At 40.9% G+C, this 121896-nt stretch overlaps 7 protein-coding genes across 11 annotated transcripts in view; 5 read left to right on the forward strand and 2 right to left on the reverse strand.

Annotated features, from left to right (window-relative positions):
• The window catches only part of got1 (glutamic-oxaloacetic transaminase 1, soluble), an 8489-nt gene extending 1949 nt beyond the window's left edge, over positions 1-6540 (reverse strand). Inside the window, exons 1-8 of the mRNA XM_074645816.1 lie at positions 6338-6540; positions 3051-3232; positions 2137-2260; positions 1712-1824; positions 1511-1615; positions 1216-1366; positions 750-915; positions 501-643 (exon numbers count right to left, since the gene is read on the reverse strand). Of these exons, the coding sequence (XP_074501917.1) occupies positions 501-643; positions 750-915; positions 1216-1366; positions 1511-1615; positions 1712-1824; positions 2137-2260; positions 3051-3232; positions 6338-6446 (1093 nt within the window). The 5' untranslated portion in view covers positions 6447-6540. The remainder of the gene's footprint in view (positions 1-500; positions 644-749; positions 916-1215; positions 1367-1510; positions 1616-1711; positions 1825-2136; positions 2261-3050; positions 3233-6337) is intronic.
• A 10302-nt stretch (positions 6541-16842) lies between these two features.
• nkx2.3 (NK2 homeobox 3) lies at positions 16843-21023 on the forward strand. Its single transcript, XM_074645817.1, has 2 exons — positions 16843-17546; positions 19739-21023. The coding sequence occupies exons 1-2, from the start codon at positions 17177-17179 to the stop codon at positions 20389-20391; spliced, it is 1023 nt and encodes a 340-aa protein (XP_074501918.1). The 5' UTR covers positions 16843-17176; the 3' UTR covers positions 20392-21023.
• A 4205-nt stretch (positions 21024-25228) lies between these two features.
• Positions 25229-27800, forward strand: nkx3.3 (NK3 homeobox 3). Its single transcript, XM_074645818.1, has 2 exons — positions 25229-25704; positions 26906-27800. The coding sequence occupies exons 1-2, from the start codon at positions 25419-25421 to the stop codon at positions 27433-27435; spliced, it is 816 nt and encodes a 271-aa protein (XP_074501919.1). The 5' UTR covers positions 25229-25418; the 3' UTR covers positions 27436-27800.
• An 18797-nt stretch (positions 27801-46597) lies between these two features.
• slc25a28 (solute carrier family 25 member 28) lies at positions 46598-55745 on the reverse strand. The gene is made up of 4 exons (XM_074645819.1): positions 55207-55745; positions 50624-50852; positions 49036-49092; positions 46598-48582 (listed from the first exon to the last, which is right to left on the reverse strand). Exons 1-4 carry the CDS (start codon positions 55555-55557, stop codon positions 48014-48016), a joined length of 1206 nt encoding a protein of 401 aa, XP_074501920.1. The 5' UTR covers positions 55558-55745; the 3' UTR covers positions 46598-48013.
• Positions 55746-62233: 6488 nt separating this feature from the next.
• On the forward strand, positions 62234-72723 carry pyroxd2 (pyridine nucleotide-disulphide oxidoreductase domain 2). Of its 2 annotated transcripts, XM_074645820.1 has the most exons (16): positions 62234-62499; positions 62848-62867; positions 62966-63059; positions 63869-63942; positions 64060-64215; positions 64453-64606; positions 64716-64777; positions 64863-64960; positions 65778-65919; positions 66018-66152; positions 66231-66303; positions 69003-69156; positions 71094-71245; positions 71336-71442; positions 71800-71920; positions 72201-72723. In XM_074645820.1, exons 1-16 carry the CDS (start codon positions 62370-62372, stop codon positions 72269-72271), a joined length of 1743 nt encoding a protein of 580 aa, XP_074501921.1. In that variant the 5' UTR covers positions 62234-62369; the 3' UTR covers positions 72272-72723. The 2 variants fall into 2 exon arrangements, 1 of the variants encoding a protein (XP_074501921.1); XR_012595184.1 differs by lacking the exon at positions 71336-71442 and having other exon boundaries at positions 71094-71261; positions 72201-72359.
• A 1897-nt stretch (positions 72724-74620) lies between these two features.
• Positions 74621-84165, forward strand: LOC141773779 (uncharacterized). Of its 4 annotated transcripts, none has more exons than XM_074645821.1 (16): positions 74621-74829; positions 77480-77562; positions 77653-77733; positions 77865-77921; positions 78002-78163; positions 78341-78454; positions 79003-79048; positions 79254-79347; positions 79446-79587; positions 79701-79805; positions 80001-80094; positions 80244-80277; positions 80465-80542; positions 80727-80829; positions 80922-81043; positions 81919-84165. In XM_074645821.1, the coding sequence occupies exons 1-16, from the start codon at positions 74772-74774 to the stop codon at positions 82052-82054; spliced, it is 1509 nt and encodes a 502-aa protein (XP_074501922.1). In that variant the 5' UTR covers positions 74621-74771; the 3' UTR covers positions 82055-84165. The 4 variants fall into 4 exon arrangements, with proteins under 4 accessions (XP_074501922.1, XP_074501925.1, XP_074501923.1 ...); XM_074645824.1 differs by having other exon boundaries at positions 80468-80542; XM_074645822.1 differs by having other exon boundaries at positions 79257-79347.
• Positions 84166-88526: 4361 nt separating this feature from the next.
• Positions 88527-121307, forward strand: loxl4 (lysyl oxidase-like 4). Its single transcript, XM_074645836.1, has 15 exons — positions 88527-88609; positions 89724-90068; positions 91801-92096; positions 92183-92397; positions 103238-103276; positions 104135-104348; positions 104441-104618; positions 110208-110362; positions 110442-110609; positions 111029-111194; positions 112161-112404; positions 113456-113571; positions 113899-114035; positions 117349-117460; positions 118610-121307. The coding sequence occupies exons 2-15, from the start codon at positions 89744-89746 to the stop codon at positions 118678-118680; spliced, it is 2436 nt and encodes an 811-aa protein (XP_074501937.1). The 5' UTR covers positions 88527-88609; positions 89724-89743; the 3' UTR covers positions 118681-121307.
• The last annotated feature ends 589 nt before the right edge of the window (positions 121308-121896 follow it).

Consider the following 121896-nt stretch of genomic DNA (forward strand, 5'->3'; position numbering starts at 1 on the left):
TTTGTTTGGATTCACAATGTTAACCATGTGTTTTCTGCGACTGTAGTGGAACGTCATAGTTTGATGTGCTGGGCTACCCAGTGCGAAAGTGACGCCAAGGAGTCCTGACCAAGCGTAAGTATTTGTGGAGTTGGTTTGGTTTGTCCGCTCTGGGCTACTGTAGAGACATGGCGGTGCAACATTTCAGACTCCTTAGAGGACCCGCTCAATATGTAGATATAAACGGCTCAATCTAAGGTAATGAAAACACAAAGTTTCTTATTTTCAGGTGAATATATGCTAAAGAAAACATACTTAATAGCATATTCTATTTCTGTCAATAGATCCCCCTAAATGCTACACACTGGCCCTTTCAAGGCTCTGTTCAGCATTTTTTGTGTAACGTCAGCACCTTGCAGTGTTAAATATACTGGTTTCTATGGGGAATGTGGTGGTCGCGCTGAGCAGTGTATGCGTGTGAGAGAAAGCGTTTGTTTTCTGTATACGGCCTTTGTACTCACGGTTGAGGCCTGTGAAGCTGAACATGCCAATCTGCTCTGTGATGTGGTCCCAGGTGCCCGGTGTCCCCTGAGCTTGGAGCTTAGCTTTCAGCTGAGCCCTCATCAACAAAACCCTGTCGGCCATGGTCTTCACATTGTCCTTCCTAGAGACAAAGAAATAGAAAAGGATGACTCTACATTGTGTTTATGCCTGTTATACCTTGTACAGTGCTTTAAGTGTTCTTTTTTATATGCATATTTTGTGCTGACCATTCAGTGAAGAGCTGAGGTGAGTTAAGAGTTATGGCAACAACGCGCGCTCCCTGAGACGGTGGGTTGGACCAAGTTGTCCTGACGATCTTCTCCATCTGAGACAGAATTCGCTTCAGGTTGTCTGCATCGCGAGCCACAACGGTCAGGTTGCCCACACGCTCATCTGACGGAACAAATATGTGTCAAATATAAAACAATATTGTAGCTACTACTTTATTTTAACTGTAGGTGGCGACATTGACATATCTACATCTACTGTACTTGAGTTTCAGCTACATGCTATGTTGATCATATACAGTATTTTGTCATGTTTGATTACGACAATCTAAAATTGGGGCTTATCTTTTATTGTACTACACTTTGTGACCGCGATTGTGATTATGAACAGTACAAAGAACATCAGTCTTCATCACTCTGTTGCAAGCAAGTGATGTACAACTTAATGCACCCGGGGGTCACTCACTGTAGAGGCCAAAGTTCTTGGAGAACGACTGGGCGCAGAACATTTCAAAGCCCATGGAGACAAAGTAGCGGACCGCCCAGGCATCTTTATCCAGATTGCCCGAGGCGAATCCCTGATAAGCCGAGTCAAAGAACACAAACAGCTTCCTCCTCTGGAAGAGAACGGATAAAAGTTCAAAGAATCATTGTACTGTGATAAACATTAAACTGACACTCGTGTTAGTGGAGATAGTTGAGTAAACAGTACAGACAATGAGTTGGTTTGTAATTGTGTGCAACCCATATGTGTGTAATACCATCATAATTTCGGCAATCTGCATCCATTGCTCCTGTGTGGGGTCTGTGCCAGTTGGATTATGGGCACAGGCATGCAGGACAAAGACGGAGCGCTCTGGACAACTCTGGGAAACAGAGAAGAAAAAAAATAAGTACAGTAAACTCCTCATGAAAATGACCAAAATGAAGTAGTACCAGAGTCCCCATCGCACACTGCTTACCTCCAGGTCTCCAAGGAAACCAGCCGAATCGAGGCCCCTCTTCTCTGCGTCCCAGTACTTGTATGGACGGACGTCCTCAAAGCCAGCATTTGCGAATACAGCATTGTGATTTTCTGAAACAAACAGTAAGAAAAACTCTGATACCAGTGTTCTCATTTTATTGTTTATATTTCCCCTAGTTATCAAAGGTAAATGTTGTTTTATTGATGCTGATAACAAATCAATATCGCTGATAAGTTGCAGCCTATATAAATAAAACTTCACTCTACATCTGCAGTCTAAAGTCTAGTCAATCTAAAGTCTATAGTGAGTTTATATAAGTCTCTGTAAAGGAATCAAAGATCAAAGTCCTTAAATGAGGAGCTACTTTCAATGTCCATTTCATTTCTACTCCACTGTTTGTTTGTGTGTATGCATGGGTGTACCCCAGGTAGGTGCGGACACATAGATGGGCGTTTTGGTGTTGTTGTTTCCATTGTAGAAACGCCTGAGAAATTCTGCACCCATCTTCAAAGCACCTGTACCACCCAGACACTGGACAGCCCCCACCTGGCAGTGATAGAAACAGTTAGTTTAAATTAGGGCTGTCAAAAGTTAACGCGATTTTAACGCGTTAATGCAAATTTGTTTTAACTTCACTAATTTCTTTAATGCAATCAATCTTTCTGAGGTTGTAGCGGGCTCAGTTTTAAAACTAGAGTGAAGGTACTGGCATCAAATGAAACTAGAAAACCTAAACCATGTCATACTAGCTTGTCGAGAAGGTTAAAAAAAAGGTTAAACAACGCTCTGAACTTGCACTACATTTTGGCAAGGAAAAACTGTCATGGCCATTTTCAGAGGGTTGAAAATGGGTTTTATGGGTACCCACGAGTCTCACCTTTACAGACATGCCAACTTTATGATAATCACATGCAGTTTAGGGCAAGTCATAGTCAAGTCAGCACACTGACACACTGACAGCTGTTGTTGCCTGTTGGGCTGCAGTTTGTCATGTTATGTTTTGAGCATACAGTATATTCTTTATGCTAAATGCAGTACCTGCGAGGGTTTCTGGACAATATCTTGTTTTGTGTTGTTAATTGATTTCCAATAATACATATATACAGACATTTGCCTAAAGCAAGCATATTTGCCCATACACCATGTTGATAAGAGTATTAAATACTTGACAAATCTCCCTTTAAGGTACATTTTGAAGAGATAAAAATGTGCGATTAATCATGGACAATCATGCAATTAATTGTGATTAAATATTTTAAAACGATTGACAGCCCTAGTTTAAATGTAAAAATATTTTTTAAAAACTAGACATTGTGTGGTCTTTTACTACACATACCCTGTTCTCCTGGATGGCAGGACTGTCATCTCCCAGTGCGATCTTAGAGGCCGAGGATCTGAAGTCAGGCAGGCCCAGGATGGGCAGGTACTCATGGTTCAGGCTGTCATCATGCACAATGACCTTTTCAACTTTTTTCACAACTGGCAAAACCCATGGCTTGCCCTCATCTGTCCGGTAGGCTGCGAGAAACAATTTAAGGAAACCAATATTATACAAAAAAGTGGAGGAAAGAGTGAAGCCTTAATATATTGCCTAATTATTTAAGATAGCATCAGGAAACCTGGGTCATACAACAGGAATGTTACACACTGACCCTGAAAAGATCACTTATATACTGTAAACAGACATGCACTTTCATCTCTCTGTTGAGTGTTTTAGCCAGCTGAACTCCATATCACCACCTGATAAGGGCTAAAGTATACAATAGCCATTTTTATCTTCAGAACAGAGACCATCAACTTGCTTTGCAAGTCACTAATACGTTTCAGGTTAAATAGCATCTACAGTGAGTTTTTTTTTTTCATCCACTGGCATGAAATATACGATTACTTGGTCTATAAAATGTCAAACAGTGAAAAATGTAAATCACGAGTTGCTAAAGCCCCATGAAATAAAAATAAGATTTTTTTAAAAAGCAGCAAGTCCTCATCATTGAGAAGCTGACACCAGTTACTTTTTGTCATTTTGCTGATTTATTTTCTATCAATCTACTTGTTTCAGGTCTACGCATGACGTTTAATTTACTAAATATTATGTGGCCTATATTTCCCAGCTGCCCAGTAGCTGATGACCATCTGCAGCGCTGTGTGTCTTGCAGAGAGAAGGGGATTATAAGGCCTCAGCTAATGTACTAATCATGGGACTCTCGTCCTGCCGTGCAGTGCCATTAACACACAGCCACAACAGAGCTAAGCAATGTTTCTCACACTGTTCCTTTGCAATGTAAGCAGCAAGGATTACTACTTTCAATAAGATTAACACTGAAAACGGTTGTTCTGCGGACTGAAATGTGCCATTTGCTTGCTTTAGGAGAGAAGCAGGACTAAGCCATACATATTTAAACTACTGCCAGTGGCTTGTTCTTGTAGCATAAGGGAACAGTAATCCAATCGACTCCTTAGTGCACACAGTGAGAGGGTATTGTGCAGAGTTGCACGCAGCAAGAGGGAGAAAGGAAGGAAACCAGAGAGGACAGGGACAAATGATACCACTCTTTGTGCTACACTATTACATAACGAGGATACATTATCAACACAGCTGCAATCAGTAGTTGGTGTGTAATGACTGAACAGCAAGTCACATGGGCAGATTAATCAATCACTTTACTCTCAATGGGGTCTGATGAAACCGAGTGAGTCAATTCTCAAGACAGTTATCTTCATAATAAAAATTAAATAATGTCATTATAATATCTGACACAGCTTTAACATTACAGATAGATAACACTAGTTATGCTACAATTGTGACACCAAAATCTGTGCCCCGTAAGATTCTGCGACGGCTGATGAAATACTGTAGGCTATAGACCTTTTTAACAGCAGACATTTTGATCTGTCACAGTAGGAAAAGCACAGGTGTATTTAAAGGTCCCATATTGTAAAAAGTGAGATTTTCAGGTCTTTTACATTATAAAACAGGTTTAAGTGCTATATAAATACTGTTAAACTCCCCAAAAAAAATCTCAACACTCAATATACGGAGAAATACACACAGCACGTATTCAGAAATTGTACGTTTGAAACAAGCCGTTAGGATTTCTGTCCATTTGTGATGTCACAAATATACAATATATAGATCACCCGGTTTTAAACATAAACATACTAAATGTGTCCCAGTTTATCCCTGTTGCAGTGTATGTAAATAACATCAGCTGACAGGAAGTAAACATGGACCCAAACTGTTGCCTAGCAACTCAATTCTGTTGCAATTCCGTTGATGCACTAAAACGGAGCATTTCAGACAGAGGGTAAATACAGGTATATTCAAGCAGACAGCACGAGAAAAATATATATTTTTTTAATATTACAGCATGTAAACATGTTCTAGTAGAAACATAAAATACAAGTATGAACCTGAAAATGGGCATAATATGGGACCTTTAATAACATTAATGATGGTTGCATCCCATTTTTAATGTTATCAATGTTCACCTGTGTTTTTCCTACTATGACAGTCAACATGTCTGCTGTGAAAAACGCCTACTGATCACCAGACTGGCTGTACATTTATGCTGTCAAAGCTATCAAATTTTGTGTTCAAAACATATATACTTACATATCTGAATACTGTATTAGGGGGTAAGAATTTGGAGTTAAAAGCTGGCTAACAGTTATGAGAATTTGTGTCAATAAAAGGCAGCATAATTTGGCAATTGCTATCAAATATGTGGCCACTATCTTAAAGGTCCCATATCGTGCTCATTTTCTACTAGAACATGTTTACACACTTTAATGTTTAAAAAAAACTTTATTTTCCTCATACTGTCTGCCTGAATATGCCTGTATTTACCCTCTGTCTGAAACGCTCCGTTTTAGTGCATTTCAACAGAATTGCAACAGAATTGTGTTGCTAGGCAACAGTTTGGGTCCATGTTTACTTCCTGTCAGCTGATGTTATTTACATACACTGCAACAGGAAATAAACTGGGACACATTTAGAATGTTTACGTTTAAAAACGTGTAATGGTCTAAATATTGTATATTTGTGACATCACAAATGGACAGAAATTCAAACGGCTTGTTTCAAACGCACAATTTCTGAATACGGGCTGTGTGTTTCTCCGTGTATTGAGCGTTTTGATAGTTTCACAGTATTTATAGAGCACTTAAACCTGCTTTAAAATATATAAAAGACATGAAAATCTCACTTTTTACAATATGGGACCTTTAAAACATGGACACTGGTGAAATTAGGAGAAATTCCTAAACAGGTAACAGAATCTTATGGGTCTAAGAACTAGTTATAACACCGGCTTCAGCTAATATTATTATAAGCATAATAAGCACCTGGCTGGCTAACATATGAGAATTTGTGTCAATAAAGGAAGCATAATTTGGCAATTGCTATCAAATATAGTGGCCACTATCATAAAACATGGACACCTGTGAAATTAGGAGAAATTCCTAAACAAGTTACAGAATCTTAAGGGTCTAACAATTAGTTATAACACCTGCTAATATTATTAATAGCATAATAAGCTACCTCAGGCTGGCTGGTTGCTCCAGGATACCGTTACCATGGCTAGTGATGTCACTGGCTACACTGGCTTACTGTGGACAACTCACCTCCCACTCCGAGGTTCACCTTCTTGGGAAACTGGTCGTTGTTGAAGTCCTGCGACAGCTTGAAGACAGCTACAGGGACAGCTTCAGGGACCTCGCTAAACACCGACATAGCTGCTGTTTATTTGCAGACAGAAGCGAGAAGCAGCTAACAGGCTGATGAGAGAGGCTGAGAGAGGACTATCACCTTCAACTTGGATTTAGAGGATGTAAAGTGGGCGTGAGCGGATCGACCAATAGAAAGCTGGATGTGTCTGACCAGCCAATCACAGCTCTGATCCTAGTCAGGTCAAAGGTCAAGACAACACACGCGCAGAGGCTGTGGACCAATGAATACCTCTGTAGCATGACTGACACTGATCACGCCGCCTAGCAGTGAAAGTAGGTGGTTCAGGATTTTACTGCAATAAAGAAAATAGCCACAAGGTGGAGCCACAGCCTCGTTAAAGATTATATCAGGAGCTTCCCAGTAGGAACTGACAAAAACTAGGCTGCTGATGGCATGAGTTTTATTTCTGCACAGCAGTGTCTTCCATTTTATAGGTAAAATAACAGATTAAAATGACTCAGACAATATCTGCCAGACAGTGCCAGCTCTGTCTCAGAGGCTGTACGACCATTAAATAAACGTACATTTTTTGAACCCCAACTGAACAGACAGCTGTTACGCTCGGGCTCGACACTGTTTGAGTAAGTGCATGTAAGGGATGTCTAAATGAGTATGTGCAAGCATCTTCATCTGTCCTGTCCTGAGGGCCTCGGCTGAGCTGTGGTGTAAACACGCCGGCTCCTCTGTGCTCTCCCCGCAGCTGTCTGCAGGAGCTGAAGTGGTTGATAAATGAGGGCCACTCCAGCCTGCTCTCTCCTACCGGGATCGGGACGCTGTTGGAAAGCTTTTTGGCTACACTGGAGGCAGGAGTCGGCCTGTTTTGAGGCCTCAGTGCTGGCTTTTAATGTTTCTGTCTGGTAAAGAAGGGGCCACTGCATTGTTTGACCTAGTTTGTGTAGTTAAACTCAGTCATGGTGGAACACATTCAGACAGTACCATCTTCTAATAAGGGTTATTATAATAAAATATGCATTGATGCATCGTTAAAGATTGAAATACTGAACTGAATATAAAAGTGGTTCAAATTAGCTCCACTCCCACCAGCTACAACATTAAAATGCTGCTTACATGTCAATGAATCAGTAATAATAACTCTCTAATGTGATATACATAGTAATATCACACTCTGGAAGGGCATTCTGTATAACAAATACTTTTACTGTTGATACTTAGTCCATGCTTGCGCTTACACTGTCAATGAATAGGCTGTTGCATGGTCCAACCAAGTTTGTGTAGTTAATAGGGATGCACCAATACCCATCCCTAGTAGTTAAAGCTGGACAAATCAATATTTATATACTAACAACGGGCCGAATGACTACTTGTAATGTGAAGCAGGTCACTCATAGTGACGAACGCGCTGAAAACTATCATCCAACTCTGCAGTTCCCCTCAGCTTTGTGAGTGTTTTGGCGTCTTTCAGCTCATTGTTTTGGTTTTATATGGCTCGAAACTTTACTGTCTGGGTTCAGTCTCACCGCTATTATTACCTCCTCTGCACCAAACAGTAGACAGACAAAGTTACAGCAGCGAGTAGTCGGTGAACACAGTGGAGCATATAGTAGCTAAAGAGGCTGATAATGTTTTCTCAGGAGTTGGTGGAGACCGGCAGAACGAAGAAAGAGAGTAAATATTGGATTAGCAGTTGTCAGGTGAGCAGAAAATACAACAGCTAATGAGTGCTTATGTTGCTCCGTGTTTACTGGATGTGTTATTAGGCAAATGTTTGTACTGTTACGAGGTGATAATACACCAATCTTTACATCTTGTTCCCTTTTCTCCCAATTGAACAAAAAATGAATACTGTGAATTAGTGTTGTCACAATACTGGAATTCCTAACTTTCTAACAATACCTTGAATATTGATATTCAATACCATTTTCGATACCATGGGGAAAAACTGACAAAACATTGAGGGCATAAAATTTTAGATCTTTATTAAAACGTAAGTACTAAATAGCGGTGTGTGTGTCAACTAACTGTCAGAGAAAAGAGAGAGCAGAAAGTGCAGCCAAAAAAATGCAGAAAATTGGTATTGAAACCGTTTGTGGAAAACATCAATGGGTACTAAATCATTAATTAAAGGACCAGTGTGTAACAATTAGGGGGATCTATTGGCAGAAATGGAAGATACTATCAATATGTATGTTTTCTTTAGTGTATTATCACCTGATAATAAGAATCGTTGTTTTCGTTACCTTAGAACGAGCCGTTGTTATCTACATAGGGAGAGGGTCCTCTCCACAGAGTACGTCATGTTGCACCGCCATGTTTCTACATTAGCCCAGAACAGGAAAAAAACAAACCAAGTTAACTTGGGCCAGCTTGGGCCGGAGTCAATATCATTACTCGCTCCCTTCGCCGCTACTCTTTTTCTCTTGCTTCACCACTCACTTTCCACGTACACACACACACACACACACACACACACACACACACACACACACACTCTACGCACTGGCTCTGCTCCAAATGACTCATCCTATTCGCGTTTTCGCATCGGTCACCGTAGCTCTCCAACATGCTCGGCACACGGGAGAGGCTTCAGTTGGTTGCAATCTCCTGACCTCAACGCTAGGTACCGCCAGATGCAACAGACTGGACCTTTAAGGCTTTATAGCTCAGTAATACACTATTAATAAGGTCAACTTGTTTAGGTTGTTAATGTTAATAAACTGACCTTGATCCAGATGCTCTGAAGCTTTATTATGGTGTGGTCTTCCTGATGAACTAAAGAGCTAAAAGGACAAAACAGGTGATGCTTTTCAAGGATATACACTGGCCAGATATATATCTCAATGTGGTAACCCAAAAGTGGCTTATTTCTGATTATAAAATCATGAATAGATTATTTATAAACCATTAATAAAGCATCACTTAGTGTATACTTAACAAACGTGGTTCAAGTAATCCTATTACCGGTTATCACAGAACACAGTTACTATTTCCCCCTCCTGTTTTGTACCAGATGTTACTCACTTTCCCCATACCTGGTACCACCCCCATTCATCTACTCGCTTCACTTTGACAGTAGATGTTTTCATTCTTTCCGACCAGGTGAGGGTGTCTCGTATGTTAGCTATCACTGTCAGCCCTGCAATTATGGGATTTGAGCTCCCAGAACAAGGCTCGGGGGCCCAGGGCAGGGTTTGGTGTGTGCGTAGCGGGGAGGCCCTGGGACCACGGTCTGCGCTGTGATGTGAAGTGTGATTCAGAGCACGGAGTGACAGCAGCAGCCTCTGGCAAGACAGTGCCCACAGGGGGAGTGTGTCACATCTAGATCAATGAGTGTAGTCAGACAAACATTCACAGGCACCTTCTCTGCAATTCCTTGACATTGATATGTGGAACATTTATTTTGGCACCCGGCAACGTAATGCAAGTATGACCAAAAAAAAAAGACAAGGTTTCTTTTATCACTGTGTTTTCATTTTGCACGCATTGTTGCTGTAGGACGCTGACACTAAAACACACAAAGGCACACATTCAGGCACAAGACAGTCACATTCCAGCTGCGGTATCACTGAAACACAAACAAGAGCGTGTGCACACACACACACACTGCAGTGCATTCCTAGGGGGACGTTGCGAAGTTGCTCACATGTTGCGATGGCCTCTGTTTCTCTGGGTCAGAGAACCGTGGTGAGTGACCACCTTTTTAGCTTCCCGCCTTGTTTGTTTTCCGAAGACAGTGTCATCAATTCTCTAACAAGGGACTAGACACAGCAACAACAAAGAGCACAGGACCTCCCTGTTGCTCCCTGTGTAGGCCAATGACTGATGGAGCATGCATGCAATAACACACATCGGTGCTCTGTGCGTCTGACTACATTCCGACTAGTGTGCTTGTGTGTATGTCTGTGCAAGTTTGTGTGTGCGTACACGGCCTTGTGTGCTCCATTTGATGTCATGACATGATTATTTTGTCCCTGGTGCATGCACATATTTTCACTTTGATCTCTATGTACATCTGACATACTGTACAGTATGTACCAGCGTGACAGAAGTGTACATTGGATTAGTGTATTCAAATGAGATTCTAATTTAGTTTTCCAGATAAACATTAATTCATTTGTAAAATGATAATCCTCAGACATCCCATCGGTAATACACCTTTGGCTATTTACTTTTTACAACTGCAACAACATGAATGTCACAGTCGCAACCACATTGTTTCCACAGCTTAAAAAAAGCAAAAAAGTAAAGCTGTTTAATGTTTTTTGTAATGGTGGGAATCACCAGAAGCCCCACGATACGATCTTATTGGGATTTTAATTATTTTGTGATATGCTGGGTATTGTGATAAGAGATATTGCGATTTATTAATTATGCAGTTTAACATCTGTTTATCTAATAAGACACAGTTTTCACTCTGTTCATCTCAGCGTCTTCATTCACATATCTTGAGGTCAGAGGTCAAGAGACACTTTTGAAAATGGCCATGCCAGTTTTTCCTCGCCAAAATTTAGCGTAACGTTGGAACGTTATTTAGCATTCCTCCCAACAAGCTAACATCACATGGTCATCAATTCCTTTGGTTTTCTAGTTCCATATGACACCAGTATCTTCACTCTAGCTTTAAGAATGAGCCCGCTACAACCTCTGAAAAACAGAATAGCGGCCGAACCCACCAACGGGCCACCGGATTGTTGAGAGGTTTAAAGGTTAAATAGTTTTTATAATAAAAGTTCTATACTTGACTACCATGTATCGATACATTGCCACACAAAATATCGTGATACTATGCTGTACCGATTTTTCTCCCCACCCCTAGAAATCCTGACAATGTCACTACATGTGCCACTCACAATAAAGTACCACAATAAAGTGATAGTTCATTGTTTTGTTGGATGAGAAGATTAATACCACTCTCCTAACCGGCTACTGGCATGTACTGTACAGGTAGCCTTATATTTACTATACAGACATGAGAGTATCAAGCTTCTCATCTAACAATTGGCAAGAAAGCAGATTAATCAGCATGTTTCCCAAAATTTCAAACCATAATAATAATTAGGGCTGCAACTCACGATTATTTTCATTATCAATTAATCTGTTGATGATTTTCTGGATTAATAGATTGGTCTATAAAATGTCAGAAAATAGTGAAATATGTCCATCCCGGTTTCTCAAAGTCCAAGATGATGTTTTAAATGTGTTGTTTTGTCAGTCCAAAACCCAAAGATATTCAGTTTAATAGGATATAAAACAGAGAAAAGCATTAAGTCTCCAAATTTGAGAGGCTGAAAACAGCATTTTCATGAAAAATTACTTTAACGATAGTTGCCGATCATTTTTCTGTCAATTGACTAATTGTTGCAGCTCTAATAATAATAAACTTAATTCATGCAACACTTTTCATAAACAAAGTTCAAACAAACTGTTATATTTGAGTTTGATTATTATTATTGATAATGTCTATAAAGGTCTGCCGATGTGCTCGTGACTCACTGCTGCTCACTGCTATGGCCTTTACCCTATAAGGCTGGGTGGGACCTCCAACACAAGGTCTACAGTGTGCTATTCTAATTGATTGATGTTGTCTTTTGGCCAACTCAGGCTCTCCAGACCTCAGCTTAATACAAATATGCATGCAAAGAAACAAAGACAGGAAGTGGAAGACTCACGTCTGAATTTTTACCCCGACTGCGTATTTTCTCTCTGCATTAAAGCCACAAAAATGATAATAGGTGACAAAAAAAAACAACGTATGATCTCTAACGATGTGATATTTTATTAATCCACATGGGGAGATCATCATGGAGGGATTTCATTCTCCCATTCACAGAGACTGAAACTGCATTGCTTGGCGTTTTATACAGTAATTGTTTACAGAAATTGAACTGTATTCATATGGAGTTTTGCCAAAACAAACTTGTCATTTTGATACAGATACCACCATGGTTGCTGGAGAGAATCAGTAGCATTTTTTTTCAAGTATGTTTACCGCTTGAAGCCAGGATGCACGCATGCTTTTATATTTTACAACATTGTCTTTCCCAAGAGAGACATTACAGCCTGAGCTAATTAGAGAAAATCCCTCAAGTAGCTAGCTGAACTTGATTCAACCTTTTGATATTTTTTATATTTTTTCCAATGCCAAATAGGACAGAACATACAAGGAACTAGAGGGAAGGCCACACATCAGTTCAACCTGCCTCCCTGCGGCGTCGTTATCTACATGGCAGCACAGAGGATAAGCATATTTAGGTTGCATGTTTCCTCCCAAACTGCATTCCCAACACCGTAGATCACAGACATTACAGCCCTTACATCCCCCTGTTAGCGCTCGTATATACAAACACACACCTGCTGGGGCAAGGCCGTCTGGGAGAGAATTACAGCAGGCTAATTTATGAGACCCAAGGGAGGCCAAAGGGCAGGGGGACCCAAACTGGCCTGACCTCACTTCCTCCTTTCATGGTCTCCAAGTTAGACCCTTGTACACAGAACGGGGCTTTGGTTTCTCAAACACATCACGCTCTCACGCTCTAATTAGGGTATCTTTTCCCAAACCTAGTTAACACAATGAGCCCAGAGGGACTGTCGCAACATGCAAGTCACCTATAGCACATTATAAGCCCACCATTGTGGACTATTTGGCCCTTTCGGAGCCGAAGGTAAGTGGGAGAGAGCAGGGTTTCGCTAAAAAATCTGGCCCCAGGCTCGCCCTCTGGCCTCCTCATTTCCTCCAGTGAGAAGTTGCTTGTCATCCGTCACTCGCGTTCAGGCAGCGGCACAATAGCCCAGTCTGGGTCCTGGCTACCGACACCATCACGTGGGCCGCTGATAAGACTCACCTTCCGGGACCCAGGAGAGCTGAGCAATTTCACTGACACACAACAGTTTGGTCCTATGCTCTTACGGATGACCGTGAAATAAAAAGGGAAAAAAAGGAAAGTTCATTATGAGCTACTTGAGGCGAGCACACTCTGCAGTGTAGTTGTGCTTTCTTCTATATTTTCAAGGTCCTTTATGACTTCCATCTTGCAGCACGCTCTCCTAATGCAAAATGCTGGGGAAAAGCTCTCAACATGGAACAACAGATCGTGCAGACACACTTGAGCTACTCTATTCTCTTAATGCAACAATCTATTGCTGTTATTGGCTTACTGTAAGACAAATGGATAGTCCTACTTCAGTTCCTCATCACACATCCAGGCTGTACAACAGTAACACCTGTAAACAACCAGCTCCTTTTGTAGAAAGATGTTAAGTGCTCCTCTACAAAGCTTTGTCAAGTCATAATAACACACATACACTACAAGAGGCCTGTACATGCACAGTGTACCCACAGACGCTGGAGGTGTTGATGCTTTCTTTACGCAGAGTTTACAAAACCATCAGATACCAATCGCCTCTCGGCTTTACAGGAGCAGAGGGACCACAAGGGGGGAAAGATAATTGCAGTCATTACCAAGTCGTCAAACTTTCATTTCTGTGTTTGGGGATCTGCTGTCTTTAGGGAACATTCAACCCCTACATCTCCAAGACCTGAATCCTCGCTGTGGGCCTGCAAACCACCACTGATATGACTGTACACCTGCCACTCTGCAGGGAAGACACTGCTTCAACAGGTTAGCCTGCCAGTGATATGGAGAAAAGGGAGGAGGAGGGGGGACAAGAAGAAACATGTTGAGCACTGCCTGGCAAGCCATCAACTTTAAAGAACTCACCAGAAAGTCAATTGTGAGGAATGATTGAAATTTTCCTGGTACAGGGAGGCGGGAAAGGAGATCTTTATTTAGTTATTGTTTGGTTTTGTGCCCAACAAACTGATGTTCAGCTGCTCCTTCAGCAGTCTATCCGTGCTGCCTGACTGACCTCTGCTGTGGGCCCTGACCTTGCCCAGCTTATCACGATGCTTCTGAGATGAAGATGATGTATTGGAGAGTCGCATTCAGCTCCTTGACACCCTCTGTGGGAGTCTGGGTTTTGTTACAGGCAGGAAACAGACTCTTCCGCTCCGTAAACACGCTTCTCTGCTTGGCCACTTTTTGGGGCTGCCGGTGGCACGCGAAGACAAACTAATGGTGGTCAGCTGAGGTCTCGCGAGGTGCGCGTGCGTGGGTGTTTAGGGTTGGGAAGCTAATTGCGCCATTAGCGCGTGAAGGCAGCGTCTGTGACCTGTGACGCTTTGGCTGCACCGACTACTCTCTTAATGCTCTCTTAAAAACATAATAGACACACTGCAGGGCTTTTTTCTCCTTTCTATTTAACCACCTTAGTCTTTTTAATTTGCACATAAACATCTCATTTTGTCGTCATTCATGAATGCTGAACGGACATTGATTTCTTGTGTTTGGTCTGTTGTCTTTTTGAATCATTGCTCCCAATAAACAGGACTGGGTAAATATTTGGGAAACAAATTGAGCAGATTTACAGCCCTTTTGGAGTATTTTACGAGCCAATGCATTCCACTTAAAGTCCTCATAAATTCCCAGTAACGCGCAAAAAAACCCACTTTCGACATTGTGAAAATCGTCAGCCTTATGAAAAGTTCTTGAGGGAGATTATAATGTAGACTGTTTCAGCAGTTTCCCACAAATTTAACATCCAAAATCTCCTTTTTTGTTTTTGCTGGAGCTCATTTGGAATAGCTAAAGCCTTGTGTACACTAACGCCTATTTTCTCCGCAGACCTATAATTCCTCGCCCTGCTTCGCCACTTAAAGGGAGCATTTTAAAAGACATAGATCTCCAGGAGAGAGAAAGAAGCTGGCCTAATCTAAACAGCGCCTTGTTGATGGTGAGCGGATGAGATTATGTCGGCATGCTCTCCTTTTCTTTCCACACGGTTTAGCAGCAATGGGCCTTCAGAGCCTGCATGGCGCCTGCACTTGGCCAGAGATAGGCGACCAGGAGGCGACCAGAGGTGTCCAGAGGTGTCCAGTTACAGACTGGTTGCCCTTTGGCACACAGGTACAATTCAAGAGAAATTTAACATTGATTTTTTTTTATTCATAATTGATTAAATAAGACAAAACTTGTTGGGAATACTGTGAGTCAGCCAACATGAATCTGTGACTCAAAAAAGGGAAAAAGTCCTCGGAAGTTCAAATCAGCGTGTGATGAAGGTGCTCTTTGGTACACGAAGGTTCATAAAAGGTGGGGAGTCCAAGGCACTCTTCTGGCAAAAAATATATAAAAACCCTTTATTCAATTGGCTATTTCATGATGAAACTATTGTGCCTTGGATTTCATCATGAAATAGCCAATTGAATAAAGGGTTTTTATATATTTTGCCAGAAGAGTGCCTTGGACTCCCCCCTTTTATGAATATGATACTCTTGTTACTGGAGTCACACGCCCAATTTAAAGAACATTTTCTGCTTAAACTAAACTTTTTAAAGCAGGTGGCATCATTATTTTTATTTAGAAAAAACCCCATTTTGAAACTTATTGAATTCAAACTATTCTGAAGCGACATTCAAGCTCGCCTTTACTTGTATCAATTGCATGAAACGAATGATAACTATTGGTCAAACTGTCTTGGAACATTTAACCCATGGGTCTTTTTTTTTCCAGAAATACTGACCTAATAAAGTCAAGGGATCGTGGCCAAATGTTGGTAAAAAAGAATCCTACAACTTTCTAAAATTAAAGCAGACATAAATAAAGCACTACATTTATATTCTGTTCATATCTCCTTGGGGTTGCCAATTCTATCTCATTTCCCACAGTTGCGGCACATTATCTTATCCGTGGACTGCCGAGACAGGAAACGAAGATATGCCTAATCTTAAAAGCACCGTAGTGATGATGGGAAAAGCTGTGATGTTCGTGGGACTATTCAGCAGAGACGAGAGGATAAATAAATGTTACTCAATTACCTCTGTTTACATTACATCTATTTTTATATTTTATACTTCTAGTGTAACACTTCTGTTTATGTGTATTTATTACATCTACTTTACCTGTTTTATTTGCTTTATATAACTGCGTGTGTGTTTTACCTGTTATATGTTTTATCTGCCTCGTTTAGTCTTGTCAAGTATTTGTTTTAAAGCACTGACCAGAAATGGCAACTGTGAATCTCGTTGTATTTAATACAATGACAATAAAGCTTTCTATTCTATTCTATTCTATTCTATTCTATTCTATTCTATTCTCAAGTTTACCGGATAAACTCTACCAATTAGGCTACTTACCAAAAGGATTTTCTTTTTTTTTTATGATACAAAATGAAAAGTGCTGCCTTTTCAATTTGATTGTTTTCTGTTGGGAAAACAAAAAGTAATAAAAACGTCCTTACCTTAATCACCTTTAACAGTCTGAGAGGAGTTCACAGTGTTAATATTATTTCATAAATTAGCCATTATGTCTTCCTGACACACACAGAGAGAGAGTGACTGTATCAGTCCCTCCCCTGCTGCAGGACGTCACTGAAAGGGAGAGGACAGCATCTTGGCTGACCCAGCTCTCTTTCTCTCGATAGATAACTGAATCCAGCCAACCAAAGAGGATCGACCTCTCTCCTTCTCTCTCACAGCCCTCCAGCCATAGACACACACACACAGCCACAGGAGAGAGGGATGTCACAGCTGAAAGAAAACCAGTCCTCCTCCATCGTCTGCATGAAGAACAAGCAGTGCGCGCCCATTCTTCACGCGTACGCACGGGTTATTTACTGCTTTTACGCGCAGTCCGGAGACAAATTGGTCCAATTTTGGGCTTGCTGACTATTTGTTATCTTGTCATTTCTCTCTCTCTGTCTCTCTGTTGGTGGTAATAATGCTCCCCAGCCCGCTCATGACTTCTTCCACCACGCCTTTCTCCGTGAAGGATATTCTGAAGTTGGAGTTGCAGCAACAATCTCAGCAGCAGCAGCTCCAGCTCATCTCCTGCTTCGGTCTCTCACAGCCGGGAGCTTTTCAGAACAAACCCTCCTGCATGTTGGCCGGGAGGGACAGTCCGAGTCCCATCAGCTCCGGGCTGTCGGAGAGCGACGAGAGGATGTCGTACCTCAACAACACACTGACGGTGCAGGACCGGCTGACGGTGCAGGACCGGCTGGTGGAGTCCGGTCAGCCCGGGGAGATGTTCTGCAACCCGGCGCACAACCTCTCTGCAGCCGACCTCCGGCTGGAGGAACCAGACAGCAGTGAGTTCACCTTCTAATGATACATATCTTCATGCAAAACTGAGTGGTGAAGATGATGATAGATGTCGTTGTTATTGGTAATTGTATAAATAGGCTAATATCATGGACAAGATATTAATTTTGACAGTTTGGTAATGTCTAACTCTGTATCCACTTTTAAAAAACTTTTGAAAACACATTTTTTTAGGATAGCATTCCGTTTCTGAACGGATGTGTACATTTATACGATTTGGCTGTCAGGGGCTCCCAAACTATGCTGATTATTTTCTAGATTAATAGTTTGGTCTATAAAATGTCAAAAAATAGTGAACAATGTCCATCCCAGTTTCTCAAAGTCTCAAAGTGTCTTGATTTGTCAGTCCAAAACCCAAAGATATTCAGTTTAATAAGTTATAAAACAGATAAAAGCAGTAAGTCTCCAAATTTGAGAGACTGAAAACAGCATTTTCTGAGATTTTTTCATGAAAAATTACTTTAACGATGAATCAATTATCAAAATAGTTGGCGATCATTTTTCTATCAAGTGACTAATCGTTGCAGCTCTAATAATAATAGTAATAAACTTAATTCATGCAACACTTTTCTTAAACAAAGTAAAACAAAACCAGTTATATTTGACTTTGATTATTATTATTGATAATGTCTGGACTGCACTTCCTATAGAGATACGATCATCTAACTCTGTATCCACTTTTAAAAAACGTTTGAAAACACATTTTTTTAGGATAGCATTCCTATAAGTAGAAGACTGGGTATAAATATATGTATGTATACATCCGTTTCTGGACGCATGTGTACATTTATACACATTTATGTATATATACTGTATATTTGTTTTATCAACTTGTCCTACCATTTTACCACTTCTATTATTATTATTGATATGTTCTGTGATGTTCTGTTTTAGCAGTTACCATATTTGTTTTACTCTATCTGCTTTTATTGTCTGATGTTCTGTTTTAACAGTTACCATATCTTTTACTTTATTTATCTGCTTTTATTGTCTTGTGAAGCACTTTGTAACCTCTGTTTTGAGAAGTGCTATGTAAATACATGTATTATTATTATTATTATTATTATTATTATTATTATTATTATTATTATTATTATTACAGAGGAGTCAATCAGAATCAGAGCTTAATTAAATTTAAATATTTAACTATCTTGCAAAAAAAACATGTGTCCTATATCGAATTTTCTAAACTGACTTTAATAGATATTGTTGGAGAAATAATTACTGCGAGCTGACAAGCTATCATTTGTTGTGTCATGTATAAATGACTATGAAATGATCACCAAATGAGGAAAAGGTCATCAATGCTGCGCTGGAGTGAGTTTTGGGCTACTAATAATATAAAATCAAATTTAAATTGAAAGTCTATATCGAGCCTGTATCTAAAAATTGCTTATTGCTTTTTTTTGTAATTACAGTATAGGCCTATATGGCATGTGCCGCACCTTGCACGATGGACGCGCATTGTTCCTATTCATTCGTCGCTGTGCATAAAGCCTGCAGGCATTTACGTGTTGTTTACATCTGAAGTGATTAGTATTTTTAATAAATAAATCCATATAACAATCCATAGAAAAACATTTCTTAGACGTTGCATAATTAATGTGCATTTAATAAATCGGCAGAAATCTTATAATAAAAATGTATTTACCTTCAACTTTAATTTCCAAGATATAAACATTGATTTATTATTTTTTTAAGTTCATGGATGAATTGATGAATACTTCTCACTCTTTCATTAAGTCCTCTTTGAAACCACGTTTTGATTTATTTCCTATAAATACTTGTAAAAATGTTGGTAAATGTTGTAAATCCAGTACAATTTTTATTTTATGTATTCATTTTACTAGGCTATATTTTAATTCATATTTAAAATAATAATAATAATATAATAATAAATTCGACTTATATAGCGCTTTTCAGGGACTCAAACACGCTTAAAATGTCAATATTGTGGGAAATTAATGCAAATTATATGTAATACAATTATATAATCTACACAAAAATTGCTATGAGAAAAACTGTTTTGCTTCAACATTCTCATAAAGTTAAGATTTTGAAACGAATTAATTCATGTGGATATCAAAAAGGTTGAGATTCAGAAAATCATAGTGTTGGATAAATATGTTTTTAAATCCTGCATAATTAACTTTCATGTAAACGTGTCTTCTCCACGCAGAGAGCTGCGGTGCGTTGCGGGCTGACTGTGAGGATCATCCGGACTCGGAGAAGCCCGCCAAGCAGCAGAGGACCAGGAGGAAACCGCGCGTGCTCTTCTCCCAGACTCAGGTGTTCGAGCTCGAGCGTCGCTTCAAGCAGCAGCGGTACCTGTCCGCTCCGGAGAGAGAGCACCTGGCCAGCTCGCTGAAGCTCACCTCCACTCAGGTCAAGATCTGGTTCCAGAACAGGAGGTACAAATGCAAGAGGCAGCGGCAGGACAAGAGTCTGGAGCTGGCAGGTCACCACCACCACCACCACCATGCACCTGCACCGCCCAGGAGGGTGGCCGTGCCGGTGCTGGTCCGAGACGGCAGGCCTTGTCTGACTGGATCCCAGAACTATAACCCGTCCTACACAGTCGGAGGAGCTCCAAACCCGTACAGCTACAACAGCTACCCGGCCTACAGCTATAACAACTCGGTGTACACCAACACTTACTCCTGTACTTACTCTAGTCTACCTGCTCTGCCGCCCAGCAACACCGCTGCTAATGCTTTTATCAACATGAATTTGGGAAATCTCGGCGCACAGACGCAAAGCCATCAGGCGAGCCACCAAGGACCAGTGGTCACACCGTGCCAGGGAGCTCTGCAGGGCATCCGGGCCTGGTAGCTGGGCTCTTTACGCACGACCACAGACACTTCTTCTTCTTGGATGGACTTGAGCATGTGAACCTGATCTACTAATGCAAGGAAAGCACAATTTAAAACTCTGTGAGTGTGGGCCAGTTGGCTGTAACTCAAGGCAGGCCAGTGAGGAAATCCGAGCCCATTGACTGATAAAAACCATATTCAGTATATGCGCATTTTTCTCTGAGCCAAAATGTTTAGAAAACGTATTAAACCTGCTGAATGTCGCCGCTGAGCAAAAGACTGTGCGTAATGTGGCCTATTGTGGTTCAAAATGGATGTAATGTGCGACAAAAATAAAAGGGAAACTGTAGGACATTTCATACAAAACACATATGAAATGTGTTATATTATTAGCCCATAATGAATTCATTATAGGCCCATTCAATTAGATCCCTAAAATGTATTGCAAGAAAATAACAACCACTATTGCTAGATAATGCAATCTTATTAAGTATTATGTTTTTTTTGTTCCTCTTCTTTTTTAACAGCTGTGTGATTTGAGTAAATGAGATTGAACGACGTGACCTGTTCAAACGGCCTGTTTTTACGCTCAAGTTACAACGACGAAAATTATCACTGATGATGAAATTAAATGATGCAAACTTAATGACACACGTGACTGTATTGTTTTGTGCTTTGTGTGTGTGTGTGTGTTTGCGTGTAACTACGGAACCTAAACAAATACAGTATCCATTTATGTAGAAATGTACGCTTCTATGCCAAATATGACGTTTCTGATCTCGTTTGGAAGCACGTTGTTATTTGCATTTCAACATTCATGGATGAATCTGGATGGGAAACTCAAATAAATAAATTATTCTATAAGCATCGTTTCTCATCGTCTCAGATAGTTTCTCAAGTACTTTTTTCCTGTGAGAAAGCTTGTGGTAGACTTTAGTCTGAGACAAGAACCAGAAACAGAGAGAATTCAGGGGCGAGCTAATGTCCGGTCAGGATTCAGAGATGGACATTAACCAGACAGCCAGCAGCATCACAGGGACACACACACAGCAAAGACCCACACAGCCTCCCATCATAAATATGGTTGGATAGTTTTCTCTTCGTTGATGCACTGAAACACTGAAAGATATAATTACCAAATAAAATAAAAAAGACTTTATATGCTACTATACTCCTTATAAAAAACAATAATAATAATAATAATAATAATAAAAGTGGATTTAAGGCTATAGCTTATCAGTAATTGTATAACAATTCTTATATTATAATCATATAATAGTTACCCACATTTTCACTCTCACACACACGCAAACGCGCGCACACACACACACACACACACACACACACACACACACACATCACTTTTTACCCTGTTGCTGAACTGATAACGCACTCATAGGTGTTGGGAAACAAATGCATTAACTCACTTTGGACCCAAAAAGTAAAGTAAAGACTGAACTTCCATCCTCAAATTCTGAAGTTTGTTGACTCAACACCAAGAGACAGCTTTTTGAATGTCTAGTGACAAGAAGCCATTATTATTTTCATTTAGAGAAGAGAAGAGAAGGGAAGAGAAAGTCATTAGTCTATAACAGACTTCAAACTCCTGACACTGCTTGCCTCTGCATTTTGCTCAATGGATGAATATTGTACAGCACATGCATGCTCTCTTTATCTTCACTAAAGTGCACACGCACACACACACACACACACACACACACACACACACACACACACACACACACTCACACTCACACACACAGAGAGTTAATTGGAGACGGACTTAAGCAAACACCTTCACCTCCTAGGCATGGCCGAATACGCAGACGCTATTAATGGAGATGAATGGCAACGTAAACAGAGTGTTTGTCTCCTCTCTGATAGTCTCTCTGGCCACTTCCCCCGGCTACTGCACTGCCGGTAGGACACATACCTGGTGTCAGCTCTTAAGTGCTGCACAGTCACTCGTGTAAATAGAGCTGGCGACAGGACGGCGATGCCTGAGGACGCGGCCTCGCCACGGCTGCTCTGACAGGCTGCTCTGCGAAGATCGCTATCAGCTATTCAGCCTCCAAAGATAGCAGCGAGGATCACCGCTGCGCGAGCTATAGGCGTGGAGTTTCCCAAAACAAAGTCTCCAATGGCAACCAACATCTCGAGGAGCTCACAAAGGAACCAGGGCCCAGATATAGAGAGGGACACGTGGAGTAAAGCTGGAGTAAAAGCTCTCCCATCTCCCCGGCAATATTTGCACTATCTGTTTATATCATGTTTATAGCTTTTTTTGTATATTGTACATTGGTAGAATTTCAATTTTTTTATTCTTATTTTATTCTAACGTTTTTATCTATTCTTTTCTTATTATACTGTTTAACTTGCACCAACAAAACCAAAGCAAATTCCTAGTGTATACCTCTTACACCTGGCAATAAACATGATTCTGATTCTGATTCTGATTCTGATTAGGTGGACCTCCAAGTGTCCTCCGCCAACAGCATCAGATGGACAAGGACACGTTTTTCCAATCAGGACGATATAACCAAATTATACACTGTGTTTTATGACATTAGAATTCAAAATGCCCTTTTCAATTATAGGTGTCTGGTAAAATATTTAAATAAACTTGGAGTGGTCTAAAGATAGAGGATGTTGTACAGATAAACACCTCTGATGCAAACCTTTGGTTTTGCACTGCATCAATTAAATTGACTTGTAGTCAGTTGATATGTCGCATGCTGTGAGATTTAGTGGATGGATCAACATGCAGAGTTTCGATAAGTGATTTTCTTTTTGGTAAGTGACAGTTATGAAAGCGGGATTCAAACTCGAGGCTAAGACTCAGACCTGGTACACGAGCTCTACCAGGTGAGCTCTACCAGGTGAGCTCTACCAGGTGAACTCTACCAGCTACCAGGTGAGCTCTACCAGGTGAGCTCTACCAGGTGAGCTCTACCAGGTGAACTCTACCAGCTACCAGGTGAGCTCTACCAGGTGAGCTCTACCAGGTGAGCTCTACCAGGTGAGCTCTACCAGGTGAACTCTACCAGCTACCAGGTGAGCTCTACCAGGTGAGCGCAGTTTCCAGTTGGTGAAGACGAGACGTGAGGTTGGAGGAGAGGATTTGGACGCTGGCATGTTGCTTATGAGTGAGTTAGTGAAGAAATGGCTATTTATAATCAACTGTTACATTTTGTAGGTGTGATGACATCTCGTGGTTTGAATCATATATTAATTATCATTTGACTACTATACAGTCTGGTTTGAACACATGAAGTAAGTGTGCCAGAACTTCTCATCCGGACATGTTGTGACACCCTGGAGCCTATTGGCGCTTTGTGGCAAACAGAGCGATGTCTCTGTTTAGTCAGAGGAAGAAAACAAAACAACACGGAGGAGGCAGATCACTGCATCTGTCATCACGTCTCCTCGATGAAGGCAAGGCCTGCTGATTGTGTAATGCGTGCGGGGGAGGAGGAAGAGAGGGGGGGGGAGAGAGAGAGAGAGAGAGAGAGAGAGAGAGAGAGAGAGAGAGGAGGGGGTTTGCGTATTTGCCACCTTTTCTCTTTGTAAATGGATGCACCGTGACCACACGGCGGCGCAACTTGCCTGTTTGAGCGACGAGTCTGGAAGTCCTCTCTTACAAAATAAATACTTTATATCTATATAATATTTATGGTCAATCTCAGTTATTCAGTGACATTTCTGTCATGGGTTTTGTTAACAAACATTATAGGCATCATGGTCTCCAAAAAATCAGGGTACTATATTTAAAACATCACAAATGTAATATTAAAAATATCTACAATTATAAAATAGAACAATTGCTAAAATACAAATAATAATGGATTGAGGCAAATAGACATTTTAAATTAGAGTGGTCCTGTCAGAGAACTTTAACATTAAGTGGAATCTATAAAGTCAAAGTTGTATAATAATACTTCATATGTAAAGGTGGGCCTCAGTATTGTGGAAGGATGTAAAACCACGGTCCCTGCACTGAGCTGCGTTTTACGCACGCTTGGCGAACTTTACGCATCAGATTTTCTTGCTACACTTTATGTATCCTCCTGGGAACCGAGTTAAAAAAAGTGTCTTCCAATTACTTTTTTTGTGATTTCCTTCCTATTTAGGGTTAAAAGAAAATCTTAACAATTTAGGCTTATTAAACTTTAATTTGATTGTCCACTGTATAGTGCACTACAGGACTATTTCAGTGTGAAAAGAATAAAAAAAATGAACAGATTATGGCCGTAAAGTGATATTAAACCAAGAATACATTCAACTTGATTAAAAAAAACAAACACATGCCATATCACTGGAAAGCATAGGATGTCCTCTTTACAATACACCAGGGGTTGATAGAGTAGGTCAAGAGAGTAAGAGGATATGCATGTGGACAAAATGTCCACTACAGAGGACACATGTCAATGGGATGGGTCTCAGGAGGATATAATTAATAGTTGGTAAACACACAGTGGTTGAAACAGCTCGACTTTGCAAGAAGAGTTGACAACATCCACTCTGAGTCACTCGTGTCCATAATATTCACGGTGACTGAAATGACCAACAGGGTCAATTCTCCTTGTCCCCACTTAAACAGACACATTTAGCCATATGGAGCTATTATTATAAGGAGCCTTTTTTTAATACCTTGCGTTTTTAACGCAATAAGCTAATAAAAATCACACCTCACCAAAGTGAAATACACTGTCTGCAAAATGAGAGTTGCTCGTCCTCAGTAGAGCTTAGAGAGCGGCATGGAGCTGGGCGGTGCGGACCAGGAGGAGGGACCAGGCAGAAAGAGCAGCCTATCCAAGGTTACCTGGAGCTGCTGCTGACAATATGGTAAAAGACCTGACAGCTCCTGATGCAGGCTGTTCATTAGCACACCGGACTTAGATCACCACAATTAAATCAGAGCAATTAAAGAGCGTGGAGAAAAAGCTCGAACCAGTAAGGACTTTATCTTTCCAGAGGCTGATCTCTTGATGACTCCAAATAAATCGCACGCGAGCGTGAGGAAATATCCGTGCTCTTATTTCAATCATGACATTAAGTTTTTCGTCCTTCTCCATCAAAGACATCCTCACCGGACGTGATGCCCGGGGGAAGCCTGGCACAGAGGAGAGCTGCGCACCAAAGCGCAACATCTGCACACCAAAGCGCAACATCTACACCGGCCAGAGAGACTCTTATCTGTCTCATCGAGACGCGGACGAGACACGCATCCACCCGGAGACACTTCCTACTGATCTCAGTCTGTCTGCTGGAAACCTCCGAGCTGATGCCTTCAACGAGGAGTCCACAGGAGAGGAGACTGAGCTCAGAGAAGGTGAGCGGGTTTTTACACTGCAACAAATATGACAATAAATTAACAATCTCTCTCGTGTCCTGCAGTTAGGTTAGACAGAAAAATACAATCTTGCTTTGGAAACAGGATTGAATTTGCATCACCTCAATGTCATGTTCGTCCCATTTTTGTTTTTTTAGATAAAATATAGATTTGATTCACAAAAGATACATTGCATGATGGGATATTTTCATCAGTATTTACAGTGATTGTATTTCTTATTTTTTCCCAATTTAAAAAAAAAACAAAAAAAAAACTTTGAATAAATCCAAAGATCTCTAGAGATCCCTATGTCAATAGGTTTAAGGTTAAGTAATACCACATATTGTATGTTATGAAAATGCAATTTAATAGCTCAATCATCATTTAGTTTTCAGAGTTTGTTGTCTGAGAAAGGCAGTCAGGCTGTGGGACAGTACTGGAAACCAAAAGCATGTAACCAAAATAGCATCTGAGGGTTTTGTGCGTAAAATGTTCGCCATCTAAAATCCTGATGTATTCCATTTTATCCCCTGACTTTCTGACAGAGTGAAAGCGATATTCTCCCAAATTCCTCACTAGTAGAGGTCAATTTTCGATAAGATTTAGGGGAACCAAATTATGGAGTAGCTTTTCACATCTATCAATAAACTGTTCATCTGTCAAATGTTTCCAAAGTCGCCTAAAGGGTAATCTAATTTAATTGCTGTCTTGTAATTGCTTTTCCCCATGTTGTCCATGTATCTGTTTTTATGTTTTTTTTTATTTTTTCCCACTCACAATGTTGTTTGGTTATGATTTCCCAGAACTCTTTATAGATATTTAAATCAATATCATCCTCACAAACACTAACCATACACTTCCACGCAACACACACACACACACACTTGTCTTTTTTTTAATATATTTACTGTATTGTTATTGTTATTATATATATCTTGTCCTAATTGTTTGTTATCACTATTATATAGTCATATTATTTCTTTATATTAATGTTATCTCTAGGTGGAGGCTTCAGATAAGGCTAGTGTTTTTTTTGCCTCTTCCTGCACTGTATATTATTCATTTTTGTTATGTTGTATAGTCTTAAATTGTGCAAAACAAATAAACAAAATAAAAGAGAGAGGGAAACCCCATATTGTCCAACATCAGAGGCGCTTTACTTGAAGATAAAACCCACTTATTGTCATGGTTATTCCTATAGGTGCTGCAGACCAGAAGCCACACTGCGTGGAGCAGGATAACCGTCAGAAGGAGGATGCGGAGGCCGAGGAGGAGAGATGTCTCCACAGCGGAGAGACGGTCAGCTGTTCGTCCGATGAGCAGCAATGCAGGCCAGGCACGAAGAAGCGCTCCCGGGCGGCCTTCTCTCACGCTCAGATCTACGAGCTGGAGCGTCGCTTCAACACGCAGCGGTATCTGTCCGGTCCGGAGCGGGCCGACCTGGCAGAAGCTCTGAGACTCACAGAGACCCAGGTGAAGATCTGGTTTCAGAACCGGAGGTATAAAACCAAACGGCGCCAGATGGCTGCCGAGCTGGCTGCCTGCAGCTCGCCCAAGAAAGTAGCAGTGAAAGTTCTGGTGATGGACAATCAGAAGCAGTACCATCATCATCATCAGGCGAGTGGAGTACACCTCCCAGTGACTGTGCCACTGTACCAGCAGGCCTACCAGTACCACCCATACCTGCACTACTACTGCCAGCAGCCCTGGAGCATGAGCAGCATGTCCTGAGGGATGCTCTGAACAGAACAGGACTTATATTGGCAGCTTTCTGTACAGTCAATGGATCAACCTCACTCTTGTCAAACTGACTGAGATTGTACAGTTTTTTTTTTTTTGATTAGCTAAATTTAGAGATATATTCTGCAAATTTTGTATAATCAAGGAAATTAAAATAATAACATTAAAACATTCAAAGTGTTAAGCTGCAGCAACGATTAGTGTGGGGCATATAAGAGGCATTGCACAGCTCTTTTAAGACTACCAGTTGATTAGATTATAAAGAAATCTTTCAAATTGAATACTGAGATTTGAGTGTGGTTATTATTTTGTAATGATTTACAAGAAAAATAATAATAATTAAAGGCTAAATACTGCTGACTTGTTCAAACCTTTTTCCTGAACTGCCAGGTCATTTTTTCATAATCTTATTTTTCTATTTCGTTTAATATACAATATTAAAAAAGGGAAAAACAGAAAAAGGGGTGAGTTGTGTTTTTACTCTGAGGTCTGACATTATCTGGGAAAGCAGAGAAAGATCTTTTTTATTTTTTAACACCCTGATTTTATATTTCAGCATTCCCTTGCACTATTGATTTAAAAAAGGAATCAAATAGTGGTAAATTAATGTTGTAGTGTGCACGGTGGGTCATAAAGGTGTGTTCTGCTATACGCAGAAGACAACAATCCTTTCTCATGTTTCCTTTCTCACACTAAATGTTATCAAGAAGAAAAGTTGTTTCCTCCTTCTCCTTCTTCTGCATAACAAAAAAATAAGTTGGCAATTATTCTGCCTCTAATTTTGCTAAAAAAATTTGTCATGCATTGCCTTTTTTTTAAATTAATGGTGGAATGAGTAGTATGCAGTACTACATTTTGAGATATAGGGAGAGGGTATTGCAGTTTTTTTCTAAGTCAAGGGCTGGCTCCAAATTAAATATCAACAATGCTGGGGAGGGTGTTGCATTTAAACATTTTTTTTTAAAGAATTAATACCCCTCCACAGTAATTTTCATACAAACCCTGAATATCTCAATACAAAGAAAAAAAGAGTTTAAAAGTAGCATTTAGTGGGTAATCTAAATGATATCCTACAATTAATCGCACTAAATAAACATTTATGCTTTTAATTTGTTCAATTGCTGCACTTCATATCATTTACAAACTATTTATGTACCAGTGTAAATACATTAAATCAGGTAGTCACTCAATCTGAGGCCTATAGGATGATCTATATGTTGCTTTTTTTACCCCCCTCCTATATGACTGCCAGAAACAGTCTATAAGCGACCAGACGGAGCAGAAAGGAATCCTGAATTTATACAAACCCAACGAGAGAAGGTAGCTTATCTCAACGTGCGAGACTCTGACATTTTTAGTAGGTATTTATTTTCTTTATGGGACATCTTTATTGATCATGAAACTCAGTATAACACCTGCAAGAACACATTCTTCATATGAGGTTTATGGACCTTTAGTAACCTTTTGAAGAGTGTGTCTGGGTGTCATCATGGAAATATAACTTACTGTAAAAAGTTGCATGCAAAGTTTACTAATTTTAGTATTACACAAAACTGCCAAATTTGACTGACTCAACCGGATGATGTTTAGACGGTGAATATTTGCTGTTCCTTTTTAAAAGATGTGTTTTATATGTAAAGAGTCTGCTGCTGCGTAGGCCTAATCTCTATGTGTGCTGCATGAGTCAGAGAGGGTCAATAGACCGTGAAGATGTTGCACCATCCAGACGGGCTGCACAAGACAGCACACATTCATCATACCTTACTGAAAAGACTATACACTCATCCCAAAGATATGTACACAATGGCCATACTCCATAGAAAAATACAAATTCCTAAATGAGGTGGCTAGTGCTTCGGCTTTAACTGCTGGTTCTTGCTGCCAAAATTGTGTGGCATTAATGGAGCCTGCAGGCTGCTGAGAAGGGCACGCAGAACACACAGTCGGCTGATGAACTACAGATAAATAGATAAAAGTTTTCTACGTGGCCAGAAATTTACAAAAAACATATTTGAGTTTAGTGTTATTTCTTTGACACCACAAGGTAAACTGTGTGCTCATGTACAAAATGTTTGCCAGTATTTGCCTACAGCAAGGAAGTGTCATGTCTATATAAGCCTAGCAAATATTATTATTACAACATTACAGAAAACATCAAAGAACTGTGATGCAAAATAGGTACTTCAACTTCCCTTTTCCCACCACAAGCTGCTTTGGTGAAGAGGATCACCCTGTGCCATACGCGCTGGGCTGGCACCAGCCCAAACCTCATTTATCTCTTCTATCAAAACACCACTTCAAGCTTTCCTAAGTGGTTGACACAACAGGTTTCTGGGAGGGAGGAAGAATACACCTAACACTCATTTGAATGTCCAACTGGAAATCACCGGGGCACCATTAAGTCTAATTATTTTCATTTACACACAGGGTGTGTTGGCTGTTGAAGACTCAGACAACTAAAGGAAAAGGTTGTGGTATTGCATTGTGGCTCTGAGGTATGCCACTTTCTATGCGCTCTGATTAGTCACATTGTGCTGGTGAATAGTAGCTTTAGTCATTGCTGTCTACCGTGACTAGATAAGTTTTCTTTTCTTTTTCTGCACCCAGGGAAGCTGATGTAAATTTCCATAGAGAACAAGTAAGGCACTGAAAAAAGTGAATGACACAAGGGCTAATGGACCTCTTTCCTTGAAGAATAATTCAGATTTATTACAAATTAGGTCTTATTTTCATGTGTTTTGGACATTATTTTGATCAGTTATGATAAAATTATATTCATCAAGTTAATTGCTGAAATCTATAGGAGCATGCTACAATAAAGCCAAATGGGGCAAGAAACACAAAAGGTCAGACAACATTTATTGCTTTATCTGCTTTACATTATTATTTGGTTAGGTTAAGGAAACGATCATGGTTTGGGTTCAAATAAGTACATCAATCCTGGAAGTAATCTCAGGGGTTGTGTCATGTCGTGAAGTGGGCGTGTCTTGTTGTAAAGTGAGTGTGTCGTGTATGGTACGTGTCCACAGCCTCCGTGCTTTCCACGCTCCCCATTCATTGTCTTTGTAAGCAGCCGTGCAATGCATTCTGGTAGCGTGGCGTCGCGATTCGAGAGACTAGGCGTCACGACTCCCGCTCCTCATTTGCATAAAGTTGAGGGCTCTTCTACTTTATGTAAATCACGGCGTCCGACGCGACTCGCCGCCTCTCGAAAACTCCCGAGGATCTTTTAAACTAAACGTTGTTGATCCAAAATAAAGACAGAAATATCAAATGTTTTCAGAAACACATTTCAGTGAACTATTTATGTTAAATAAGAGAAGAAAGTTTTCAAACAAGCCTCCATACTGGTTCCGGTTTGAAAGCTGGGAGCAGCAGCCAACGGCGGGAAAGCGTTCGTCCAATCAGGAGCCGAGTGCCTTGTTTCTAGGGACAGTACAACAAGCGTCCAATGTTGGGAAGCGTCGCGTCCCCTCGCGATAAAAAACGCTCCTGTGAACACGTACCATGAGTCTGTGAGACTACAGATAGATCCTTCTCAATCCACCAGTAAACAGATTTGAAGAAGTAGAAGTTGCGAAACGCAGAAAAAAACAAGACGGTTTGGCCATCTACAATAGAAAAATTGAGAGAAGTCTTCTGGAATTCCTTTCAATTGAGCACGTTTTAATTGTTTTTCATGTCAGCTAATATTGGCCATGTTACATGCTGTCCAGAGACGAAGACAATATAAATATACTGTATATCTGGGAAGACACCGACAGCGGAAACAGCTGATCAGTAATGTGAGTTAAATGTTCGTTACGTCAGAACTTATTTGGACGTTTCATACACCGTTTGTAACTATACCTATGAAAAGTAATGCACTGTAATTCCTACATATCACACAAAATCAATTTGCATGTAATCGTGTACCAGGAAGTATAAAGAGCGACAAACGCCGTGTGGGCAGGAGGTCGGGGTGGGTCAAAAAACACCTGACCGTCGGCCAGCAGACCGTTGTTCGTACCCCGTGTGAAACCAGAAGTCAATGTTGATTCACTTGTCACATACCTTCCGTACTTAAGTCATGCCGCTTCCTGAGTTCTTTTGAAACTAAGAAGTTTTGTTGCCTAAACCTAACCAAGTTGTTTCCTGTGAAGACGGAAGTTTATTTTGAAAAGACTGAACATGTAACGAGCGGAAATTGACACGTGCATCACGTGTTGCTGGACATTCATAGGAAAACGCACACAAAATTACAAACAATTTTTTGCAAGATATCATACGAACAATTGTATGAGGTTGTTTTGATGCCCGTATGCACATCAACTCTTTTTCGACAAAGGTAAAAACATTTTTACGGAAGTTTAATCGTTTTTCTTTTCTGGTGTGATACTTCGAAATGTGCATAAAAATATGTGAATGGAAACACGGCTAGTGTCTGACAGCGTGTGTTTCTTTCTCCTCCAGACATCTTTGCTACATTCCCCGATCTCAGCAATAGTGTGTTGTTCCAGGCAAGTAGTCCACTGAGCCTTCAAGCATTACTGCATGTATAAATATGTAATGCTCAAGTATGTAAACACTTTGAGTCGTGCTTTATTAGTGTGCCTCCCCATGAATAGGCTCATAAAGCAGAGAGAGAGAGAGAATGAAAGGAGCCAGACAGTAGTGCAGAAGAACGTGTTCTTCTGCCTCTCCAGCGCCAGTTAACGCAGCTTAACAAAGCGTTAAAGGGCGGATTTAAATAGCGCTTATTAATGCCAATAGATCCGGTAATTTCCTGTTGTCTTTTTGTTGAAGATTTCTTAGCTGGGAGGAATGCGTTGAGAGGGTGGGGCCGAGTTGAAGTGAGCAACACAGGAATGACTGTCCTCACCTAATCCACGCTTGGCTTGCTTTTAAGATCCACATCTATTGATGGAGAATTCTCACAGGGCTCCTGAGAAGCAATTACACATGCGTTTCCGATGCGCCTATTGTAACAGGAATTATTTTCTCAAGGGCCTTGTTGATTTAAACAATATCATCTTCACATAACTGCTGCTGGCACTGACACTACGACGGGTAACATGAACAGATTTACAGCGAGACTGGGAGAGGCTTCCCTCTTATGATCGGAAACAATTATAACAACCGCTAAATATTTCGCATTGTGAAAAAGACGGAGCAGTAGTGCGTGTTAATGCGTTGGCCCTCGGCAGACACAGGGGCAGGACTCAGGAAGGAGAGAGGTCATGGTTAATACCTCTGTTTAAAGACAGATCTGCTTCCCTTTGACCTGGTCTCACACACATACACACACACACACACACACACACACACACACTCATACACACACACACACCACATCTAATCCCACCCAGAGGACTCTTCAGGCTTGTTCCAGAAACTATTAGCAGATAGCATCAGTGCATGTAGGAATGTAAACATTTACAGTAAAGCTATAAGACATCAACTCCCCCTGGGGACGACACATCCATCACGCCAACCGCATCAGCACTCACTACCCCCCCTGGTTTCAAAAGCAATTAGATATCACACACCTTTATGCACAATTTGAACCATTTCTATATGATCATTCAGCCCACATTGTTCGGTTTGAAGATGTTGCGCGATCTCGCTACAGTCTACAACGTTGCTGTGGATTTCTATAATATTTTCAGTTAGCAAAGCGAAATCATTTTTATGAAAACTGGTTTACATCTTTTAACAAATCGTATTGTGGCCCAGTGGTCATATATAGTATTGTGCCTGTAAAGAAATGCAGTGATCCCGGGTCTGTGTTTGTCAGAGCAGGAGCAAGGGTCATAGGGGGGATTAGAAAGAATAGAAAGATGAGCCCACCCAGAACTTAAAAAAAACAGGCTTATTTGAAGGAAGAAGTACAGGTCTAGTCCACATGGTGTGTGTGTGTGTGTGTGTTTATGTGTGTGCGTCCATTTGGGCTGAGAGTTTGAGTGGAGACAGATTAAGAAACAGCACAAAAGGTACAGCTCACGACGGAGTGGAAAGTAAGACAAAAAAGACACCATACTACCAAACATCCCTTTGCCAAACATCTCTTATCTGTATTTCTTCAACGTATCCTCATATTACAGTTTGTATTATATCTTACGAAAAGGCATTCCTCATTTTTCATGCGTTTTTCTACAAATGTCCAGCAACACGTGACACGTGTCAATATCCGCTCCAGTCTTTACAAAATAAATTTCCGTCTTCACAGGAAACAACTTGGTTAGGTTTAGGCAACAAAACTACTTAGTTTATTTTAGGAATAGATCGTGGTTTGGGTTCAGATAACTAGGGATTCACCAATACTGATGACAATGGGGCCGATCTATTCAATTAAATTCTATGTTTGTATACTATATACATTATAGACTGGAATTTTCATTCCTGTTAAAGTTTGTGTTGCTGCATTACACTTAAATTGTAATTCCTGTTAATAAAAGATGTTTTAAAATAACAATTTAGTGAATTTATATTTATTGATTTGTCACATATTCTTTTACAAAGTTAAGAAAGCAATGTTTAAGTCAAGCCTGATGTTGCCTTACACATAAAACAATAATTCCAGTCACTTGCACAGGGAGGCATACAGCTTATTGATTAAACACTGGTATCGGATTGGTACCCGGTACCGGCCGATACCCAAAGCCCAGGTGTCACTATCGGTATCGGGACTGAAAAAGTCGGATCGGTGCATCCCTAAAAATAATAAGTAAGGAAGTTACGTAACAAAAACTTCTTAGTTAGGTTTAGGAAAAGATTGTGGTTTGGGTTAAAATAACCCTGGAATTGGCGTAATTTACTGTAAGTGCGGAAGTTACGTAAAAAATAAATCAACATTGACTTCTGGTTTAACATGGGGTATGAACACCGGTCTCATGGGCCAAAGTCCAGTGTATTTTTGACCCACCCATCCACCCCTTCCTCCTCCCTACGCGGCGTTTGTCACTCTTTATACTTCCTGGTTCACGATTAGGTGGATTACATACGACTTGATTTCGTAGGATATTGCAGTGCATTACTTTACGTTGGTATAGCTGATATCTTCATTATATGTTTGTATGCACAGTATATATTTTTGCACTATTTTGAAAACTATTGCTATAACATACAGTATATGATGATTATTGAATTTAAACTCTGAAAAATATATGTGAATACTGTAAACATAAAAGGTTGTATGAAGTGTAATGTGTCTGTCTATGCATCTGTAGAAACAGCGTGTCTATCGGCGGTTGAGGGTGAGTATGTGTTGAGCTCCTCTGTCCATAGATGGACAGGAAGTCTTCCAAGCTGCCACATTTCCTTCCTCCGACTCCTCTCCGCTCTCATGTCTCCCACACACATGCTCAGACAGACACACACTCCTCCAGAGCCGGCCGGAGGAATCCAAATGTTTTAATTAGCGGTGATAAGCAGAGACAAGGAGAGCATTGAGCAGCTCTGACACACAGAGAGACGACTCCTATCAGCTGGGCTGATAAAGGAACTACTCAGGCCCACTTACGGCCTCTCAAGCTTCCCCCCTCTTCCTCCTCCTCCCCTCTCCGTAGTCTCCCTCCACACCTCCAACCAGAGGACCTCTCATCCCTGCTGTGAAACAGAGAGTATCCAAAGTCTCTTAAACCTTTTTGAGGCCAGTGAGTTGTCAATTAAAACTAAACTTCCTCTCACCTGCTTCCAGTTTAAATCAAACCTTCCTGTTTTGTTTTGTCTCTTCCATCCGTACAGTAGTTTTACTCATCTGTGCCATGTTTTTCAGCCCCATCATGTTCTGCTCTTTAGACCGCATCATTAACCGAACAACAAGAGGAATCATTTCACAAGGCTACGAGCAAAAAAAAGATGTCCTAACCTTGAACCAATGCTCTATCTCCAGAAGTCTGGACAAACACACAGACAAGCAGCGAGTCCACCTGATACACACTGAAGGATACAATGTCAATTGGACAAATCCTCCCTGAAGCTGTTTGGCAGAGAAAAATTTTTTTTGGACATGTGTGTTGATAACAAATTTACAATCTTCACCTGGACTGTCGGCGACTTTGCAGAGCAAAAGATACAATGGATTCAAATTAAATTAAAAAAATATCAACATTAATAAAAAAAAAGTGGCTTCAAAGTAGGGCTGTCAAAGTAAAGGCGATAACACGTTAACGCAAATTTGTTTTAACGGCACTAATCTCTTTAATGCATTAATGCATTAATGCAATTTTTAAAACTAGAGTGAAGATACTGGCATTATATGAAACTAGAAAACCTAACAAATCCATTGGTACCAACCATGCCATACATTTTGGCGAGGAAAAAATGGCATGGTCATTTTCAAAGGGGTCCCTTGACCTCTGACCTCAAGATATGTGAATGAAAATGGGTTCTATGGGTACCCACGAGTCTCCCCTTTACAGACATGCCCACTTTATGATAATCACATGCAGTTTGGGGCAAGTTAAGTCAGCACACTGACACACTGACAGCTGTTGATGCCTGTTGGGCTGCAGTTTTCCATGTTATGATTTGAGCATATTTATTTATGCTAAATGCAGTACCTGTGAGGGTTTCTGGACAATATTTGTCATTGTTTTGTGTTGTTAATTGATTTCCAATAATAATTATATACATACATTTGCATAAAGCAAGCATATTTGCCCACTGCTATGTTGATAAGAGTATTAAATACTTGTCAAATCTCCCTTTAAGGTACATTTTGAACAGATAAAAAATGCGCAATCATTAACTATGGAAAATCATGCAATTAATCTCAATTAAATATTTGAATTGATTGACAGCCCTACGTCATAGATCACTCCTAATAATACCTGTCACTCAAGTTATTTCAGACAAGTGTGTGATGAAAACTTTTGAATTGGTGTGAATGCTTTTCGGTGAATGAATGAATGAATGGCTTGCGGTTTTTCCCCGGACCAGTTTGTGCTGATTAGAGCTCGAAGGCATAGCAGTTAAGCTTATTTGACAGGAAGGGAAGACAGCTTTCTTTTCAAGATCAAGTTCAAAGGGCAGGAGGCCGGTTTCTTCCTCAGTGTCCCTGACTGCACCTGTGTTGCTCCGGCACACACACACACACACACACACACACACACACACACACACACACACACACACACACACACACACACACACACACACACACACACACACACGGAAGGAATCTAGTCCCCGCCACTGACAGACAACTTGGTCTCAGGCCATGTGTGTGTACAGCACTGCAAGTGTGTCTTTGTACTTGCACACGTGCTGGATGCGTACTGAGGGTGTGTGTGTGTGTGTTAAGTTGTGGTTGCAGCTCTCTGAAGTGCCTGTAAGAAGATTTTATGACCTCCCTCACCTTTTAAAGGAATTTGTCACAACATTTGAGACTGAGGGAAGGGCAGAGGAGAGAAAGTGTCGGACACCTGCAGTCATCCGTAACAATGCTGCAGTTCATCAGACCCTGCCAAGGCTTCACTCCCAAAGGCCCAAGGGATGATAAGTGTGTGTGTGTTTTGTGTGCGTGCATGTGTGCCTTTTTCTTTGATCATGAAAGCAGCGAGGCGGCAGAGGATTGGGGATCCCTCCTTTTAGGCAACAAAGGCCGATGAAATATTCCCTCCTCATACACACAGTCCACAAAGCTTTTCTAACTATTTTTTTAGCTTCATCACACTTTGATATTTTCATATGAGCAGACAAAACCAGTTCCCCTGCCAGAGGAGCGTTACCCCCTCCTCTCCCCCCTTCTCCATATTCTGGCCCATTAGCAATGGCATTTTACTATAAACACTTGGATTTATCGAGGAGCTTTCTATTCAATGCAAGTCTTGCATGTTATTCTTTTATTGCACGAGAAGTGAGAAGGATCCTGTTTCAAACTCACACTCACGCCATATAGCACAACATCTCCATGATATCCTGCGTCTTCTGCAGGCTTCACATCACATATAAATGCTAATAATCAAAACAGATGTTTTCTGTTGCAGCTTTCTCCCACAGAGGAATTGCTATGTGTATGTGTGTGTGCGTGCGTGAGAGAGTGTGTATGTATTAGCGATCATCTTGTATCCTTGATGCTGGTGGGAAGAATTTCTCCTCCCAACTTGTTCTCTTAAGTGATGACAGGAGCCGTATCTCCCCCGCATCCTAATTCTCCACAGTACAGCACTACGGGAGACATTCAAGCCACAACTGGCACACAGTGGGTTGATAATCTTTCTGTTATGTTGGTAGATTGCCCCTCATCCACAACTCACATTTTGCTACGCTTCATAATTCAGTATGACGCTGCCATCTTTGGAGTCATGTCGGCGTGAACGCCAAATAAACAGATCTTAAAATCTAACCAGGAACCATTTTTCACTAGTGTCTTAATTTGAAAACAGCATGGCCATACCTTTTTGAGATAATCTAAAAAACGGGCACGATAGACAGTGAGGGCGAGATGGGATTACTGACTGGCCAAAGCGGGCAACTGCCCCAGGACCCAGTAGCACCAGATCATCGTAAATTCAGTGCGTAAATCTGCATTCAGCAAAGTGTAGATTTTACTGGCAGAGCTAATGTCAGGTCGCTAACATATGACCTGTTTAGAGTGAAGAAATATATAGTCGACATATCTGACCTGACACTTCAAACTTTTTTTTCAATCATATTTCACAAAAACAACACAATATACCTCAAATTACAAAACATTATGCACAAAGGCAGACTAAATGACTAAATAGCCCTGGTTAGGTTAGCATAATCGGATATTTCAGACTCATTCTAAACTGCATGAATTCTAATAACTCTTGAACGCATCGGTTTCCATGTATGCATACATAAATAAAACAAATAACGCCTACATTTACATAATAAGGACTGTGAGTTAAGTTTAATATATTACTCGGCCCTCTAAAACTGTTATTTGTAGCAGTCTGAGAAACTTCTTGTTCACATAATAGATTGCTTTTGTTGAAAGGCCCTACAGATGTTTCCTAGCTACCAATTTACACGTAACTAAAGTAACTAAAGGGGCGGAAAAAAATTCACTCCCGGTTGCAAGGCAAATTTGCATCTTCATATTCACGAGTACAACTTTGGTGAACTTTCAGTTTGACTATTGCCTCGGCAGGAAGATGCACATTGCGTCGAAACGTTAGTCTTCTAATAAAGTTGATTGCCTTAAATCTGTGTGCTACAGTGTGTTTTGGACCTGGTCTCTGAAGTTTCGCCTGTCAGCTGTGCAATTAGTTTGTGGTAACATGATTTCGCCAATTTGTTCAGTAACAGGCATTACTAAAATTGCCCTATAGGACGGCTCCTGCATTTGAACCTTTATCCTGAGCCCCTTTCTTGTTTGAGTGTCAAAACTCTGTTTAAGTACTTCAATATTCCAGTTGATATTATGTGTACAGAGTTCAAATTACAACCAAACTAAGGGGGTGTCAGGGGCCCACAGCCCATTTTTACCCAGAGGCCCCCTAACGGATTAATCCGGCCCTGAGTGAGTGGGAAAAGCCAACATTTCTCAGAAATAAATATTAGATTGCATAAATCCAATTAGCACTTTGCTTGTGGTCAATAATGGAAAAGAAACATGATGAAAATCAGAGATAATATCTCAGTTCATAGTTATCTTGTCTGCAGGTTGCTGCACAGGATCAAGTTTTACAGAATGCCATTAAGAGACAAAATCTAAACAAATTACACCAGCCATAAATGTGTATCATGTTCTTTTATCTGCTAAATTTATGCAACCAAAAAGCTTGTTTGCTCTACTCTCACTGGAGCCTTTCTGCTTCAGTTTCTCCTTTTCTCTTGGCTTCTCTCCTCTCCTCCTCCTCTCAAACCTGCTGTATCTGCCCAGAGTGGGAGAGACTGCAGCAGCCAAAGGGATTACAACAACAGCTCCTTTATCCAGCAGCACCCCCGAGGAGCGTGAGATCACAACCTGTATGTGTCTGTGTGTATCCCAGTGAGTTAGACCAAGAGCCTGTAATCACACCTCATCCATTAGCTGCTGGCAAGGATGGAATAAAGTGGACATTATGGCATAATCCTGTATCACTCTGTAATTCATGCTGAGTGGTCCAGTCATGATTTGGCTTAATATATGGAGAGAGATCTGACAAGAGACGCAACAAAAGGGCCATAAATATGGAGAGCGTAGAGGAAGGCGAGCGACCGAAGGAGAGTTGTTGTCGAGGACCCGAGTCCTTCAGGCGTTCACATTCCTAAGTACCCTTGGAGTGTGTGTTTGTGACCGTGTGTGTGTGTGTGTGTGAAATACACCCGTCCACAGGTGCTTGCTGTAAGGGGCTTTGACCGGAGGCTTGAGTTTCCAAAACATGGGCTTACACCAATACACAAGGGAGTGTATATGCATGTTTCTGCCAGCCCTTCATCAACTTGTAAGAGTCTTTTCCACCAGAAAAGATGTATGCAATGTGTGTGTGTGTGTGTGTGTGTGTGTGTGTGTGTGTGTGTGTGTGTGTGTGTGTGTGTGTGTGTCTGTTTGTTACTGTCCAAATAAAGTCAGACAAGATGGCCTTGAAATAGCGATAATATTCAATTGAGAAGAGAAAGTGTTCCAGGTTTTGCTTAGAGGGCCACTGATCTGCACACTTGCATGCATAATACACACACACCCACTGGGTAAACACCTCAGAGTCACAATGACTGAGCGTAAAGTTTGGCACTTTGACAGCAATAACTCTATGTCCTCCGTCATGTCAATCTAATTAAAAGCGTCTATTGTTGTGTTCAAAGGGTGTAATCATGATTTATCATCATAATGGTAGAGCTCTATTAGCAGACAAGAGGCTTGAAGTGGTTTAAATGAATCATCAAACAAGTATTTACTGTAGGCTACGTACATACAGTAGCTCTACACAGGCGAATCTCTCTCTGTTAAAGGACATTACAGAGAAGTGAGACAAAGAGGAGAAGGAGGCATACGTTTTCTAGATGTAACTAATTAACAGTTACTCATGAAATCAAATAAAACTGCTTGGTTAAATACATCTGGCCAAGTTTCCTGCCTCCACCAACTTCACATAAGAAAAAAGGAAATATTTGCAGGAAAATATGGGAGGAACTAAACCCAGAAAATATCTCCAATGCAGACAGCTGAGTGTTCAACAGATGATGGACACAACAGTAAAATGTAAAGTAACAATGACAATGTATATGAGACAGGATTGGCTTGTTTAATAGGAAACCTTTTTTAGACATGGAAAAACTTAAAACAACAACAACCTGGTATTGTCTTGAAACCTTCTGTCTCTTTCTCTTTTATTTTTCATTATTATCCTCTATGTATATTTGGTTTTGTGATAGTTCTGCTATCTACACGGCTGGCTCCAAATCCCAATTTCGTCTAGGGCACTAAAAGGGCTAGAGCCGGCCCTCGCTATCTATGTATGTCTCTGTATTTATATTTAATAATTTGTCTATGCACTACAAGCCTTGTGAATAAAAACAGTATCAAAACAAAATACATGTTGACCTGGAATAGCCTGGAAAAGCACACGTGTTACTTATGACATAAACTGAGGGCTCAGTTCCAATTAAGTATCCCCGTCACATTACATCATGACACTGGAATTAGCACACTTAAATGGAGAGCAGCCATTATTTCTAATAATAATAATTATTAAATACACCCTGCTATGACTTGCTAAAACATCTATGAGACTCAGAACTAACAAAAGCAGAAAAACAATGTTGGATGTTGCCATCTGCCGAAACTATAACACAAAAACTGTATCATCTGCTCACAGTGAAGCACTTTTGAATGTGTGACAGAAAGGAGTGACGGCCACACACATACACACAACAGACTGTCAGAGTTGTGCCTTGATGCCACTTATTTTCGAAGGGAAAGGGAATAGGCATGTTTTAACAGATTGTCCTGAGAGTGTCTCCTACCTGACTTTTCATCCCCCCATGCAACAACTAGGGGAAACACTACAACATTGGTTAAATGGCAAGGACCCTGGACAAAAGACTGAATGAACACCTGAAGCAGAGAATTTCAGCTGTCTGTGAACATCCAACCAAAATCGCACCGTCACATCTGCACCTCACCTCACACCTGGCAACAGGTCAAAGTCATCGAATGAGCGAGGAAGAGCAAGGCAACCACAAGACCATTCTTGAACACACACAGGGGTAATGATTTCCCCACATATACACATATAATGACTCCATTTGTTGATGAAAACAGTGAGATGATGTTGAAAACTCCAGAAAAAAAGCTAGTACGTGGACCTTTGGACCCCCGAAGTAAAGACCGAACGCCCATCCTCAAATTCTGAATTTTGTTGACTTCAAACTCCTGACACTGCTTGCCTCTGCATTTTGCTCAGACTAATAATGGATGAATATTGTACAGCACATACATGCTCTTCTTTATCTTCACTAAAGTGCACACACACAAACACACACACACACACCATTGATGAAGGCAGAAAATACCATTTAGGCAGACCTGTGAAATGATCATCCTGCAATCCAAAAATACAACAAAAGATACGTGAATAATTATTTTAGTTAGCAATATTACTACCACATCATAAGCACATACCTGACATAGTAGGCTCTAACATGCACTTGGCAGTAACTGTGACAAGCAGCTCAAAACCAAAGCAAAACTAACCAGGCCTGAACCAACTTTTAAAAAAACCACACCATCAAGCAGTTTAACATCTCACAAGTACACCTTGTACAAGCAGGTTAATTCAATGCCAACACATAGAGACAAACAATAACAATCTCAAGACTTGAGTGCATCTTCAGTGACCTCATCATATTCATTATTAATGACCACAATTATATTATTATATATAAGTAGCTTTTATCTTACCTTGGGTGGCTTCTGGGGGAGACGCTGCACATCTTATCATCACAAGGTGCAGGAGATGAATGTGGAGATGATTTAATAATCCAATTAATCAATCAGCTCAAGGTCCTCAAGACAGGAAAGTGTAATAGTTAGCATTGTAGAAAACAGTCTCTCCACACTGCAAGATGTCATTATACGTTTTCCATTGATACTGATACTATGGATTTATATGCAGGGAAAATACCTTGGTGGCAAAGTAGTCTACATCCACAATGGAAGAACAGTGACATTTCCACATTTTATTTAGTGCTTCAGCTGCTCAGTGACAACATCCAGCTGTTCCTTCTCCTGCTGTTTTAGCTAGCTTCATTTAAGCCAGGTAGCCAAATCCTCGCTTGTTTCCTGTATTATCTTCCTCCTCCATGCTACAGATACTGGCTTTGACATGTTAATTATATAACTTAGTAGCTGCCAAGTTTTTATTTCACTGCAAAGTGGTATTATTTCTGAAGCTGGACTCCTCAAAGCACTGAAAGGACAACAAGGAGCTACCTGCTTACACCGCATACTAACATTTCCATACTACCTGCCAAAGGTCAAAGGTTAACAGCGCCCACACTGATATGGCAGACTTTTTATTGGCTAGCGACATCTCCAGTAAACCAATCATATTCACGATAAAAAAAAAATACAAACAGAAATAGTGGTGGAATGTAACTAAGTACATTTACTCTAGTCCAGGGGTCAGCAACCTTTACTATCAGAAGAGTCATTTTAGGCAAAGAAAAAAAAAATCTGTCTGGAGCTGCAAAACATGTGAGCATTGTGATGAAGGTAACACAGTTTATAGTCTAAGTATATAGTATATAAGTCTAATGCAGAGAGGGCCAAAGTGCAAATGTACTACCGAGTATTAGGGCCACATTGAGGGAAAAAAAATCTGAGATTTACAGAATAAAGTCACAATATTATGAGAATAAAGCCATAACTTTACGAGAAAAAAAGAAAATTACATGTAAAATTACTACTTTATAATATTCTGACTTAATTTTCATAATATTACGACTTTATTCTTGAAATCTCAGATTTTTTTTTTTTTCTCAATGTGGCCCTAATACTCCGTCGTACCGTCGTACCATAGACCTACAACAATGATAAATAAAAATGAAAATGTAAACAAAAAACAGTTATTCATTTCCATTTTTTTAAATCCACAAGAGGAGCTAAAGAGCTGCATGTGGATTTTGAGGTAGGCTACTTGTACTGTACTTGAGTATTTTCCATTTTATACTACTTTATTTCTACTTCTACTCCTCTACTCTACATTTATATGATAAAATTACTGTAGTTACTTTGCAGATTCAGATTATTAATACAACATACAAATCAACTGATAAATTATGATGTAATGTTATGGATTAAGGTACCCATCAGCAGATGTAATTAAAATTAGCTCCACCTTTACATCAAAGTGATGTACACATTATGCATCAATAACTATATTGCAGTAACATAATGATTCTGAAATGGGACGTGCTGCATACGTATACCTTTGGTTGGCTTTTAATTAGGCTATATTTTTGATGTAATATTTATGTACTTAAAGTGGCAGTAGGCAGTATACTTTTAGCATCATTGGGCAAAAATTCCTTAATAACCTTTCAGCATATTGTAATTCAAGTGTTCTGAAAATTAGATCTCTGCACCTCCTCATGGCTCTGTTTTCAGGCTTTAGAAAATCTAGCCATTGACAGGAGACTTTGAGCAATCACAGGTCATTTCAGAGAGAGAGAGCGTTCCTATCGTCTGTGCTCCGGTCATGTGACAGAACTTCCTTCAACAGATTTCACAATGGCAGCCTCGTCACAAACTTCACACAAACAAGCAAACTTACAGCTAAACCGTGCACTACAGGATGATTCTGAAAACATTTGAGGCGAGAAATAGGCATTAACGTAACAGAATATTGATTAATATTTGATCAGCGCTGCCTAGTTTGACCGTTTGGTCGGAGTTCGCGAGTGATTGACAGCTGCTCTCATAGACGGCAGCTGGACAGCAGACCTCAGATCAGCTCTTACTGCTTGTTTTCTTCCGGTCTGTGAAATCTTGCAGATGCCGTTAGGAGCACCGGAGGACACAGAGGCACATGATTTTTTTCAGGTTACCTGTTTCATGTACTACTGTCACGATATAGCGACCGTTTTTATAAAAATAACTTTATTTGATCATATTTGCTCCAATCTCGCCTACTTCAGCTTTAAGTAAGATGTTGATTGCAGGACTTTACTTGTAAAAGAGTATTTTTACACTGTGGTATTATACCTTTTACTTAAGTAAAAGATGTGAGTACTTCTTGACTCACTGCATAGGGGAAAAAATCCTTATTTGATTGGGTAGGCCTGTTGTCAATCTGGCTAGGCTTTGGCTGCATGCCTGACACACACACACACACACACACACACACACACACACATGCACACACACACACAGAGAGAGACACTCTTACACAAACAAGGAGAAAGAAAGGGGCAAATGACCAGACTAAATAGTTTACTCCTCTCAGACTGCTGAGATTTGGAGCGGACAGGCTTAGTCTCAGTCTCCCCACACAGACAGACAGACAGACAGACAGAGAAATAAAAAGCAGATGAAACTCACCTTTGAAAGACGTCCAGTTTCCACTAGTTGTCCCTTTGTATCTGCAGCACAGCATTTCTACACACGTCATTTCAACCTGTACCTTTCCTACCCATGTAAAGCCTGTCAGTCAGTCTCTGATGAGTTTCATTACTGGAGACACAGTAGGCAAGCTACAGTAGCATCAGTAGAGGAAAGAGAGAGAGAGAGAGAGAGACACACACACACACACACACACACACACACACACACACACACACACACACAAATGCAGCATTCTAACAGCATATGACTATGACAGGCCACACATACTGTACATGCATAGATAATGGGAGAGAGAGCGACAGAGACGGTTCATTAACACTCCCTGTTTGAACAGGTGTCTGCCTGACAAGCCTGGGTGTGAGTGTATGTGTATAGAGGCTGAGGTGGTGGAGCTGTCACTCCTCACCATGATTTGTAAAAGCGTTAAACTTGCTGCTCTGGAACTGGTGTGTCAACTGATTCTGTCTAAAGGATTTTGGTGTGTACTCTTTCATATTTCTCCGTGATAGAGCGATGATGTGAACATGTCCTATAGGAAGACCTTAAGGGCAGGCACACGTTTTGTTTTTTTATTGGAAGACTAATTTTCCATACATAAAACAATCAGTTAATCAGTCCTGTTATGTCATTTTGTACACAGATGAAAATGATAATACAAAATAGGTCTAATGAAGAAAATACATACATACATCATTTTTTCTCCCACATTCTAAATTAAAATATGGCGTTGTGGACTCAACGCAGTGACAGATGATGGATGGAAATTCAGAAAATGCATCATATTCCTGTCTACATGGATACTTGGTCATCTGTCAACCTTTCTTTCAGCATGGATCGGGAATTTATGTTCATGACAGTTATGAGTACTTACAGTTTTTGTAAAGAAAATGTATTTAACTCAACCTCTGCTTCTCTAATCATTCACACTTCATGTCTAAAAGCTCCTCTTTCCACTGGAGAAGGAGGTTCTCTTGCACTTTTGACTATGGACACGATAACTAGTCCTGCAGGTTGCAGATGTCACGGCAGGATAAGATAGGTCTTTATTTGTTCGAATTGTCTACCTTTTTAGGCACTAATGTAGTTTATCAATATCCAATCTACCTTTCAGTCCATTTTTTTGCTTTCAAAGTGGTTATCAAAGTTTCCTTTATCACGCAACATTTGCTGAATTCCAAAGCTTCACTCTCCTGGCTGTTTGTACGCAGGCTGTGTGTGTCCACAAGTTCAAGTTGTGTTTTCAGTCTTCAGGGTCAAAGTTGAAATCTGCACCTGTGTTCAAGACTAAACAACTGTACCTGCCTTAAACTAAAATAAATACCTGAAAACAAACTCCCCATGTGTTTCTGGTAGTACAGATGTGGCTTAGGGCATTGCCTGTGCTTTTCATCAATCCCGCTCTTTGGTTTCTATTCATCGGGGAAACAGAGACTTAATATCTTTTATACACACCCAGATTATGAAAATAAGGAGTTGTCGTTTTAGCAATGCAAACAGTCCAAATCATCCTCACATAGCAAAGTATTCAGAAACATTTAAAGAGAAGAGGAACAGGGCTCCCATCATTTATGAGCAGCGAGTAGAGCCCCGCTGCTCCGACTTTATTCAATGAGTGCAATTCAGTGTCGGAAACAATCAGACATCAATCAATAAGAATGATAGCTTCCATTTATGTGTACTCAATGGGGGTACAGATACATATCTTGTGGGATACTGAACTCCTTTTGGGCACAGTACAATGTACACAGCCTTTGTTGTCAAGCACAGATATCGAAACTCAGTAGTTCACAAGCTGATAACAGACTGATAGCTACAGTTAATGCACAGAAATGGCCGTCTTAATGCTGCCCTGGTCTGCTCTGCCAAACACGTACACAAGGCATTAATGGTGAGTATTTGGATGATCCAAGAGTTGATTTTAACACATAAATGGGGTGAAAAAAATAATGGGAAAGTTTAAAGTTATGTATGTGCTGGAAATAAAATACCATTTAAGGAATCAAAAATATTAAAAATAAATTAAATGCACTCTTCAGATACCCCAGAGCTACTGAATATTTGTTATTTCTGTCCAATTATATCATAGGGAGCAATCTTGACATTTGAAAAAAGGAAAAAAAATACGAAAAATTATTCCTAAGAAAAAAGGGAACCCCAAATTCAGTCTATGGTCTTTTTGTGAAATCATAAAATAAATACTTTTAGAAAACATCTCAAATGACACAGTTCAGTTAATCAAGATCCACACAGATGGTGAGAACTCTCAACTTTGAGTTGCCATGTTGGCAAGGTTCCATTATTTTTCTGCAAAAAGGTATCTGGGAACTGATTCATAACAGGAAATGTGTGTAACATCAAAATGTTGTCAGCTAGGATCCGTTTGCTTTCGAGTCTAAACCTGAAATACTTTTAAATTGGATCAAATGAAAGATGTTTTTGATAAAAGGACTGAATGCCTGTGTGTAGCCCAAACTAGAACGTGAACCTGTCTTGTCTAGGATCACTGTGGGAATAGTCTATTATGATGTTAAAAAAAAAATAGTTTATTAATTATTATTGCAGAGAGGGGTCTGGATCATGAGTTAGTTATCATTTTCATTTGCAAACTCAAGGCTTGGATGGGTGAAAACAAAAAATCTGGTCCTAGGACAGCAAAGCTCATGAAACTACAAGAGAGTTAACACAGTAACACTACTGCCCTCTGCTGACTACCTTTCCAACTCAAAACTTGTGCGTTCTTGACATTTATCCTCAGCTTGGACAAACGTAGTGGTCACTAGAATGGCTTAAAAAAACCCAACTCATGATTAACTAGATCTATAACGCTGTGTAAATGTTTTCTTCTAGAGGAGAGAAACAACATAACTCAAACCATAACCTAGTCTTGAAATAGCTTAGCAGAAATATAACAACTCAAACCGTCTTTGAAGAGGTCTTTCTTATCTGCTATGTCTGAAATGAAGGGACAGCTGAGGTGGATTTTAGTCAGATTCTATGTGCGTATTGACTTCATCGTCTCCTCTCGGGGAGGACAGAACAACATTAGAGGAGATTAAACCAAGGAGGTGTCTAGATCTCAGCCTCCATGTGCTGCGATCTCCTCTTGTCGTGCTGGTGCTTGGTGAGTCCGTACTTGAAGAACTCGTAGACCGACCAGCTGATGGCGGTGGAGGGCATCTGGTAGATGATCCTCGCCTGGACTCCCCTGAAGAAGCCCTGCAGGCCGCCCAGCCTGTAAACCGTCCGGAAGGCGTGGGCCAGGCCTGTGATTTGTCTGTGGGCTCCTTGTCCCTGGCCGGGGCCTTGACCAGAAGGAAGGGAGCTGAGGGTGAGGGACTCCTGGGTGTTGAGCAGGGTCTTGCAGACATCCAGGGGCGTGGTGGCTGCGGCCGCGATGGCTCCGGCCAAAGCTCCGGACAACATGTGGGACGAGGGGTTGTACTGTCTGTGGGGGTTGAGCACCTCCTGGAGGTACTCGTAGGTCATGAAATGGAGCGCCTGGAAGGGCACGTTCATGGTGAGCTGGGTGGTGTAGCTGCGGTAAAACGCAGCCGGGCCCTCTTTCTGCCACACGGCGCGTACACAGTCCATCACGCCGCGGTAAGGCGAATTATACATCTGCATGCGCTGCTTCACAACTACGGACACATGGGTTGATGGAGGAAACAGGCCAAATGTGTCCAGGGTTGGCAGTGCGAAGATGGCAAAGATAGAAAAAGAAAAGGAGAAATTAGTGACTACTGTAAATCTATAAGCACATGGAGTTTCAATAAACACACAGAGAGATGTAGTGTATCACTTTAAAAGCGTCTGCTCAGACAGCTGCACCCCATCCAACAGCTGCACACGAGGACTCTGACCAGTGTCCTTCTACTAACATGTTTGGGCAGGTGGACCAGAGGCAGCTGTGAAAGTCAATATGTGAGGCTGCATGGTTAAGGCCAACGTGTGATGATGGTTGGCCCAGGCGTGGCAACTGTACGTTTCTAAACTAAAATGTCTGTGTGGCAAACTTTTGTTTTGAGAGAGAGAAAACGTCTCAAGACTCGTCCTAATTCTGTGGTGAAAGACAAATGAAATGGTGCCCTTACCTTCGGCTGGGTTCATGATTGCATCGTGAAGCAGCGTGGCCACACACCCAGCTGTTCCTGAAACAAATACACCTCGGAAATTACTACACATTGAGATAGTCGTGAAGAATACCGAAGGAAAATAGAGACTGGAATAGAAATGAGAAGGAAAAATAATTTTCACTTGCAACGAGGGCTGTCAAAGTTAACGCGATAACGCGTTAACGCTAATTTGTTTTAACATCACTCATTTCTTTAATGCATTAAGGCAACTTGCAATTTTTAGGTTGTAGCGGCTGTTTTAAAACTAGAGTGAAGACACTGGTATCCTATGAAACTAGAAAACCTAAGGAATCCGTTGGTACCAACCATGTCATACATAAATAACGCTCCAAACTTGCAATAAATTTAGGTGAGGAAATGCTGGCGTGGCCATTTTCAAAGGGGTCCCTTGACCTCTGACCTCAAGATATGTGAATGAAAATGGGTTCTAGTCTCCCCTTTACAGACATGCCCACTTTACAATAATCACATGCCGTTTTGGGAAAGTTATAGTCAAGTCAGCTGTTGTTGTCTGTTGGGTTGCCATGCTATGATTTGAGCATATTTACTATGCTAAATGCAGTACCTGTGAGGGTTTCTGTACAATATTTGTCATTGTTTTGTGTTGTTAATTGATTTCCAATAATAATTATAATAAAGCAAGCATATTTGCCCACTCCCGTGTTGAGAAGAGTATTAAATACTTGACAAATCTCCCTTTAAATGTGCGATTAATTAGCAACTGATCATGATTAACTATGGACAATTATGTGATTCAATATTTGAATCGATTGACAGCCCTACTTGCAATAGAAAGAACCCTTTTGATCATGTCTCAGCCTTCACTGACTTACTTAAAAGCTGCAGATGTCAAGCTCAAAACAATATATCATAATAGCAGAAATGGTGCATATTCAGCAAATTGCACAGGTAGTAAACTATAGGGATCAATCCGGACTAAATTCAGGTGGCCAAACCTGAGCAAAGAGAGACACCTAGTGGACGAGGCTGCTCATTGCTCTTTTGAGGGATTTAAACCAAAAACTTTCAGACAGGACCGACAGAGGACAGAGAGCAGATGACATGGGAGAAAGAGGACTTACCCAGCCTCCCACTAAACTGGAAAAGAAGGGAGAGAGAGAGAGAGAGTAGGGAGAACAAGGAATAAGGAAATGGTTGACATTCACACCAAGGCTTTAAAAATGTAATCTTTGGTTGAATCTCTTTCTATTTTGTAAGCAAGGTGACTTTTCTGAACTTGACCCACATAGGACAGAATGTTTAACTTTCCTAAAAGCCAGCTGACAGCTGATCAGGGCGCTTCCTTACAGTTTAGAACTACAGCTTTGAAAAGGCCCTTTCCAATTTGATGGCCTGTCAGTTTTTTTTTTACAACTGGCCAGGCCATGTCTGCGCTACACACGGATTAGGCTGAGTCAGCAGCTTCATAGAGATCACACTGATGGTGCTTGGCATTAGGGTTCTCAAAGTTAAGATGGCCATACATGATCTGTACATCTACGGTACATAGCACTGTTAATGTGTGCATGTGTTTGTTTTATGGTACCATTAGCCAAATGACTGTTAGCCCCTGGGTGAATGACATCACTTAGAGTCTTTTTGAGTTTCTCATAGCTGGCAAAATAGAGGGCATGGGCAGGTCCCGCCCCAACTGCTGTTGCATTCAGCCCTCTCATTGGCCGCCAGACTCCCTCCGTGGCCACAATTCGGCGAAGAGCGTCCATCACGTTCCTGTAGCGGGCTGCGGGGTCGGGCTGGAGGCTCTGCATGCGCGTCTGGAAAAGAGGAAAAGGTGGAATGTAGCAAAATCAACAGTGTGCTCCCTTCCCACCAACCAGGGCTAGGCATTAAACCTGCAGTAGGCAGAATATTTTTGGCATCATTGAGCAAAAATTCCATAATAACCTTTCAGCATATTGTAATTCAAGTGCTCTGAGAGAAAACTAGACTTCTGCACCTCCTCATGGCTCTGTTTCTAGCCCGTAACGGGAGACTTTGGCCAATCACAGGTCATTTCAGAGAGCATTCCTATTGGCTGTTAATTCGACGGAGGCAGTTGTCAATCACTCACAAACTCCGATCAAACGGTCAAACTAGGCAGCGCTGATCAAATATGAATCAATATTCTGTTACTGTAATGCCTATTTCTCGCATAAAATGTTTTCAGAAACATCTTGTAGTGTACTGTTTAGCTGTAAAATGAGAAAGTTTGCTCCAGCTGGTGGGCGGTGCTTGGTATTTCCTCAACTGATCTCATCATGGCTGCCGGGTCACAAACTTTCTCATTTTACAGCTAAACAGTACAACAGTACAACATTTGAGGCGAAAAATAGGCATTACAGTAACAGAATATTGATTCATATTTGATCAGCGCTGCCTAGTTTGATCGTTTGATCGGAGTTTGCGAGTGATTGACAGCTGCTCAGAGACGGCAGGCTCCAGCTCGGCTCTGATTGGTTGTTTCCTCCCGTCTGTGAAATCTTGCAGATGCTATTAGGAGCAACAGAGGTCACCGGAGGACACAGAGGCACAGGATGTTTTTCGGATTACCTGTCTCATGCACTACTGTCTGGATATAGTAACTGTTTTATAAAATAATCATACAAAAATAATAATTGCTCCATTCCTACCCACTGCCGCTTTAAGTTTAGTAATATGTTCACTGAATTTGATACACAAATATAATGTACTTCATCATGTAAGTCTCACTATGTGTCTGCCTAATATAGCAAAGAACATCACTGCAATGAAAATAGTCCTGAATAGACTGCAGTGTGAATAAGGGGTCAAATAAGGGAAATTCGACATTGTGTGAGGTGCACATACATAATTGAATAGAAGGAAGCGTGGAGTTACAAGCTCCAAGGTCACAAGGGGACATAAGCTGACTTCCTGTAAGCCTCTTTTCCCACTGACCCTGAAGCACAGCGTTCTCTCTTCCTCTTAAAATACACACACACTGAGATAAATGGTTAGATTATAGAAACATTACCTAAAGGACGAGTGCAAGGTATCAGTGTTTCAGTCACCTGTTATTTGGTATTTAGAGACGGTTGCCTTGGGGGGTCACACTGGGTGAGTGTGTCTGTCTCTGAGGAACTGGCAACGACATAATCTCTGAATACCAAACTTCCAGCTGAATGGACAAACTTCCACCCCACTGCGTATGTGCATGTAGAGCTCTGGCAAAGCATAAACATGGCCTCATGTCACTCTATACTACAGCTGTGGAATGCAGGGCCCAAAGAGAGCTAGCAGACAGTGGTACGACTAAATGCATATGCACATCTCTTTGCAAACAAGACTGTGATTTGAATACTTGCTTCCTCGTTCATTTATACATAGACGTCTTGCATGTAACAGCTACGGGTCCGGTGTGTTTATGGTATGTCTGCACCACATTTAGAAAGCAAACATACATAACACAATGAAAATACTAAATTAGGGCTGATGCAATTGTAATCGACCTCCAAATCATAAATTTGAATGCTTTGTTTTTTATTATTATATATTTTTAAGTATGTAATAAGAATTTATAAATCCCAAAATAGCCCAAGATATAAGGAATAATCCCACATTAATCATTATTCATATTCAACATTGATTATTATTGGTTATTCTCAGATGGATATTGCTGTTTGTTGTGTGTAGAGGTGCAGGTACAGTAGAAGTAGCTTTTTGAAGCCCAATAAATGGTATTCGGGATAGCCCTTCACTACACCGACCACTCTTTGAAGCCAACACTTAAGACTTCCTGGTTTCTTTCAATGACAAATTCAAAACAATTCAAATTCCAGTCGTGTGCAATGTGCTGTGTGTACACTCTGGCAGACCTAAAAATGCAACACGCTTTTTTAAATCCACAACCAATTACTGGGATTTAGGATACTTTAAGGGCATGATGACAGCCTATTGTAAACTATAATTACAAAACACTCTCTTAAGTGAAAGGCTTATCGTACAGGAGGAACAGGCTTTCTTTGGTGCAGGTGGAAACCTCTAAATAGGAAACCTTTAAATTAAAAAAAGAATAAGTTAGATACTGTACATCTCAAATATTTTTTCTGCATGTGCAATAGACTTAATTTTGCTGAGTCGCAAAAATTGCCCTAAAGTCTCAGGACTTGCTTGGAAAAGATGCCGAGATGCAATGGCGGTGTAGCGGACACTGTGTACATAACAAGGTTCTGTATACATTGATCTTCTCCAGGTTCAGGGTGGCAACAGAGTCAGACTACAGGTGGAAGAGACATGGATGTACAGCTTTATCAGTCTGACATGGACAGCTGACTATACTAAGCTCATCGCCACTTGTCCCATCTCTCTAACCCTGCTGTGCCATGTGTTAGACAATGATCACTGCTGCATGGCCCCATCTAGCTGACCTCTTGGCGCAATAGGTCATGCCTCTATAGCTATGTTTTAAGTTAAATAAACATGCATGTCAGAGGAGATAAGAACTGTCCCAGTGAGGTTGCACGACTCACATGCGATCAAAAGAACCTTTGCAAACAATTAGTTACAATATGTGAAGCAGCAGACCTGCTGCCAAACTATAAAACTACCAAAACTGTGTGTTGGGGAAGTAGCAGCAGATGCTCAAATTTTGGACTGGGAGAACCAAATGGCCTCAAAACTGCCGTGTAAAGGGAAAGGGAACTCACAAAATAAGGAATATGGAGGATGTTTTTGAGAAGAGATGGAGTCTAACGGAAGGAAAAATATAGTTACATGGGTTAACACGCATGCACATATACATATGCTTGGAGGTGACTTGACGTTAAGGAGGATGCATGTGTGTGCGCCCATGTAAATGATACTATATATTTGCGCCCCCCCCCTTTTACTTTTTATTAACTTATTTGTTGATTTAATTTATTATTACTCACATATTTTTGTATTATTTGTTTTTTTTTTGTTATGTGTGTTTTTTTAACTCTATTCTTTCTTTTTATCATCATTATTATTATTTATTTTCTTAATTTTATTTCAATTTTGAATGTTGAAGTTGTTTTCTCTAGTGTACTTAATGAGTTTGTCTATAAGCTCATCTACTTAAAAAATTGGTTTTAATTATGATTGTTAATTCCGAACTGTAAATTGCATATATGAAAACAACCTTGAAAAAAGGGAAAAAGTAAATTATATTTGTTAATCGTGTAATTCATTTCTGTGTGTGTCTTGTAATAGTAGTGGAAGGTGAGGAATAGAAACAACAACATTCAACCATCTCCTTGTTTGTGTAAACAGAAAGTAAAGCTATGGCTTTGGTCTCCCACAACTGTTGTTGCAGCTGGAATTATTAATAAGTTGTTCATCACTCCTTAAGTCATACAATAACTTACACATAACACACATTAATCACTGCTGCATGGCCCCCATCTAGCTGACCTCTTGGAGCATGTCCAGCTATGTTTTAAGTTAAATAAACATACACGACAGAGGAGATAAGAACTGTCCCAGTGAGGTTGCATGACTCACATGTGATCAAAAAGACCTTTGATTAGTTACAATATGTGTAGCAAACTATAAAACTACCAAACTGTGTGTGTTAGGGAAGTAGCAGCAGAAGTGTGGACTGGAAGGGCCAAATGGCCTCAAAACTGCAGTGTAATTCATGTCTGTGTGTCTTGTAATAGTAGTGGCAGATAAGGACTACAAACAACAACATGTTTGTGTAAACAGAAAGTAAAGGTTGGTTTTGGTTTCCCACAACTGTTGTTGCAGCTGGAATTACTAATAAGTTGTTCTTCACTCCTATAACTTACACATTAATTAACTGCGTACTAGTATATACTAGTTTTGACAGCACATTGAGGTTACTAGTTTGACATGAAGTGGACCAAACGGGCTCCTGTACTTGACCCTGCTAAAGGTTGTCATAACTATTAGCCTGCAGCTAACGTTAGTGGCGCTTAATGTCTACTGGCATGCTAACAGGTTAGCTCGTTGGATGTGCAGCGCTATCTGAGCCGCCTGACCTTGTCCTCTCAGCCGACAGCACTGCAGCGTGTTCAGGTTACCAAGCAAGCTAACACGCTATGCTAACAAACACTACCAGAATAACACACACAGCAGAGCATACTGAAAGCACTGATACGTTCATAGTGAGCCTGTGAGCTGTGCTACCTTGACACAGTCGATGGGGAACATGAGGCAGTGCTCCATGATCCCGGCCACGGCTCCAGCCAACATGTGGGTGCTGGTGGAGGCTCCCTGTGGCAAGCCCTCATAGTCCGGCTCACACTCCTCTGTTTGAGCAGCATCTGGTGCATCTTTGCGGATAATATCAACAGTCTGCAGCTCCGTTTCTCCTCCGATCCGAGGTGTCAGGCTGCCCACGATACTTTCAGAAACTCCCCAGAACCTGCCCCCCAGCCATCGAACTTCTGCCCCGGCAGATGCACCAGCAACCCCGGGATCACTGCCTGCAGTCTCCGCTGTCATCCGACGCCTCCTCACGAATCCATCTGCTTCCATGAGAAACCAGGTGAAAAAATCTTTTAGGGCAACGCAGACACGCAGGCGTCTTGTAGGGTGATTTCAGTGCTGGAGTTTCACATTCCCGTTATGCCTGCTGCACCATGTCCTCCATACCCGCCTCGATGCTTCCCAGCCAAGGCCGAGCAAAGGGAGGCCGAGGCGGACTAATACACACCGAGCTCCACAGACAGGCCGCGGTGCGGAAGTGAGCTCTGATTGGCTGCTGTAGCCAGGTCCTCCTCACGCTATTGGTTGATAGACATGCCACTCATGATCGGATACTTCAAACCCTGTCATGTGGCAGAGTGCATCTGAGAAAGCTATCATACCTGCAGGTCATTCTACGAGATATTTCTTTATATACATACAGTTTAACTTACTCGTAAGAAATGTGAGTGACCACAGAAAACAGCTTGATATGATTATTTATATATTTATTTATAAGATATTCCTTTATTAGTCCCGCTGTGGGGAAATTTGCAGTTTACAGCAGCAAAAGGGGAAAGTGCAAAAACAAGATGCATCAGCTAACACAGTAAAAAAAAGAGCTAAACAAAGTGTAACAAAATATGAACCATTTAAATAGAAGGAAGTATACAAATAGGAGCAGTATATACAGTATTGACAATAAACAGGCTATTAACAAAATTGCACAAGTGGAAAATGATATTGCACAGTGAGAATGAATGATGTGTTCTTAACCAGCTTGACAGGTCACAGCCTCTTGATGTTATTTGGATAGATAGATAGTAACTTTATTGATCCTGAGGGAAATTCAAGTTTCCAGCATCACAGTTCCATAGTGCAAAACATGTTAGTAAAAAGGCAGTCAAAAAGTTAGTAGTACAAAGTACAAAGTACAAAAAAATACACCAGATATAAAAATACAAGGAGATGAAGAAAACTGTTAAAACTGAATAAAGTGCAGGGTAACAGCTGTGATACACGACTATTAAAAAAGTGAATATGGTGCAGAAGAGACTGTTAAAAATGAATATAGTGCAGGGTAACTCCAGTAGCTTAATAGATAGATAGATAGATAGATAGATAGATAGATAGATAGATAGATAGATAGATAGATAGATAGATTGATAATAACTTTATTGATCCCGAGGGAAATTCAAGTTTCCAGCATCACAGTTCCATAGTGCAAAACATGTTAGTAAAAAGGCAGTAAAAAAGTTAGTAGTACAAAGTACTAAAAAATATATCAGATATAAAAATACAAGGAGATGAAGAAAACTGTTAAACTGAATATAGTGCAGGGTAACAGCTGTGATACACGACTATTAAAAAGCAGGGTAGCATCTGTGAAAGCTATCATACCTGCAGGTCACTGCAGGTCATTCTACACGATATTTCTTTATATACATACACTTTAACTTACTCTAAAGAAATGTGAGTGACCACAAAAAACAGCTTGATATGATCATTTATTTATTTATGTGTTCTTAACCAACTTGACAAGTCACAGCCTCTTGATGTTATTTACATGTTCACACTCTAATTCTTTTATTCTCTATCAGTAATACACAAAGTATTTTAACTGGTTAGCTTTTTGCTTATTTTAGTACTACAAATACTTTTACAGATATATAGTAATCATTTGTTCAGCATATACCTGTAGATATAGATATTCTGGCCTAGGAAGATTACAAACCATGAACTACACAAAACGACAGGGTGCTTGGACATGGAAACAATATTGATAAGAAGAAGATTGAGATGGCTTGGACATGTATTAAGGAAACCATCTGATGACATGACAAAAGTGGCGTTGCGTTGGACACAAGAGGGAAAACACAAAAGAGGGAGGCCCAAAACAACCTGGAGGCAAAGTATCGAAGGAGAGATGAAGACGAGAGGATACAGCTGGAACAGCATTGAGAAGAAAGCAAGCAACAGAGATGAGTGGAGATCCTTAGTCCTTGCCCTATGTGCAACCAGGCGCAACAAGGACTAAGTAAGTAAGTAAGTAATCATTTGTTCAGCATAAGGAAAATACCTATTCCAGTTTTTGAGCTTCTACCGCAAAGTATTTTATTATCTGTATATGTTTTTATTAAAAGATACAATTTCTGAATTATAAGAGACATAATGTATGAGTATGCCACATCAAGTGGAAAAAAAATGTATATGTAAATATGTTAATAAACAAACAGCATGTCACGTTTGCACTTTAAAATGTCAGTATCACAATAAAATATTATAATCTGTTTTGGATTTGTGTAGGGCTGCATACTAACAACCATTTCATTATTGATTTATCGGTCAGTGTGTTTTTGATGAAGGGTTTAGTCAATAAAATCTAAGAAAAATATTTTGAAATGCCCATCACAAATGAACCAGCATTTTTGGGGGGTTTTGAATCTTTTTTCCAAATTCTTGGCAGTTAATTTTCTGTCGTTGAAGTAATAGATTAACATACAAATTGTTTCAACTCTAGATCAGTTCACAATATATTAAACAGACTACGATTTCTCCACCCCACACTGACTTTTTATTCAGGAAACATGACACAATCAATTCTTCAAAGTCTGTGTCTTCCTATATCTGCTACATTTGTAATGTATTTATGTATTTTATTGTATTGTATCGTATTGTGTTGTATTGTGCTGTACGGTGTTGCTTGCTGAAGCACTGTATTGGTAATATTTCTAATTTGTAATAACCTGCCCAGGGACTACAGTCAAAAATTAGCTCTTTAGCTTATTCTGGCACATTGAGGCAGAAACTGAAAAGTTGATTAACGTGCACTTTCCCTGGTAAATGCATATATAAAATTCCCCCGAGCCAAATGACACCTTGACTATAGAAGCAGAGTTGAGGTGTCTTGGCACAACTTCACCTACTTCCAAGGTGCCTGGAGAAGGGTAAAAGGCTGAAGAGGCCAGCAACACTTGTAGTACATAGAACAACTTTATGTAAGACCTACTTGTTTTGGCTTGTGGCCTTTATCAGGGTCAGATGACCCCGACTTCCTTCAGACTTCCCCCTGACTAACAATGTACCTACTAATCATGGGACACAATAGATGTCCTCAGTGTAGGAGGGCACTCACACATGTTTTTTTCTGCACTGTAACCGCTTTTATGATCTAATATGAGCTTATATTTAATAATTAGGAATGCTGAAACATGTCAGGCCCAACATCTTCACCAGTGAACCTCTCTGTCTGGAGGAAAAGGAGCACTTTTTTTTTCAGAAAATGAGGTAATTGTGTTTTGGTGCGGCACTGTTATAACATAATTGAATTTTCTCCTTTATTGCCTGGGAGAGCCTTCAAGGGCTGTAGTGTTGAATTTCTGCCGACAAAGGGGAATGAAGTGTTAATTTCTGCTTACAAGAACAAAATCTCCTGCTTCTGATCTGGTTATGGTTGATTGGCTGTTGTCCGCAGACGTTCTTTAAAGGAAAACCAAGCAGACAGCATATCAGGGTAATTTCTCTTCCCTGAAACTAATGCTACTCTAATACACCAAGGGAGAGGCATGTTAGGTCTAGCGGGAAACTCGAGATCACCTTAACACCTCATTTCATTCCCTCCGCCAAGAGAGTGCACAATCTATACGAGCCTCAGGAATTATTTTACACTGTCTAAGCAAAACATAGTCAAAAATCCACATTATATAGACAAGATGAGACAATAACTTGATTCTGATCTGCTGTGTTTGGTTGTTTTTTGTACCAATTAAAACCCTTCCTTCCTTAGACCCCAATCTCCGTCTCTGTCTACTCCCTGGACTGCTGCTCAGGTCCACAGATGATCTATGGCCTCTTATCTTATTAATGCATGCTAAGTGAACCACTAGGCCAATATGACATCTTCAAAAGCAGCACTAAGAAACCGTTCTTTGTTAAGAGCTCATCTTAAAACTCTTAAGGTGGGCCCTTACTGTGAGACGACTACAGCCCAACCCCCAACCAGCTGAGAGAGGACGTCTTGAACTGCACTTTGTGATTATTATGTATATTTCTTTCATATATTTTGTGTGAAAACGTCCCACTTGCACATGTCTTGCTGATCAAAACGACGAGTTGATTCTCAGTAAAATTGTCATACTCTTTACGACTTCTAAACATTCTTTCATAATTTGAGTCATCACATGCAAACTGTTTAGGGCTGTCAAAGTGAACGCAATAATAACGCGTTAACGCAAATTTGTTTTAACGTCACTAATTTCTTTAACGCAAACTGCGATTTTTTTGGTTGTAGTAGGCTCAATTTTAAAGCTAGAGTGAAGATAATGACATCATATAAAACTATAAAACCTAAGGAATCCATTGGTACAAACCATGTTATACTAGCTTGCGCTACATTTTGGCTAGGAAAACCTGTCATGGCCATTTTCAAAGGGGTCCCTTGACCTCTGACCTCAAGATATGTGAATGAAAATGGGTTCTCTGGGTACCCACGAGTCTCCCCTTTAAAGACATGCCCACTTTATGATAATCACATGCAGTTTGGGGCAAGTCATAGTCAAGTCAACACACTGACACACTGACAGCTGTTGCTGTCTGTTGGGCTGCAGTTTGCCATGTTATGATTTGAGCATATTTTTTATGCTAAATGCAGTACCTGTGAGGGTTTCTGGACAATATTTGTCATTGTTTTGTGTTATTAGTTGATTTCCAATAATATATATACATATATTTGCCCACTCACATGTTGATAAGAGTATTTAATACTTGACAAATCTCCCTTTAAGGTACATTTTGAACAGATAAAAAAAATGTGTAATTAATTTTTTCAGCCCGAAAAAATGATCCATTCAATTATCAAAATCTTTCAGACACACATGTATAATGCATACATATCTATGACATGGTGTTACGTACTGTGATGAGGAACAATTTTTTTTGTTTTTGCTTTACTTATTTTTGACATGGATGTCATTTTGTGGCATATTTTTCTGTTCACTGTATATGACTTCACATGAAAGATCAAAGGTTAATTTTCTGTACATGTAACACATTGCTACATAAATACATTTCCTGTATACATACAAATGGGCATATCCTTTTTCTGTGTATACAGTAGGCCTACTGACTTTCAGAAAACTTTTAAACCTGCTGTTGAAATGGGAATCTAAAAAGTAGCCTATGAGACAGAATTGACATTCTTGTACAGTAAGCAGTCAGTGTCAACGAAAAAAATAGAACAAAACAGAGATTTGTATATAAGAAACACATTTCCAGGGTTGACTGCCATGTTGAACAAACATCTCAACATTTTGACCAGACAAAACAATTTTTCATTTTGGTGGCATTGGCCAATTTACTGACACAATAACTAGGTGTTGAAGCATGACACACACACACACACACACACACACACACACAAAATGTGTAATGTCATTACTGAAAGTTAATGATTAAACTTTGAAGTTATGAGCTGTTTGTGGAAAACCATGACAAGGGACTCTGGAGCTGGATTAAATGGAACAACTATGCCACCAAGTGGACAGCTGGATAATGACAGGCTGATAGACCGATAGATAGACAGACAGACAGACAGATGTTCAAGGTTCTTTGTCACATGTCAATTCAATTTAAGTATTTGGTTTCAGTTTCTTTCAACAATGCTCATAAAATATATATACATATATAAAAGGGGAAATCTCACAAGTAAAAGTAAAAGCAAAATGATAATCTAAGGCATAAAATAGTGCAGTTAAAATAAGAATAAAATAATATAAACATCAGTAAATATAGAATAGCAATGTAAATGTAAATTTGTCATTTAGTTGACGACAGTATTTCAGATGGGGAAAACTAAATGTAAACAGGATGTAGTATGTACTGTATATGCATGATGAGAAGTAACATGTGTATACAAAGGTGTAAACAAGAATGTAGTAGTAATAATGAGAAGTTCTAAAAATATATAGATACAGTTATAGATAGGAATGTAGTATGTATAGAAAAGTAGTAAATATGTATATATCTATACACACAGAGGTGTAACAGTTTGTAAAACAGTATGTAATGCATATAAAGGTAAAGTGACAAGTGATATGTGATGAGCTCAGGAGCTCAAGAGTTCAGCGATGGATAGATGGATGGATGGATGGATAGATACAGTAGATGGATAGATAGATGGATGGATGGATAGATACAGTAGATGGATAGATAGATGGATGGATGGATAGATACAGTAGATGGATAGATGGATGGATGGATGGATGGATAGATTAAACTAACTAATAAACTATTATCGTTAGTTTAACCTGCTTTTCTTCCATAAAATACAACAAGAAAACATCTTGAACTTAACTTGTGCATTGATACTTTTAAATAATTATTTTACTGGCTCTATTTTTAATTAAAAAATATATATATTGTTTTTTTCTGTGTTTTTTTTGTATGTACTGACAAGTAGCACAGCAACAACATAATGATAATAAGGTAATCCAACAAATGGGACAATATAACTCTTGGCTGTGGACCTCCTGTTTCTGAAAAACGAAGAAATTGGAAAGTGTCCCTCAAACCCAGGAGGAAGGAGTTGAGGATAAACGGAAACTGGGAAAGTCCTGAAAAGGGGAGATCAGTGGGTGGGTACGTGTAGATGGTGTGAATGTGTAATTCTTTCTGCCGTGTCTCAGGAGTTAAAGTCTCATCCTAAAACATCCTATATGACTTCCAAAAACTGCGATACAGCTTTAACAGGCTGCACGCGCTCCCGTTAACGGTAATCAGTCTTTGGACGATTATCTCGGTTTTGGCACGAGGCCCAGATGTCAGGAGAGAAGGGGCGGGATTGAGATACTAGGATCTAGTTCATGATCTAGACTCAAACTCCTGCTATGGCTGCAGCGGTGTGGACTGGTCCAGGACGGAGGATTGTGACTGCTGTGGGGACAGTGACCAGATCCAGATCCACATCCAGTCACATCGCTGTGAAACCCCAGTATGACGCACTGGTCATCGGAGGAGGTGAGATCTGTGGACTGATGTAGGGGGTAAAGTGCAGAAAACATGCTGCAGTATAACAATGACAGCCTGCTGCGCCTCAGCTACACTGATACAACGTGTCAGCTAAAGTTTGCCAAAGTGATTATTAACTAAAACTCTTTTACCCGTCTGAGAGATTGAAGAGGAGGTCTGACTGTCTCATTTTAGTGTTTAACAAGTTAACTTGACTGTAAAAAGTGCTGCAAAAAAGTGCCAAATAACAATTTCATTGAAACTTAAACTGTTGATGAAGCTGAATTTGATGTTGTTTTTATGAGGAACTGACATTCATTAGAAAACTGTCTGACATTATGTTATATTTCATTGCAGGACACAATGGACTGGTGGCAGTGAGTTAATGCATTTGTTTCCCAACACCTATGAGCATGTTATCAGTTCAGCAACAGGGTAAAAAGTGATGATTGTGTGTGTGTGTGTGTGTGTGCAGGCTGCCTATCTTCAGAAGGGAGGACTGAGGACAGCGGTGCTGGAGCGTAGACATGTTCTGGGAGGAGCAGCTGTTTCAGAGGAAATCTTTCCTGGTAGGGTGGCTTCTGGCTGGGATATAATCCTGGATCAACCAGTTATCATGAGTAACACTGCAAACACAACACACACACACACACACAATCTGCATGCCCAGATACCACCAGAAGTGAAGAAATATAGGTTTTCTGTAATTTGGGTAAACCGACCCTTTGATTGTAGAGGAGGTTTAATAAAGGGTTGAATGAATGTTGAATTATCAGCGGGGGTTACACACTGTTTTACATTTTTTAACTTTTACAAGTTTATAATTTAATACACTGTGTAAGTGTTGAATCAAGTCATGCGTGATCAAATTTTATTGGTTTTAAAGATATGCATTGGAAATTATTGACCAAAACAACAGAAAACAAATCACATAATACAAAATAAAACAATAATTGAAAATAATAATAATAATGATGATGATGATGATGATAATGATAATAATAATAATAATAATAATAATAAATAATAATCCCCACCAAAAAAAAAGAAAAATTAACTATCATGTAATTAAGTCTTGCTTAAAAGATATGCATTGGAAATTATTAACAAAAAAAACTTATTACAAAATAACAAAACAAAACATTAATTGAAAAAAAATAATATATTAAAATAAAAAAATAATAATTTCATTAAATAAATTAAATAATAATATAAAATTATAGACTACCACTACTACTACTACCACTAATAGTAATATTAATAATAATAATAATAAATACCCCCACCAAAAAAAAATTAACTACCATGTATCAAGCCAAGCTTAAAAGAAATGCACTTCATTTTGTCCTTGTTAGAGTAACACTACTCTTGTGTGCAGGTTTCCACTTCTCCAGGTGTTCCTATCTGCTCAGTTTATTGAGACCCCACATATACGCAGACTTGGAGCTCAAGGTAAACACCGTGAAGTTGTCAAATACAGTATATTATTTCGGCTAATTTTGAGAAGGCTTAAAGTGGTCGGTCTTGTTTACTGATCTTCCTTTTCTTGTGAATCTACTGTATCTTCAGAAACATGGGCTGAAGGTGTATATGAGGGACCCCCATGCTTTCACCCCCATGTTGGAGGATGGCGTGGGCGGTGCCCCACCGAGGTCTCTCACCCTGGGCTCTGATATGGCCATGAATCAGATGGAGATCGGCAAGTTCTCACAGAAGGACGCTAAGGTGATTTAATTATTATGATAGCCAAATGGTAGTGATAGTAAATGGTTGACTGTATGGTGTTTCTGCAGTTTTCTTAGTGCAGATGTATTTAATCTCTTGTCACAGTATGAACTGATAAAAGTTCTTCACTATCTCTCTTGACCTATTTTTTCCTCCATCAGTATAAAGTCTTTTTTTCTAATACAATCCCACATCCGGCTCACCCTCATCTCCACCCATTCTTTGACATGTACCCAGGCCTATCCAGAGTTTGGTGCATACCTTGAGAAGCTAGCCGGAGCTATCCACCCTCTTCTGGATGCTCCTCCTGTAGACATTCCAGGTGTTACCACTGGATCACTGAGGAAGCGGCTGGCTGCAGCTAAAACACTGAGGCCTATTGTTAAATGTGGTGCGTTGGGAAATGAACATTTATATTTTCGATGCCAGAATAAGAAATTATTCACCATGTACTCATTTTGTTTTGCAGTAACTGAGTCATGATGTTTTTGAATTGAAAGGTCTGAAGCTGGGCAGAAACATTCCAGACTTTTACGAGATTGTAACTGCACCAATAACAAAGGTGTGTTATAGCTTACACTAAGGTTGGCATTAATTGCTGTTTTCTATCGACTGCATCGTGGCTAACATCGTGTTTTGTATCGTAGATCCTCAATCGGTGGTTTGAGTCGGAGCCGCTGAGAGCAACATTGGCGACTGATGCTGTGATAGGAGCCATGACCAGTCCAAGTAATCCTGGCAGTGGGTGAGACACATTTTACGTTACCCTGTGGCACACATAGGCCCAATCCCAATGTCCAGACTCACAGACTTTGAGGCATGTTCCCACAAAGTCACACTTTCCTAAGTCTGCATTTCTGCAGCCTGAGGGGATTACCAACAATTCATAGCATTGTGACCAGGGTTGGAAATTAAGTTTTTTGTCCACCTGCCACTGTGGCTGGTGGATTCCAAAATCTACCAGCCACTCAATAGACTACCATTGTTTTTGTGGAAATCTAGCAGCCACTTGCATATTTTACCAGCATTTGGCTGGTGCTAATTTTCAACCCTGGTTGTGACGTTAAACACATGGGTACCATGGTTGCCAGGTAAACAAAGAGGATGGCACATGGGTGTCCAGCCTGGCATATTAAATTTATACAGAATCATTAACATTAAGGATTTAAAATGGTACATAAAAACACATGAAATCAGCGTAATGCAAGCATTAGACTATATTACACACCTGGTTTATTCATCAACCATTTCTTTTAATTTACCATAATGAAGTTTGACAGAAACACCTCTCTTCTCCTAAGGCTAGCTAGGCAGTAAAAAAACGTCAAATAAAACCCCACAATTGGCATCGTCAAGGTAACGTGATATGTCGCCGCAAAGTGCTGTCCCATTCATATTTATACCATTTCAACCCTTTGCAGCCTCTCACACTTATCCATTTACAAGGTGACGTCAGTCAAGTCCCTGATTGTTCAGGGGTAAAGGCCTTAGGAGGGACATTGGGATTGGGCCATAACTACAGGTTTAACTACATTGTATTAAACAGCGACCTTGCCTTGAAGGTATGTGCTCTTGCACCACGTGATGGGAGAGCTGGAGAAGGAGAAGGGATCGTGGGGTTATGTGGAGGGAGGCATGGGAGGCGTGTCTCAGGCTATTGCTAGCTCCGCTCGATCCTACGGTGTAGACATTTTCACTGAGAAGGTAATACGGTTTTGATTACTGATTTTGATGCAGTGTATTTTGTGGAAACTATATCCTAGCATCTGTATTTTGGTCTTTACAATGTGTATCCTTGGCAGGATGTGGGACAGGTCCTGGTTGGTTCAGATGGTGCTGCCAAGGGAGTGGTGCTAAAGGATGGCACAGAGATCCACAGCAAAGTTGTTTTATCAAATGCTACCCCATATGTTACCTTCAAGAAGCTCACGCCACAGGTAATAAAGAGAAACAATGTTGGCCTAATCATGGCACCAGACAATATGATAAATTCTGGTTTCCTGTTTTCATTGTAGGCCGCCCTTTCTCCAGAGTTCATCAAAGCTGTAGATCAGATAGACTACACCTCACCTGTGACCAAGATCAACGGTAAACCTGTTCTGTTTCCGTCATGCTAATTGAGCTTGTGCAAACATTTCATTAGCTGGCAGCAAATAAAGAAAGATATTGTATCCAAAGATCCTGACTGTAAAAATGTTACCACTCCTGAGATACAGTAGAGACGTTCCTCTATAAAGCTGCCTACTGTCACAGAATTTAAAAGAAGTTGCCACTTATGCTACTAGCTACAAGGCTCACTGTCTTATCTCTGTGCAAGCATTGTTTCTGTATGTTTACGATATTTAGATGAAACCGTACATTCTTTAGTTATACTTAAGACTATAGAGTGCTACAAGAATGAGTCCTAAAACCCGGAAATAAGTTAGCATTTTAGTACTTCCGGTTCCCTCGTCAGGAACTCAGTGGGTTTTTTTAATCATAAAAGTGGTGTTCATTTGTGAAGATTATCTTGCTGAACAAAACGTGTAAGTATCATAAATGTGTGTTTGCCACAGAGTTTATTTTCTGCAATAATCCCAAACCAAATGGAAACATCCCATTGACTTTTTGTCGAGGGAACCCACGGTGATGCTAATTTTTTGGTTGGCCTACAAAAATCCCTAGAGCACTCTATTGGTCTGTTTTTGTTTGTGTGGAACCACTACTTACACACTTTGAAAGCCGTAAAGAAGTGGGAATAAGGTACAAACAGATTTAGTGTATCAAGAGAGATCAGCTCTTAGTCGTCCACTATTGAGTACTGTATATTACAGTGTAAGATTAGGTCCCTGGCTAAGCTCTTGGTACTCTAGACACAAGTTTCAAAGTTTGGGGTATTAGAAAACAGTGTAAAGCATACACAACTAAGAAGATGTTTAGAGTTCTTCAGCTTCCTGTGTGGTGCCATTTGTAGCTCCTGCTTGTTAACCACAGTAGAGCTGTTGGGCTTTATTACTCAGGAAGTCCTTACTCCCAACTGATCCTTTACAGTGCATTGCTTCTTAGATTTATGCTACGTTCACATTGCAGGGCTTAATGCTCAGTTACACTCTTTCTGTCTAGACTGTTCACATTCAGGTTTAAAGTGACCCATATCTGACATCAGTGTGAACGGATCTCTGCCCTGAAACACCTCACATGCAACCAATAACGTCACACACACGGGGAACTGCTGTCCGATGGCGCAATGTTCTGAAAATACACACTGGAGTTGTTGGAGTCCAGTGACTGCCAGACTCCGTTAACATATTGCTCAATTTAAAAGATCTGGGTTCCCTGTCACACAGATGATACTCTTAAATTAAAACGTATGACTTTGTATGACTCCTAAAGAAAGACGTTTCATTTCGGCTGATATTTAACTTTAACAGATATTCTGTGAAATAAGTTAAATAAACTAAAGTAAGATGTGTAACGTTACTGTTTGACATCCCGAAACACCGGCAGTCAGCACGTCCACGCAATTTTAATAACATATGATTTCATTAAATCAGAGTTCTGCTTCGTGAAACATGACAAATTTATTATTATTATGTATTATTTAAAAGCAAAAAGTCTGTTTGATAAGGTAATTTACATTTTAAATGATGGACGAGGCAAATAAAGTCTAAAGAACAAAACCTTCATTGACATATTGTTAAATTTAATGGAGCGAGGTTAACCGGTAAACATCTACTCCTTCTAAAAGATAGTTTATGATTTCTTACGACTCATAAACAGACACTAATTCATTCGGCGAACATGTTTTAACTCGTTTAGCTCCATGTAAAGTGAAACGTGATGTTTCCCAGATAAAGCTTGTCTGCTTTAACGGCAGTTTACACATTTTTGTAACTGCTGGATTTATTTAATCAGAGTTCTACTGTGGGAAACATGACGCCGAATTTAGGAGAAGAACTCAGTATGGTAGAAAAAGTATTTTTTGTCAGGTAACAAACTGACTGACTGATGCACTGTCACTGTGGAGAGAGATTATTTTTTTCTTCTGTAGTTTCAATGGACTGCTCCAACCCTGTATGTTGAGTGATCTACACCTGCGCAGTGAAGTATAACGTGGAAGAACACACATGAATTCAGATATGACCGTTATCACGGCGGTCGCATGGCCAGTTATCGGATATGTAACGGATTTAGGACCAGGTATGAAAGTGGCCCAGATCTGATTGGAAAAAAATCTGATTTATGTGTCCACACTACTGTGAAATAATCAGATCTGTGTCACATGAGAGCAAAAAAAATAATTTGGGCCACATCTGCTTGCAGTATGAACAGTCTTAGCTTTATGATAAAGAAATTTAGCAGTGTTATATTCCTTGCACTGAGAGTTGCCCTGATTGTAATTCAAATATTTAGCAAGCTGAAGTAGTAATCTCAAAGATTTTCATTTAAATAAATGTCTGTTATGTCACTATCTATCACCGAATGAGGTAACAGAATGGTGACTGAGCCTATGGCCCACTGATGATTGCTTTTGCAGTATTACGAACTGGGTGTCTGTGGCGACATGGAAAAATCCCAAGCGGGGCACACTGTCTGGATCCCTGGGAAGTGAGAGCCAAAAATACAGCTGCAATTACGGTTTCTTGCCATAGGTGCCGCCAAAGAGAATGAAACGGAGATCTTCGAGATTATAACTTTAAGCACACTCTTTAAAAAAATTGTAATGTACATTAAAATGGCACATAATCTTCAAGCAAACACTCATCCCATGTCTTCTTCTGTTGTGAACTGTTTGTCTTTTTTTACAGTGGCAGTGGACAAGCTACCTAACTTCCTGGCATCTCCCACACCAGATGATAAACCTGGACCCCACCATCAGTGCTCCATTCATCTCAACTGTGAAAGCGTGGAGCTCCTGGAGACTGCATACAAAGAGGCCGTGAATGGACGTTGCTCAACAAGGTACAAATATCTTCACACTCCAAGTGAACATTTTAACACATAACACTTTTTTAGCAACCAAACCATCCCGCTGGTTAGCTGACCATACCTCCAAGATAGATAAATACAATAGGTAAACATCACAGGCATGGTCTGCACCATAAAATGTCTTTATAGCGTATGGTGTCTTAATCCCTTAACACTCTGAGGTTGTGCCGGGCTCAACCATGTCATGCTAGCTTGTCGGGAAGAACGCAAAATAAAGCTACAAAACTAGGCTAAATTTTGGTAAAGAAAAACTGGCATGGCCATTTTCAAGGGGTTTCTTGACCTCTGACCTCAAGATATGTGAATGAAAATGGGGTCTATGGGTACCCACGAATCTCCAGTTTACAGACATACCTATACCTACTGTTTATGATAATCCCATGCAGTATTGGGCAAAAAACATGCAGTTGTTTACATGCAGTACAAATGTGTTATTTTCGCCTTTTCTAAAAGGGTGTATTTGAATATTTCTGCATACTGGGGTCCCTAAACAGTTGGAATTGCATAAATTGGGCATCACTGTAAAGCTGCGACTCTTGTGGATCCAATGAGCCCAATTGTACTCATTGTGATGATGTTAGTCCTCATAGCTGCCATTTCATTGTAGTAAGATCATTTTTTATTACCTGTGGTGACCTCTTGGGTAATCACCGCCTCATGAAACTTTACAACCACAAACTACAGACCTAGAGCATTCAGAGGATGGATGGCTTTCCTAGGTAGCTTGACAATAAGGGGGTTTCTGAGCCGTTTCCAGAACAGAAGTGCTCGGCATCCAATCGCTGAAAAATGAAATTCTTGCAGAAAATGTCAAACGTTTTTGATACCAAATCACAGCATGACCTTTTCTATGGTGTTCCTCAAGGTCTTGGTGTCTTAATGTAGTATTTTGGAGGGATTATTGATAATTTTTATCAATTTCCGAGTGGTAAAAATATGTTAAATTTAGCACCAAATCACTGTGACAAACGGTATCAACCCAAATATTGCTGCAACAACTTATGAGGCATAATAGAGCATGGGGATGGCAATCACAAATGTATATCATAATGTTCTAAGCCCTTATACACTTTCACAATTTATTTTAAAGGGACTATTTGTAACTTTCAGAAATGCTTGTAACAGCGACACCTGTGGCCGTGAAATCAACGAAAGTCAGCGTCGAGCTCGCACTTGCTCGCTCTAAATATACCTGGACGAGCATCGCTCAAAACAGTTAGGCGACACACATCGGCTAAAACCACTATATCATTCTATATTTCAGCTGATTGGCAGTAATGTTAGCTGACCAGACGAAGGTCTCTCCATGAACATGATTTAGATCTGATCCTATAGTGTTGATTTTTCCTGCCTCAGCCTGCGGGCTCTGCAGCGTGTCTCCCTGCTCTCTCTGCCCGCAGCCGGAGAGAGCAGAGGAGACACCGGCACCCGGTCGGTAACGAGATGACAACGTAACTCTGTGCAGAGCCCCGTCACTTCACAAGACACGGGAAACCTCTGTTGGTCTGGAGGAGCTGCAGCATTTATTTCTGCCCAAACGTCCACTGTACATTCACTAGATATTCTCAGAGCTAAACTAACTCTTCTGCAGTGTGGAGTGAGCGCGCGTTCACGTCTAGAGGTGGAGCGAGCTGAGCGAGAACGCACTGAGTGAAGACAGGCAGGCAGAGGAGACTACGTGCCTTGTAGTCCATTTTCTCCACACATTGATGTCAACATGACAACAACAGCCTGGGTTAGGATGTTCACATATCCTTATCTCACTAGGCTTCTATCCTCTCAACATGAGGTCTAGCTCCCACAATTTATCTTTAAAAAGAATGTAAATCCTTACATACACTTTTATCCCGAATTTTCATGAACAACTCACCCGTCATCTTGTTTCATCATGCCCCTCTGATCCTGTGTAGACCCATGCTGGAGATGACCATCCCCTCTGTGTTGGATCCTACTCTGGCTCCCCCTGGCTGCCACGTGGTGTCACTGTTCACCCAATTCACCCCCTACCACATAGAGGGCAGGGAGTGGACTGACCAGGACAGGGAGGCCTTTGCAGACACTGGTTGGAAAAACACAAAGTTAATACACTCTTTAAATGTATACTGATTAACCTGTTTCAGTGATAAAGCCTGTGTTTGTCTTTCCTCCTCAGCATTTGACTGGGTGGAGCAATACGCCCCTGGGTTTAAAAAGTCGGTGGTGGGCAGGGACGTCCTGACTCCACCTGACCTGGAGAGGATCTTTGGGCTCACCGGAGGGGTACATACACTGTAGACATTAAAGAGCCGAGCAGCAATTTGAATGTTGCTCCACAGCTGATTTGCTTGACAAAATGAACTGTCCACTGGATGAGGAAGTAATTTGAGTCCTCTGCAGTGTTGTGTCATTCCCTATCCGCTCAGGGACAGACCTGTTGTATAAGCAGTTAATGGTTACAGACAGTTTTACCACAACCAATGAATCGGAGTCAAAGTTCACACCAGCAGTGACACAAACTCACTGTTTATGGTGTACAAATTTATGAGGCAGTAATTAAACAAATGGCAGTCTACTTTTATCATATCTTATATCAAGAAACAAAAAAGAAAAGTAAACATTTTGGTCTCGTCTTTACAGAATATCTTCCATGGATCAATGTCGCTGGACCAGCTCTACCTAGCACGACCTTTGCCCTCTCTCTCAGACTACCGTTCACCAATTAAAGGGCTGTACCTGTGTGGCAGTGGCTCTCATCCAGGTTCGCTTTCAATGCTGAACCCTCAGCTTAATATTGAATTGCAAATGTGACTGTTTGTTGTGTATATTGTAGTATAAGAACAATAATTAATATGTTGTCTGGTGTCAGAAGAGCACAGTTAATGAACCTTTGGACCTTCTGATGAAATCTTATCCTCGCTGCTGATGATAAAGAAATGAAGTCACTTGACGATGTCAGATGGCTGAGTCAGCTGCTTCTCATTTCCCCACACTGAAGGAAACTGACTCATCCTTGTCTACTTTCTAAATGGTTTTTTTAGGTGGTGGTGTGATGGGTTCACCTGGCTGGAATGCAGCGCTCACCGTCATGGCTGACCTGAAACGTCACTGAAACATCTGACGCCATCAGTGTGCGGTCCGCTCATCAGTGTTCAACCTCTCTTTTGTCTGATTTATGTGAATTTGACTGATCTGAGTAATACATTTCAACACTATCCACCATATTATGGTACGGTAAGGGTCTCTGTAAAGAAAAAAGGTTGATTTAATAATAGCACTGACATGGGGTGAAAGAGACAAGGAGAGACTTTATACACTCCTGATATTAAACACTAGTGCAATACTTCCGCACTAAGTCCTGTTGCGACATTACTTTTGAATTCATCTAATCCGAGCCAGCAGAAAATCACTGATGCCAACACAACATTAATGTTGAAGATTAATTCATTTTTAGAATAACTGACACTTGTCTTAATGAAATTAATTGTTAATGTAATGATGGAAATGAAGCCCAATGGGCCTTTTACAACTTTGTATGAATAAATTCTAATGAATTCAAGCAAATGTGTTTCATTTTCTTATATGCATGATGATTATTGCTGTGTTTTATATAGGATATCAAGGTGGAAATCTAATAAGTCTTTTGTCACTGCAGATATTTTGACTTGTCATGATAGGATAACGCCGGTGTTACTAATAATGGCTCTGTTCTGTTCAACTGTCCCGGTAAGTATCAGGACCCTGAAACTGAAGCAGCTAAATGGAATCTAGCCATCATTAATTTGATTATTTACTCCTGTGCTTTTCCTACTATGACATGTCAAAATGTCTTCTGTGAAAAATGTATCCACAGCAAACTGTTCAGTGTTTTTGCATAAATGTGTAATGTAATTGTGCATGGGCGACCAAACTGGTTTCTCCTCTGGACTCTTGAAGACCCTAAAAATGAGTTTGAAGCTTATTTTTTGACCTTGTTTATAGTTTATATGTTTATTGTAGTTTGACACAAGGTCCAGACACTAGATTTCTTCCAGAGCCTTTTAACACAAGATCTGACTAGAAAGAAATCTATTACATTAACAATAAGTTAGGATTGTTTGTCAAACTGTAGCCTACAGTATGTAAAAATTCTAGTAAGTGTAGCCTACTCAAGCCAACTATTTTGATAATAGATTAATATTGAGTAATTTCTTTTTAAAGAAAACAAAGTAAAACTTCTCTAATTCCAGCTCCTTTAATGTGAATATTTTCTGGTTTCTTTACTCCTCTATGGCAGTAAACAGAATATATTTGAGTTGTGGACAAAACAAGACATTTCAGGACGTCATCTTGGGCTTTGGGAAACACTGATCAACATTTTTCACCATTTTCTGACATTTTATAGACCGACCAAACTGGTTTCTCCACTGGACTCTTGAAGACCCTAAGAGAGACCATATTTCATTGTTCTGTACATTGTTCTTAATGCCTTTATTTGGAATACTTAGTGTATTACTGACATCTTTCGGGAAGCATTTCACTGAACATATTTGTTTTTTCTTATGGTAAAAAAAAGAAGAAAAAAGGGCGACTACTGAATTTCCTTTTTGGTCAAGCAAAATTGGCAATATATTTAAGCAGGAAAGAAAACTGGATAAAGGGCCGATGTGTGACTGTTCATTAGTTTTCAAGAGTCTAGTTAGAGCACGGGTATTGCTGGGATATAAATATTATGTCAAAATGGAGGATTTGGATCCTCAGTGTTTATCAAGTTAACCAACTTCAGATCACTTTATTTGTGTACAGCTCTTTGAACAAGACCCTTGCCTCATATTTCCATGAACTGTATTCCTATAATCAACAATCCCACAATTATTTGACTTGAAATAACTCCAAAGTCAAAATGAACATTATATGGGAACTTTAAAGGACTTGGAACTCACTTTTGCAGATGTGTTAATTTAATTTAAGTATTGTTTGTTTATGTTCTTTTATTATAGTCTGTGATTGTCTTTGTTGCAAATAATTGTGAATGTAGAAGAATTTTTGTCTGAATAAATGATTGTTATAAAACTTTAAAAATTATGATAAGCTCTGAACCGTTCAATAATCTAGACATCTGCTCATCTGATTGGACGACCCACTTTGTACATTTTCTTTTTACTTTTTCTGTTTTTAATGCAGAAAAAACTACAGTTTTAGTCTTTTCATCACTTCGTGTGCTTTATATTTTTGTAGATAAATATTACTGTGTGTGTGTGACACACTATGTATCTAATTGAATTACTTTGATACATTTATCAAAGTAATCATTTGAGTCTGTGATTGTCTTTGTTGCAAATAATTGTGAATGTAGAACATTTTTTGTCTGAATAATTGATTGTTTAAAACCTTTAAAAGCCATGATAAGCTGTGAAGCGTTGAATAATGGATGGTGGTGTACTGCGCCTTTAAGACGCCGCTGCTCAGGGTGGACCGTGCGTCGGCGTTTGACGCTCAGGAAGTGGACTAAACCACCAAAAGATTCCCGCAGATTCGATACCGATTGTCCCCAATGTTTCAAACGTGTTCACACTGACCTTAAACATCTGTTTAAACCCTTTATGGTGGGCTATTTGAGAGGATAATGCTGGATGGTTGCACTCATGAAATTCACCAGAGATATATGCAGGCTGTTGGGACTCGGGAGCGGTAAGAAAAACGTCCCACTTTTACAAAACTTTCTGAACTCGACCGCAAGTCTAGTAATTGATCCAATGAAGCGATAATGAAGCGTGTGTGTGACAGTGAAACCGTGGATATGATCTGAGCTGGTTGATTAAGTATCTGTGGTCGTAGATGTCTTTTGTCGTGAAGTTCAAACTGAGTTCTTGGTCAAACAATGAGAGTTCCTCTCTCTGTGCCAGCTACACCCTGGCTTGCACCACTTCCAAGTTTGCGCAGTCGCATCTAAAACACACATTTAAACACTTTTTTACATCCACTACGCCACTAATAACATAACATACAAGTCTGATCACGCTTTACATAGCAGTAGATGTGCGTAAAAGGACATAAATAATCCAGATTAGATGTCCATTCCCACTGTGCATGCTGGTATGATAACAATGCCTCCAATAGGTGGCAAAAGCCCTGTAAACCCAGAAGATACATCCATTGAGTTGTATGAGCATCACGTTATGTTTCTTTAAATATAGTCATGATGTGCCCACACTTTGTTCCTCTTTATGTGAGTTTAGTTTCCTAGAGGTGCAGGCTGTAGAGCAGGTTAGTTTACTGACATAATCTATGAAGCGTGTAATCTAAATCTGTGTCCTCAAATGTCACATCAGAGAGCAGACTGATTGTTTTGGTGGTTCTTCTTTTAGTCAGTTTACAAAATCACTGACACCTGATTTAGTAGTGATTATTTTAATGATCTCTCTCTCTCTCTCTCTCTCGCTCTCTCTCTCTCTCTCTTTGGGTGAAAAGAAACTGAAGCTGATTTCCAGTAAAGCTGTGTATTGGCAAGAATATGGCGATACGATACGTGTCATGATACAGAGGTTACGATTCAATATATTGCGATACTGTAAGCAAGGCGATATATTTTTTTTATGCCATCACAACAGTTGGGATCTATATTTATAACAATCCCTGTAACACCCAACATCATAGCACTACTTTGAGAAGGCATATACACTGAGAGGGCCCATATCTAGTATCTAGTAAGTATTGACTGAGTTCATTTTTGCATGTAAACTATTAATTATTAGTGTTTTTGAGAATCGATACAGTATCATGAAACATAACATGATACGATACTGTATCAATATTTTCCTACACCCCCCTAACTTCCAGGTTTTTAAAGCTCTGCTCCATGATGATACACTGTTATTTTACATTCCTGTTGAAAGAGCTCACCTTTCAGCTCAACTCTAATTTAAGCAGTCTCCTTGAAGGGGGGAGAGACAGAGACTCTTTTGTTGCTTTTGTCCACTGATCTTGGATCATTTATTTGTTAGGAGGACATTCCGTTATAGTTAAGGTTTAACAAAAAAAAAAAAAAAAGCCTGATTCAGCTGATGGGATGGAGTTGCACTTCAGCAGTGGTTGCTTCTTGACATTTGAGTAGTGGGCCAGACACGGACAGCTGAAATTCCTTCCACTTTCTATGTATGTTTGGAGACACTGATGGTGGAATGGTAGACTCTTTACTGAAGCTAATGAGACTTGGTTCGACAGATGCGAAAAAAATGTGCTGCCTGGAATGTGCATGGATGGATGGCCTTTTTTTTTTGCCTTCATCAGCACTGTCTAAATGTTGACAGAGCCCCAGTACCCTAAAAACATATATATATAAAGACAGAATGAGGAAGTCCAGTGGCTGCTTGTCCTCTTTTGCTTGTCCCACAAGAAATGTAGTATGCTTAAAGAGCGAAACTGTGCTGAGCAGTAGGAGAGTTGCAATCACTTCCATCAATGCCATAACATGAGTCACAGACCAAGTATGAATTTGTCACTAGTGAACAAATGGAAATCTGACACCACATTGAATCCTGCATGGTCTAGTGTTTTGCTTCCCCTTTGTCTTTTCATTTGTCTGCTGCCATTAGGCCTAAATCAGATCCAGGGTTTTGGTTTGATCTGATCTATGACCCCCAACACACACACACATCCCACATTCAAGGCAGTGGTTGTTTTTAATGTAATTTTTCAACCACGTTTCTGAGAAAAGATACGGTGTTCTCAAACAGCAGTGCCCGAGGCAGCTGTGTGCTGCATGTTGAGCCTGTGGAAAAGTTTGAGCAAACATCTCTCTCTCTCTTTAAGACCAAAAAAAGAAACAACTTAAATCAACAACTTTACGCATTTTTGTCTCATGTTGAACTTTCCTAGCTCTTTTTTTTTTTTATAAGAAAGCATTACATCATCTTTCCTGTCCCCACCCAATGTCATTTTAGAGTTTTGCATTTTGTTATCAAAGGTCGAAGGCTTGAATGAGGAATGAGGAAGGAGGAACAAGTTTATTTGCCATCCAGAAGACAAATTCCTGTGGTTGTCAGGTTAGGACACATACAATGCTGCTTGTGGTGCAGATGTTTACAACATCTTGTACAGAGCAACATTATTGCAAATCCCTATGATTATTAAGGCATGTGTAGCTGATGGCTACCTTCCTGATAGAACATAATGTGCATAAGTAATGACTTGATGTGCGGACTGAACGTTTCAACATTTCAAGAATAGACATTTTTTTGATTAGAGCCGTTTCAACTGACAACACATCTGGTTCCCAAACATTGACAAAAATGAAGACGATATAATCAGGTTCTAAAGTGCCGTGTGTATTTCCCAACAGGCCCCCCTGTCCAGCAGCAGCAGGAGGAGCAGATGGACTGCGGTGCCGCAAATGACCCAAGAGATGATGCCATTTTGTCACAGGTAAACAAATGGTGTCAGACTGACAGGGCATTGTAAGGACTGCGAGGGTGAACCTACAATGTTCAAATGTGTGTGTGTGTGTGTGTTTAGGATGTATTAAATGGAGAAGAGGATCTGAGTGAAGAGGAGAAGGCCAGACAGAGGGCAGAGCGACGCAAAGCCAAGAGGAAGGTTGGCGAACAAATCCCTACACCCCTTAAAGATCCTACTTGTTGCACCTTTAATAAGTAAAGCTCATTATGCTATGAATGATGGGTAAAGTCGTGCATTTTATGACGTGTCGAGTACTGCATCTGTTTCAGCAACGTCGAAAACGTAAGAAGCAGGAGCAGGTTAAGCAAAATGAGAGTACTGAACGGGTAATAATCACATTATTCCTTCTAGGAAATCACTCTACATTTGCCTTTACTGTGAATAACTAGATATTTATACACGTTAGGATGATGAAGATGAGGATGGAGGTGCAGAGTCTGAACTGGATGAGAGCGAGTCAGAAGCGGAAGTCGGTGCTGAGGAGGAGAAAAAGGAGGCAAAGTATGACGCCATTCCAGTCATGGCTCCTTCAGGACAACAGAAGACCCAGGACAGACCCGCTGAAGAGGTCGGGGAACTGTTCTACAGTATTATGCATGCATGAATCCTCTGTTGCTATCACTTTTATTATCATTATACGCCATAGGTGCTCAAGAGTATATGTGTTTGATATGGAAGCCTGCATGCTTGTAGGCCTGGACGGCACATGACTAAACACCAACGTCTGACTTTCTGCGTCCCACAGGAGCCAGAGTGGGATGTGAGCAGTGCCTTCTTTGCTAATGCTGCTAGCCATATCAAACCCAAAGGATCGAGTCGCAAGTCCAAAGAAAACAAGGAGAACGAGGCCAGGAGAGAGGTGAATGAATGCTAACAGATAATGTGAGATGAGAAGTACTATACTGTACTAGATGTACTATTTTTTCTTGTGGCAGCAGTTTGTTTCTCTGGCAGTGCCAAAGTCTGATGTGTAGAAAAGTGGACTCTGGACCACGAAAACCTTTACAACAGTTGTTATTATGTGTATGCGTGTGTCTATATTGCAGCTGTAGGATGAAGCTTAGATCCTGGTCATTTGTGTCTTAAATTTTTAGTCGTTATAGTAGATTACTCTATATTAATGACAAAACAAAGTAGATGCATAAAACTAAAACACTCTTCTAAAAGCTGTTTAAAAAAATATATACGTACATATGTATTCTTTTGTCATCAGTTTAAAGTATTTTATGCATCATTTGTGCACCTGATTTGAAAAGGCAAATCCGAGCACTTCCTGTTGAGTGAAAAAGGCAAATCCGAGCACTTCCTGTTGAGTGTTCAGAACTTGATGATCAAGTTAATTTTCACAGTTGTAAACATGAACTGATAAAAACAATATAATAATATAAAATAATATTTTTCTTACAGACAAATGGAACTGACACTATGACCAAGAAAAGCGCGTCACTGACTGGTAAGGAATGGTTTTTGCATAGCATGGCACGCAACCAGCCTTTTAATAGGTTATTCATTGACAAAGATCCAAAGCTTTAGAGGAAATTATTGATTTACACATTTCCTTTTGTGCAAGTATGTAAACACTGGCAGCACTGCGGTCAGTCGAGCCCTCGGGCTGCCGACTCACCAGAGAATTATTTACAAGCATTTTTTCTTTCTAGCAGAAAAAGGCATAAAGCTGGTGCAGGAGGGGCAGTACGCACAAGCTGTCAGTATGTTTACAGAAGCCATCAAATGTGATCCAAAGGATTACAGGTACATCATCTGTGATCATGACTAGTTTATTACAAAGGGAGGACATACATTTTTATACACATGTATTCCTTTTTGCATTAATAAATTGCGTCCTGTAGGTTCTTTGGGAATCGTTCCTACTGCTATTACTGCTTGGAGCAGCACCCTCAGGCCCTGGCAGATGCTGAACGCTCCATTCAGCTGGCCCCGGACTGGCCCAAAGGACACTTCCGCAAGGGCAGTGCTCTCATGGGCATGAAGGTGCGTACATGGCATGTAATCAAGGAAATATCTGCTGAATAGCTTCACACTTACAGTGTGATTAGATCAGCCTTTTACTAACTCATTTTTATGGGTCTTTGCGTGCGTTGCAGCGATACAGTGAGGCAGAGAGGGCCATGGAGCAGGTGCTGAAACTCGACAAAGACTGTGAGGAGGCAGTCAATGACCTCTTTAACTGCAAAGTGCTCCAGTTAATGGTAAATACACCCAAAAACCAAGCGGCAAAGGTGTTTCCTGTAAGCTCGGTAACTGCAAATGAAAATGAACTGAGCTTCCACTCATTTTTTTACAAGCAACATTTTGTTATTAAACTGGTCATCTTGATTTAAAATTGAATTCATTTGAATGCGTTTTCACGACTGGTTATTATTTTTTTTCTATTCTTTCCTCAGGAGCTTGGTATTGATGAAGTGCAAAGTGTCCTACTGCTGGAGAAATTTTCAACTGTGCAGGCTGTTCTGGCATCTTGTTCTGATGCTTCCAGGGGTAAGATCACATGTACATATTTTATTAAAAAAAAGGGCCTGCATTTTCTCTTTGTAACACTGGAGAGCAGTAATGTAAGCAGTAATAGGCTATATGTTAGAGTCCTACAGCCTTTTCTTTCTGTTAATGAAGCTCTTTTTGTTTTGCAGCTGGGAGCCAAGATCCATCAGTTGTGCAACCAGGGTAGGTGACTATTTGTTTGTCCAATCAAAGCCACGGGTCAGAAGGGGAAATAGATTTCTTTGACTCATTTGTCTTTTATAGGTTGTCGCAACTTCAGTGTTCTTTGGAGAAGTTTGAACGAGTACATTTTTCTGAGCTGTGATTTTATTGCTTTCAGTCACATTCTTTCTCTTTCTCTTTTCCTCAGAAGCCCTTGCCCGTCTCTGTGGGTGGGAAATGTGACCACTGAGCTAACTGAGAAACACCTATGGGACCTTTTTAAAATGTATGACCCTAGTCCAGTACGATATTTGACACTAACCTAAATCACGACTTCAAATCAGTCTATATAAACGTTCTAATCTTAATTCAATAATTGGAAACTAATTAGACAGCAAACACTTGTTTATCTAATGTTTAACCAAGGTGGTTATTGACTTGTCCGTTAAGTTGTTTGTTTTGCATTGTAGGTACGGTGAGATTGAGAGTATCCGCGTTCTACATGAGAGATTCTGTGCCTTTGTCAACTTCAAGAATGCAAACATGGCAGCTCGTGCCATGGAGAAACTGAACGTGAGTACTTATCTGGCCTGATCAATCTTGTGTCTGTTTTGTTAAAGAACATTGTAACGGACTTAGAGTGGCGTGTGTGCTTCCTCTCGCAGGGTTATTGTATTGAGAACACGCGTTTAGTGGTGCGCTATCCTGACCGTCGCACTCAGAGGGTCATCCCAATTCCACTCAAGACCTGTCTCCCTGTCACACAGCAGGCAGGAGCAGCTGTTGGGTAAGAAGCTCTTGCTTTTATATTTGTAGGGATAGTTCCGTTTTTTTGAAGTGGGGTTGTATGAGGTAGTTGAGAGGTGACGGTTGGCATGCCCCCAGTTTGGAGAAGCAGACAGGAATATCAGAACTGGAGCAAAGCAATGTACTGCTGTGGACGGGGGGGCATTAGCAAAACATATTTTAGCCACCTAAAAAAAAAAATAGTGTACACTATATTTAGAATATTTTTGCCGGTTCACCTTCCCGCCAGACTGCCCTTTCCAACGGGGAACTGTGGCCGTTGTATCCATCTGTGCTCTTGCCAAAGCCACCAGACTCCGTTGAAAAAAACTGTAATTTTACATGGCAGAACACGGGGGTTGCTGGTCTACCACTGCCTCGATCGGATAGCTTGTTCATGCTATTGTGTGACTTTGGGGAATCCGAACTAACCAAAGTCATACAAAAACACAAACAAACTAACCAATTGAGGCAGTGGTAGACCAGCAACTCCCGTGTTTTGCAAGGTAAAATTACTGTTTTTTTTCAATGGAGACTGATGGCTTTTGCGAGAGCATAGATAACTTGCTTCAGTTCCCCGTCGGAAATGGACTGTATAGCTGTCTCACGGCAAGGTAAACCAGGGAAAATATTCTAAATATAGCGTACACTCAAACTGACATTAAAATACGTTTTGCTGCCCGGCCCTGTCCACAGCGGTACATTGCTTTGGTTCCATGCGGTAACTCCTGTCTGCTTCTCCAAACTGGGGGCATCTACTGTAGGTAATACACTGGCTATGTATAAGTACCTCATACAACCCCACTTCAAAACACCCGAACTATCCCTTTAGTCTGTCTTTTGTCCCTTTTTTATATCATCTCCCTCTCTTTCAAGACCTCGACGACGCGGCCCAGTGAACGAAGACGAGTGTTACTTCTGGAGAACCACCGGCTGCCATTTCGGGGACAAGTGTCGCTACAAACACATTCCTGATCAGAAAGGCAAGGACAGGAAGCCATGGCAGCCTTGAACTCCGTTTACTCTCCGCCTCAGTAGTGTGCATGGAACTGGGATGCACAGACTGAGCCAAAGGAGCCGGTACTTACTGGACCAGGTTCTCTGGGCTGAAAATATTCACTATAGCAGAATGGACCAGAATAGTCAAAGGATCTGAGTCAGCACTCAGGCTCTGAGGCAGGGGTAGTCACACATGTGCCACAAAGGACTGGGAGCATGAAGGTTGTCATTTCAACTAAAGACTCAATGATATTGCTCAGTATTACATTAACCAGAGGGGAGCAACAACATCACCTGGTGTAGTCTTTGTTTTAAATGAAAACCTTCACATTTGCAGCCCTTCATGTCACATGGTGATCTATTCCAGCTCTAATGGATACAACCTAACCTCACAGGCATACAACATAAGGAGGAAGTGAAACTGCCTTGGTACACTATGGGGGGGAAAAGTAATGGCTCTGTCATGTACCTCAGTAATGAAAGGCTTGGTATGGATTTTTCTGGCCAAGGTTGTTCAGTGATGATCCTGTCGACCTTCCTTTTGAAATTCCATCACAAATCAGTGTTCCTCCCTATTTTTAAAGTACAGTAACTCGGCCAATACTTTAAGTTGCAGTTTGTGAACCTGACTTTTAACAGTTTAAGGTTTATCCACGGCCCACAACTGCTCACATCAGTCTGCGGTTCAGTCTGCGCTTCAGTCTGGGGCTGCATTTCCCATTCGTTGTTCCTGTTCCAATATCAACACATTGTTCCCGCCAGACCAAAGACTCACCAACAGATGTACTTGGCATTTCAGTACCTCCCCTATGCAGATGAGATCCTCTAGTCAACAAGCTACAGAGGCCCAGAGAGATGCCTTTATACTGTGCCATGAAGCCTCAGTTAAGATGATCATACATAAGAACCACAAATTTGTCTTGAGGGATTTCAAATTGTACGCATTAACGCACGGATTAGGTGTATATTTCACTCTCTTTATTGGCTGCCCTTTTGTTGAAAGATGGAATTCACACACTGCAAGTGATGGAGGACTCGTTGTCCTTCGTGACCATACTTGTACGGCGTGGAAGAAGTAATAGAAACACCCAACCTGCTTTATGTCTATGCAAAAGAAAAGTGCCGACTCTGTGTCAGACATGCAAACACCTACTTTAATGTCTGTGACATGGCAATGTCATTGATGAACAAGTACATACTACAGGACAGTGCCTTACAAAAGAGTCATGTTCAGTCATGTGCCCACACGTGTAACATGTGTAACATGATTCACTCAGTGTTTTTGACCTAAGGTCCTCCATTTCAGTATTTCAGTGAACCAAAGAATGCTTCATCTGATGGCTCTGCACTGAAAACAGCCTCGTTCTTGAATGAGTTTCAACACTAGACAATGCATTAAAACCCATTAGCATGTGTCTGTATCATCCACTAGATTACGATTACAGCTACAGCACCTGGTTCAAGTCCACACTACGTTCACTAGTAAACTATGCACGGCATAGAGAGAGTATTTATTTCCCTATTTATACCAAAGTGTTTTTTTCTGTTTCTCTTTTTTACAATGTAACTTGAGAGCTGAATGCAGCTTTTCATTTACTGGCCTTTTCTAAAAGTCCCTCTTCTGTTTCTTTCCTGCTTTAAGAGACAAGCATTAGTAAGAACCATTCGGTGCAAACACGGTCACACGCTGCACTTCTGCTTTTCTCGTATTTACTTTCCGTCTTGTGGCTAACACTTGTGAAAAAGGAATTGGACACCAAACTTTTAAGACTGCACTTGTTAATTTAACAAACTCGCTCTCTTTTGTGACTGGTGCTGTTAACTATGGTTAATTTTGCCGACTAATAAAATGCATTGGATGTTATCATAGCATATTTTGATTTCATCTTATGGACATTTCAAATTTGGACAAACGATTTCCCTGGGTTTAATTTGAGTTATTTGGTATGTTTTTAGTCTTTTTACCTTGTTTGAAACTATTTCAGGAAAATGCATTTTTAATTATGATGTACACGTTGATCACCAGAGCACTGCAATCCTGTTAATCTTCCAAATACTTTGTATTATCGTTACTGCACTGCAAAAAAAGTCTTTTATATTTAATAAATGTATTTGAACCACCTACTTCTGAGTCTCTACATGAGTAATGGCACAAATTGGGGGAGAAACATCTGAGTTATGCTACCTATATGTCATAAACATGAATTTTCTGGCAGTGGTGTGCGGTTTTCCTGCCGTCCACAAGGCGGCAGTGTTGTACATGAAAGGTTTGCACTGGAATATGTCACTGACTTAACCAGCCTATGCATTGCATACACATTCATCTTTTTTTGATCTCCAGGAACCGAGACGTTGCTTTAAGTCATTCCTGATACTCAAAACCCTGAAGAAGTAAATCAAAGCAGGCCTGGCTGGTGTGGGGGGAATATGGTAACCCTGTCATCACTAGTGGGAGACACTTGTGTGGCCAGCATGAAAGATGCATTAGGGAATCCGTAACCACTCAGACCAGTGGGAGACCAGTGGGAGATGGAGACATGATTAACACTACTGAGAACGTGTGGGAAAAGCAACCAATATCCCACATAAGACATGTTGAATAGAGAGTAACTAAAACCTAATGCCACCTGCCAATGCATGTGTAGTCCATGCAAGTGTGAGAGTGCACGAGGCTGCAACATTAAAGGGACACTCCACTGATTTTCACATGGAAGTTTACTCAAAATGAGTAATAATATCTTCCAAAGTTTAAAATAAACCAATAACAGAAAGCCTGCATTACAAACTAGAGGTGTTGGGTTAAAGAAGTGGGCATTTTGCAAAGGAGGCAGGGGCGGTGTAATGAAAGATGCTATGGAGTTGCATTATGTGCGTGAGTGTTTTTTAGAGTTTGATCCAGACTAGGGACTAAAATCTGGATATCTTGGCCACTGCTGCTATGATTTTGATCTTTCCTTTAGGGCTGAATGATTTAGAAAAAATATCGAATTGAGATTATTTTGACTGATATTGCAATTGCAATATGATTTGCGATATCAGAGGGAATGAAAATTTGACACAATTATTCTCATTTTCATTGAAAAACATATTAACATGATTATAGTGTGATTATTGTGGGGATCTCTACCAAACAAAAATGTTTTCTGAAGTTTGTAGAATATGGTGTATAGGCCAGGACATATTTAATTTTAAATGGTATTTTGACACACATTTCGCCTTTAACAAATATTGTGCCTCCTGCGATTTGAAAATGGCAGTAGGCCATATTGCGATTTAGATAAAAATTTGATTCATTGTGCAGCCCTACTTTCTCTTTTTCTATTCCCCTGACTATGTGAATGTGCAATAATAAATTGGTGGAGTACTCTAAATTAAGTGCATGTCCTTTAAATAAGGGGAAAAAATGGCTGCTAAAGATTTACAACCATTATATATGAAATTTAAGTGGAAGTGTAAAGGTATAAATTAATAATAAATTAATATAAATTTTAACCTAATTTAATAAATTTAACCCCATAGCCACACTTTAGAGCGCCTTGAAGTTATGGCAAAGATGCCCTTTGATGCAAGATCAGCTGGGTGCCCATAGTGGGGCCCGTGGGCCAAAGTTGGCTCGCCATAAGGTTTGATTTGGCCCAACAGATGTGAGCGTTTAAAAAAAAAATGTTTTATTAAAAGACCTGCAGGATCGCCGGCGATCTCGACCCACTTCACTGTGTTTCAGAGGAGGCTCAGTTTTAGAGCTAGAGTAAAGATACTGGTATCATATGAGACTACCTAAGGAACCCATTGGTACCATCCATGTCATGTTAGCCAGTCGTGAAGGAGGCTATATAACGCTCCAAACTTAACTAAATTTTAGCGAGGAAAACTGGCATGGCCATTTTTACAGGGGTCCCTTGACCTCTGACATCAAGATCCATCCATCCATCCATCCATTATCTGTTACCGCTTATCCTATTCAGGGTCGCGGGGGGGCTGGAGCCGATCCCAGCTGACACTGGGCGAAGGCGGGGTGCGCGCAAGATATGTGAATAAAAATGGGTTCTATGGGTACCCACGAGTCTCCTGTTTACAAACATGCCTGCTTGATGATAATCACATGCAGTTTTGGGCAACAAAAAAAAAATGCAGTGTTTTGAATGCAGTATAAATGTGTCATTTTTGCCTACACTAAAAATGGTGTGTTTGAATATTTCTGTATACTGGGGTCCCTAAACAGTTTTGGAATTGCATAATTTGGGTATGACTGTAAATGAATTCAGCGGGTGGGTTTTAAGCAGTTAACTATGTAAAAAATAAAAGAATATTCAATCAGGGGAACTTGGGATCCTAGTACCATTTTGCATCTTAACAGTAAAATACAACAGGTGTTTGCTTTAGGCCCCGTGGCCTACCATTAAGCTCCAGTTTTGGCACTTCAAGGGAAAACGTTTGTGCACCCCTGTTCTAGATCAACCTCTATGTATAGCTCTCTGCACTCTCAGCCCTCGCTAACCTGTACAGCATATCCTCTATCTCTACAGTATGTGCCCACATGCTCCAAGTAAAAGCATTATGAAAGCCTGAAGAGACGGCAGTGGGGGTGAGCATGAGGAGGTGCTGTCGTTTGAAAAGGCACTTGTTTATTGTTGGAGAGCATGTATTTATTTCATGCCTCCACAGATTGTGGGTTAAGGGCAGAGCCGGCTCGGTCGGCGTAATTAGAGAGGTGGAGAGGTGGAGAGAGAGAGAGAGAGAGAGAGAGAGAGAGAGAGAGAGAGAGAGAGAGAGAGAGAGAGAGAGAGAGAGAGAGAGAGAGAGAGTGAGAGTGAGAGAGAGAGAGAGAGCGTTCTGCCACAGAGAGCTGCTCTCAGATACTTGTAGCCCTATGAGCCCTCCGAGAGCCCTGTAATGCACTCTCACTAACACACACACACACACACACACACACACACACACACACTGAGCTGTTAAGTATTGGCACACAGGCAGGGACACCTGTCTGGTCTAGTTTAATTAGTCTGATACGCAACAGTGCGAGTTCTAATGGAAGAATGTCACACACAGCAATGATAGTTATATTTTTAACCTTCGCACTTCCTTTCTCTTTTACATCTCTCTTTCCTCTCCCTGTCGGCCTTGGAGATCCCTCTGATTTGGCCCCGCTAATAGGGGGTCTGCTCTTCCTGTTAGGGTTTACCAGTCAGGGAGGGACCACCATCCTACCACCCAGTCACACCATCACTCGCACACGCAAATATCTCAATTACTTCTTCAAAGTTTGTGCACACAAACACGCGTAAATGTAACGTATGATTTTTTTTTTTGCACCCTGTTAGAGCTCTGTATACGAGGAAGTGTTTTTACGGTCTTTGGTTGATGTTTTCGGCTCCTACCTCCCCCTGTCATGATTGTAATTCTTCACGTCTATGAATAAACCTCGCTGCCTCAAAAAGGTGCCCGCTGAGGTTTACTCGAAAACTGGAATACAGTTTATCAACACAACACCCTGACGCCACAACATTTCCATGTAGCTAAATTTGTCCCAAATCCTCCCGAAATGACTCAAAAAATAAATAAACAAGTTTCAAACACGCAGAAAGGCCTTAGTAGCAAACCTAAATGGGACCAGGACCGAGCACTGAAGTGACCCCGGCTAGAAAGCCATAAACTTTTTCCTCATTTTTTTTTTATCTGGACCTACACCGATGACTCAAATCTTTATGCTTTCTATACCATGATGATAGGTTAGACTGGTAGTAACACTCCTGGGCAGGCAGGGGTGGTATGGCATATTCTCATCAGTCACGTGCACCATGGCTACGGTGAGGCTGGGCCTATTTTAGAGTCGGTGGTTTGCGGCCATCTCAACAAGGAAATATCTACCCTGTGGTGTAGGGAGCTTCTTTAAGACACTTGGAGCTTGATGTTTGAAACTATTCTGGAACCAGAGTCCTTCCTGTTGGTCACATTTACACACGTTCACCCTAAAGGTTTTGTAACGCTCTGCCCGGGCAGTTGTGTAAAGCGTCTTCAGCCTATCAGAGAAGAGAGGTGTAAAGAGGCCAGAAAAGAACACTTGATTTGGTTATGAAAATTAGTTTTATAATGTTCAATCAATTTTCTGCTAAGGTGCTAAACATCTTGTGGATGCTGGAGACTAATTTCTGAAACATTCACTGTCACATTCATTCATCCGTGAGGAACGACTGCTACAAATGTCAGCAAAGAAACAGAATAAGTTAAAATGACAAATCCTCCATCAGTGGAGGGAACCCACTACTTTGATATTTTTTAGATTTCATAGAAAACGTGTCGGAGCATTATGCAGACAATGAGGTTGCAATTTAATAAACCAGCTTTACATTTTAGCACTTGAAATATGTCAACGCTTCTACAGTATATGGGAGAAAGATACCTAGAGGGAAAGGGAGCACAAGAGGGAGGGAGGGAGGGAGGGATATAGGGAGAAGGAGGGCAAAAGGGAGGATTGACTAAGGAGAGCATTTAGTAGACACACTCCTTCACTCAGTCACTCTCCCCTAGCCAGTGACGTCCACCACTGCAAACATCTGCTGCCTGCCAGGTGAGTGAACTTTCACCTTACCTTCTCCTTTTACATTTTTCTCGGTAAAGAATGTTATTTTATTTTCACTTGATTTATCTGTTATTTTAATTTATTGTTTAATTTTATTTTAATTTTATTGTGAAATATGCATCTAGAGTGTAACAGGTGTTTTTAAGGGTTGAGATGCTTTTCCCCTCTCTTTATTCTTGACTTTAACTACATTAATTTTAACAATATTTTAGCTATAATACTGCAAAAGTTCAAACATTTAGTAGAGATATTTGTTGTTAAAATCTTGCATTGAATTAAGCAGTAACAAGCGATATACAGTATAAGAAGTTATACCATATAAGTTGCTTTTTTTTAACCACTATGATTTACTGAGGCCAGTCTGCAAAGTCTGTTTGTTTTTTTGTTGTTGGTTTGTTCTTTATAATTTTATCGTCACAATAGACAAACAGATTTTGTGTATTTTGTGCTCACTGTGTGCATGCAGCGGTGATTTAATGTTTCTGTCACCACCACTGCCTTGTTGTTTGGCTGTGACACTTGTTAACCTCCAGCAGCCTCGTGTTTCTGTCTGGTTTAGTGAGCCCTGGGGAGGGTGTTTATTCACGTGAATTGCAATACAAAAGTGCGTTGGTTGGTTGTATCTCTAATTATACGCCTGTGTTTGACATGAAAAGTAGTAGCCTATTCATTTTATGTGTTTTGGCATGCAGTGCCATCACAAAATTGATGCTGCAGCAGTGAAGTTAAATCAAATGTGCAGTGGGACTACAAAGCAAGTTTGACCTCTCTGTCTGAGAGCAGATACACTGGCTGTATTCTGCTATTGAGTACCTGAACTATTGTGTCCAGAGGATGTCACCGTTGGTCCGTTTAATAACCAGGCCTGGCAGGGTCCCTACTGGCTGTTGGACTTGAAGGGAATTACTCTTTAATGCACCATAGTTCAAGTTTCAGGATATATCTAAAAGTGGTGATGTGTTAAATCAGCCTGCAGCTTTAAACTGACAAGACAATGAAATGACTCAACTGGTCAATTTAACACAAATGAATAAAACATCTTGGTCTAATTAAGCAGAAGTAGAATGAATGATGTATTCAGTATTTCATGTTTTACCTGCAGACCCCCTCCTCGCAGTCACGATGACCCGCGCCCTCTGCTCGAGCTCCCTCCTCCTCCTCCTCGCGCTGCTGCTGTCCCTCTCCTGTCCCGCTCGCGCTGAGCCTCGACGGACCACGTCCTCGCAGCGCAGCAGGGCGCCTCGCGCACCCGCCGCCAAGGTGCGTCTGGCTGGCAACTATGCGCGAGAGCCGCACGAAGGGCGCGTGGAGGTGCTGCACAACAACACGTGGGGGACCGTCTGCGATGACGAGGTGGACATCAAGATGGCCAACGTGGTGTGCAGAGAGCTGGGCTTCCAGAGTGGGGTGACCTGGGCCCACAGCGCCAAGTATGGAGAGGGAGCAGGTGAGAGAGCACTTCCTGTATACAAATACAATTAGTAGTGAAACATTTTACTGAGGGAAGGTCAAATGTCACCATGGTCTAGTAGGCCAAAGTCAAACTGACTGGATGTGAGTGATAAAACGAGCTATGATAGGCCTTTGATAAACCACAGGTGTAATTAATGATCATAATAAGGGCTGCAGTCCATTTAGCTTTCAGAGCCCCGGACACTGTGCATGCTGGGTAGGGTAGCACATCCAAGATTTCAAAATAAAATCACATTTTTATGCTTAGGGCTAAGTGCAACCTCCTTTACCAGGACTGTACATGCTGGCTCAGTAAAATACTTACTAATACACTTAGGCTACGTTCCAAATTGCATACTTTTTCTGTCTACTTTTAGCACATATACCGCAGCTGCCCTTACAAAGTATGTCCTGTTGCATGCAGTATGCATACAGTACGATTGGGACATACTACTTCATCGTAACATTTCGCCTTGACCCTCTTGATCATATATCCACTGTCCAGAGAATTGTGGGTCAGAATAGCCAGAAAAGCATGCTGGCTTGCGTACCAAAGAACGTATATTGCCAAGAAGTGAAAAAGTCAATTGTTCATTCCATTGCAACATCAGCGACCAGCAGCAAAGCTACGCTTCCGGCATTTTGGACGGAAAGCGACTACCGGACGCCAGTAAAATGTTCGCCTTAAAAGTGGCGTACAAAAGTAAAACAAAATTATTTCTATTCTATTTTCGAATTTGACCGAAATGGCCTTTTGAACAATAAAATATTATATATATAATAAGTGTTTTCAGTCCAAAATGGCGGCAGCAGCTGTTGTCAAAAAAACACCAGAGTTTAGTCTCTTTGCTTCTGTACTCTTTGTGCATACTGCAATATGTGACTGGATGCAGTAGGACATCCTGGTATTTTTGGCATACTGCATTTGACATACTATGTATTGGGACATACTAAATCTTTTTCTGGCTTACTAAATAGTATGGTAGTATAGGTATTGGAACGCAGTTAATCGCAACAGAGTCATCGTTAATGGTATTAATTACACCTGTGCTTTTCCTGCCATGACAAGTCAAAAGGTCTGCTCTGAAAAAAGCCCATTAGATTATCACAGTTATTTATTAGATTTAAGATGTCTCAGCTTCAAAAGATAGGCGGCCATATTGGACCAGATTATCGCAACCTGTCTCCTGCAAAATGTCCATGTTACAGTGTCCCACCCCCGCAACGCACTTAAATGCATGGCTTCATGAAAAGACCACCAATTAAGACATCCAAAATAACTAACATCATAAAGTGCCAAAGATAACTTGTTGTGGCATTGGAGTCTACATCTCGTTACGGTCGCCTGGCAGGCTGGTAGAGCAAATATATGGGCCAAAAAGGGGCATTTGTTTTAGAATAATGACAGCATTCGCTTGCCAGAGTTGTGCAACACTTGCTGTGGTTTATGGACATTCTTTACTGCTGCTTTTAAATCCAAATTAAAGAGAAGGTTGAGTGGATTCAAGGAGCAGGATCTACAGTGCCCTGCCTTGTAAAATACTGTGTATCTACCGCTAAGCACGCCGCTAAGGTGCAGCCCTAAATCAGCGTGCCAGTAAAAGTCAAGTGTTAGGTGTTTAGGAACTGATTCGGGCCCTTGTGTAGATGCAATGCCCAGTCTGTCTATTGAACAATCAATGAAACTCACAATGAGTGAAGTAATGAATTGTTTATCCTTCCACAAGGCCCGATATGGATGGATAATGTACGCTGTGACGGCTCGGAGCAGTCCTTGAAGGACTGCAAACACAACGGTTGGGGGGTGAATGACTGTAAGCACTCTGAAGACTTGGGGGTGGTGTGCACCGCTGATCGCAGGCCGGATCAGGCGGCTGTCAGGGGCCCCAGCACCCCCGCCAGGCCCAATGGCAGTCCCGCGCCTCAGTGGCAGGGCCTTGTGACCACCCGCAGGCATCCAGGATATGGCCATTATGGAAACGGGCATCAATATGAGATCCCCAGGTTCCAAAGACACCACGAGGTACAGCAGTTTACCTCTGACACATTTCTCTGTCATTCACAAAAAACGCATGTAACAGTAGATTGTGATGTGCATCTGCCCCAAAGGGTCACAGTAAGGTGAAAATCGAGGAAGTCCGCCTTCGTCCCATCCTCATGTCTACCAAGAAGAAGAGCCTGATCACAGAGGGTGTGGTGGAAGTGAAGCACGCTGGGAGATGGAGGCAGGTTTGCGACCTGGGTTGGAGTGTCAACAGCAGCCGAGTTGTGTGCGGGATGCTTGGCTTTCCAGAGGCTACTCAGCACAACGCCAAAACATACAAGTGAGTATGAATCTTTCCTGCTAGCTGCACTGAGAGCAACACATTTCACCTTCATGAACTCAAGTTATTAGATTACATCACTCTGGGCTGTTGACTGTGGTTCAGAAGGGCAACATGCTTTGCCATTCAGCCCGTTGTTAAGTGAATAAAAACTCATCCAAACAACAGTGGCATCCCATTTAGAGCCACTTTGAGTAAAGGCCTTTTGTTGGGCTTATCTTCATCCCCCAGCCACTTCTGCCCCGTGTCCCCCTTTACTCCCCCCTCCTCCCTCCCCCAGCCTCAGGATGATGATAAAGGCATCCCTGTCCTCTCTCTGCTGCCCTTTCTCTACACCTCTCTCTAGGCAAATCACCTCTGCTCACCTCATTGCCTCTCTCTCTCACTCTCTCTCTGATGCTATCTTCAGCTTGCGGCTCTCAGACAAACAGCCCCACTTTAACTTTTAGATTCCCATGCTGAGGTGTAATATCACTGCTGATTGTGCTTTAACTGTCTCATCGATACCATGTGTGGGACAGAGGTGGCTATTGGAGAGCGGGATGAGGGTCTTTGTGAAGCGACTCGTCTTATTGGCAGGGCAGCCTTTGCAGGCTTGAGTCAGCCATGCATCTCTTCATTTTTACATCCCACTTCAACAGCGCGTGTGACATGCTGCCAGTGCATGCGTACGAGGGCTGGGTGTCATTTGAAATTGTTTTGATAGTGTTGCCAGTATAATACTTTAGATTTGGTACCAAAACCTAAACAACACTTTCAATACGTTCAGGGAACTTCTATTTTCGGGGAACATAGAAATGTGTTCAATGTGTTCATCAAAATGAGCCAAATTACTCAAATTCATCAGTGTTTCATTTGGCCTTAAGATAAAGTAACCAAAGGAGAACTTTCCTAAATAAAGCATACTTCAAAATTAGGAAAAATATGATTAAAATAAGGAAGGATAATTAAAGTTGTAAGACGAAAACACGGACAACTCCCAGAGCCGACACCTCCCAGAGCCGACAACTCCATGGTAGCGACCTGTCAAGCATAAGGTGGCCCGCCCTAAAGCACACCCTGCTTTATGGTCTATTTGACTCTAAATGGGACCATAATTTACTAAATGAACATCATGCTGTATTAAAGAAGATTTGAAACTAGCGATTGAGACCATAAACTCATGTTTACAATGTTTACTGAGGTAATAAATCAAGTGAGAAGTAGGGTCATTTTCTCATAGACTTCTATACAATCAGACTTGTTTTTGCAACCAGAGGAGTCGCCCCCTGCTGGCTATTAGAAAGAATGCAATTTTAAGACACTTCAGCATTGGCTTCACTTCTCAGACCCCGAAGTTGCCCACTGATTTTAACATAGGGGTCTATGGGGATTGAGCTAGCCTCAAGTGGCCATTTAAGGAACTGCAGTTTTTGGCACTTCTGCGTTGCACGAGAGGTTGCTGCTTGGTTCCTAATATTTAACCGACAGATATGAAAGTGGTATCAATCTTCTCTAACTCTTGACAAGAAAGTGAATTTCCCAAAAAGTCAAACCATTACTTTTTTTTTAAACTGTTCGTTACCTAGCCCTGTCATGTACACGTGCATACTCTTATGGAAACAGTGTTCCAATGAGACATGTACTTACTTTAAATTGTATTTAAGTGTCTCCTTTTGCCCCTTTGACTCTGATCTCTATTTCCTCTCCTCCTGCTGAAAAAAAAACATTGACAGTGGATTTTAGGAAGGTTCTGCTCTTCAACCACAGGAGGACCACACATTAGCAGAGAATTACTCCAGTGCTATTATTATCTAGTAAGAATGAATAGTGTCTGACCATTTTGCTGTCCTCAGAGGAATGGGGACCCAGTTGGATCTGGTTCCTGGAGAGCTGCCGGCTCTAGGTGATTCACAGTTTAGCTATTCCTTCCCTCTCTTGGCTGGGGTTATTCTGACTCAACTGGCGACAGACTGCAACATCTGCTCTGTACTGTAGGTGCTAGATTCCTCTTTCTACTGAAAGGCTGTAACTGTTGAGGGGGTAACTCATTTGTTTTATAGACTTTTCTAACTTTTTATTGACTTTACAAACGTCCCTTTTGGAGTACAGTCACTCACTCACTGAAAGTATTTCTGCATTGCCCTTGAATTCAGCTATGTCCGCTGAACTCTGTTATTGGGAACACAGTGACGCTATAACTGGATTCTATTGTTGTAGGACGAGGGCATCACCAGGCATCGTATCTTCAGTAATAAAAGGTCCTCAGAATGAGCTGTGGTCCAACAGCCTGGCCTGACGCTGTACAGGATCATTTATTAGAGCACACAGCTTCCCCGCATTGCAGGTGTGATGCTTTTCATGCCTCGCTTAGATTTTCCATCGCAGCACAGATTCGCCACTTAATGCAAAGAATGGGAAATGAGAAGTACAAGTAATAGTTGAATGAGCAATAAGGTGGGAAGATTTGTATGGCTGTAACATAAGAGATTTGGCCGCTCACCAAGAAGAGAGATATGACAGAGGAGGACAGGGCCGCTGTAGCTTGAAGGGCTTGGACTGAAGCCTGCAGGGAATCTGCTCAGTGGCTGATTCAGGATGTTGTTTTTTAATCTCACTCTAAGGTCAAAGAAAAGAAACTTAAACAATAGCACTCCATGGGCTCTTTCAGTCTTTTGACCTAAGCCACAACAAAGTGAAACATATCTGCTTCTAAATGTACAGTGAAACGTTTGGGCGGGTGTATGCCATTATGTTGATTTTTTTATTGTGCGTGTAAATTATAAGGCTCTGGCATGGAAGCGGTCGTGACTCGATACATCTTGGTCTGCCCGTCCTGGTGTTTTGCACTATACTGGTCTGAACCACGATGATGTGTTTGTTTCCAAATCTGTACCTGTTTTCTATGTCCACAGATGCATATCTGTTCTCTCTCTGACTTCAAACTGGTTCGAGGTGTACTCTTGCCTCAACGTCTTAGCTGCCAGCGAGTTATTTTAAACCCTTTTTCCACCAAAATTAGCGCATATATGCAGGTTTTTTAAACATGGGAAAACGCGTTCAAATAGGTGATGGACTCCTTTTCCATTGCCAGTAGACAAGTCCGCCTTTCTATTTTTTTCTGGTGTGTCACGTTCGATGTCACGAATGCGTCAGAAAACAGGGTTAGTAAACAGTGAAAATGTTACGGTGGTTACTTCTTTTTTTATATCGTTACTCATTCAGCCTCTCTTTCAAACTCAAACCAGAGTTGGTGATTGTTGGATCAGTGGAAGACTAACAAAGACAGTTTTATTTTGTTTCTGTTGAGTTTGACTGAAGTGTGTTTCAATGATCAGTTTTTGTCAATGGAGCCAGGTGGCTTTGAGTATTAATTGTATATTTTGTACGTTAATAAATTACAATAATTGTCCAAATCCCTGTTGTTTTTTGACATTTTATAGTCACTTCAACGCGCGTCACATAGCATCGCGTCAGAAAATTAGCGTGGCCACCCGGGTGTCATGTTTCCATCACTGCTGATCCAACACAGTCTCAAAGCATTTCGTGAAATAGTCACGAAATTGAATCTATTTGATTGGTGTACGTAGACACAAATTTCCCCTTTTTTTTCGTGACGCTCTACACGACTTTCAACAGCATGCGACGCACTCCAGTCTTTTCAAAATAAAACTACTTAGTTAGGTTTAGGAAAAGATCGACTTGGTTAGGCTTAGGCAACAATCTACTTAGTTAGGTTTAGGCAACAAAACTACTTAATGTAGTTAGGTTTAGGAAAATATAGTGGTTTGGGTTAAAATAACATCGAAAGTGGCGTAACATAAGGACGGAAGTTCCGTGACAAAAACTACTTATTTAGCTTTAGAAAAAGATCGTGGTTTGGGTTCAAATAACTCTGGAAGTGCTGTAACTTAAGTACGGAAGTTACGTTGCAAATAAATCAACTTTGACTTCTGGTTTCACACGGGACACGAACAGCGGTCTCCTGGGCAAAAGCCCTATGTTTTTTGACTCACCCAAACACTCCGACCACCTCCCTACTTGGCGTTCGCCGCTCTTTATACTTCCCGTTCCACAATTAGTTGGCATACATAAATTTTGTTTCCAGTCTGTGCGACTGGGCTGGCTGATCGGAGCTGGAGCCGATAAATTCCTCTTGACTATTGCAGAGTAATTTGTCCTGGGAATGAATGCCAATTGAAACCTTAAAGAGAAAAGCCAGATGTTAGTGGGTGTTCGTGGGTTTTTTGTCAAGTGGGAAAGGGGCTTTATGATAGTGATAACTCAACTTATCTTATAGTATTTGGTTTTCAGGATGAAACCATATCTTTGTTATTGTTCTGGGGATGTTTATATACAACAAAAAGAATACTTGGAATTCTGGTAGTGCTGTTTCAGCCTTTACTTATGAGTAATTGTAAGGATTGCCCTCTGCCTGAAATTGCCACTGTAATTATAATTACTGTACAAAATGTGAGCAGAGTCGAGGAGAAACAATTGGGTGCGAGACAATACGATGTTCAGTTTTCATGTAACATCTTCCGCTGAAACAGTTGCCAGAAAAGCTTGGGGTTGCATTGCATGGTTTCACCAAATTTAGCGAGCGACACTCCCCCACTGTTTCTCCAACTTGCTCCAAGTCTCTCAGTCCATTCTTAGAAATCGCGGACCATGCCATGTCTCTCGGCTCCCTGTGTCTCTTGGATGAGACTCTGAAGATGCTGTAATTACAGGTTGGTCAGGACCAAGGCTCTTCGGGGTTTCTGCTGAGAGTGAAAAAAAACACCCCCAATTATAGCTGTGAGAGAGGGAGAGAGCGAGAGAGTAAGACATACAGTAGTTGGCGAAGGAGGAGGAAGAGAGTAACAAGAGGAAGAGGAGACGGAGAGAAAGTACAGGAGCAGACGAGCCAGATTTTCGCTTGCTCGTGTGAAATATGTCCAATTACAGCTGCAGTTTGCAGCGCAGCCCGCTGTGTCAGCAGCTGTCTGTCTTCCCCTGTCACCGTAGTGATTTGGGGACTTAACCGGCATTTTATTTTTAATTATGTTTCAGCTGAAATGTTCTTATGATGAGGGTATCATTTTCAGGCTTTTGTGTGACATTTTGAGTGACCGAGTTTTGGCTTTCACTGTCTGACTTCTGTGTGATCTTCCTCAATGACCTCCTCTCTAATTTATTTTACCATCTTTTAATTTCTGTATGCATGCTGGTGGCTATTTTTGTGACCTGGAAAAGACTTCAAAACTGAGTTGAAACATAGTGATTTTTATCAGCTCACTGGTCTGTATGGAAATATTTAGCAACTATTGGACATGCAAGATCCTTCTCACAGATACTTAAAGTTTTTTCTAAAATATTTAACATTTTAATTAAAACTAGTTTCATCTTGGCCTTCTTTTTCATTTTTTTTTAGCTGAGCGTTAGGTCCACTGTTAAGATATTTTCAAGCGTCCTAATGAGCTGAGTAAACCTTTAAACCAAGGTTTAATGGTTATATATTTTAGCCTTCTTAGTACTCCTAGTATAGCCAGAGGTGCCGTATTATAACTTGAGGCCCGGGGGCTACAGATGTTTTAGAGGTTCTTCCCTCCCTTCAAAATATGCCAATATGTCAATGGACAGCAACAAATAGTAAATTGAGTGACCTCCTAATCAGTAAGCAGAATATGAAGCTCATCAATAAGGGTATAAAAGGGTCAACGTTTTTGCCAATTTCACAGCAATAAATAGCAAAATTCAAAGCAAAAAAGGAGCAGATTTTACTCTGATAAAATGTTCCCAAGCACCTTTTCTGCTGCAGTTCCACTCAATCATAAAAAAAATCAAAGGTTTGTATTTGTAATGCAAACGGCATTATTAATGTGAATCTGATTTACACCCTGAGTTTTACATGATTAATTTTTAATACAGATGTTCAAGCATTTCAAATAAAAAGAAAGATTTTGTTTTTAACATTAAAACCAAAAGACCTAGAAATTAAGCCACTGAGCAGTGTGAGGGTGATGAAACGTGATGAAAAGTGGTGTAATGCTCGTGTTTTAACAGGCGGGTGGGACTCCCTATCATTAGCCTCTGTTCTCTTGGCTCCAAAACAAGTGCTGGAAACACCGTTTGCATTCTTAAGAAAGGCTGATGAATGCTATGGAGGTGGTAAACAAACTAATACTTCATTGCACCAGCACACAGCATGTAGAGAAACACTGTCATACTACCGATTACAATTACATGTATTTATATAGAATTAGTTCATAACTAAGAGAAGATCTCATTGTTAATTATGTAATTTTATATAGTAAAAAAGTGACTTTTTTTTAGCACTTTTAAGAGATCAACATGAATTCAAACAGTGCTGTAACTCAGTCAAATGAAAGACCTGATGGTATCATTTATAGCCTGTGTGTAGTAGTAGTAGTGCTGTTGGTGAGGGAAACTGGTTAGCTGATCGGTCTGTGGTGAGGTCACAAACAAGTCACAGACATGTTTGCCTCATGGGAAAATGTGTGTGTGCGTGCTCCTCACTGTCTATAACCGATGGCATGTTACTGCAGAGCCACATGGCAGACACATTTAAGATGTTTTACAAGTGTAATTCAAGACACTGTAAAGAATAAGTGTTAAATTCTATACAATGTGTCGCAATTTACAGCTCACACATACGGCTTTATTTAGAGCCCTGCGCGATTTAAAATAAGGGGAATTGTCTGCCTCAAGTCAAATGTTTGATATAGCTTTGAATGGTAACGAGCAATGCAATTTAAGATGCTGAGATTTCATTTACAGATGTTCATTATTTAAAGGTCACCTATTATACAAAATGCACTTTTCCATGTCTTTTAAACATCAATATCTGTCCCCAGTGTGTCTACAGGCCACCATAGTATCATAAAAGACCATCCTCTCTCTTTTTCTCCTCCTCCGTTTGTCCGGAAATGGGTGCAGAAAAAAAATTCGCTTTTTTCCTTGTATCCTGATGTCATTAGACAATGCAAGTCACGTAAGGGTTTCCTGGTCGAACCAGAGAGAACCTTCAGTAGCTGACCCCGCCCCACAGCGCGTCACTGTCTCTCCTCCTCAACCGAACTTGAGCAAAGTAGCTCCTACAGTTAGTCTGCAAGAACCAGCAGAACCGTCTTCATGTACTCCCATCATCTAAATATAACATGTTCTTTCACAAAGGCTTTATGTAATTACACTGTTTAAACAGATGATATTTATATATTATATATATTTGATGTCATGCATGTAGCAGATTACAGGTAGTAAATAGTGACTTGTAAGCAACACAACACATTTCTGTTTCACAGTCAAACTTTATTTGAGTTGACAGATGACAATATTAATTATTCACAGCATTTGTAATCATCTCACCTGTTAGTTAGTTATGTTAACATGGTACAGGAGAAAGTCTTCAGCTCTGGTAAACTATGGTAAGCTAAGCTCCGGTGGTCTGTAGTCATGGTAACACAGAGACAGCTACTACTGTAAATAATATACCATTACTCTGATCTTCCATACATTTATCTTTTAGCAGAAATAATGAACTGACTACTGTTTCACATCTTCTATTTTCCACCCTGATGGTCGCTGTGTTTACACACCGTGTCATAGCGGTAGCATGTAGCTAACCCGTTAGCATGTAGCTACATGCTAACGGGTTAGCTACATGCTACCGGGTTAGCTCTGTATCTCCATGTAAACAGAGCCATCTGCTCTCAGCTATCTGCTCTCCTCTGGGATGATTCTGTCGGTCATTTCTCACAGATGGATCTGTAAAGACAGACGTAAAACAGAGTGTATGTTTACGGTTTACAGAGTTGATGCATAAGGTAAACACTGAGTTAACTAACAGAGATATAAATAGTATTATTTACCTGAGAGAAACCGTCAGGAAAACCTGGAATCTGGACCGCAGATGTTCATCATGTGTCGCCGATTTCTGATCAGATTCCTCCGGTAACGTGCGCTGGGTGAAGTTTCTGGTTTATAAACTTTAAAGTGGTTTATAAACTTTATTCTAGCTGCTATCTCTCCACTCGTCTCTCTCTCTCTAGAGAGAGAGAGAGAGAGCGCTTCTCCGGGAGGGAGGGGGAGGGTGACGCTGTTGTTGAGGACGTTTGATTGACAGAAAACGCTGACCAATCAGAGCAGAGTGGGAGGAGACAGAGGCTACAGACACAGAAATCAGCACTTTTGGAAATGGGCTGAAACAGAGGTTATAGAGACATGCTGGAATGCATGATCTGATTGTTTTTTTGAAAAAAAACTTCAGAGACATGGTTTGGAGGTGTCTGAGACCTATAATAACTAGTTTAAATGGAGTATAATATGTGACCTTTAAGCTCCTCAGAGTTGTATTTGTGCTTCAAATGGGCTTGAAAAAAGTCCTTGTTGAAAAATAGCATCTGTAATCTGCAAAACACCCCTGTTTACTAAATGATTGCTGAAATGAAAGTACGCACATTTTTTAAGTATTTCTCCTGACCAAATGCTAATATTTTTAATGAGAGGTCTCTTCTGGCCCATTGACTACTGACAGCATCAGGAAACAGGTTGTTATGTGATTTTGGAAAGTGTTCAGTCAGCAGTCCATGACTTCACACAACCATCTACATAACATCATGTCAAAGACAATGCTGCTTTTGATTCCAACATTCTCAGTTTGTTTTTAAGGGTTATTTTTTGCTTTACCTTTACGGGAATGTCTAGAGTTCATGTCAGCAATCCAAATATTTATCTACCTGTTTCATACAAATATCCTTAGACGTGTTTGTTTCTTTAAAGGGGAATGCCACTAAAACCAGCATTGGCGTATTTTTTTGGCATATTAAGTTTTTTTTACTGTGACCCACAAAGAATTAAAACCATTTAAGCCTCCCACACTTGTGATGCCATGCTGATATACACTTCTACAGAGATTAAATTTGAAAAGATGTGCGTGCTTCGCTGCACAAGGTATTTTAATAGAAAGTACGCCTCCCCAGCTCATTTTGATAAATGCCAGTTGTACAGTAAGTGTTTAGAGCTTAGTAAACAGACAAAACCCCAAATTTCGATAGTCAGCTCGCTTTGCTTCAGAGCTGCCATCGGGGTGTGAGTGTGGATGGGTGAATGACCCTCTGTGATCAGCATTTTGGATAAATGTGCTTCATAAATGCATTTGCAATGTATATAACAATGTTAGTCTCTAAATTACCTTAAGCATTATGAACTAGGGCTGTACCGAATCGTTTGAAGCTTTCAAGCTTCATTCATAACGTTGACATTCAAATTCTAAATCAATATTCGAATGCTGCGCAGCTTCTTTTTTTTTGCAGGTCTATTCATTCTGTTAAAACCGAGTATTTCTGCACAGTTGCAGATAGAGATCAGACTACACTAATATTGTTATTAATATATACTATTTGTAGAATTAAGATTCCACTGGTGTCTGCGTAGGATTGTTTCTGACTCGTGTGATCCAAACATTTCCAATAACTCGAGAGCGTTGTAAAGTCCAAATTTATCGAAAAAAGACAAATCATAGTAATTGTTTCCTAATTATCTAACAAAATATTGTGCTTCGATCCATATTTGTTGCGGATTAGCCTTTCAAAAACAACATTTTCACTGCAGTAAGAAAACTGTTTGCCCTAGCTTGACGCACACAAAGGGAGGTATGCACCAGAATATCTGTGATGTACCAATATTGGCCAATAAACGGCCCTTTAAAATATCAGTCAGGCTGTAGCGTGTGTGGTGTTTCTGGTGTAATTGATATGAATGTCTGTGATGGTGCATGCACTTTGCAGCGGTTTTGAGGATGTCCTGGCATGGTTTCTGTGTGGCATGTCTGCTACGCGTGTCTGCCAAGAGAACAGAAGGCTTTCCTCTCCACCGCTCTCCCGAGACAGCCAGCGCACTCGGTGCATAAATCTCTATTTGGTTCTGGCATTTTCTCGGACGCGCAGCGCACTGCCAGGGTTTTTTGTTTGCATATCGTGCTTGGTCAAACCCTGTTTTCCCAGAAATGTTGTACATCACTGATGTTGAATGCCATGACTTTTTGGACTGCGTGTGGCTTCGGAGGTTATCGACAGAGTTCAAAATATCCTTTGTGTGCTTTTTATGTTACCCTTTTATAGTTCTTACATCCTGTAGTTATGTACAAAGCTCTGTTATATTGCAACAAAGAATGGCAAGTCAAATTCATTTCATGCAAAGGTGGGTAATTTAGATCAAACTTTCCAGTTGAACACTTATCTGTGGTAACAGGAGGTGTTGTTGCCGTATAACTCAGAAACATATGATATACTGGCCACGCACTCTAAACATAAACACAGTAAATAGTAAGCAGCCCACATTCCAGATGCAAATATGTGCTGAAAAGCACAAAGCAACAAAGAGAGACAGGAAGTGAAGTTGCATAACAAGAACATTGCATTCTTCCTTGAACTATACCGGTCGTCTGCTTCAACATATCTAACTTTACACTCACCACAAAGCCGCACACATAGCTCATTCTGGCTTTATATACAGAGGATATATATACGGAGCTGTATGATTCATCGTTTTGATAAGGTCAGTGTCTGAGCTGAAACTATTTTTAGTCATCACCCAGTACCCCAGTTAAGACTAGTAATAAGCAAGTGGGTGTGTATGTGTTTGTGCCGCTGCTCGCTGTGGCAGAAATCCCTCCTGTGTGGCCAGGTTACATATAAAACAAACAGCAGGTGCTACAGTATATCCTACAGTCACTGCCTCTTTGCATGAGAAATTGGTGACCCAGGTCACCTCACAGGGTGATACGTGTGTGTGCTGGTAGCCTCAGCAAATATACAGACCTGATAAAACTAACATCTGTTCTTTGGTTCTTTTACAGGAAAATATGGGATACCAAGGTCGCAGATCCTACTACAAGGTAATAAAAAGAGCCTAGCTATATTTGACCTTCCTCATTTCATAACTCTGAAAGATAGAGGCCGACTTAACAGGTTGAACTTCAGTTAAAGGCCCTGAAATCCTATTTTATCAGCTTCCTACTATGAGTGATGGGGTGCTACATGCACCAGTCAGAGTTTAGCTACATCTGAATTAAAATTTGTATTTATCGCCAGCAAGATCAATCGGATCAGACCTTACCCACACAGTCCTGATAAAGCAGATTAGTTTAGTAGTTTTTGAGTTTTAAACCCTTAATAAACAATGATTAAGGATGTTTTTTCTGAACTTTAACTTTGATTAGGGCTGCAACTAATGATTTTCATTGTCGATTAATCTGTTGATTATTTTCTCAATTAATGGATTAGTTGTTTGGTCTATAAAATGTCAGAAAATTGTGAAAAATGTTGATCAGTGTTTCCCAAAGTCCAAGATGACGTCCTCAAATGTCTTGTTTTCTTCACAACTCAGAGATTTTCAGTTTACTGTCATAGAGGAGTAAAGAAACCAGAAAATATTCACATTTAAACCTGCAGTAGGCAGAATATTTCTGGCATCATTGGGCAAAAAATCCATAATAACCTTTCAGCATATTGTAATTCAAGTGTTCTGAGAGAAAACTAGACTGTAATCACAGAATTTGAACTACTCAAACCATGAATCGATTATCAAAATAGTTGGCGATTAATTTAATAGTTGACAACTAATCGATTAATTAATTGCAGCTCTGCTTTGATTGTTGCAAATTAAGTCATGAATATCACATGCTATTGAGCAATACTAAGGATTAAAACCAAGTTGCCAGGGGCTTTAAGAATATATGATCTCTTCTTTCTAGATTGAGCATGATGACAAAGAAGAAGGGATTCTGGGTAGAAAAAGTTCACTGTCTGGGCACTGAGAACGGCCTGGCAGAGTGCCACGCTCAGCTGTCCATCCCCCGTAGTCCCACACCTTGTAAGAACGGGAGACACGCAGTGGTCAAGTGTGTGCCTGGACCTCAGTTCGCTCGCATGTCCTCAGGAAGACCCCAGGCCCCCCATCCAATTGTGGTAAGATTAATACAGTTAACGACTACACTGGCACTCAATCATACAGTATGTTTATGAACCGCAAGTTATATTCCCTGTGCCGCCCTCTATAGCCTGTGCGTCTGAAGGCCGGCCCCAGGTTGGGCGAGGGTCGCGTGGAGGTGCTCCGAGACGGAAAATGGGGGACCATCGTGGACCACATGTGGGAAAGACCTGCAGCTAGTGTGGTGTGCAGAGAACTGGGCTTTGGTTCGGCAAAGGATGCCCTGCAAGGAGCCTTTATGGGTCAAGGTGAGACGGAGAACTGATGTTGCTCAAAGCAAAGACTTTTTCAACTTAGACTGGAAAAGTCCACATTTAATCTAGTTGTTTTGAGTTTGCAATTTGGATGTTTGAATGTGTTTATCACACGTCATGGCATTCCAGTCTTTTGCTTATTGTAGACGCCGCGCCCGTCTGCCCTGTCTGATCAGATAATGCATGGGCATGTGTGTCTGTCTGTCTGTTACAAATGTTGATTGCAGTATCTCCAGCTGTGATTAAATGAGTCCTGTGCCAGGGCTACCAGCTGCCCAAACACACACACACACACACAAACTCACACACAAAATGTAATACTATAATCCATGGTGGTTTACGTTGGCATTCAGTAACTGAAGCCACAGACATAATCTTGCTGGCTTCAAGCAAGCTTTTCACTCACTCACTTAGTGCTGTGGTCTTTTCCCTTCGATTTCAATTTTACGGCTTCGGCGATGCACAGACTCAGTCGCTATCCAGCTGCGGCAGTGGCGTCCCCACCCTTACGAGATGTGAGAACGGCTTCCCCATGCCTCAGGCCAGGGTGTAGTCTCTAATCATGCTGATTGAGATGAAATGTGGGATCACAGTCTGCTGGTTTAGCTGTTCAGTTGATCACACGTAGGGTATTTTTGTATGTGTTGGATTAGCCCCTTTTACCTTTTAACCTCTTAAATTGGGTTTTCTGTAGATGATGTCATTTATGCTACCTTTCGTTTTTGATGAGTCTAACAGGACTAAAATCTGGTTTAGTTAGCTCCTCTAAGGATACTTATATTACACCAGGCTTCACACCCCTCATCGTCTGGTTTCAATCACCGCTTTTAGTCGTTGTGCCAGGTTCATCATGGTTCCAGCAGTCTGAGACAGAGGTGTTTAATTGTCAGGAGGGGCCAAAAAGCGTTCAATTTTCTACCTAAAATAGGTTTCCCCCGATCTAACCACGAAGCTCCATTTGTGTATGTGCAAGTGCTAGCGCGTATGTCTTGCGTGGTTGTGCGTATGTAATAAAATCAGTCTCCGAATTATAACATTAAGACGTGGCTCTGGTTTGACAAATGGCAGGTTTGCCCTCTACTTTTACCTCATGTTACTCCTCTCTCGCTCCTGGAAATGCAGGTTTCCTACACCATGTTTCCTGAGTTGGTGATTAAGTCACTCACACCCTATTTTCACCCTGTTTTTGTGGCGGTGTAACTAAGGAGCAGGCAGCACTTTGACCGTTTGGTATTTTCTTGACCTTGAAATTGGCCTTGTCCTTCTGTGTGGTATTTTGGTGCCCAGTGCAGAGCGAATGGCGCACAGGTGGGAAGAGAGGTGCAAAATGGTGGGCAAAGCAAGTTGTTAGTGATTTGTGGAAAATATGTTGAACCAGTAGATGCATTGAAATCGGCATCAAAAAATAAAGTTGAATGTGGATAAAGCAGGAACATCCGCCAGTGTGTCTACAATAGAGTGCTGCAGGAATGAGTCTTAAAACCTGGAAATGACTTAGCATTTTAGCACTTCCGGTTCCCTCGTCTGGATGTCAATGGATTTTTTGAAAGGGTTTTTAGTTAGATGCCTGAAATAAGGTCTGTCGTTAACACAAGCTGAAGAGATTTTAAAGTTCTGTTCTACGATATAAAATACATCAATAAATAGCCCACTCGTGAATTTTGAAGCTTGAATGTGTCTTAAAGAAGGCAGTTGCTAACAAGTGGCTAAATGAGACGACTAAACGTCATCACACCGAACACCAGTCCGCCTTTAGCTTAGTGGTTGTGACGTTGTATTCATGTGACCATGGTGTAGTTCGTTTATAGCCTAACGTTAGCTTTTTACTGCTGGGGATTACATGCTTCAAAAATCATAAAGTGGTGTTCGTTTGTGGAGATTATCTTGCTGAACAAAACATGTAAGTATCACGAACGTGTGTTTGCCACAGAGCTTATTTTCTGCAATAATCCAAAACCCAATGGAAAAATCCCATTGTCTTTTTGTTGAGCGAACCAGGGTGATGCTAACTTCCTGGTTGACCTACAAAAATACATCATCCCTGCAGCACTCTATTATCTATAAATTAAAATGAGTATTGAATATTGCTTTATACTGTATGAAAAGCTTCTCTTTCAGTTCATTAAATCCCTGCAGCCATCTGAAGGCATCAAGACAGACCGGTTGATGAATCTGCAACAACTTGACAAGGGCTGTACCAGAGCGCATTGCCATTACGCACAGCATCCTCTGTGTTTACCTCGATTAAATTACATGCAAATGACACCAGGCTGCTACAGAATAATCACGCACGTCTACACACATCAAACCGGTCGTCTATAACTCGGTATAATTACCGTAGCTCTTTGATCCTGCGCGTCACAGCCTCCTTTACAACTTTTTTTTTTTTTTTAAAGTTATTTTTTTGGGGGCATTTTTCCATTTTTTTTATTGAGGACAGTGGATAGAGTCTTGAAAGGGGGGAGAGAGAGAGTGGATGCGGAAAGGGCCACAGGCCGGATTCGAACCCGGGCCGCCGCGGTCAGGATACATGGACGCCCGCTCTACCAACTGAGCTAACCCAGGCGCCCCCCTTTACAACTTTTAAACATTTTACAACATGTAAATACAGTCGAATTATGACTGAAATAGCCTCGGATTGATGCAATCGTATAAACTGCTTTGCCAAACAATGATTTATTATTTGCTGCTATCATCATTGTACAAATTAACTGTTAAAAAAAACTGTGATTTGCACGGCTGTTTCAGAGCGTTGAGACCAGCAATATGACTGGCTGAGATTGTATTTAATAATCACCACACCCTCTGAGCTATATTCACCCTCACCAGCCCGTTTGCCCCGTGCACATACATGAACCCAAACAGCAGGTGTGCTTGGACACGGCCACACAGCCTTTGCGCCCGATACCTACCGCTTTGTGTTTGTTGTTGTGCTTTTATGATTAAAATGGCCCTTTAACACACTGCCCATACATATAGGTACATACTCTTTTCTCTCAGACACCCACCCACACACACACACACACACACAGCACAGTACTCTCCCTTTTTGTCTGTCTCCATCTTACACTTACATATACACTGCCATTGCAGGATGATTGGACTTCAACGTCCTCTCACAGCTTCCTTTCTATAACATGCAGCCTGTTTTACTATGACATATAATTTTCCATGTGCCCACATAAACACAGGGCTATATGTCGTTGGAAAAGGCCTAAATTAGACTCTTTGATAGAACAAACCCTCACTGAGAAAGACTTCCTGAAAGAGTGAATTGTTTAAAATGTAGTTTTGTGCAAATGTTTAAATTGTGCATACAGTTCATTCCCCTTTAAAATAATCTCAAAAAGCATCAACATCTTGAGATGGCTGATAATACATTCTTCACATCACACTACATTACACTCAAATACACTTGCTTTCTGTCACCACGTGAGGAAAAAAAGCTCTCTACTATCAAATCTTTGAGTCAGCGGGGCAGCAAGACCCCACAGGAGAGCGTTGGATTATTTATGATGATCAAATGTGATAAAGGTTGTGGTCGACTGTGCTGTTTGGCTGCAGAAAGAGGTAGACAGTCTGCCAGTCAGAGATTCTGGCTTCGAATGTGGTCTCACTTATCAGAACACTTGCTTGCAGATAACTTACCTGTGATATACAGGTGGTATGCAGGCACACACACACACACACACAGAGTATCCCCCTCTGGGATAAGTGAAGTTATCACCTTGCTAACCAGCTTTGAAATCCTGTTGACAGAGGAAAAGGAAAACATTATTTGGATGCCAGTTGGCTTCTACCATCTAAAATCCCACAGGCAGGCGGATCTATTTACAAACTTACACGATTTTAGCGCTTGGCTAAGAAACAGATCGGATTGATGACAGAAAGTTTTTGTTAGAGGCTCAGAAAGAGACGTTCCATGGAAAGAAAAAACTACACACACTACATTAATGTGCCTAAAACGGAGTATAATTTCAGAGAGGAAAAGAACAGGGTTTCCCTTGTTGCAACCACTAACCAACTATTTATGCTATTCTCAACAAGAATGCTGCCCTGTTTCCATCCCCTATAAAGTCAATTTTCTAATCTGTCCAAATGATCGGTGACATCTGCCAGTTCTAATTATATGGTAATCAAGCTCAATCTGTTCCTTGTAAATACTAAATTTAAGCCACTACATTTATATTATGCCTGAATGTAGCTGTATCGTCTGTCAATCTTTGGCATTTTACGGTGAAGTTTGATCATTCGTGAAATTGATGTCAAGGAGAATGAAAGTGGAGAAAATATTTTAAGCTCCCATCTGCCAACTCTCTAACTCCCATCATCATTACATTTATCATCACCATCAGGGAGTTAAATTATAGGGACAATGTTTCCATTTCCTTTTTTGACCAACATTGTTTTTTTTTACTGTGTAATTTTGCCCCTGAAGTATACATATAGAGTGCTATACGTTCATGAGGGAGTAAAACACCCTGACTGCGTGTGTGTGTGTGTGTGCGTGCGTGTGTGTGTGTGTGTGTGTGTGTGTGTGTGTGTGTGTGTGTGTGTGTGTGGCCGGTTTCTTGGAAATTATTTTGGGTTTTTGTGGATTTCCCAAACTAAGGTGGTTTAAATACAGTAAGCCACTGTTCAGTTTGAGGATCCCTCAACTGGGCCCCAACGTGTTTGTCTTGATAACTTAAACTGTGGGAGTTTGGATAGTTTGTGGCCTTTACCATGCAGATAGAAGCGGAAGTGGTTTAGATGTGTCTTTCTCATACGTATGAACCCACGCATTGGTGACCAGTATGGAAGCAGGCCTACAATCTACCAAAACCAACACAGAGACACATTGGGTTAGGCTGCAATCTGGTCGCTACCATTTAAGTCATCTTCCTTCTCGCCCTTCTTTCTTGGTTTCTCCTCTCATTCCCCCGGTTTTTGTGGTTTCGGTTGTGTTTATTTCAATGCTGCCTCATTTTCCAAGTTTGCAGTTTTTGCCTTTTGTTTTAAGAAAACACAGAAGCCATAGTTTGCTCTGTGTTTTCATATGCTGCCGTCATTATGGCAGCAGCTGTTTGCTTTCACAAAACTTAATCTTAAGATTTGTTTCCACTATCTTCTATGTTGTTTAGAGATTATCTGGTTTTAAATGAATACCAGTGAAAGTCTTTTATTTGGCTGGCACAGATTTGGCCTTGTTTGCTCACCCAGGGTGGTGGACTACACACAATTTAGTTGTTGTTGTTGTGTGCCCAAAGCAACAGAATGGTGGTAATGAGGTGTGACAGATCCCTAAAGTAGATGTTGGTGGTGCTGCTGCTTGCATTTTGTCACGACAGATAGGAACTTTTCATTGTTGGTTTGAGGCTAAAATAGAGAAAGCACATTCATGCGAAAGGAATACAGAGAGCCTTGCATGTGTGTGTGTGCTCCTTTGCGTGATAAAGTCGGTTCACGCCTTTGTGTCTACGTTGGGTGGCCCCAAACAGAAATACTCCCTTCGTTTATGACCATTCCCTTCTGACTATTTCCCTGCTTTATTTTTTGTCAGCATAGTCTTCAAATCTATCTCATTTCCTCCTTCGTCTTCAGGTACAGGACCGATCCATATGAACAGTGTCCAGTGTATGGGTTCAGAGCGCTCCATCCTCGACTGCTACTACCAGGAAGTCCAACCGTGGACATTCAAACACAGCCAGGACGCCTCAGTACGCTGTAACGTCCCTAAGACTGGAACAGAGAACCTGGTATGAAAACTACTTTATCACAAGACACACAGCTTTCACTGATAAAGCATCACCCGTTTAATCCCTGACGGATTTTCAGGTGCGACTTGTTGGTGGTAGAGTCCCATCAGAAGGCCGTGTGGAGGTGTTGATGGATGTTGGGGGTCGTAAGCGTTGGGGCTCTGTCTGCAGTGAGAACTGGGGCATCAACGAGGCCATGGTGTTGTGCAGACAGCTCGGCCTGGGCTTCGCTGCCAGTGCTCATCAGGTAACAACCGCCCTGACCCTCGTTACATCCATAACTGACAAGGTGGCAGCAAGCATGTCATTTGGATCAGTGCCACCCCTTAATCTGGGTAAAAAGTTTTGTCGAAGTCTGATCATCAGTATCTAAAAAGATGGGCCTGATGTCCTGAATGGACAAACACTCCCATCTCTGAACTAATTTGGGTAATTTTGAAAATGTCAGACTAAATTGTTCAGAGGTATCATTCCTCCAAAATTTGTCAGAATCCCATCAGCAGTGTCTGACTTATTGATGAAAGAACAAACAAACACATGGAGGCCAATCCATAGTCACAGCCCCTGTATTCACTGTGGTGGGACAATGAGCTATGATACTGGTCATTGATAGAAAACCTGACAAGCTCTCTGTGACCCCACCCCCCCACTCCCTTCCTCTGACAGGAGACCTGGTACTGGCCTGGTAGTGACCCAAATGCAGCCGATGTGATTCTCAGTGGATCTCACTGTGTGGGCACAGAGCTTTCAATTCAACAGTGTCGCCGCAACAACCATGTCCACTGTCCTCGAGGAGGTGGAACTAAGGCCGCCGGGGTCACCTGTTCAGACAGTAAGTCGAGCCATCATCCTGCAGCTCCCCGTCTTCTCCTCTGGTTCCAAATCTGGTTGACTCCTAACTAGGACTGTCAAAGTTAAAGTAAGTAAGGGATAATGTACAGCGAGCCGGTCATTGTTGTGAAAGAAACCCCGACAGGGTGATGCTGCAACCCGACGCCGAGCTGAGGGGTCTCTCATCGCCCTGAAGGGGATTCTTTCACAACAATGACCCGCTAGCTGTACATCATCCCGCTTATTACACGGCTACTTACTTAAGAAATCAATAATTTTACACAAAACGGTCTGCCAGAGTCCCCCATAGCAACGGTCTGTTATACATAGCAACGGTCTACTATAAAGAAATAACAGACCATAGAACACCGTGAAGTGAACGCCAGTGAAGATACTGGTATCACATGAAACTAGAAAACCAAAGGAGTCCATTGCTACCAACCATGTCATACTAGCTTTTAGTGAAAGATTCAAAGGACCCTTCATCTCTGACATGTGTGATATGTGATATGTGAATGTAAATGGGTTCTATGGGTACCCACGAGTCTCCCCTTTACAGACATGCCCTCTTTATAATAATCACATGCAGTTTGGGGCAAGTCATAGTCAAGTCAGCACACTGACACACTGACAGCTGTTGTTGCCTGTTGGGCTGCAGTTTGCCATGTTATGATGAGCATATTTTTTTATGCTAAATGCAGTACCTGTGAGGGTTTCTGGACAATATTTGTCATTGTTTTGTGTTGTTAATTGATTTCCAATAATAATAAAAAATATATACATACATTTGCATAAAGCAAGCATATTTATCCACTCCCATGTTGATAAGAGTTTTCAATACTTGAGAAATCTCCCTTTAAGATACATTTCGAACAGCAATTAATCGCAATTAACTATAGACAATCATGTGATTAATCAATTGACAGCCGTGATCCTAACATAACCTCTCACGTCTGACCTGCTTCAGCGGCGCCTGACCTCGTTCTGGACTCCCAGCTGGTCCAGGAGACGGCCTACCTGGAGGACCGACCCCTCCACCTGCTGAGCTGTGCCAACGAGGAGAACTGTCTGTCCTCGTCTGCTGCCAGGATGAACTGGCCTTACGGACACCGACGCCTGCTCCGCTTCTCCTCCCGCATCATGAACATGGGTCGGTCCGATTTCAGACCCAAAGCAACGAGAGAGAGCTGGACGTGGCACCAGTGTCACAGGTAGAGTTTACGGAGGTGTTACATTGCTTAGGGCTGTTGCAATGGAAAAACCTGTTTAAATACTTACTATATGTGGGATGTTGTGGTTGCCCTTGTGGTTGTTCTAAGTGTCTTCTGGGAAAACTGTGGTTTAGAGTGTCCTGGCTAGAGGTGAGCTGTGGTTTTTAGAGGCTGTCAAAAATATTCTGATAAACACCTGCTCCTCGTACAAAATTGCTTTTACGTACATTAATGACACAGCTCCCTCCGTGTTGAGTAATTTGAGTTATATTTAATTTAATTGCATTCAATTGCTACCAGGAAAGAAAACATGCTGAAGTGGGATCTCTGTGCACATGTGGTTTGACGAGGGGGCTGCAGGTAGCATGCAATACGGGCATTAATACACAAGAGCCTTTGTCCGTCAAGGCCTCAGCAGCATTTTGTCCGTTAGTTGTAAATAGATGAAACATTGTCCTCGGGTCTACTCTTAACAAATTCCACTCTACCTCTCAGTTTGCTCCACTCAGTAAGTTAGTTTCTTGTCAGATGACGAGAGCACTTTCAGGCCTGTCGTCATGAAAGAAGAAGGAGCCATTTGAAGCCCACAGTATTGGCTGTGTGACATGTGTCCCAGTAAGTTACGGGTGGCCTGAACCGGTGTTGTCATCTCTCCAGATTCATTAGCCGCCCCGCAGCACGTGTCTGCGGAAATGACGGCTGAACCAATCCAGTTACCACAGGTCGGGTGTAATACAAAGGACAGGGTAGCCCACTCACGGTCAGGTCTGTTTCAGCTTGTTACGACAACACATCAGAAATATGGACGCTTGTTTCAAAGCCGTCCATTCACTCCGAACGAGTAAACAGCTCAACCAAGCCGGCGCTAAAACAAGCTTCTGTGAGAGGTGTTACGGTGACACCCACGCTCATGTTCAAGCAGTGAGGTCACTGGGCTACAAGCCATAGGGAGCCAGTGTTCAGTTAGACACACACACACACACACACACACACACACACACACACACACACACACACACTCTCACCTGGACTTTCCCTCCTGTCGTTCCAGGCACTACCACAGTATCGAGGTGTTCACACATTACGACCTGCTGACTCTGAATGGCACGAGGGTTGCAGAGGGACACAAGGCCAGTTTCTGTCTGGAGGACACGTATTGCCCCGACGGTAATGTTCACCACTATTCATGAGCCCCAGTAAAATACTCTTTCCCATTAGTGACAGGAAATTAATATCCATATTTCAGCTACAGCCATTTAGACTTTTACTTTGTGGTTAATGTGTTAGATCACTGCTGTTGTTGTTTGTTCACTCTCCATTTACTTGTTATATCATGGATGAAATAGCTCATACGAAAAAGCAGAGTTCATATGTAGTCTGATACAATTCAGGAAGCGAAAGGCTCTTAGAAATAACAGGGAGTGCCAAGCATTAAATGAGCTTTGATGTTGTGATTGATAATGTCATTGGCGTGTGTGTGTGTATGTGTGTTAGGACACCAGAAGCGGTTCTCCTGCTATAACATGGGTGATCAGGGTATCTCTGTGGGCTGTTGGGATACATATCGCCACGATATCGACTGTCAGTGGATCGACATGACAGATGTACGGCCAGGAGACTACATCTTCCAGGTCAGAAGTCATTTCATATTTCTCCCTTTTCCCCTTTTACAGTTTGGGCCCATTACAAAGTATTAAAGGAATAGGCTGTTGGGAATATCAACATTTTCCTCAGACATATTATAAAATTACGAAGAAAAACAATGTACGACTAAAATTACAATATATTCACTTATTATGTACGAAAAAATTAACTTCCACGGCCTCCGCCATTTCTGACAACGTCAACAAACACGTCACAACTCGGAGCTTTCAGAAACAAGGTTCATATGGACTCTTCTTATGAAGACGGTAAACACGACCCCATTTGAAGGCACCAATAGTTCAACACATAACCCCACGTAAAACCACGTCTTTGTGACGTCTTTACACTTATGTTTTTGTACGGATTAAACAAACAAGACATAATATGCTAATTAGTGAACTCAATGCTATGTTCACACTACGAGCGACATAAGCAACAAGACGGACAATTGTGGCCAACTACATTGTTGCCGAGTCGCCGTTGAAGTGTTGCTCAAGCGCTAGTTGACGAAGTAATGCCGTTAAATAGCATTAGGAACTGGCTAATAGCATTTTTTTTAACGGAACGGGGTGAAACAAAAACATATGATTGGTTGATGCTTCGCCGCATCATTGGAGTGCTGAAAAAAGTGGTCGTGTCTAGAAGGTTATACGCAAATTGTGAAATCTCGCGAGATGGTTAAGGTTAAGAATAGACCTTGAATGGTTAAGGTAAGGATAGGTCGTCGGCCAATGAGTCTAGGGAGAGTGTTTGCGAGTTTTTGCAACTTGCGATTACCTCCTAGACACGACCGAAAAAGTTGAGACCAGCTCAACTTTGTCACACAGCGACAAGTGTCGGGCATCAGTTTGTAGCTTCACGTCACCGGCTTCCTTTGAAAATGACTTGTAGCCTGTTAATATGTTGCTTGTAGTGTGAACATATAGCATTAGAGGTGCTAGTAGGTGGATTTTGTGTCCTTTAGACAGAGCTAGGCTAACTGTTTCCCCTTGTTTCCAGTCTTTCTGCTAAGCTACTCTAAGCTAACTGGCTGCTGGCTGTATCTTTATACTGTATTTAGCGTACAGGTATGAGAGTGGTATCAATCTTCTCATTTAACTCTCGATAAATCAAATATACGATTGATATGTAACATATTTCCCAAATGTTTAACTATCCCTTAAAGGCCAAAGATGTAATTAATGAGAAAGAGGTTCACAGGATCTTAAGGCGGACTTCCTTAAGATTGGTTGGGGTTTCCGTCTATTTCAGTTAAACCTCTCGACCTCCCTCATCACAGTCATCACCTCAACCATTCCTCCGTCTGTCATTACTTTGACCCAGGTCAATCACTCGAGTCATTGTGGCTACTACACTTAAACACATCAAGGACTCCATCTCCCATTATCGTCCATTCCCAGTTCAGACTACTGATCCCACCATGTACGCAGCGCTCCTCAGATCTCATGCTGCCAATTACCTCCCAGCTGTGGCAGACTGGTTACAGCGTAACTCGCTGTCTGATAATTACCGCCGTCACCCAGTTTGTCTGAGAGGTCACTCTCAATCTTTGTAATTACACTCCTCTGCTCTCTATTGAAGATGGATTTTATTTAATTCACTAGACTCGACATACATACATAGAAACGCATGTGCTGAATGGATGTATTTTAAGCATGTCGAGCGGGGTTGTAATTATAAAGTCGTACATCGCTGCAGCACAATGTGGAGGCGGAAAGAAGGATTGAATGATAGAGCACAGAAATGGAGTTGAGATAAATGGGAGGAAGAAACTGGAAGAACTACTGAAGGTGAAAAGGTCAGGGTCATTTGAGGAAAAAAGGCACAAAGGGCACATAACCAAATTTAACTGAGAAGAACAAGAGAGAAAAAAAAGAGAAAAAACACAAAGTGAGCCAAGCAGGGAGTTAGTTATTTTCACCACCAAGGCTGCACAGTTGGAACAAATATCTTTTACAGCAGCTCCTCCTCTCTACTGTGTTCTTTCATTTATCTAGTAAAGTGTAGTTGATGCCTGCCTTTACAGAAAGATGCAGCAGGCCTACCCTTGAACCACCCACTGCTAATGAAACACACCAATTAAACCAAATTAACCATTGCCTCCCTTTAGTCAAACAGCAGCTAGTCCCCCCCCACCCTCCGACCCCCTTCCATTAGGAACGGCTAATTTGCCACCAAGGAATTCCTCCTGCCCTGTTTTTATTTTTATTGCCACTTTCTCACTGAGCAACACATTCTGCCCTCTCCAGAAAGCCTCGTACACTCAGGTCCAAACACTGTAATTTACCTTGAAAAATTATGAGACAGCTTTTGTGCATTCACTAAGTTTTTTAAAGTTTTCAGCCTTTTTTTAGTGTAGTTTGCCTCCCTGTAGCTGTTTGTAACATGTACTTAAAGTGGGTGTAGCAGTTTACAGAGCAGCTATTAGAGTAAATGGCTTCTCAGTATTATCACCAGACCAGATTAAGAGAATGGTTGTATCAGCAGTTATGGAGCTGCTGTGCAAATGACAGACTATTAGTACGGTGTATGGCAGCACGCACAGTATTTCAGACATATAAACATGCTTATGCATAACTACTCTTATTGCAACACACTTCAATTTCAGGCTAATTCAGTCCTTATTATTGCATACCTATGTTGGTGTGAGGAGCAACCGCATTCCACCAAATTCGCCTGTTAAGTTGCATAACATCTTATGCAGCTCGTTGTCATGTTTTTTGTGGGCAGAAGTGTCTTTGTTACACGTTTTATAAGTGTTTTACGACGAGCTTTCCTTAAAGATCTACCAGTGTGTTTCGTGCTTTGCATAACACATGGTAAAAGCAAGTGTTTCACCCACCGCCACACGTTATTCAGTCCATATGCTCTGCTGTACGCTACCAAGTGAACATCGTTCAAGTCCATGAGAAAGTAGTGTATTTATCTTTCCAAATAGGAATAGTGTATGGAAAAGTCATCCCGCTTTTTATAGATGAGAAAGGGATTGACTATAAAAACAATACCAGCCACGAGTGCTGTTTAATAACAGGCCCTCTAACAATTTTACATCCAACTGCTCTTTATTTCAAATGGCTTTCTCAGTGTGTAGCGAGAGGAGGCTTATATCCCTTGTTGGACCATGTGCCCGGCCAGCTGAAGATACGTTATTAGATGAAATTGAGGACAACAATGTGATAAATTCTCTCTGTTTTACTAATAAATGTTTGTCTCAATGATGAAGTATGCAGCTGCGAGTCATAACATTAAATCAGTGCTCATTGTTAACAGATGTTGTGTATGTATTGTGTTGTTTTGCAGGTGGAAATCAACCCCTCAATGGACATGGCTGAGTCTGACTTTATGAACAACGTCATGAGATGCCGGTGCAAATATGATGGCCACAGAGCTTATATGTATGGATGTCATGCAGGTGAGGACGGAAAAGCCTTTTCCTCTTTCTCACTTCATCTCAAAGGCAGGGTCTGTGATCTTGAGGAGAAACTAGTATGAGTACACTAGATTTCAAAAAATTATCCAACTGAAAAACCCAGCCTCTTTTCCAATGAAAGTAGCACTAGCTCAAAAAGTCACTAAATCTAGCGAGAAAGTCTCCAAGTCTGCAACGGTTAAGGCTAGAAAGGATCCGTCTTGTGTAAATAAGGGGGCACATTGTCGTTGTAATCGGAGCGACTTGGGGAAAACAACTCGGAAGGGATCGGATGGCCTTTGCAGGGAAGAGAAGACTGATGTGTTAATGTTGTAAATAGACGAAATCATGAAGGTTCACTAGAAAATCCTTTAGCTCACTTCAACGGGAGGTGGAGAGCTCGGCGCCCGGCAGCAGCAGCGGCTCCTCCTCCCGGCCAGGAGCTGCGCTGTGCCTCGCTACTCCACCAGTACTTACACCACGCTGCTGGAGATAATAAAAAAAGAACCATAACCGTGAACTTGATTCATGACTTCATTACATTACTTGACCCTTAATCTAGAAGAAATTACACACTGCATTCAAATTAGCGTGTAAAAATATCACACAGAATTGCAAATGCAACCTTCCTACAAGTGTACAGATACAGGATGCATGCAGAACGTAAATACATGAACACGAACTCTCGTGAACACATACAAACTCTCGCGAGAGTTTTACACAAGACGGATCCTTTCTAGCCATAACCGTCTGCAACACTGACAGCCCGTCCCTTCAGGCCTCCCTCCAAAGCCCCCAAAATGATCATTATGAACATGAACAGCGAACATGGCTATTGTTAGTACTCACAGTTGTCAAGCTTGCAGCTTGTGGAAGACTCTGGTGACCCGCAATGAGCGCACGGACAGAGTGCACACAGGTAGGTTCGGCTCGAATGAAATGATTGGACGGGTTTATTACAGTCCTGCGACAGCCACAGATACCAGATTTTTCTCTTTTTTTTTTGTCAGAGCATTTGATTTATTGATTGCTGTCCGGATGTAAAGAGAATTTCAACTAATATGACAAAAAACTTTCCAGAATCTTTGCCAACCCTGCCTTTAACTTCTCGGTTCCTCTGTCACTGAGTTATGTTATTTTTGTCCCTTAAAGGTGATGCATACAGTGCAGAGATTGAGGACCTGTTTGAGCACCAGAGGCAAATCACCAACAACTTTGTGTAGCCCATCCCGGGGCCCAGCGTGAAGGCCTTCCAGTGGGGCCCAGAGACTACTCAGGGTGGGCTGAGGTCGATGGCCCCCGGCCCTTGGGACCTCAGGACCCACAATAACAGACAACACACAAAAAATGGCGCCTGTTCATCTCCTTGGCAGATGTGGATAAAATATTCATAAGCGCATCATATCACAGCAGCGACCATTACAGAGACTCCATTGACAACAAGAGGGGAACAGGTGCCGGACGGCTCAACATGTTTTTTTACTCTAGTTCAGTAAGAATTCAAACTATACAGATGTTTGTGAATGTGGACGACTAGTAACTTAAGTTGGTTATTCAAAACGTATACGCATGAAAGACCTTAATGTCGCTATAACTAATCTGTCACAAAGAGATGCTGTTGGGAAACCTCATTCCCGATCTAGGGAATATGAAAATGAGATTTTTTTTTTTTTTTTTTATAATTTCTGTTTCAAAAGGCTGATTTAATGCACGTGTAGCAAAAGTACTATAATTTGCTCTGTTGGCATTATTTTACCCAAATTCTTTACATAATGAATTATGTAACTTCAATATCGGTGCTCTTTAGCAATACTGTATGTCGTTATATTACGTTTCAGGTGAACAGTGTTGTACAATGCATTTTGGGTAGTTTTCTTTCACAGTTAATTAGGCATTTTATCATTGCTTTGGTTTTAACAAAATCATTGTTTTATAAAAGTGTAGTCATTTTGCTTCTCATCTAGATTAGGTAAGAAGAAGTCAAATGATTTTTATGGAACAAAGCACTTTATCTTTTAAACATCAGTATTCTAGTTTTGCCCCCATACTTTTTTTTTAATTAGCCACCAAATTGACTTCTTAGGGTCTTTATCTAAAAAACACTTAATTTTTCAGAAAGTGAAATATAAGGTTTATGTTTTGTTCTCATATACAATGTATTATTTATGCTGTAACTTTATTTATTCATGGATTTCACTCATACACAGCATGCTCAGTAAAGAGTTTGTTAGCTAGCGTTCAATTAACAATACTTAATATATTTTTTTGTTTTTCTGACGTAATTAACCAGAGAGGAAAAAAGGATTTCATATGGGACACGGTATTATAATGTTCCCATGATGCAGATGAATAATTGTTGATTTATTTTATTTTAGTTATTAAAACAACTGTAACTGTACGGCTTTTCTCTCCCAGCCTCTCTGACGGGAGGGAAAACCGGCCTGACGAAACCACAGTATTGTGGCAGGCTGGGTTTTGAGAGCATATAAAAAAACCTTTTAATTACGTCTGTTTGGGTTAGACATAAGGTTACGGTTAAGGTTAGAGGCTATAGCATATGCTTTATAAAGAAACACTATGGAATAGTTACTTAAGGGATCCCAGACAGAGCGAGAATCTGAAGGATTTCACAAACTACAAGAAAGATTCAGAGTATCTGAGAGATTTAGTGAGGGAGACGGTGATTGAAAGAAAGACTGAGAAGGTAAAACAGAAAGAGAGAGACGAGGATGAAGTTTGGAGAAAGACTTATGCAGACAGACACTTTTTTTAACTACCAGAGCTGCTTTTTTGTAGGCAGTCATACAGAGACCACAAGCTGGCATTTTCAGCTCCCCAACGAGAACAACATGTTTGTCTGGGAGAAAAAATAAACTCCTCAATTCACGCTTCAGCACAGTAAACAGTGGCCTTACTTTGACTAAAGCTGGGCCTGCTACAATATACTGTATACTCTCTATGCTTTCTCTGCTAACGTTTTAGCTCCACTCCAAACAATGATGCAGCTCAATTTTCTTTACGACTTGGAACTCGTGTTAATCATGTTGTTTTACCCCGTTAATGTGTTTGGCTTAATGTCTTAGTGGTTTAAACCTGTTAAAGATGGTTTTCTAATGGCCAGTTTCCAGGACACACTGTGGAAAGGACAAGTCACAGACCCATAAAGACAGACTAAATTACTTTAGCACATTGTCTTCCTCCTCACTGGGCCTTCATGAGTCTGACTCAGGCTTAGAAAGAATTGGTAGCTTTTTAGAATAACCTTTTATAATCATGCACACCTGGCCAAACACAGCCAGCCCTATTACTAAAAACTGTTGGAGATGTTAGCAGATAGACCTGAAAGTCTAAAACCGATGTGCTTTTCTATTGTTTTGTGCTTGTGTACAGTTGCTATCGACATACTATGGTCTGTTCTGTGTGTTATTTAAAATTATATGCCATTCCATATCTTAAGTTGGTTCATATTCACCACTCTCATCATATTACTGTATTGTGCTCATGCTATAGGCGTAGCACGGGGACACTGTTTTCCATGGCCAGTTAGTATGCTTTTATTTTGTCTTTAAAGCTGAGAGTGTGAGCTACATGGTGCTTATCTACAATCCTATTCTTAGAAAGCTGTGCTCTCAGGGACTTTAACCTCATCTAAAGAGAAAAAAAATAATGTTTCATGTGATGTGATCTAGGTTGCTGTGATGTATACACTCTTACAAAAAGTAATCTGTGCCCACGTGTTTGTGGAGAAACGTTAGGATGACACTGGCTGAGTCGGAAGCAAATTTCAGTTAAAGACACAATCCATTCATTCATCATTACTGTGAATCAATAAAACTTCATCACATACTAAGCTGTCCTCTGCTTCCTGCCTCCTTCTAATACATGACGCTGCAGAATATTTGTTGATGAGAAAGCGGCTCGAATTTTATGTTTTCTCTGCATCAAGAAGACAGCACATAATATATTATTTTCCTTCAACCTGCTCTGATACATGTGAGTTATTTTGTGGGTTAAGATCTGATCTGTCCAAACTGGTTACTCATACTGGAATACTGGAACTTTCTTTTACAAGGTTTCCCCGAAAATGACTACGCTGCCCAAAGACAACCCTTTCAAGCTGTTAGATTTTCTGTGACTTAATCCTTTGCAAACACTGCCCCTCATGGGAACCGAGAAATCACCTAACTTACTCAGTAAGATAAATACACAAAAGTGTCCAGGAATTAACGACTAAATTCAAGCATATCAAAGTGGGTGGAGTGATCAGCTATGTCTGGAAAGGAAATTTACTCTTAACAAAAAAAGTCTGATTTGATCACGGCTGACAAGTCCACCCAGAACGAAAACAGCGGCGCTGTGAAGTGGTCACTCGCTGGGATGAAACAGCTGCTGGGCAAACAGGAAGGGAATACTTGAAAGCAGAGCACCTGGGTTCACAG

Source organism: Sebastes fasciatus, chromosome 9, assembly GCF_043250625.1.
Source record: "Sebastes fasciatus isolate fSebFas1 chromosome 9, fSebFas1.pri, whole genome shotgun sequence".
In the NCBI taxonomy this organism is placed as follows: Eukaryota; Metazoa; Chordata; class Actinopteri; order Perciformes; family Sebastidae; genus Sebastes; species Sebastes fasciatus.

Bases quoted from the DNA above. Each gene is read 5' to 3' on its own strand.
- pyroxd2 (XM_074645820.1), top strand. From the start codon at position 62,370: ATGGCTGCAGCGGTGTGGACTGGTCCAGGACGGAGGATTGTGACTGCT. The intron at 64,216-64,452 runs GTGATTTAATTA...ACATGTACCCAG, and splicing joins TCTCACAGAAGGACGCTAAG to GCCTATCCAGAGTTTGGTGC. The intron at 71,921-72,200 runs GTTCGCTTTCAA...TGGTTTTTTTAG, and splicing joins TGGCAGTGGCTCTCATCCAG to GTGGTGGTGTGATGGGTTCA.
- nkx2.3 (XM_074645817.1), top strand. From the start codon at position 17,177: ATGCTCCCCAGCCCGCTCATGACTTCTTCCACCACGCCTTTCTCCGTG. The intron at 17,547-19,738 runs GTGAGTTCACCT...TTCTCCACGCAG, and splicing joins GCTGGAGGAACCAGACAGCA to AGAGCTGCGGTGCGTTGCGG.
- nkx3.3 (XM_074645818.1), top strand. From the start codon at position 25,419: ATGACATTAAGTTTTTCGTCCTTCTCCATCAAAGACATCCTCACCGGA. The intron at 25,705-26,905 runs GTGAGCGGGTTT...TTATTCCTATAG, and splicing joins GGAGACTGAGCTCAGAGAAG to GTGCTGCAGACCAGAAGCCA.
- LOC141773779 (XM_074645821.1), top strand. From the start codon at position 74,772: ATGGTTGCACTCATGAAATTCACCAGAGATATATGCAGGCTGTTGGGA. The intron at 79,049-79,253 runs GTAAGGAATGGT...TTTTCTTTCTAG, and splicing joins GAAAAGCGCGTCACTGACTG to CAGAAAAAGGCATAAAGCTG. The intron at 79,348-79,445 runs GTACATCATCTG...TGCGTCCTGTAG, and splicing joins TGTGATCCAAAGGATTACAG to GTTCTTTGGGAATCGTTCCT.
- slc25a28 (XM_074645819.1), bottom strand. From the start codon at position 55,557: ATGGAAGCAGATGGATTCGTGAGGAGGCGTCGGATGACAGCGGAGACT. The intron at 49,093-50,623 runs GTACCATAAAAC...TATTTGTTTCAG, and splicing joins TAACAGTCATTTGGCTAATG to GAACAGCTGGGTGTGTGGCC. The intron at 48,583-49,035 runs GTAAGGGCACCA...ATGTGTCCGTAG, and splicing joins AATCATGAACCCAGCCGAAG to TTGTGAAGCAGCGCATGCAG.
- loxl4 (XM_074645836.1), top strand. From the start codon at position 89,744: ATGACCCGCGCCCTCTGCTCGAGCTCCCTCCTCCTCCTCCTCGCGCTG. The intron at 92,398-103,237 runs GTGAGTATGAAT...GTTCTTTTACAG, and splicing joins CACAACGCCAAAACATACAA to GAAAATATGGGATACCAAGG. The intron at 103,277-104,134 runs GTAATAAAAAGA...TCTTCTTTCTAG, and splicing joins GTCGCAGATCCTACTACAAG to ATTGAGCATGATGACAAAGA.